The sequence below is a fragment of the Lasiosphaeria miniovina genome, assembly GCF_030549165.1.
Source record: "Lasiosphaeria miniovina strain SMH2392-1A chromosome Unknown B0T26scaffold_4, whole genome shotgun sequence".
Lineage (NCBI taxonomy): Eukaryota > Fungi > Ascomycota > Sordariomycetes > Sordariales > Lasiosphaeriaceae > Lasiosphaeria > Lasiosphaeria miniovina.
Window position 1 is genome coordinate 1,849,473 of NW_026848223.1, and position 110,059 is coordinate 1,959,531.

The following is a 110,059-nucleotide window of genomic DNA, read 5'->3' on the forward strand; positions in this document are numbered from 1 at the left end:
CCGGAATGGCTTCAGTTGCGATAGAAATGCGGGTTTTCGTAAGTATGGTGGTGTTCAGAATGTTGTTCAGAGGCTGCCAGGCAAATGCAGGATTTCGCCTGGAAAATCCACTTTTTCCTGGGCCGGTAACCCACTGTTGGCACCCCGAACCTAGGAAAATGGGCTATATAAAATGGCCCCACATGTGTCAAGTATGTTTCCGGGTCTACGGCTTCATATTTGTATTTAATTTGGTCTTTTTTGGCCTATTTGTATTTGTCTATATTTGTATTTGCTTTGTTTGCATTACCATATTTGCATTGTTGCGAGCGCTGGGTTATTAGTGTCTAGCCAAGACGAGAGACCAGTCCCGTGAATCAAGCGAAGTGCAGGCTCACAATGAATCGTGAAATATTGCGCAGACGGGGAATTGCGCAGACGGGGTATTGCGCAGACAGGGTATTGGGCAGACGGGGAAGGGAGAGTATTCTTCTGGTGTAATTCGTCATCAGGAGACTAGGCTAGAAGAGCTTTGGTTAGTCTCTTTTTCTTCATCCCGCGGCCGGTGCATGGGCAAGGGCAAATACTGTGAGTGACTAAGAGAGCGAAATTGCTTATCTAATTTCTCCAAGCCTTCGAGAGAAATCCACGCATCTCTTCATACAAAGACCGTAGCGATATATAGGAAGGGCAGGCGCTAAAAGAGGGCGAGGAGTCGATTTCGGAGGTGGCTTTTTGAATTCCGGTCGAGGCTGCAGAAAAACCCCTCGAAATTTAGGAGAGAAGTGGACAGGTAACAGATCCAGATTGAAATTCCATTATTACAGACCAGTAATTTTACCCCAGGAATGAGCAATGGGCCGTACTTTCCTTCCGTGCTGGGCGTTTTTCTTCGTCTCCAGTTCGCACGGAGGGTAGTCTACCGTGGCGATGGACTAATTAGCACTGTCCGGATGGCTGGAGTGCCAAGAAGCGCATGGCGGCCATTGCCTTCTGTGTTCAAGGGTCTCATGTCGTTGTCAAAACGATCTTCTTACATTCCCATACGGCCGCAATGGCCGCAATGGCCGCCATTGATTAGCTATGTCGCTCGGTCACGGTAATGTTCCATTTCCTAGTCATTACCGACCTTGACCTCCGCGACAGGACATTGAGGTCGATAAATGCCAGACAGCTTAACAGGTCCGTTAAGCCGATCACAGCACCTTTTCTTCTGAGCTAGCTTCATCATAATCAGGCTTATCCTCTGCCGGCAAGACGAATCGCGTTTACGTACCAGTGTAGTACTTGGTACCAGAGTCTAAAAAAACCCCGTCGGGCCTGTAATCAACGTCATTATTCATTGTTTCATATCCTAGATTTTAGCTCTACACGAGGGTGAAACTAAGGTATGCCCTTAACACCCTGTAAATAGTAAAATGTACGGAGTAAGAGAAAATCCCAGCAATCCTTGACATGAAGAGATTGTGGTTACAGTATGTATGACACAAACCCATCGAAGCCCGTGGTCAGTCATTAGAGGCCAAGAACGTTATCTCGTTCCCTTGGCATTTCCCGGTCTCTCCTCGGGGCGCGGCGTTCCAGCTTTCTCTCTCCCCACTTCCAGCACCAGTATGTGAGACTGGTCATGACAGTCAGCACCGTCACAGTCCCAAGCCACCACTGAAAGGAGCGGAGCGAGTCTTCTTGCCCCTCACCAATGTTCCAGTGGCTGAGCAAGTTGGTGCTGAAGACAGACTGCGGCGGCCTTGCGTCAGCGTGCGGTTCTTCAGACTGTAGGTTAAATGCGATACAGAGGCAGAGGCGGGCGGCTGGAGGCGAGACCTACTGTTACAAATGAGCATGGGAGGTATATGAGGGTGAGAATCGTCACTATCCGCATCGTGACCGTCTCGGCTCTGGTGACTTCGGCAATGTGCTTCATCTCCTCGGTCATCTCGGTCATCCTCGTACTCTCAAGGCTTCCCCGGACAGCTGCGTCAGCTGTGAATTGCAAGTGGACCTAGTCCCGTGAGCGTTGTTAGCGGGGCGTGGTGGTAGCATTGCACTAACGAAGGAGTAGATGGGTGGGGAACTGACAGCGTGGAGCTTATTGGAAATACTTTCTTTGACCATCTTGGCTCGAGAGAGGTTGTGCTCGAGGTCGGCCCTGATACGAGCTAGCTGCCCCTTGAAGTCCGCAACGAGCTGGGCGGTGGTTGTTGAACCGTCCATGGGTTCGACCGTCTCAAAGGAGGCTACAGCCTCGTAGTAAAGTTGTAGGCTTTCAAGAACTTGCAGATTTGCCCGGATTGCAAGCACTGCATCATGGCACTTCTCCTCCAAGTCCCCTATACGACACATTGTACTGGACGCACTGATAAGCGTTCTTGATGCATAGTGAATGCCGTTGACAGATACAAGCTATGATACAGTGAGTAATAGTGCCAAAAAGGTGGCGGGGATCTTGACATACCATCATGTTGAACTCGTCTTCGAGTAACCTAACGTGGAGGCCCCAGAATTCTTGTCGACATCCAATGGAAAACAGATGGTCGTGCATTGCTAGAAGAAAGGATTTTGCGAGACTTGTTTCAGCCATGTTACCAGTGTCCGAACCGGCGTTGCAGAGCTGGAATTGCAGAGTCTCTGGGGCTCCCGCGAGGATCCAGACGGTTCTCTGTCGGTTGGTGTTGATCTGGCAGTAGACTGCCATTTGGCGAATGGACCATGGTTCCTGAGCCTTTCCAGAGCAGCTGTCGACGTAGCGTAAGTTGTAGGAAAGCTCGAGCGTGCCCTCCGACAGGCCGCGATGGGGACTGGTGACAAATGACGGGAATCTGTGGGAGAAGCCGCTGGCTGAAGCGCTTCCAAAGACCAGGACGACGTCGAGAAACGCGGGGATGACCTGGAAGCGGCTCAAAACCAAGCGTGACATGTCTGGGGTGATCTGAAGCGGCCCTCGTCCGGAGCGGGTGCCAATGGAGCTGAGAAGCGGTCAATTTACTGGGCCGCAACTAGCAATTAAAGGCAGCGAAATCTTACAGCACCAAAGGGTGGTAATCTCCTTCCACCCGGGCCGGCGAATCTCTCAACCAAGTTTCGAGCTCAGCTAAGCTCTTGAGGTTGGAATTTGCCGCCTTGCTGTCAGAAAGAGCCAACCCGGGATCCCGAATATCAAGTTGACTGTCGGACTCGCGGCGAACAAAGAGACCCTTGGAGTTCAATAGCTGCTGGTACCGGGTCACGATCTCCTGCGGGGGGCTCTGGCTGACGAGGTTGGAAGGATAGTCCTGCCAACGGACGAGCGCATCCTGCAAACCCTGCTGTGTGATCATATTCTCCCTGGATGAGCTCCTAGCCACGGAGCTCAATCGGCAACTACGGAGCTAGCAAAGGGGATAGGGATAGCGATGGCGATAGCGATGGCGACGGCGGCGGTAGTAACAGGAGCCCGGACATTCGGGGGCAACGGGAAATGAAGAAAAAACGACGCTCCCAGGGAGGAATCTTGGATTCTGGAACCGTCGAGTGCGTGCCCGGGGGGTGGGGGCGGCAGGCCAAGCCGGGCGCAAGTCCCTACCGCCCATGGCTTGCAGGTTGCGTGATTTAGGAAGGGAAAAAGCCCAGGCAGTTCGCGTTGTTCAAGGCGCAGTCAGGCCGGGCGTCTTGAGCATCTGCCAATCAGGGCCACTAGCGTGGCCCTGTCGGCGACCTGCAACAGCGCCGCACGCCGCACAGGGCACACACAGGACGGGCGAGTGTGGCATTAAATCTGCCTTGTCCAACACGGCCGCTGGGGGTTCTGCCTTGTCCCGTCACCCGTCACTCGCCTGATTTTCTAGCGATTCACACGTTTTATCGTTTCTCTCTACAATTGCCAGCATCACCGCTCACATCCTCCGCCGAAGCACGACTCCAGCAAAATCAATCATTCAAATTTCACCCAAGCTATTACCGCCAACTTCCGCGATCCAAGTTGACCCACAAGAAACGGACCCGAGCGAAATCGGCACGTCTTTGCAAGGGCGACAGTCACCGCTCCGATAGAAGACTCGGCATCTCACAGATCACACCCCAACAGAGCTGTCTGAGAATTGACTCCCATGAAAAGACATGCAATGGGGCCGCCTCTTTACCTGGTTAAGGTCTGGCGATGCTGCGAATGCGGAAAGTCTTCATTCGACTACCACGAAGATTACCACGAAGGCTACCACGACGACTGCCACGAAGGCTACCACGAAGACTGCAACAAGGCCCAATGCAACAGCTGTGCCCCAGGCAATACCCTCACTTGACTTGGCGTGGGAGCCGGTGCGGGACTACCTGAGCGCCCTGTTTCCGCATGCAGCAGAAACGCTGGAGAACGAGGTCTGGCAGCGATTGCTTTCAACTCTCTGGCCCTGAATCTTTGCTAACCCCCGAGAGCAGTCCCACACAGAATCTTACCATGTCGTGTTTCTCCCGAGAGAGCTGACCAAGGTCGGTCTGGTTTCCATGTTCAAACGACAAGACTTGTACGCTTACACTCAAGGCAGGACGAAGTAGCAGAGATACTTGAGTTGAGGGGTTAGCGGAATTGAAGTGATCGAACTGTCTTTTTCGTTCTGATCTGATACAAAGTTTTCCCTATTTTTATGTAACAAGACATCTTATTTCATTCTGTTGCACTTGATCGAAGCTTACAGCCCTTTGAATTGTCTATCGAGGCTAGAAGATGTGCTGGAGGCCAAACTTGGCTAGCCTGGACCAGGTACTGGTCCATGCGCTACCAGCCTACCTATCCCCTTACCATAAAACTTTCGCCTTCGGGCAGATAACTGAGATTCCTCAAGCAATCCACCACGTTTTCCAGTAAACTGTGCACCTCACATAGAAGAAAGGTTCAAAGGACGGAGCCGTAGGCTTCCTTATATAGACCCTGTAGCCCTGTGCCCCCTACCGCCGTCTCCGACGCTTACTGTTTTGTTGGTTCATCCGACACACATCTTCAAAGGTCAAACGTAAGATGACGGAATAAGCTGACTGTGGCTTGAAGAGTGGCTCAAAGTGGCTCAAATCTGGGCGACAGACGCATTTCGAAGGGAAAGGCCCAGACATGGTGATGCAGCCCAGCTCTGATGGTAAGTCTAGGTCCCATGACTTGGATAGACCTGAGATTTTAAACGGGCTTTTCCCTCACCACGACATATCAAAGCGCATACTCAACACTAAACGTGCATCGTGACATCGAAGCAGCGTTGCCAACAACTCAAATAACTCAAATATGAAGCTATATTTGAGTTGGGTTGAGGCCCTATTTGAGTTGAGTTGGCTTTATTTGACCTTAGTTGACGGAACTTGCCGCACCACCAAAAGAAACGAAAATCTGGCCAGATTTGGCCCCGAATTGACTCCCTGGACCAGAAAAGAGCGCTGAATCCAGCCAACGCCCTCAAAACAAGCCCCAGCTCTTCAGACACATGAGGATATTGATGGTATCGTCACCCAAGGAATGCCGTTGCGTGCCAATGACAAGCATGGCTTGGCTGAAGGCCCTCTCACGCTCAGATGACATGGCTGGTATCGACAACAGATCCAAAGCCATCCTTGACAATCGAGGTTAGCGTTCCTTGTGAGCCAACACAGGAAGGCCGGCATATTCGGCTTGGTAAAGGTCACGGCAGGCAGCGAATGCTTTCCTGGCCCTGTCAGGGCTTAAGTATTTATCCATCTACCTCTTCTTGTGCCCAGGGTGCAAGAGCATAGCGACCCAGTAAGCAGGGCTTTCTTCCATTAACCCAAAGTATTCTTGAAGCTTCTGAATGGCCAGCTAGAGACTGGTTCGTACGAAGGAAACGTGATCGTCGTCAGGATCAGGGGAGGAGGGCAGGGCAGGCAGGTCGTCGGCCAACTCAAAGACTGGAAGGATAACCTGGCCAGTCGGCAGGTGCCGCGGCAGGTCGATGACGGAGTCGGCTAGCCGGCTAGGAAGCCGCCGTTTGCGCCGAGGTCGCTGCGGCAGAGAAGAAAGGCTTGGCATCGTCGTCGGCATCGTCGTCGTCAAGGGCGATTGATTGAGCCTGTTGGCTAGCGACTATGATCTCTGGCAGGGCGTAGACAGGCCTACCCGTGAACTCTGTTGGCGCCTCGGAATTTGGGTGTAGAATTCGCTGCTAGTGAGCAAGGTAGTTAGCCACTCAGTTGTAGCGATAACTTCAGGAAAACTCGCTGATCTGCCTTCAAACCACTTCGTGATCCTTCTAAAGCGCTCAAGAATAGTCAAAACAAGCGTGAGTTGATGCCAGTCAGAGGGTTATAACAGATCAGCGGTAGGGAGGCGTTTTTTGGCGTCTTTTTCGCCCTGGTTGCGATGGCACCAAAAATCGACCTGAGCGCGCAATCGCACTGCGCGCTAGATCATATAAAATACCGAGTTCCAACGCGTCGAATTATCGCCACAAAGCTGTAAGCCCTCGATATTCCTATCAAAAACAATGGAGCCGAATGCGCGAGCCTCTTCTTCACTCAACTAGCCGCGCGCGATTTGAAGAAAGGTCTCGCGGCGTTGTGGCGACCTACGAATGAAGTGTACCACGTTATGCAGCTTACCAGCTAGCCCTTGCTTCCGCCAACCTGCTAGTAAGGCCAATTTGCAGGGCGCCAAGTGTGAATTTAACTGCCAAAGAGTTCGAATCCACGTTATCGCACTGGAAATAACCAAGCGAATCCCCGATACCGTATTCCTTTGCTACCTTTGTAAGGTAAAGAGCCTGATTCTTGCCACTATGTGAGCCGTGAATGTGCGGTATCGCCAACAATCGTGTTGGAGGGCGCCGTTACGATTAGCGTAGTACACAAAGATCGCTATATAGGAAACAGTCGATGGTGAGGTCCAAATATCGAAGGAAAGGTGCTTCTTATATGACAATGCTGATAACCTGTGGCGCAGGACTTCCTCTAGGCATCAAACCGATCGCCAAAATACGTCCGAACCGTCGTGTGTGAGTTAGGAAGCGCCTCAGCTGCCCTGTCAGGGTTCAAGTTAGTATAGAAATCGCGAAATTCTTATTGTTGAACGATATTGAATGGCGGGTTTAAGCGAAGGATTATCGCCAATAGACTCTCGTAGGGTGAGCTTATAAAGTAGTAATACTGCCCTCTGTTGTTGTTGGACCAACTATAGTAGCCGCTGCCTCTTATTTCCTCGCTCAATACCACCCTCTTCAGCCTTCAACCTTTCACAATGCTGATTTTTTAAGTACATAGTCGTTAACGAAGTCGCTGCTGCTTTGAAGGTCTTATTACAATAATGGCACGCCCACTAGTATGGGCTCTCTTCCACTGCGTTGTTAACGACCTTGGCCAGCCAGTCACCATGCCTGCTAATCTACGACGACCTTGCTATTCTTTTTCCCACCCAAACTCTGGTATAAAGGAACCATCTGGTTTTTTATCGTGGGCCAGTCCTTCACTTCCTCATAGGCCAAGTCTGCTAGGTCGATCGCTGCCAAGCGAGGGTACTGCTGGGCATTTCGGGAAGTACGGTCTTGAACGTCAAGCGGTCGTTTTTCTGCGTGCGGGCTATTCAAAGAGAGGGCCACAGCATTAACAGTCGAGGCTCGCATATTGAAAGCGAGGAAGCAGCGAATTCGTAGTAGGAAGGCAAGAAAAGAAACTTATTGACTTGGCGAGAGTTATAGCTTTGCAACGCAGGTTGATGGCACTACAGAAAACCAGGTCAGTCCAGTCGAATTCTTCCCTGGGCCAGGAAGCCCCAGATCTTACCAGGTCCCCAGATCTTACCAGGTCCCCAGATCTTACCAGGTCCCCAGATCTTACCAGGTTGGCCATGGCCAAATGTTGCCCTGACTGAGCCCAGGAATGCAGGGAAAACCGGGCCCAAAAAGGGCCCAAGCGATGGAAATATTTGAGCCAAGCCCAACTCAAATAACCAGTCAATTTGAATTGAGTTGGGTTCAAAAATGGCTTATTTGAGTTGGCTATTTGAGTTAATTTGAATATTTGAGTTGACTTTAGTTGAGTTGTTGGCAGCGCTGCATCGAAGAGGTAGAAGTTCTGTCTTCCACTGAACCCAGCAAAACATCAGAAGGACGAGCCGCGCAGAGAAAACAGTGGCTATCATGGCGCATTATCTGGACAGCCGGGCTTACTTAGGGTGATAACCTAGTTCAAGGGGGGTGTGGCGGTCAAGGGTATTGGTAATTAGGCCTCAGAGAATGAATAGGGTCACGTGACGAGCACGTGACTGGCGTTGATACCCGCTCAAGGGCATGAAGCACGCTGTAGGGATAAGAAGGTCCACCTAATTAGGGCTCAGGGGCGCACAGGCTCTCGGGCTGTACGTACAAGGAGAGAAACTGGTCCATAGAGACTCGGTTGCGAGCTACAGATTAGTGCTGCTGGGTAATACCACCTAACCTTTGTTTTCTCTACTCCTCTCGACTTCCTCGCCTCGAAGCCCCTCGCAGGGGATAACAACACACGGGGTGGAAAACAGCGAATAACATCCATATGCTAGGAAAACGAATGGGGGGAGCGCGCCCTCTGATGACCAGGGGGGTAAGCCGCCTGCCCTATATACCTACCTTATTGAAGAAGAGGTAGTCTATTCGAACAGTAAGATCCGTCTTCCCGGACAGTAGTGTACAAAAAGTGACATGCGCGCCAAGGCGCTAAGCCACTAGCCCAGCCAAAATCAGATCTTTACAGCCTTCATTGAACGCTTCTTCAAATGGCCTGCCCGGCACCCTGCGCCCGGACCCTGCGCCCAGCCAATTTTTACCTGCAATTGAGGCTATCGCCAAATCTGGCACCTGCGCCTAGCACCCTGCGTTCGGGCCACATACACCAATTTTTACCTGCAATTGAAGGTATCCGCCAAATCCACCAAAACCTTCCACATTCAACCACAACATCGTCAGTTGAGCTACAACAACAACACCACGATTTTATCGCCGCGTAGGTACGTACGCCGCTTCATTTTCAATCCACAAGACCAACGAGCGATAGAAATGGCCGCGCGTACGCCTTCACCCGACGAAAATGACGATGCAACTCCGTCACCGCGCCCGCACTATAGCCCGCACCCGAGCCCCTCTCAATGCCTCCGCCGGGCCACAAGCTTCTCAACCACAAATACGGCTCCCTCGATGACCTATAGACGATTTAAATAACTGGGCGGCTTCTGCGCTCTTCGCCATTAAGTAGCTTCGTACAGCGAACGTTAGGGGTATTACGTACTCAGGCTTCATCTGGCGCGTAGGCTTTAACGCCCATAACGCGCAAGGCGCGAGGGGGCATTATAAAGGCGTCTATACGCGGTGGAATACCGTCGTACTATGAGGGCTTTGGCTATAGCATTTGAAGCCCAACAGAGCAACGATATTGACGATATATAGATAGGGCAGCTTTTTATTATATTTTTGGGCATATTATACACGTAATAATAATAAGGGCAGCCTTGTATCTTATTATGCAAATGAACGATTTGAGCGAATTCTACGGTTCTGAGAGAAAATCACCGGATTTAGAAGTATGTTGACGTTGGTGACGGCGACGTGGTTGTGGTGTAATTGTGGTGCGACTGCGTACGTGGCTAATTGATCTGAAGTTGCGCTGGCTCCGTCTCAGGAATTAGTGACTTTTTGTGCGAAAAGTGGATTTTGTATGGGCAGGCCCTAGCGCTCATTTCACTTTTTGTACACTACTGTCCGGGAAGACGGATTGTACTGTTCGAATAGACTGCCTCTTGAAGAAACCTAGCTCTAGAACAAGGAGAAAAGAAATTATCTAGAATAGTGTTCAAATATGTGGAATCCTTTTGTTTTCTCTGTAACACCCCTTTTCTCTCGTCTGGGCCACAGTAATGTAATTAGCTCGTCCCGTTGACCATGAAAGTTATCCTCCTAAACTGAACCGCCTCTTATACATCCTTCAACAATAACCGTTTACTTCACCGAAAGCATAATATTAAGATCAGAGCGTAGAAATTAGCAAACGGTTATCAGCTCTTCTCAAGTTTGATGAACCAAACCAGAACTAAAACTAGGTAGGTAAAAAGACCAATCATAGCTCAAGCGCTGCATAAAAGCACCCAACTCCGTTCAGGCCTGAGCTACAATATGTAGTGTAATAAATTCTTGAGCTATGCAATACAATGCAATGCAATGCAATGCAATACTCGCAAAACTATGTTCTATAAAAACTCCAACGCAGAGAAAGAATCTCGATCCATCGTCTCAATCTCTTCCTCACAGGCTCACTCAAAGATCTATTGTAGTCCCTCAATCGAGATCCATCATCTCACTATCATCGTCGGCGTGCTCCTCTTGAGCTGCCTGGTCCGTCATGGACGTGTCCGCCACATCATTATCATCGTCGTCATGGTAGTTCCGATCCGTCATGGACGTGTCCCCAGCATCATCATCCTCGCTGGAATCTTGATCGTTGTCAGAACCCAGATAGAACATGCTAGTATCCTCATCGTCATCGTCTCCGCCTCCGCGAGTCTGAGCAGGCGGCACCTCGAAATCCTCGCGCGCTAACACCTCGCCGGCCAGAATGCGGCCCATGTGCGAGCGTTCGAGGCCAGATACGGCAAAGTTGCGGCGGATCCTGTACAGCTCGGCCAAGAACGGAACTGGGCTGGTTGTGAACAGGCAGTCGGGCCCGCCAATAAAGCCGTCTGGAGCGGCAGGGGATGCTGCTGTCTGGCTGCTGTTGTGCGAGAGCCCGAGCACGTGCAGAGCGCGACGCACTGGTCGTAGTTGCGAAGGTATCGGTGGCCCGCAAAGAGGTTGAGCTGCGTGAGCAGGTGCGCTGGGATGTCGGGCACGTCATCGGCGGCGGATAGCGGAAACGTGCAGGCGCGCATGTCGACCGCGGACCGGAAGACTGGGCTGGCCCGCGCGAGCAGCGCGTGCAGTGTCACGGGCGGGAGGATTGGTGTGTCTTCGCCGGACGAGCTCGGGCTTTGCATCGCGGCGTCCCTCTGCATCTCGGCAAGCTTGTTGAGGATCATCGGCTTGACTCTCTGGGCTTCGAACGGGCTGATGATGACGATGGCCGGATCCTCGTGCCTGAAGAGCACCCACTGCACATCGCGCAGGTAGCTGTAGGCCACGAAGTCCTTGCTCCCCTTTGCCTTGACGGTCTTGCTCGCCGTTTCATCGACTATCTACATAAAATCTCCCGTAGCCCAGAACCCCGGGACATGAGGGAACTTGCGAAGGCCGCCTGGAAACAAGGCGTTGGCGCCTGTGTTGCGGAGCGCACTAAACGGACGCCGGTACGCGCTGCCATGGACAAATTCGCCAGTTTTGACGAATTTAATCAAGTCCGTGGCGAGTGCAGGTATGGCAGCCTTGGGGGGCGGAGCGTTGTGCCCCTCGCGCTCCTCCTCGGCCTCGTTCTCCATCTGCGTCTCTTGCTCTTGCTCCTGTTCTTGTTCCTGACTCAGTGCCGACGCGGCGGCGGCGCTGCGGGTCGAAAGGGCGAGGCTGGCCAGTTTGGCCTTGATCAGCGATAGCTGCTCCTCGTCGCTGTCGGAGACGTCGTCGACGATCAGGGAGTCGGTGCTTGCAGTTGCATCAGGCCGGTAGCGCCGTTTCAAGGACATGGCCTCGGGCTCGACGTAGTCCTCGGCATCGTCCAGATCGAAATCCCACTCTGCCAGTTCAACCGAACGCCAGATTGCCTCCTGGCGGAGATGGCGCACGCCCTGCGTCGCCCACAGGGGCACGCTGCGGACCGTCTCGTCCCAGGCTCCGGAAATGGCCGAGCCGAGAACGTCTGAGACGCTCAGGGGTTGTCCCTGCTTCATGTGGCGGACGGTGCAGATGCGCTTCTGCATCTCGGGCGACACGATAAAGCAGACCGACTGGCCCTGGCCGAGCTTGCGCATGCACATGCACGCTTGCACCAGCGTGTCCTTGGTCACGCCCGGCCCGAGGGTGACGGCTGCGCGGTAGTTGGCGGGTAGCTTGAGGTCCGTCCCGCGCGTGTGCGCCTGGTCGAGGAACACAAGACACCTATCCGTATTCGAAGCAAACGGCGACGTGAGGAATGGGGCTACGTTGCCGTTTCGAGTGAGCACCGACATCTCGCCCCGCCAGTTGAAGAAGATGACCGCGTCCGTGTCGCTATCTGAAACGGACCAGAGTAGCCTTTTAGCCATTTGGAAGTTGCTGCACTCGACGATCTGGGCCCCGACGTCGAGGATGACGCGTATTTGGGGGTCTGAGTCGGTGACGGCATTGAGGAGCATGTCCTCAGTCAGTGGCGAGAGCTGCGCTGCTCCTATCAAGTCTCCGCCCAGCTCGAGGACCGTGTTTTCATCACGCAAAAGGGTGCTGAGCACATTGGGGTTGGTCTGTGGCTGCAGATCGAGGGCTGTCACCGACAGCGGAAGCACGCCGTTGGAGTCGTTCGTCCCACTGAAGCCCGTGAGCGGGTACCTCTTTGGCCTGGCCAGATCCCATCCTGATGCCGATAGCTTGTACTTGAACTCCTTCATCTCTTTGGGGAACACCACCTTGGCCAAATAAAAGTCGATGAGAGGTCGGGCGTAGCGCAGATTCGGGAACACGATATCCACGCACTGGGATACATCCTTCATGTTTATTGACGAGAAGGATTCAAAAGTCCTGGGGAGGTTAGGTGATGCCTTCACCCATCGAGAATACTCATCGTCAGGATTCTCCGACTTCTCCAGCAACTCGAGGCAGGTAGCCAGGCTATTGTTGCTCAGCCCATCGTAGTGGTAGCTCAAGCAGGTAAGTATGACGACCACGTCGGGGTGGCTGAACTCGGACCGCGGCGACGGCATGTCTTTGGCGCGGTAAGGCACGGCGAGCAGAGTCGGCGGGTTACGGTCCGGAGCGAGACCGTAGTCGACGCGGTACCGCTTCTCGCCGAGAGCGAACAGCAGGATGCCTTTGGCGAACAGGCCGCGTAGGAGGAAGAGCGTGTTTTTTATCCCAGCGTTGGCAAAGAAATCCAGGTTGCCGCTGTCCTCGACTATTGCGACGTCGCTGGCGCGAACATCGTCAAGAAGGATGTAGCTCAGAACGGCCGCTCGCATCTCCGCGGTCTGGTGGTGGATCGGAAACCCCTTGAGGCCGACTCGGCATACTCGTTCAGCAACTGCCTTGAAGAGCCGCTGCGCTGCAGAGCCGCTCAAGATGCGGATAAGAGGCACACTTCCGGCGCCATAATCCTTAAGAAGAAGACCCTCGGCCACGTCTGGTGCCGACTCAGTGGCCTCCATCAGCTCGCGAGTTACCATCTCGGCGATGGCGAGCAGGTCTTGAACAAGGAGCCAGCGATTAGGGCTCATTTCAACAGGCTGGGGGTTGCCTATGGTGTAAATCAGCTCGAACCTGACGTTAAAGTTTTCGTCGCTCTCGTCGACCATATCGCGAGAGCAATCTTCGAAATCCCTCCACAGCTTGATCACCGAGTTGGCTTCTCTTCCCACCTTTCTTTCCTGGCCGTTGCTAGCCCACGTCCTGTCGATGCCCATGAGCTTGAACGATAGTAAGTGCTCGGGCTGCATGAAGAACAGGCCGCCACCCTCTTTGCAGGCTTTCATCAGGTCCCGGATATGCCTGCGGCTGCTCGCGCCGAGACTGGTCGATCTCGAAAAAGGCATGTGGAACACGCGCCGGTTCATGAGACCGCCCAAACGACTGATCATCATGTGCTGCATCTGGCTGGCTTGGGGCTTGGCCACCACAAGGCGTACGATCTTGTCCTTTTTCTTGGCCGCCAGGGCGGCCGCCACAATGGGCACGATGACAGACGACTTGCCCTCGCCCATGTTGAGCTGCATCACGGCATTCTTGTTGCCTGGCGGAGACCGCATCGCTGCAGCAATCTTATTCTGCACCGGCCGGATCGTGATGTTCTGCTCGATCTCCAACAGGAGGCCCTCGGGGTATTCCAGCAGGTCCCAGTCTTCATTGCCGTGGTCACCTCTGTCCGCCATCTCCCGCCCAAACTCGCCCCAGCGCTGGGGGAGGTTGGCCGCGCAGCTGGCCAAACGCTCAGCACGCTGGAGATATACAAGGCCGAGTGCGAGATTGACGAGACAAGAACGCCACTCCTTTGGGACCGATTGCCACAATCCGTGTCTTAGCTGCTGTATTAAAAATCGAGCGCTTATCCGCGGATAGCAGCCCGCTCGGGCACCCAACTGGAAGGCGATCGATATGCCCTCTGTGAGGGCCAGGCGTATCTCCTCGTATATCGCGTGGTAGTATCCACGCGCATCTTCCAAGTGCCGGTGAACAACCGGGAGAATGTCTGGGTCATCCATATCCGCGGTTACCATATACCGCGGAGTCCCGGACTTTGCCTCCCGTATGCTATCACGAAGCTCGTTAATGTAGCTCAGCTGGTGATCCTGCAAATTGCCAGGACTGGCCGAGAGCTTATCGACAAGTGCCGAAAGTTGGTCGTGGTTGAGCCCGCTCTCTGTCACGTCGACGTGTGCACATAACTGCGGGAAGGATTCTGGCTGTGGTCGTGTCTGGTTCTCTGGTGCCCGGTTCTTCCTGAACAGTCTTTCAACAGATATATAGCCCGGCTTTAAAGACGGCACGGAGGCAATCGCGTTGCAGACGGGAGGCATGAACTGCGTCTGAGTTGCAATGACAGGAATCCCTTGCAGAAATTTCGTCATGTCAACGACGTAGGTGTAGAAGAGCTTCGCTGCCCGCCTGTCCTGGACTACCGCCTGTGCCTCGCGCATAATGGCAGGCAATTCAAGATACTTGTCGTACGACTGCGAGATGCTGCTGTGGGGCGGAATATTCAGCGTCCCTGTCGAACTCGAAGCCTGTGTGATCAGGTCCTCGAGAAGCCGGGTGCTGGGCATAGCCGCCTCTTGCTTCCACTTATTCCGTAGTCTAGTGCCGTATTGCTTATCTGACTCTCTCGTGAGCCTCGCGGGGCGAAACGACGAAGGGGGCGGCTTTTGTTTATTTCCGATTACCTCTTTGAGCACCGTCCGCAGGTCCCGGGTGCGGGAATCCAAGTCCTTCACCGGCTCGTTTGGAGGGGTGTGATTCGACAGGAGCCCAGAGCTGCCTATCGCCATCAAGATCTGGACCAATTCCTCGTCCCACTCCTTGGCGTAGAGCAGGGTGGCTAAGAAGAAGATCTTGCGGTAGATGTTGGGCTCCGATGCCAGCGCCCGGTGCCACTCGCTCCAGTGCCCCGGAAGGCGCGTGTCTGCCGGCTTCAAGTTGCGGAGGTCGAAAGTCAGGTCCGCATTGGGACCATTAAAAACATGTTCGCCGTTGGCAGATGCGCTGTTGTAGATCGACCGGATGCGTGGGCATGAACATGAGCTCCTCGTCGGGAGACGAAATGCATCTCGCCAGCTTCTGAACCAAAATTCGCTTGCTATAAGAGCCGACGGCGGGTGTCTCTCTGTCTCGGAGGGGGCGATACTCTTTGTTGGCTACGGCACCCCTGGTATGGGCATCGGCACCAAACTCGGCCACGCGGAATATGGCGTTGCGGATCCGCGCGCGCTCCTGCAAGTCCGACGGCACGGTAGACTTGTGATCCTCGGTTATGCTAGCCTCGCGCTTGAGCCCATACAGGACACAGTAAAAGGCCGTGGTGCCTTTGGTCGTGCTGCCGTTGCCGTCGTCGTCCTCAGCGTGGTGCGGTGGCGTGAATATCTTCTCGAGCGTCTCATATTTGCTGCAAATGGACTTGGCCAGTATTCTGAAGTCGTCGTGCTGCGACAGAGATGGGAAGTTGTCATTCCACGTCGTCGATTCCATAACTTTCAAGTAGCCTGGGTAGTATACGCGCCTCGGAGACAGCCTGCCGATGGAGCCCAGCAATTTGCCCGATTCGATGTCGAGACTTGGGTACGACACTATGGCGGCCCCTTTTAGAATACGGAGGGCTTCCTCGGTCCCGGTTCGCTGTGTCAAAGGGTCAGGGAGACAGTGTGAGGTGGAAGCGTGCAGCAGGCAGAGATACAGCTTGCTCTGGAGCGACCCGCTGTCGATTAGGCAGCCCAGCTTGTCGCCGACCACATACGCATCGTGACAGACGAACGCCTGCGTCGAGCTACGGCCGATAGAAACCTGGACAGCGTTATCCCGTTTGACATATTCGGGCAAGACGTCTCCTCGAGGGATGAGCATCTGTCTGGGACCTCCGCCGGCGTCTGGCTTCAGAACTAGCTTGTTCTGCAGCCCGATTAAGGTGCCAACCTCATGGTCCTCATCGACTCTCATGCCCGTGTAGTTCCTTGACCTGAGGAACCCCTGTCTTTCCTGGACGCAAAACGAAAGACTCATCCGGGGCAGATCGACGGTCAGAGTGCGAGTATTTGTGTCGAATATGCAACTGATATCCAGCTCGTTTTCGATGGAACCCAAAATATGGAGAGCGATGTGTTTTGCTGTTGGCTTCCGTGGGTCCATGACGAGGCAAGACCCCTTCGCCAACCTGTACTGGCCAGACTGCATAGACATACGCCAGTTGTCGGCAGAGGTACTCCACTTGTCGTCGATGTGTCGGAACTCGATCTCTTTAGTGGTCAAGTTGAGCCAATGCGCGTACCCGTCGACAAAGGCGTTGGGCAGATAATCTCTGAAGTAGCCTCCTGTAATGTACTCCCAGACTTGGGCTTCGCCGCCAGACCCAGGCTCGGACTGCTCCGCCGCACGCGCTACTAGAGTGTTGCCAAGCATGGAAAAGTGGACGACGCAGCCGCTGACGTTGTGGGATGTTGAGAACTGCATGCCAGGCAGCGACGAAGGCCCAACTTCGACATTCAGCTGCCCAAAGAGCCTGTTATAGGTACTTGTACTTCTCCAATCCCGAGGTAGCGCTTGGATATAGCATCCGTCCACCATCAGATCGCCCACGAGGACGTTCAACGAGACAGCCAATCTACCGTTGTCGCAAACGAGGATGTGGGCTTGGCTATGGTTGTTGGCCTGCTTCCAACCTGCTGAGGGGGGTGAGTGGTCTGCCCAGATCTCCTTGATGGCGATGTCGAGGCCCCCATTCTTCGCGTCGACGACCTCGTCTACGATGATCGTGCGTGCGTCGAACAGGGCCTTGCGCCAGCGGTGCACCAGCTGCAGGGCAAGGAGATCATCCACCTTAGCGGGGAGGTGGTTATGAGCCAGCATCGAGCACTCGGCGAGCAGGGCGAGGTTGTCTGGGTCCTTCAGCACAGAACGCAGGTGCTCGGCCCCGATGTTGAATGTGGCGGCACAGATCAATGCTGCCACGAGCAGCCACGAAGCGGCTTCCTCTCGCCCCTGACTGTCGCCTCGGTTTTGCTTGTCCAAGAGCAGCCGGGCCCAGCCGATTGATACCCTCCGCACCCGACCGAGAAACTCGAGAAGCCCGGCCGAGACTACGTGGGAGGGAGACAAAGACAGAAGTCTTGTGGCCAAGCATGCGAGGATGGAAACGGCGACGTCGTTCTGCCAGCTCTCCTGGACGCGGTCGATGGCGACATTCATGGCCTCGAGAATGCGGCGTATGAATGCGACATGCTGTGTGTCGCCATGCGCCTGCCTGAAGATTGGGTCGCAATCAATGCCGTTCCTGGGTCCCACTTCGAGGCACGCCTGCAAAATGAGCGCGAAGGTTTCGTGCTTGTTCATCCCAACCGACGGGACAGCCATCTGGCACAGCACGTTAGCCCACTGCAGGCCGACCTCGGACCGGACAGTCGCAAACGCCCTGAACTCCTCGACGGTCATGCCGTATGGGCGATCTCCCTGCTCCGTGATGGCTTCGTTGGCGTTGTAGCCAGCGCTGCGTACCCAGGAAGCCAGAGAATACCGGTCGTCTTCAACCTCGTCGTCGTTGCTCCTAAGCCGCACCACAAGATCTGCGTACGAGCATTCACGGGGAACACCGACGTTGCCGGGATCATTGTGATTCTTGGGAAAGTAGGCCGACGTGCGGAGGCCGCCATAACCCTGACCCGGGACTTCTTCGTAATACTCGTATCTTGCCCCATGCGCAACACACACGTTCTCGGGGGTTGCCTCGGGTATGTGGATTTTCTCGTAGTGTGACGCCTCCACAAACTTGACGTCCGAGGCTATACATATGCTGTTTCTAGCCTTGGTCCTGGTAGACCAGTTGCTCAAGCCACTATGGTTTTTTGCAGCCCAAGTTTTTTGAAGCGCCTTGTTGCGGATATAGAGGTCCTTGTCTTGGCTCTTTCGAAATACCTTCGTTACCAAGTTCCAGGTTATATCTCGCCATAGCCGGACAGTGTTCGGGACCGCAATCTCTACGACTGTTGCCTTGGCTTCGTTCTCGTCTTCCGGTAAGGGCCACTCGAACACGGATATACGGAGATTCTTCAGGCGGTCCTCGGTGATGCATCGTTGGCACTTCTTTGGATCGTGTTCTCCCGAGCAATTTGTTGAACACGTAGCGGACTGCACGTACTGGACAAGACGATCGTACCGGATCTTCTGTACCTCAAGCTCCGACTTCTTATTTCTCAACCCCTGATCTGCTCGTTTCTCGATAATATTATGCACGGTCTCATACGACGGGTCGCTATTGAAGAGTCGAACAGCGAACGAGTGCTTATGGCCAAAGTGGCGGAATGCTGACATATTCGGATAGGCGGCGTTCTGCTTGCGCGTGGCGAGATAGTCCTCGGCCTCTCTGAGCCGGCGCATTGCATCCTTTGTCTCGAGCAACAAGGATTTGAAGGCCTCTGGCGGAATCATTGGGTCGTAATCCAGCAGCAAAGGCACCGAGCTACCAGCCAGCTTGTCCACTGCCATCCATATCTCCAAGGCGACGAGATACATCACAGACAGAGCCTCTAGGATGTCGGCATATGTGCCGCGTGCCCTTCGAAGATATCCCAGAAGCATGTCACCGAGTTCTCTAATCCGCACTTCGCTCGTTTGGTGCTGCGACCAGCGGGGTAGACCTGAATTTGAAGCCACCCATTCCTCAAAGGCACAAAGTTCGGCACGACAAATGGCAGCATTAGTGGGTGGCGGGTTGGATAGTTTTGGGGGGCTCTCGGAGGTCGGATCCCAGAAATCGAGTCTGCTCATGTCTCCTCGTCCTCTGGGTTCGCGTTCGGAGATGGGCCGCTGATCGATCCAGCGGAGGTGGTTGCGAAGAGGGTAGATGTTCAGCGCCGAATCCCGGTCAAACGAGAGCCTGGCGAGCCCTTCCAAGGGCAACATCGTTCTAAATGCGCCTTGCACGTCTTCCCATCTCGCGGCCAAAACAGACTGTGCTTCCAACGCAACAGCCCCGGCGTACCGGATCCAGCCCGTCTCTTCGGCCGGGTCTAGCTTGGTGATGCGGCGGACCAGCTTCGCCTTCATGCACTTGATCAAGTCGCTGGACGTCGCTGGCTGGGACTCTTGAATGGCGGCGTCGAGGATGTGGGCGTGGTGATACGCCATCAGCGGCTTGTACCAGGACGGCTGGCTGGTCCCGGCGGCCGACCTGTCGAGCACCAGACGCAGGGCCACGCGGAGGAGAAGCCACAGCGGCGACCTGTGGAAGGGCAGGAAGGCGTTCTTCCAGCACACTTGTTCCCGGCTGCGCTTTGTGAACCGCTGGGGCTGGACCTCTGTGCCCAGCCCAGCGAGCACGTCCATGGCCAGGCCGGTGGCGAGGATTGGCGACATGGTGTCCCTCTCCTCGGGGCGTTCCCCTCCGGCCTTGGTCGACTTGGGGCGGGCGGCGGCGGCGACGGTCGTCGTCAGCTCGAGGACGACGTGGGCGAACTGGTCGAGGAAGTCGGGGCCCTGGGCTGTGGCGATGGGCACCAGGGCGGCGCGGTCTGGAAACTCCCGGAGGAGCGAACCCGTTGCCGACGTGGCGGCCTGGTTTGGAGCCAGGAGCTCCCACGCTTCGAACAGGACACCGTCCTGCCCCTTGGTGAGGAGCAAGCCGGCGTTCTGCTCCCGGAGGTGGAACAGGGCGGAACCTAGCAATGACCGATTGTGGTTAGAAATGAAAATAAATGAAGGCTTTACAAGCTAGAAGGCATGGATCCCTGCTGGCTGGTTCAAAATGCCACTGGTGCTACACTTTGACCCATAGTGGAAGGATGGGTCGACGAGGGTTAATTATGTGTGATTTGAAGGGACTAGGGAGAGAATGGGCCAAGAGACTAGGAGATCAATGCATGAATGAATCATGAGTCGTGTAAGGACGGAGTTGAAATCAAGTTGGAAAAAGAGTAGAGCAGACAGCATGAAGTGTAGAACCATTCCAAGACGGAATATGCTCGTAGAGAAGCCGGCACGAGCTGGAGTTGGCGACTTTAACCATGCGCGAGAGCTCACAGTGGCAAAGGCACAGGAAGATCGCGAATCCTTAAGACAGCAAGAGCTCAAGCAGGCTCAAGAGGTCAAGCAGGCTCAAGACTTTCAAATACTTCCCCAACGAGGCTGTACTCCCAATGAGGCTGTACTCCCGCTGGTTGTCAAGAGCTGAAGCAAATTGTCAAGATCCCAAGCACTATGGCAAGGTCTCAAGCAGCCCGTCGGGAGCCCAAGCAGTCTGGCACAAGCAGGGAATGGGGGGTCGTGGAGGGAGGGGGAGGGGACAAAGCAAAAGTGACGATACTCACCACCGTCGTTCAGGCCGGCGATTGTGCCTCGCAGCACAGCCTTCTGGCCGCCGACGGCCCCCACGCCACCAGGGACCATCTCTAAAAACCGGTCGAGGAGTTCGGCCACCCGATCCATCGACGGAGAGGAGTCGGGCTCGATCTAGGCGAACTGCGCGACCGAGGAGCGCAGTTTCTGCACCAGACCAAACCCGAGCTCCCCTCCGCCTTCATCGTCCTTCTGCGGGAGGCGAGGGGGGAGGAATACATGATTGATCATATATTCTAGTGCCATCTTGGTGGTTTTTTCGTGTCGGCGTGGTCGGAAAAGGCGAAAAAGAAGAAACCAAACAACAAGAGAAAACTGGGGAGAGAAAAAAGTCGCGGCCCAGCTCGGACGAAAATTTAAAGTTAAGCAGCTTCGATCAGAGCACCCATCCAAAAATCCGACCCTGCTAAATCGACTGTATCCTTCGCTAGATCCCCCAGCATGACAGCCGCAGGGAAATTTTGCAGCGCGCAACGCCGTCAGGCCAGGGCAAGGGCCAAAATACCGGCATTGAAGATGATGAAAAATTATTCTTCAAGATTATTCGAAAAAATTGAAAACTTCCTAATTAAAAAGTCTGCCGTATTCAACGCCAAACCGGTTAAAAATGCACACTTTGTCGAATATGTTATGTTCAAATTATTTAGACCGACTAAAAATAGTGTAAAATCTATGCCTAGAAGTGACCAAATTGCCTTCCAAACTAGCCGTGGTGCCTGAAGACTCGGGAGAACGGTGTGCAGGCTGTTTATCGTGTAATGAACATTCTGTTGAACCCCGTACAGCTTATATGCCTATCTGGCCCGTGATCAAAGTTGACAGTAGCTTGAAGGGTCTTGAATTGTCTGTCTAGATCCAATCTAATAATACAGGAAAGAAGGCCTTTTATGCTTCCAAGAAAAGGACAAAGGAAACCTGGTTCAACAGTCTGTTCAGTCGTACTACGTAAGGGACTCAGCCGTAGCAAGGGAGAGAAAAAAGAGGGCATTCGGAAGTCCGGGAGCCCGAAAAAAAAGGGATCAGGGCTGAAAGTAACGAATGAAGGGATATGCAGGGATGTGACTTGACAATGTGGCTCAAAAGTGGCTCGAAAGTGGGCGACAGCCTATTATTGATGTATTGGAAAGGGTGGTAGTAATTGTGAGCGTATCGCGGGCCTAAACTGCGGTGCCTGCAGAGGCCAGGCATACAAAGTGCCGAATTATGATGCCGCCTGCCTGCCATATTGTGATGCCGCCTATATGCCGTATTGTGATGCCGCCTGCGTGCCATATTGTGATGCCGCCTATTCCGTATGCCCCCTACGTGCCGTGAAATGAGGGTATTACGACCTACGTGGCGGCCTGCAGAGGCGCCGCCTGCGAATTCGTTACTATATCTACGCGTCGTAATTCGAGCCGCGTCTTTTTCCAGTACCATCAGTCGTACTTAGGCGATATTAAGTACTATTGTAAGTGCCTTCTCGTTCGGCGTAAGGGGGTTGCTGGGTTAGTGTAATAAAGACTGAACAGAGGGCAAGCTCCTATCGCACGGGTGATACAGTCAAATTGGATTGCTATTCAAAGTGTATGGTCAAGTTGGATTTCTACTTAAAGTGTATAAATATAGTGAATATATATTACTCACTTGAAGAACCAAGTGAGCTCTAGCTAAGACCGTGGCCACGGTCGTCGTGTATATCTATATAAGTGGACCAATAAAAGCGCGGCTTTTATTGCCCAGCGCGAAGCCCTTGCCCGGTGCCGGGCACGCCGGGCATTGTCCCTGCTCGGTGCCAAGCTTCCTCCATGTACCGAGCAACTCCCCATTGGTTGCCCGCCTACGAGCTTCCTTACAGGCCCAGAGCGCCCCGCTCCTGCAGCCTGCCCAGTACGAAGGATAAACCTCCACACTTACCCTGGAGGGTAAAAGGGGAATGTTCTACATATCTAGATAGATACCTAGCAGCGAAAACGCGCTACGGTGTTCATAGAGTGCTATCAGAGATATATAAACAAAGACTTTCTTCGGATCATGTTCTCCCGAGCAATTTGTTAAACACGTAGCGGACTGCGTGTACTGGACAAGGCGATCGTACTGGATCTTCTGCATCTCAAGCTCCAACTTCTTAATTTTACCGGCAGCTTTTAATTATCTTCATTCTAGTATGTGCGTGGTGATGGGAGTGTGAGGCTAGGAATGGCGTGGTTGAAATACTTGTGGGATTTAACCTGTCTGCTAATAAGCCAGGGATCTACAGTGATGGGATTAGATACGCTACACGCATAAGGTCTATTCATTAGTTTGACCTAGACCTACACTTGGCACTTGGCATGATGAGTACCAACTCTCTTACTTTAGTAATGGATCTAAACGTAAAAGCTGCTTTGAGAGAAAAAGAACTATGATTGAGCTTCCCTCTATAACGATACCCGGAAAAGCGCGTATAATTTGGAGAAGCAACCCGCCAGCCAAAGCAAGTACCCCCAAAAAGAAACTGGGCCTCCCCGAGGCCCCTGTGTTTCCGCCTGCCTTTGCCATTCAAGCATGGCCGAGCGAATACAGGATGGACTACATCGAAGTTTTACCTACAGCCACAAAGGAGACGCTCCACCAGGCACTGCCCCCTAGACCTCGTCCCATAATTAAGAAGCCTGTAAAAAGAATCCCATTCCTTTGTGCCACCGAATCTAGCGTATCAGGACAAAGAAGACGAGAGCAGTGCGGAACGAAGGTCCACCGGCCCTCCTGCCAGTTCTTCCCACCTGCTTCCATTCTTTCTTGGGCGCAAAAGCTTTTACCTCTATGGCCGGACAAAACGTCGCCCAATGAAGGAACACTCCCATCATCTATCATCTGCCCCGCACTCCATGTCAAGCTCTGCCCGCACACCACCTAGAGATACAGCAAATATGAGGGGTAGACACAGCACGTAAGATACGCATGTTGTGAAGGTAGGCCTAAACGAGAGTAAAGGCTGCAAGTAAGGAATGACTAAATTCGTAAGTAACTAAGCTAAAGAAAGGAAAAGGAAAAGAAGAAGCCTGCGGTTCCTGTAGGCTGGGTTTTGTGGGGGGAGAGGGGCAATTGGGCTAGTCCCAATTAGGAATGGTGGTTCTGCGGGGTGGAGCCTGCAGCCAGGGCATGGTTGCGGCACCACGGACCATAGTTCGGCCGTGCCGTAACATATGTATTGTAATTACTCAAGGGTACAGCTACATCACCAGGAAGCAGTGGATGTGGCAAGTCCTCCATTCACATTGTGGATTTTTTTTTTTTTTTTGCTTGACACTCTTGCGCGCAGTGCCGGAGGCGGCAGAAACAATGCCCAAACTTACTCAGGCTGCAGCTTTGTGCCCCCCATGTGTCCGTGGTTCTGCCTGTTGCAGTGATGGGGGCTGACGTCATCCCCGAAAAACTGGTTGGGCCCTTTCTGCCTCAATTGTTTACACTGGGCTCATTGTCCCAAATTCAAGCCACTTCATTTGTGTACACATGTACACACAAGTTGCTCATGTAATGGCGAGACTTTGCGAGTGTGAATGAGCAGTAAAAAGAGAACTTGGGCACTGTTCTAATTTAAGGCTAGCTTTGAACCGGGCACACTAGGGTTTTGCGTCGATTAAGAGTCTCAACCTAGTGATTTAATTTATATTTTGTCTTTTCCAAGTAATTTGACCTCGTCTTGTAAGACGAGTTTTAACTATGAGACAAATAGGACAATTGACACCTCTCCTTATCATGGACTTGTAGTATAGGAGCATAGGAAAACGTGTCAACTACTAGAACAAGGTTTGGGTTGGATGGACTAAGGTTAACAGCCAACTAAAGCTTGACTATAGGAACACTCCAAGGCTATACTCTGCTGTTTAGGAACACATGGACAGCCACCAACGCCATTCGTTGTACACAGACATGACACATCCACGATTGAGCTGAGGGGGGTCGGGATGGATTCGCGACTTGTCATGGCTGTTGCCGGCACTAACGGTGAACAAATATTGGCCAGAGCAAGCCGCATCACAGAGCACCACTCCAAAGACGGACCCCTCCGCGCTAATGCAGGAGACTTTCTGGGGACCAATTGCTGGGACGCAGCAAGTCCCGACGCCCTTGTCAAGCCCTCTGAGCCTGGTCAACCAGACATGGCTTGGGTCTGTGCTGCTTACGTCTCTCGACCTTGTTGGGCTCTGCGCCGAGGAACGGTGGCCGCTAGCGATCTGAGCTCCCTCATTACATTAAGACTGGAGACCAGTGGGTTTCTGGCGAGCCTCCGCCCTGCAGCAGCCAACGGTGACTGAGTAGGCTGTTCCCGTTGAACGACATCAACCACCTGCTTTTTTTGGCCGCCGCCGTGCTTGCTGTCGCTGCAAGCCAAGACTACCATCAATATTCTCTCCAGGAAATGGGTCGCTGCTACCTTGGGCTAGGCCGCCAGTTCAAAGATATTCCATCCCGCGCTTGCGCCTCACGTCTGCATCACCACCGTGACGACATTGGGCATAGGACCACGCTGCGTAGCCTCCATTGTAGGATAAGCACACATCTAGCGAGCTTCTCGTGTTCCCTGAATGCAATCAAGCCGCGTTTCCCCTTTTTGGCTACGCTGCACGAAGCCAGGGGCCGCCCTCGCTCGCCGTAGACAGCCTACAAGAGAGAAATACAGACGCCACGTGTATCGCCGTCGAGAAGTCCGTCCAATGCGGACGCACTCCGTACCTTTGCAACCGGCCGTGTGCGGCCCGCGAAGATCGTGTGATGCATCTGCCGCCGTCCAAATAAAGCTACACCAAGCTTTTGCGCGGAAGCCACCCCGGGCGGAACCCATGAGTTTTGAGACGGCCATGCAGGCGACCTGTCGTTTTTTCCCCCGTCGTTTTCTGTTTTCTAGGCACATTTCTTGCAGCGACACAAGTGCTGTGCGTGCCGCCGCCAAGCGCCGCTCGTGGCTTGGTTAGTTTGCCAGGACACTACCAACAAGAAAAGTCAGCAAGGCGAATCGACAGAGCAACAAACTTTCCGGACGCGAGAGACCAAAGCGCACGGGCCCTTTGGCACTTTCTCGTGATTGGCAGGAGGCACTTGGCCATGCCCCGGTTCCCAGGCCCTGGGCCGCAGCGGGGCAGATTGATGGGGGGTGGCCGTGGTCGCCGAAGTGCACGTGTAGGAGAGGCCGCTGCGGCTTGCGACGCAAGGGACCTTTTCCTTGCCAAGGATTTCCGACGGGCCTAGGTGTGGTGTCGGTCGGTGCTCCGTAGGTGCCTGTCGAAAGGAGACCGGCCTGGAATTCTGTTTGGGCTTGCAGACACACGGACACATAGACAGCCAATGGATGGTGGGCGAGTGCCGCGACGCTGCGGCTGCCCTGTTCGCTGTCGAGGTCTTTCGCATTTGGATTAGTGCTGGAGGGGAGGGGAGCTAGAATGGACCCAGGAATGGGAGGGGAACTGGAATGGACCAGGAATGGGAGGGGACATCCTGAGCTGCTTATTGGCCACCCTATTTTAGTGCACGTTCGGTTCCCAAACTGCGGGCTTCTCGGAGGATTCAGTGGATGGCTAGAGATGGGGGGTGGGGTTGCAGTGGGGGTTTCGAAGCAGCAGCAGCCGACCTACTCATCCCGTCGACACGAGGCTCTCGCTGCCCACCCGGTTTCGTGAAACGCCCAGGTTACACCCATATAACTTGCATTTTGGCTGATGGACAGCCGAGTTGTTAAGCGGACAGCAGCTCAAGGGCAGGAGATGCGTGGTGAGTTTCCGGGTTTCGAGCAGCTTGGAGACGTTTTCTCAGCATCCAACTTCAGGGGGCCGTGGGTACCACCAGCGCTGTATTTGGAGGGCTCTTCCCATAGATCGGATCCATTCTATAGTGAGCTAGGGCACAAAACTTCGGAGCAACTTGAGCAAGAGAGCACCACCTCCTTGTAGACTCGATACAACTACATTTTTTTTAAGCAGAATAAGAATGATGCAAGAAATCGTCAAAAAGGAAAAAAACGCATCCGAAGGAATAAAATAAATAAAACCCCAAAATTGCCATTCCATTCCCAAACGCGATCCCCTAACCCATTTCCACTAATGCCGAAATCCAACCCGCCCAGTCCAATCCTGCCCAGTCCAGTCCAATCTTGCCCAGTCCAGTCCACCACAAATAGGCACCCAGAAAAAAAACATTACCAAAATACCCCGCCCCTTTTTCCGTCATTAAATATCATTCCTTCATTAGCCCCATCCTAAAAGAATATGCATCAAACAACATCATCCCCGACACGCGGCTTCGCACCCCTTCCTATCACGTCCTCGTCATCCTCCTCGCCGGACGAAGACGAATAGCTCGTCTGCATAGGCGCTTGCCCGTGTCCCGTGCTACCTTGGTGCAGGCCCCTGCTGTAGTTGATGCTGCCCCTAGTATTATCGTTGTCGTCGGCCCTCGCGCCACCGAATCCCCGCCTTGTCGTTGGTGACGGTGTTGTGGTTGTGGTTGTTGGGGAAAAACGCACGGCCGACTTGAAGTACACGGCGTTGGAGTCGTGGTTATTCTCGCTGCTGCTGCGGCGGCGGGCGTGCTCGGAGCGGTGGAAGCGTGCGTCGTTGTCGTGGTTGTCGTCGGCGGTCTTCTCTGTGCTGTTGGTGGCAGGGTGGTTCGTCGTCACGGCCCGCCCAGGGAAGTAGTAGCTGCCGTCGGGCTTCATGATGGGGATGTCGGTGCTCTCGAGGCTGCTGGCCTCGTCCTTGTCGTCGTCTTGCCTGGCCGTGGCGTCGTGGGAGGCGGGCTTGGCTTCGCTATCCTTGTTGTTACTGTCGTCACCTGCCACCGCGGCGACGGTAACGAGCGGCGGCAGGGCCTTGGTGGGTTCGTACGGAGCCAGCACGCCGCCCGTGTATGACGAGGTCGAGCTGAGGGAGGACAACTGGTGGTCGAGGTGGTGGGCGTGCTTTTTCTTGCTCTTCTTGTAGCGGTGGACGTGGTTATCGTTTCCGTCGCTGTGCTTGACGTAGCTCCCGCTGCCGCCGCCAATCGTCGTCGGGTAGCTCCCGCTGTCGCCGGCCCCCGACCGCCGGGTGCTCGGGAGCACGCCGACGCGCCGCAGCATCCTCTCGAAGAGCTGTTTCAGTGTCGGGATGCAGGCTGCGATGATGCTGTGCGCCAGGGAGGTCAGCTGCTTGTGTCAGTGTGGGGCTCGAAAGGGGCGCCTACGCTAGCTGTGCCTCGGTGATGCTCCACAGGGTGATCTGCACCGTGTCCATGAGCGTGTCCCCTGTCACTCCGTAGTCCTTGGCCTTGAAGGTTTTGTAGATGGATGCCGCGCTAGCCATGAGCCCGAGGCCCATGATGAAGGCGAGCACGAGCTTCTCCCGCAGCGGCCGCTGGATGGCCATGATGAATGTGATTGGCTATGATGCGGCGTTAAGTCAGCATTCCTAGCCAGTCGTTGTCCTGCAGACGGAGGGGACAGCATACTGCAATGCTCAGCACGATATCAGTGAAGACGGTCAGGCCGGCTGACACGTAGATGGAGATCTGGGCCTTGGCCGGATCCCCGCACACGGCGTCTGGGTTGCTGTGATCCCACAACGCCCAGATGGGCTTGCACATGGTCAGGAAGATAGTGTTGGCGCTGATGGCGACGCCGATGCTCACCAGCATCAGCGCGTACATGGTGATGGCCCAGCCGAGGCGGTCGCGCTGGATGCGCAGCAGCATCCACGCGATGCTCATCTTGGCACAGGCCAGGGCCCACGGGAAGAAGGGCTCGCTGAAGACGAGCCACTTCTCCGCCAGCACCTCCTGGTCCGGCGCGATGTAGTAGTTGTGCCGCCCGATGCCGTACTTTACCCCCGCCAGCGTGAACGCCCAGTTGAACAAGTCGAAGATCTGGGAGCGGAAAGCCAAAGGAAAGAAAGAGTCAGCGCTCCGCGGGCTGGCCTGGCGGTGAAGCTATCCCTGCTGTCCTAAAAGACACGAAACGAACTCACCACCGCGGCCGTGATTAAATAGTCGTCCACAGTCAGGCGCACCGTCGGCCTGACGCGAGTCCAGATACGGGCGGCATAGAAGGACAGCGAGAAGACGTGCAGGAGCGCCGTGACACCGATCAGCATCGGCCCTTCGTTGTCGTCTGGGCCGGGCGGGACCCGGGGTGGCGGCGCTGCCATGGTGTGTTGCGTGCGTGTCCAATAGCCGCAAAGAAAATGTGACAGGTCAACAGAGCGACCAGGGCGAAAAGACGGCGCCCGCAGTCGAGAGCAGAGAAGGCGGGGGACCACGAACCCCGTGGCGGCGGCAGCGGCAGCGGCGGCGGGCCAAGGCGGAAGGCAAAAGGCCCAAGCATGCGGGAGGGCGAGCGTCGATCGATTGTGCGGAGAAGGGGAAAAAGAAAGAAAAAACGACAGAGCCAGATCGGCCGGGTCAGGGCACGCGCGAGGGAACGGGGACACGATCAGTCGTCCCAAGCCATCGCATCTCTTGGGATCTCTTAGTGCCCGCGGCGGTCCAGTGGAGAACGGGAGCTAAGGGGAAGGAAGGGAGCTAAGGAAATCGGGGGCGCGGAAGCCGGGGGGTTGGTTGTCTTTGGTTCAAATATGGAGAAGACATTCTTCTCCTTTTTGAACGTGGCTCTCTCGCTCTCTCGCTCTCGTCTCCGCTAGATCGGAATCCAGGGCTTTCTGATGTCACGCTGCTCCGTGCCGTGGGTGGCTCTGCCAGCCCCTGCCTCTCTCCTGCCTCTCCGTGCTGCGCGGTGACCCCCATATTTCCTCTCCTTTACAGAAGCCCGTCAGGTCCCCGGTATTGCGAGTGGTTGAATCCTTCTCGAACATTCCCCGTGGGCGGCCGTTGCACTGACCCAGCAAACGCACAGCACGACAGACGAATACGCGACAGAGGCTGCGACTCCAGGGTTCTGCTGTGTGCGATGGTGTGGTGGTTGGCAGCAGGAAACGAGCATGGGGGCATGCAGAAGAAAAACCGGGGAGAGCAACCCGCTGCCAACCCCCCCTGGCAGGGGGGAAGAGGTCGATGCGCAAACGCCTTGCATGAAATGGTTCCCCGGGTAGCGAATCAGATGCGCAGTACGGCCGTAGCGGACGACCACCCCTTCCCCCTCCTGGACGGCTCTCGCTGTGGCTGGCTAGCAAGACCTCGATAAGGGAGCTTGTTGCTGCGCCGTGGCCTTGCTTTTTGTGAAATGTGTTTCTGGGCCTAGCTCCGTCTTTCTAGCTGGATTTCAAACTTGACTGGCGGCGCTAGCATGGTTGCTTCCTGTTTGTCTGCAGTGCAGGGTTGTTTTCTACAGCAACTGTGCAATAGACAAATTTAGAAAAGCCTGTATGTCAATACAGAACAGTAGCAGTATTCCTTTGGCGCCGCCCAGCTTTAGTTGTTTTCGGGGCCGAGCTTGAACTTCGGACTCGGCGGTTGGTCTTGCAGAATTCACGATTCTCGACTCTTTGGGCAGTTGCCCGGCGGGGTGGCTGAAGGAGCTTGATCCTTGACTGGCCAGCCCAGATGGGGAAGCTCGGGGCTAACGAGGTTTAAGCTTCAAGCTTTGGTTAAGCTTTTCTTGGTCGTTTACTCGGCGTTGAAGGCCCCATTTCTTTCTCCGCAAACGTTGTAAACTCTCGCAACTTTGTATATCAGTAGCCAGCAGCTGCGCCTGAACTTTTGACCTTGTTCCACTTGTTGGGATTCATAACATGCATCTCATTGCTGATTGCAGTGGCCAGACAAGCGAGGCGGCTGAGCGGGATTGGGTTCACCACGACGGTTCTCGAAACCCGGTAACACATCCCTGCGATTCATTGTGTCAACTGCAGCCATTTCCGGGGTATGTACACCTTTTAACTGCCAGCAGCTCCCCAGTAAGACGTCTGGTGTTTCCCGTTTCAACCTCAACACTCGATCTCTCTCTGATCCCAGGGAGCCAGACCAGCACGGACACGGCGTTGGCTCTGCCCATGATTTTTATTATGGCTCACAGCCGTCTCCGCTGCGGGATTGCGGTGCCGTTCATGCCGCAGCCGGCATGGACACAGGTCGACACGGTATGGATGTATCTGATCTTGCCGCCCTCGACGCGGAACACGTGGCTGTCGGGCATGGGCTGCTGGCCGACGGACCGGTCGAGCCCGGGGAAGCCCAGGAAAATGTCGACGGCGCCGAGCCCCTCGTCGATGACGTAGCGCCGGTCGGTCACGACCAGCGTCGACGGCAAGCCTAGGTCGCACGTGTTGGCGCTGAGGTTGCCCCGCCCTGTGTACGCTCCGCCCTCGAGCCGCGCGCACGGCGTTCCCCACGGCACGACAAAGCTACTGTTGTGGAACCGCTCAAAGTAGGCGTCGCCGGCGGCTTTGATGGCGGCGCGCGAGTCGCGCTTCTCGGCGGGGATGGGGTCCCATTTCTCGATCGAGTCCCTGCAGGCCGAGAAGCATTGCCGTCAGTTTTTCATTTCTTTCCTTTCCAAGTGGCAAATAACTGTGCCTGATCTAGCAGCCTCGAGGCAGGGGCATATTTACCAATAGAGATATCCTGTTGCGTTGAATGCCCAGTCGCCTGGCTTGGTGGCGATGGTCTCGACCAAGCTGGCCTTGCCGTCGGCGAAGATCATGCGCGTGCCGATGACATAGGGTGCGACTGGGTCGGTGACGATGAGCTCGGTGAAGGTCGCGCACCCGACCGTGTCGTGGAGACTGCGGCTGTGGTTGATCTTCATGGGACGCGAGAGCACGCCCTTGGCGATGTCGACGGGAATCTCGCTCTCGGTGTAGCTGAGGTTGCTCGAGGCTAGGGCGGCGAAGATGCCGACGTTGCCGGTCGTCTGGGCGGCGATGTATTTGTTTGTGGCATTGACGAGGAATTCCCGTGAGCAGTCGGCTGCGACACCGAGCGCCAGCGACGTGCTCGCGAGAACCAAAATCTGTGCCTTCATGTTGGTCTTGTTGTTGGATGAATAACAGTAGTCTCTCCACGAAATCAATCAATCGCTCTCCGGTTTCTAATCTCTAGTCTCTCGTGTTCAATTATTCTCTTCAGCTTTTTTGGGCATCGATCTGGTGTATGGTGCCGGGCGGCCGAGATGGCATTCTTATGTGGTTCGTGGAGCGACGAGGTTGGCGCGTAATTCGAACTGCCGCCGAAAAACATCGAGGTCTGTGACGGGATATCGAGGGGAATTCAAACATGGCAAGGGGAGTTGTCCAATCGGGAGAGCCGGCACATATTGACGATATTGGTTCTGGGGCGGGTATTGCCTTATTGTAAAGCGTCTCCGCAGCTGGATAAGATAGACGGGCATTGCCGTGCAGCGTCGTCTGTGTGGCCGGTTAAGGCGGCTTCAGCTAGGCTCTGTCTCGATCCGCTAACAGGCTCTTCATTATTAACCCCTCCTCGCCCTGACCTGTAATCTCCAGTTCCTCAATCTGCACCCGACCTGTGCCGGTATAGCGTCCCGCCCTTGTGGTCTGACTAAGCACTGCTTGTGATCACTTTTGATGTCACCTCCATTCCTCCATATCGTATCGTAATTACTCTCACTCACTCACTCACTCACTCACTCACTCACTTACTCACTCACTCACTCACTCACTTACTCACTCACTTACTCACTCACTCGCTCACTCACTCACTCACTTACTCACTCACTCACTTACTCACTCAATCACTCACTCAATCACGCCGCTAATCAGGCTCATTAAATAAAAAATAAAACTCTAACTGCCTAGATATGACCTTGCTACTCTGCCAATACGTGCCATCCACGAATATCCGTGGGGGAGGTTTCTGCAATGGAAAGCTATTCCTGTTCCTGCTGGTGGTTACGACTGTACGAGATCGTTGTATATTTATTACTGAATTCGGCATCCCTTCCGTGATCCATCCTGCACCGTGCCAAACATGGCCGGTTGCCAGCTCCTCAACAACTCATCCCACATATGCCAAACTTCTCCCCAAGAAAGTATTTCCCCTCTGTCATGATACAAGATGACGGCCACAAACCATGGACCGAGTTATTCCAATGAGGCTTTCGGTGCCTTCCAAAAGTTGTCTCAGTCAACTCGCCAACCTCAGCTGCTTGATGGCATGCCATCTCTGCCTAAATTGTAAGAACTAATTGAGGCCGACCTTTTTACTTCCTGCTAAGGCTCAGGCAAGTTCTATTGGCCAGGGGCTCGTACTCGTCGGTGAGGCTGGGGCGGGCCCTCTTGGTCGGAGGCTCGACTGTGGGCTGCCCTGTTGGCAATGGACAGCGCTTTCTCGGCTCGGGCTAAGGCATCAGGAGTGGCCTGGGTCGCTGTGCAGGAACAAGGGCGAGAATCCGTGAGAGCCAAGGCTCAAGTGCCAGGGCCATGTGCTGCTGCTGGACTGGTTGTGGGCGGTGGAACTCGAAGGGCTGAGTCTTATTTTCCAGGGGCTTCAACTTCGGTAGAGTGGTCTTTGCAGCCCGAATATGGGGCAAAGACGAGCGGCGCAGCGTTCCAGCGGTGGAGAGAGTGCCCGAAGATGCCGAGGATATCTGGGTGGTCACGGAATATGTAGAGAATGGGGAGAGGAGAGAAATCAGAGGCGAATAGGGCTTTGCACGAGGCTCCCATAATGCTAGTAGGCCTCGGTGTGGCACCTCGATCTGAACTAGCTTGATTTCTTTTGCCAAAATACAGAATCGCTTCGGCGGCAGCTCTGAGTCGAGGACGTGAAGCTCCATCGTGCGTAGCCTCGAGAGGATTCCCCACGGGTGCTGGATGTTCTTAGCGTGGAGCATGATGGCGGTAGCAGCATCTGCAATTTTGCGCGATTGGATGGTCGACATGTTTGTGGTTTTCTGCGCGAAGGTGGTTTAGCTGATTTGCAATATCCAGGTGAAGATGACCGAAGATAATTGTGTAGAAGGTGGCTCTTCACCAATTTCATCCGCTCGCGTTTCTACGGATACCAAAACCAGGTGACTAGGACCTGTCATTTTGGTTGGAAAATTCGGATGCCCCGCGCATCGTCCAGAGTCCCCCCAACCGGGAGCCAGAACTGAAAACTGAAAACCGCACATCATTCCCTGTTCTATCAAGGTCAGGGAGTAGAATGCTCCGAATTGCTGCAGATACTGTGTGTTAGAAGGGGGTAAGGTTTCTAGGCGTTTTGAAGATAAAGCTCCCGTTGCTAGAATAGACTGCTGGGCGATAGCTATTTCTTTGCCGTACTAAATTTGTAGACGTAAATTTATAATATTTGATTAATAAACTCATATGGCCATAGGAAGGTCTATAGTTTCTCGTTTTAATCGACGCTTGAGCCTTTATGCTTTCTTTTCGTACAATTCGCCGTTTGACGATTGCTGGGCCTTTCATTTACAAGCAATATCACGTCCGCTTGCTAGGAAAACACACCAAGTCAAACTTTACAAAACCTAATCTTACCGTCTGCAATCTTCCGAAGAGTAGAAACGGAACCCTGGCGAGGGATCGAGCCATGAAACTAACTGTAGGCTGGCGAAGCGGAGTACCGGGAAACACATGGAACCCCACATTTGGAAGTGGTGCTTGGCGACCGGACGCTTAACGTTGAGAATATTCATGAGTTCTCCGATCGCCCACGAGCGGACTAGAAGAAACTCCTCGATGCTCGCCATTATCACGGCTAGACGGATGCAATGGACGGCGACCCAAGCCTTGAGGCATGTGGAGGCCGTGAATTAAGTCATAATTTTCCCCTTCCCCTTGGTCGAAATACGACCAGTGGGACTAATTGTCACCTGGGTTCGACCAGTGAAGCCAATCGCCACCTGGGTTCGACTAGTGAAACTAATCGTCACCTGGGCTTGCATAGTTCCGGGCTTCTGTAACAACGTGTGGCTTCTGGGGTTGGATCTGTTGCAACTGGCGAGAAGCTATTTGATGGCAGATCTTTCGAGGTTTGCTTTTTTCAGAGTGATCAGCTCCTGGAGCTTCCCAATGTGACGCCCCGTAATGGGTGGTTACGAAGATCGATATTTGGGTTTCCACCACCGATTGGTCGCGGCAGTTCGACATTTGGGTGAAGCACAATGACTCTTGATGCATTCCAGTCCAAGAGACCGTCTCGCAGTGGTCATATTTCGGTGTCGGGTGAAGGCAGGTTGTTGGCAAGTCGGTAGATCGATCAGTTTCGGAAAGGTACCACGCCTAGCTGGCGTTTGTGTTCCCTAAAGGCTCAAGGTTAAAACCGTTCAGAGCCGCAGGGCGGGTGCTGCATAGTAGGCCCACGCGGGTAAAGTCATACTTTTCTGGTCCAAAGGTAGATTCAACGTTTCTGTCGGCATCTTCGTTTTTCCTCCTGCCTGGATCGTAAAAGTGCAGCCGTTTCGAGAAGATTTCCATCGTGAGAGGCGACATAAATATATCGGATCAAGGAAACACGGCGTTCTGGTCCCAGCTGTCGAATCACGATGGTGTGTGGTTTGTTGGTTCATGGATTTCGTAGGTCTCGGGGGCGCAGCAGAGAGTTCGCGATCGGACAAGAAAAACGGAAGCGCGTGTAATGATTTTATGTAAAATGCAGAAGTCTGGCGCCTTGTATTTCCTAGCCCGCCTGTGTTCAGCGCCGCACTGTAATTACTACCTATCTGCCTCTGGACCGTGGTATGTGTGACGGCTCCACCTTTCCAGGGAGAGACTGCTCGATCCGATGTCCCTTGGTGCCCTGGGAGCTGTCCAAGTGTCCGTCCACAGGATTCATGGGTCGTTAGGAGGATGAGCCCAGCAGTGGGATCACCCGTGAGCCCTCGCGCTGTCTGCTGAACCATTGCAGCTGAGCAACTCATACGAGGAGCCTGGGGAGAATTGGCGCATGAAAAAAATACCATATGCAATAATTATGCGATTACCACTATGTACAGCCAAGTTGCCTCCCGACTTCCAAGGTACAAATGAACCGCCATTTCCTCCCTCTTGACGCCTCTCAATATCAAATTATAGAACTGCTGAACAGAAACAGCAGCTGTCCGCACCCATACCTCTGAGCTTTCCTTGACGGTCCGACGGCACCCAAGCTCGTCACAGGCGAGTCGACCACGTTAGCTCCTTCACTCCTCGACGTTGCGTGCACGCCACGGCCCACCCCTGAACGGCGGCGGCCGGCCCTTGCCCTTGCCTCTCCACGGGGGCCCAATACCCCACGGCGGGCCAACCACGACGGGCGCCTCGCTGGTGGTGGAGGGCTTGGGTGCCGGCGCCACCGTCGTCGGCTTGGCGACGCTCGTAGGCTTTGGTGCGCTGGTGGGGATCACATACACGGTCGACGTCCCGGGCGCGGGCAGCGTTGTCACGCGCGTCGAGATGACCACGGGCGGCTTGGCCGGCGAAGACGAAGGAGGTGGCGGGGCCGGGAGCGTGGTGATGGCCGTGGACACGATGATCGGGGGCAGCGACTTTGTGGGCGAGACGACGACGGGCGGCAGCGAGGGCGTCACGATCGGGGTGGGGATCGTCGGCGTCTTGGCTGACGAGGCCGACACGGACGACGAGGAAGACTCGGGCGGCACTGAGACAGCAGCCGAAGAGCTCGACGGGGTTGGCACGGAGACTGGGGCCGGGGTTGGCACGGGGACTGGGGCCGGGTTGGCGAGGTCGTAGGCCAGCGCGTCGAACACACCCTGGGGGATCTTGGCCTGGCTGAAGTCGTGGGAGAAGACAGCCTTGCCGTCGTGGATGGAGAAGGCGCTCGTGTTGCTGGCCGCCGTTGTCACAGCACGGCTGGCCTTGGCCCACGCGAGCCCGTTCACGCCGTTGGGGTTGAGAGACCCTCCCGCCCACTGGCTGCACCCCTTGCAAAGCACGTCGAGCTGCCACCACGTCGAGTTGGCCGTCGTTGTCGGGAGCACCGTGTAGGTCGCTCCCGTGTACGCGCCGGGCAGGCTGTGTCCGCTGTTTTCCGTGCTGTCAGTACTCAGAAGCTTCATGACTGCAATGCTGCTGCTTACCCGGTCCAGCGCGAAGATACCACAGCGGTCTTGCCGTTTGCCCACCCCAGAGTCAGCGGGTTGCTGCTCATCTTGCCGCCCCACGCCAGGCCGGCCCACCCGACCGACGCGGGAGCCTGGATCTGCAGCAGGATGTCGAACGGCGCGGCCGTGACTTCGGGGATGGCAATGCGGTACGTGATGTTGTACGCGGCCACGGTGAACTCGGAGAAGCAGATGGCCGTCCCTCCCGGGCAGTACTTGTGCGTGGCATCCTGCCTCTTGACTGAGTCAGTAGCCGACGACGTCCATATCTGCGTGCTGCCCAGGGCGAGCAGGGCAACGTGTTTAGGGCCTATCATGTTTGGAAGAACCGGGTGGGTGAGTTCACGTCAGCCTGTCCCGAGGCGTGAAGAAAACAACGACCAGCCCCTGGGGCTGTCCCTGGGGCTGTCCCTGGTTTTTATGCCAGCCGAGATCCCGGCTTTGGCGGCGCTCGTCATCTCGGAAATTCCAGTCTTGGCCAGAGACATATCAGGCATACTACTACTGCGTGCCGGGAATCCGCCAGCCGGGGAAGCCAGAATGAAATCGGTGGCATCTTATAGGCTGGACGGCTCGGGGCCCATGAAAACGACGATCCCTGCAGATTCACGACGGTAAGCACATCGATGTTTGCTGCGACCTGGTCGAGTTTCTGGGGAAGTCCGGCGATGCGAATAGATGGGATTGTGGGGGATGTGCCTATTTCTAGGGGCGAGCGAGTTCCGCCAGGCGCATGGCCGACAACGCGCAATATGGCTAAAGGCGGCTCGGGGAATATTACACAGCCGCCGCATTCACCCTTCCCACCCCCCCGTTTGCTGTTTTTCTCCGCTGGCCAATACGACAACACGACCCCTGCGTCAAAACAATCAGCGGCTCCTGCTTATGGATGCCTGGCAAACAACAGCAGACGAAGGCTGCCCCCCACTCATCTAGAGGCTGAGTCTTGGGCTGACGTCATCACCGCTGTTTTAATGAACGCTGTTCACTCCTGGACGAGCATGTATACTCGCGTTTCTCATTTTCATTCAATTTTGGGAAGTCGAGTCTCGAAGGGTGATCACTTCTCCAATTCGTGTACAAAGAAGCTCAATGGCTCCGGTTATTGATTCTCATGTTGATTACAAGAACTAATACGGGCCTGAACATGGCATGCCGACTTTATAAAGTTAAGTGGTAGATGCTTTATTTGTATACACAGTTCTAGTATGCGGATGTAGGTATTTTTCAAGCACCGAGGGGGCTGCTCTCATCATGTCTGAAGAAGAGACTTCCTTGGGGGAAGAACTCTCTCCCTCGTTTCCCTCGGATCCATGTTTGCACTATTACGCGGCAATTAAGCACCTTCCCGGGTTGAGACGTTAGTGATTATTCAGTAGCTATCTAGCATGATTTCTACGTGTTTGTTGTGATGATCTTGCTAGTCTATGTAAAATATTTGATTTTACGGTAATATTCCGTCGTATCCACGACTCTCGATGGGAGCTGGCATACACCAACGTAATTACGCCTAGGCCCAGCGCCGGCAACAACTCAAATATTTCGCATTGGCCAGGCCATTTTAGGGCGGATTTTTCGGATTTTCCTAGGCTTAGGGCGCTCTCTGCCCACGGCCAACCCTGCACTTTCCTTGCCTGCCCGGCATTTTTCTGGCCCGGGAAAATCTCTGCATGCCGTTGAAGCTGCAATGCAATTATTCCGACGTAAGCAAAATGCCGAATTCTACCTTTCCGCCGAATCCTTCCATTCCTACAGCGATTTCCCTGCTTCCTCACGCCCGAATTACCGACAACATGCCTACCTCGACCGTTGAACTTACGACCCTCTCCACAGGCCATCGCGGCTCGCCGCGCAGTACAGCGAAGTGATGGTGCATGACTTGAAAGACCCGAGGAGCATACAGGTCAAGGACTGGCCCCCGATAAAAATAACACAGGGCATATACGTACCGAGGCTTGGAGTGAAAAAAGGCCTTCTAGGTCGTTGTGGATCACCGAACACGACTGTTGCCGTTGGCTTGCCCAGGTAGTCAACAACAAGGTAAACGACGAGGAGGTTAGCGGGGCACGCAGAGACATAGCATGGTTGATGATACCTTCAACAAGACCACGTGTTTGAAGAATTGGATGCGAAGATGACCTTTCCGGGCTTCAGGGCTTTTTTTTCCATCTCAGGGGACCATTTTGATGACTTTTAACCTATTTTTGGTGGAGCGGAAGATGCCATTAAATATCGTCAAATGAGACCCACTCAATCAAATCGAGCCTGGAGCCAGTCAAATATCCGGTTTTTTGAGGCCAAATCCAAACAGATATAGCCTCATATTTTGAATCGTTTGATTTATTGCTAGCGCTGCCTAGGCTACGTGACGTCAGGTTATCTCTAGTGAAAAGAACTTCTCGGAGCCTGGATTTTCCTGCTACCGCAATGAAAACCATCTTATGATCTAATTACCGCACAGGCAATTTTACCGAGCCTCCCTCCCTCTACTACACACTAGCTTTTCATCATTGCTATTACCTCTAAACCTTCATTGCAACCTCCTAGGCCTCGTTTATCAAAACGGATGTCAGCCAGCGGTTTCAAGTCCAAAGCGACCCAGATGAAAAGGAAGAGAACGATGAGCCGACCGCACCCCAAGGCTGTTGCCGAGCCCAAGCTTTTCCAACCCTAGCTGCCTCTCCAGCCGTGTCGCCATTGGAGGAGATCTAGATATTCCTCGGCCCTGCCGATCACGAAGCCGAGATTCCTGGTCTGGCATGGTCTTGGGCGTGTCCCACGTTGATGATCGGCCGCGACTCGGGCATCAGCTGCATCAAGACTCTCGATTTTAAAAGAGAACACTGTAAAATCGTTGTCGCCGGACATAACCCTAACCCTAGCAGCCTACCCCGCCCTCCACATCCAAGATTCTGCCGCGTAGTAATTTACCACTTTTTACCATAACGCAACCGAACCTTACCTTTCCACTACAACCAACCTTCCATAACCACTAAAAAACACCAGCATTCAATCGATGCATCGGTATGGCTTCATTTCTTCGTCGCACAGTACTAACTAGCAATAAAAAAGTCCGCTTTTGAAGATCTAAGCGATCTGAGCGACTTTGGCTATCTCAGCGATGCGCCTGATGAAAATGCGCCGCCGCCATCACTACTCTCGAACCCACCGGCCGGCCATAAGCTCTTCAACACCAAGGCACGTGGCGTGTTAGCCGGGGCGGCACAACATCACGAGCTTCACGTGGCCCTATAGCCTCTGCAGTGGCTGAAGGTCGTGTTGTAAGGCCTACACGAGCTGGAAGGGTCCCGCGACCGAGTGCCCGGGCGGAAGGCATGGATCAGTAAGGCTGTCAGTTGCATGCAGTTGTGAGCAATTGTGGCAGGCCACAGTTTTTTATTGCATTTTTGGCCATGTTACGTAAGCGAATTGAATGAAGCCAGCTTAGATTTTTATTGTAGATTTGAACGATTTGAGCGATTCTACGGCCCTGAGCTGGAATTACCGCATTCGGAAATGTGTTGACGTTGGCGACGGCGGCGAGGTGCAATTGCGGTACAATTGCGTTGCCAGTGCTTAGAGCGGTGCAGCCAGCGAAAGTGGTAATTTTAGCTGTAAAATGTGGTAATTTCCTGGGCGGTGAGCTGTAAGTTCTTGGCGCCGATGTACCTACAGTGCACGACAACGATTTAACAGTGTATAAAAACGTTCTCTTTCAAAAAGTGCGCTACCGGATGCCGCCTGTCGTACCGTCGGCTCACGGAGCAAATCGCCGGTACCACGGACTTTCAACAACCCAAACTCAACTCCGAGGCTCTGAGGTCCACTTCGCCATTTACAGCCGCTGGATTGACTGGCTACGCATGGAGGAACAGCGGTTCGGGTACACTTCAAAGCCGTTCCAGACAACTTCCAGACAACCCCCCGAGGACGTGATGGGGGCGGAACACGGTTCGGAGGTCGGCGAGTTGCGGTACATGTTTGAGGACAACTAAAAAGAACCCAATGCCGGGCAGTCAGTATAACAAGGAAGAACTCACTACGGCGCGCACTGGCCTGGGCATCTCAATTTGCGGTAAAAAGACGTGATTTCTAAAGAACGACTAGAAAAGAAGGCAAAGAGCGACGCCGACCTCTGGTCCTGTCAACACAGGACAGACCAGAGGGCAATCTGGGAACTTTCGGGGTTGAGATGCGAGAAATGAATGTGATCCTGAGGTAAACCCCTCTCCCTCATGAAGGACATAGAATCCTACCGGATACTAACCTTTGATATAGGAAAGCGACAAAGAATAGTCTCGTCATTCTCCACGAGCTCGGCCGTGGGACCTCGCATAAATATGACCTGGCAATCGCCCTTTCCGTGTCGGAGAGCCTGATCGACATTGGCTGTCGCGTGTGGAGGGCTAGCTGCCCACCTTAGACTATATGAGGCGGGTAGGCCAATAAAAAAAGAGTAGAAATTGTACAAGATGACATTGGGTACGGGTGTGAATAAGCCCATATTTCTCAGGAGTTTGTTGCCTGTATAATAGCCGCAGCCGTAACGTGGTAAATATGCTTGATAATTAGGAGACACATCTTTGCCGTTCTGTCTCAACATTAACCCCGATTCTCGTCAGGGAATGCCTGAAACCACGTGATCCACCTTTGTCTGTCTCTCCTACCTAGAGACCTCCTACGAGCCCGTGGCATCTTTGCAATCAAAACCAATTTTAGTCAATTCAACTTATCAACCGATTCCTCTATCGCGTCGGTATCCCCCTTCAGCCGCCTCCGCCTCTCGAGCTCCGCCACGCCCGTAATGAAGAACTCCTCAAACTGCCCGTCGCTCAGGTCCAGCCTACGCAGCTCGAACCGGCCCTCGAAGCGGCGCGTATTATCGAGCCTGGCGTCGCGCGGCACGAACCGCGCGACAATGCCGGGCTGCCGTCCTCTTCGCCATCAAACAGGAACAGCTCCTCGTTGACGACGGTTCACAGCAGTGAAGTGCCGCTGGTGGTGTTCCTCGCCAGCCCCGTCTGGCTGTTGATCTCCTTGAAGCGGTACTTGTGCGGCCCAAAGGCGACATCGGTTTTTTCCGTCAAAAAGTTGTGGAACTTGGCTCCGTCCAGCTGCTCGCCGTCCGGGCCGCCGCGGTGCACCGCCAAGGACGGCGACAGGTCAAGCGTGGAGGAAGGGTACTTGGCTGTCAGCAGGAACCGGGACCTGTCGGGCGATAGCAGGGCCATTTCTTCGGGCCCGTCAGGACGAAGGGCTAGCCGACGGTTTTCGGCGCGGCGGGGTATGTTGTCGAGGGTAGCGGCTGCCGGGGGTAATGGTTTGTTGTTGGGTCGGATGGGGAAGACACGGTTGCGGCGGCTCGTGATTAGGGATGTTTTCGAGTCTGGGAAGAAGCATCGTGAGAACTGGGGAACGGTGGCGTTATATAGACATTAACCCACCCACAACCCAAAAGACCCCCCTTCATCCACAAGACGTCTCCGCACAACAAACATCACTCGGCATGTTACGCCTGTTCTCGGCACCTGTAATTCATCAAACGTTCAGGTAAGAGCCTCACCCGGCTAGCTCAATCGGTAGAGCGTGAGACTCTTAATCTCAAGGTTGTGGGACCCCCACGTCAGGCTCAATTCCCGTCGTTTCTTCCCTTGTTCAGATGAACAGAGTTGGGATCTTCTCTTTTTGCTAGCACTGCAATGGTACTAGCAGCAGGGCGTTTCGACAATTTTTAGCGCCCGGTAACAGTGAGTTTCTTTTTATTCTTCTAGCCTCTTTCGGCTTCTGCAAGTGGTTAGTCAGCTTAAACCTTCCCTGTCGCCCGACCTTCAGTGGTTCCGCTAGTGACTTTCAGCGATGCCTTGCCTTTCAGCGATGCCTTGACTTTCAGCGATGCCTAACGCTAATTTGAAGTTGCCCAACTACTTTTCCCGACCAATTCAAACTCATCGCGGCTTACGACGCCAATATGTCTGAACAGCATTGTCCGGCGCCGCGCAAGCTGTTTATACAGATGTCAGGAGCGCCGGGGTCCGGGAAAAGCACGACTTCCAAGCTCGTGGGGAAATCAATTGACGGCGTCGTCATCGACCACGACATCCTCAAATCGTCGCTCCTCGAAGACGGCATCCTCTCCTTCGACCAAGCCGCAAAAGCCGCCTACCGTATCGACTGGGCCCTCGCAGACACACTCATGGAGCAAGGGCGGAGCGTTGTGCTCGACTGTCCGTGCAACTACCAAACCGTCATCGACAGCGGAACAGCCCTTGCTCGCAAACACGGCTTCACCTACTGGTACGTCGAGTGCAAGGTCAACGATATTGATCTTCTCAACGCGAGGTTGCAGCAGAGAGTCCCGATGAGGAGCCAGCGGACCGAGGTCGATTCGCTCCCGCCAGACGCTGCTGCCGGCACTCAGGACGCTCGTGAACTCTTCCGCAGGTGGATCGACAGCCCCTACAGCCCCGTTGACAATGTCATTGTCGTCGATTCATCTGGCGTCTTAAGCCGCGAGCAGTGCCGAGATGCGATTCTCCGACACATTCAATTTGCCAGCGGCCAACAAGACCAGCATACGATGAAGACGCCCTTGAGACAGTTGGGGCTAGAGTGAGAACGAGTGAGAACGTCGCCACTGTGGGCACGGTTGTGGACAGTTTAGAATGGGGACGGGACTTGTGAACCTTGAGAATACTCATCTCAAAAGCTTCACGGGCATGTCAACCCGTGAGATGCACATGGTTTAGATTTGCTCAACAAAACTCAGTGCCGAGAGGGAAAATTAAAAAGGGTACATGATGGATCCAACGAGGTCTGGGACGAAAAACCGGAGGAAGAGCCTCATACCCGTCCTTGGCGCTCCCGACAAGCGGCCAGCGGCTGGAAAGTGAGCAACAGCGAGGGTGAAAGGGGGGATGGGATAGTCACCTGGGCCTCTGCGATCGCGGCGAGGACGACTATCAACGCCCGAAGATGTGTCAACTACTATCATCTTCACTGCAGCAACCTAGCTGTGGTGCTGTGCCGAGCTGGTGAAACCACCACCTTGAATCAAAATTTCACTGTGCCTGATTGAGGGATTCTAGGCGAGATGATGACCCGAGCTCAATATTGTTTCGATTATATTGTTTGCCGTCTAGCCCGCCGGTGCGACTGACCCTTCTACGCCTCAAAATATGGCCCAGCATAATCAAAATCAGCTCTTGGTGCGAGAAGAGTCTCAAGAGTCACACCCGATTTGCTTATTGTCATCATATGGTTGCCTCTTGACTGTGTCAGACTCGCCGCGGCCCTGGAGCATGAGGCTCTCCCCGATTCGTGATGTGTATAGGTAGTCTTGGAAAAAGTCCTCAAATGGAATACCAAAAAAGTATCTAACCAGACGCCCTTCCAAAATATTGAATTGTACCTTTACTTTTGATCGACTTTCAAACCCCCTACACGGACATCGCCTCCACTTCCAAGAGCGGCGGCGCTTCCTCTTCAAAAGGCGACGGACACGTTTCTAATGATCCGAGCATTAGTTTCCGGGCAGGGGATGACTCCAGCGGCTTGAGCTTTCGTTTTAGCACGTTAAAAACCGCCCCCATTCTCACCTCTACCCTGTGGGTAAAGGTTGAGAAATAGCACCTCCTGCGTTCGCATTTACTTCCTCATTCCCCTTCTGGTCGAGGGGCTGGCTGAGTTGATAAAGTTACCCTTTGCTTTTATTATAGTTCCCCATCCTTGTTGGTCAGGGGGATAAGATAGTTAGCTGTCTCTAGGGGGTTCGCCTAGTTCTCCTCCCCCTCGTGGATAGCGGCTGGTTGAGATGTCTTGTGACCTGCAGAGTCCCTTCTGGTAAGGGCACTGATGGCATCGATAGAACAGCCGCAATAGCTAGACTTTGCAGTTACTTACCCACGTCCGCTGCAAAGTGATGTCTTGCAATGTGTTGATGGTTTAGGCAAAGTGATAATAGACTTATCAGCAGCGTTCAAGTGATTAGACATGTTTCCGCCAAGTCTTCCCCCCTTCTACTTCAGTGGGTTGATGAATATCACTCTTTAGCTTGTTTGCTGCTGCACAAACACCCCCATTCTGGCTAATGGGGATGGCCGAAACACCAATTTCAGTCTCCCCGTCCATCACCTCGTTCCCGTTCTAGTTAGGGGGCTGGCTGAGTTGATGAATTACTCCTTGATTTTGTCTAGTTGGCCAATCCTGCTAGTCAGGGATTAGACAGCTGCCTGTCTCTGGGGCTTCGTTTTGCGCATTTCCTATCCCTCGTCTGGCAAGGGATGGATACAATTTTGTTTATACTGTTACGTCAAGTCACGGATAACTCCCTTCTGGTTAAGGGGTTGATAGATAGCACAATGCAATAGCTGGACTTTGCAACCACACTGCCGATTCATGAAGTGGCGACGCGCGATAATATGGGTTAGAACTAGGCCACGTTCTGGATACTACCTCATTCGCCGAATGTCAACACCCTCATCATTCCTTGTCCTTCGTGGCCTCCACCGAAGTCTCCAGCAACTATGCTAGGTCATGACCGCCTTCGCCACTCGACTCCCAGAGGAGCTGCGCGTGCTCGCAGGACCGGAAATATTCCAAAAACCCCGCCTGCGAGAATATCTTCTCGCCAGCCTTGCGTTCGCACTTCTCGAGATTGTCGCCGACGAATTCCTGTTCAAAAAAGCGCGCTGGCACCCAGCACACGACATGCCGCGCTCGGCCGTGCCGGCGTGCGTAGTAGTACGGCAGCGCGCAGGCGCCCATGAAGTTGTGCCGCCTACCCGTGTGCGCGTACTCCCCACGTGGCGCAGATATGCGTGTGGTCGCTAGAGGGAGTCCGCGGGCTTGCACGCCGGCAGGGCGTGGAAGAAGGACACCGGCGTGCGGCGGGACTTTTGCGCAAGCTCGGCCAATTGGGCAGGGCCTCGAACGGCCTCAAAAGGGGCCAGCCCAGCTCGGGCGGGAATTACGGGGTGGCTAAGGTGTAGAAACGACTCTCCTTGCTTCGACAAAGCAGCACCTGAGCCTCCGTGCCTAGCTGCATGCATCTGTAGCAGCAGCGAGTCCACGTCGGCAGGGACATGAAACCTCCGAATTGTCCACACGGCGCGCAGTTCTCGGTGCACAGCTCCTGGTAGAGATCTGGCAGCGAGACGGTGTCGGCGGTTTTGTTCGCAACAGGGCGCACACGAGGTTCAGGCCGTGCGTGATGACCATCCAACACTAATTGAGAGAGTCAACTGCTTGCCTCGACCTGAGATTTGTCTGTCGGAGCTTGAAGAGAGAGTCCAAGTCGAGGCGCAGGAAAACGTTGTGTAGGAGCTCCAGGGGCATCGAGCCGAGGAAGCCGAGTAAAATCCCGGGGTTGGACGTCCGCGGGAACGACGTTTCCAGTGACTGGCGAACGCCATCCTGCTCGCTGGCCGGGGACCAGATTACGGAGCGGTCAGTTGCTGCCTCGTGGTACCTGGCGACTCGAGCAATGGCGTTGGCCTGTTCGTCGCGAAATTGGTACAAGGTGGCAGACCCAATCCAACGGGGTGTGCAATGGGCTAGTATTGGCATTTTTGATGCTCAATCAATTATCAGCACTCTGAGTACATCAGCACCTACGAGTAATCAGCATCTGAGTACCTGAATTAGAGGAGGTGCGTGTCTCAAGATGCGTTGCTTAGGCGGGAGTGACAGTTTCAGCTACGGCGCACTGGGTCGCCTGTGCACGTCATGTCGTCCGTCGTGATGCGTTTCTTCGCGGGCCGCTGACAGGCCGAGAGGCCCGCGTCCCATTGCGTTTGCAAGAGCCGTTTCACTCCTCTCCAGGAGACCCACTCGCGTGCGCCATGTACCCACTTTAAAAAGTACTGCCAGGCGGTCAAGTTTTCACAGTCGTGCACGGACCAACTAATTCTACATAAATATGTTCGCTCCCTCCCGCATTCTGCAAACTCTTCCTTCTTTCTTTCCTTAGCTCTCTTTACCTTTTGGCTTAGATCAAGTGTAGTATCTGTTTTTTCAGTTTAATCTCTGAAACTACTCTACGGAGTAGAATCTTGATTATCCTAATTTTTGTCTCTCGGTCGGCCGCCCGCTGGGCTTGCCTATAGCGTCCTTCCACTGTGTCCCTAGTATAACACTGCCTCCAGGTGATGCGACCTTTTTTCATTGCAGTCTCGGGCTCTGGCTCGGGATGTGAAGAAGATTTTTTTATTTCTCGTATCATGATTCATTCAAATCCGTTCTGCCTTGGTCGCTCCATTTGACCCGAGAAAGAAAATTACGCGCAATTGATGGCAGTCAGCCTCGCCCAGTCGCCTCGCCCAGTCTCCTCATAGCTTTGGAGTCATTTGGGGCTCAGTGCCCCGATAGGCGTTGGTTCTCTGCCCCGGGGGTGAATCCTGCATGGTGAGATGGGCAAGGCGGCCCGGCAGCCTTCCCGGTGGAGTCGTAGCTTCCTGAAATATGTTATGGACTGGCTTCCAGCGCCAGCGTGCCTTCCAGTGCCAGCGTGCCTTCCGCCGCTCCAAGCAGCTGCGTTCGGTGCGGCATTCCTCGGCGACCCCGCATTACTGGGCTGGTACAGTAGGGGACAGTTCACTGGGCTGGTACAGTAGGGGACAGTTCAATGGGCTGGTACAGTAGGCGACAGTTCCACACGTTTAGGAATCCAAGCACGACGGTTGGTACTGCTCACAGCTGCGGGGCAAGGAGATTTCGGTGGCATATTGGCAAAGTTTTGGTCGTCACCAAGATTAGAACCACTCGTTTTTTCTGCTTCATAACTTCTCTAGCTACGTGCTAATTGATTAAGTCGAGGCGCGAGCCTCCCCGGGAACCTCATTGACCTCGACAAGTTTGAAGCCACGACCTGGACCGTGCCGAGGTAAGATCGGTACCAGTGACCTGAGCTTGACTAACCAAACTACCACACAGTCACACGAGATCAAAATTACTTAAAGCAGTAGACTCGTCGGCAAATCCCTCTCCATTCATCATGCCGTGGACAAACGCCTCGCCCACCAGCGCATACGAAATTACCTGCTCCTTCCTCTTCTTCCGATACTCCCTCAGGATATACGCCGTCCGCCCACCACGGAACAGTACCACACTGTCGCCGGACTTGGTCGACATGGGGCCGAACCCGACGTAGCCTCGCTTGGTCGTGAACAGCCGCCGCCCGTTGGCAGCCGGCTTGATACTTAGGTTATACCGGGCGGCCAGGTCTGCGCTGGCCTGGGTGGACGCGTGGCCGGCCTTGTCCCTCTTGGACTCTTCCAGAAGTGCCAGGTGCCGTTCCCTGAAGGCGACGTACAAACGCGGTGGCACTGGTGCTGTCGTCTGGGGTCCCACTCGAGAAGGGTCTGCGGCTGAATCGGTCCCAGCGACAAGGGCGCGCTGCAGCACGTCTTCAATCTCTTCTCCCGTGGGATACGTCCCGAGCGAGCGCACCATGCGTTCCCACGCCGCAAACTGCCGCCGCGTGTCCTTGCCGCACAGGTGTCTGAGGATGGACGACTCCTCGAAGCGGTCGTACGAGAGGCGCCGGCTCATGAGGTGGCGGTCTCCGACGGCAGCTACGCGGTCTAGGAGGGCTCCGCGGACCGTGAGCGTGTTTCCGTCTGGCGAGAACCGCACAACGGCGCGCGACATAGTAGCAGTGCCGCACGCGTGGAAAACGTGTGCGATGCTGCGGAACAGGTACGGGTCCGCCGCCAGATCGGTCGCCCAGTCCGGGACCCACGACGGCAGGTTGGGCGTGCGGCGCCAGGACGAGTCGCCGACCAGGCTGAGGACGTCCAGCGACCCCTGGCCCTGCAGCAGCATCCTCGCGACCTCGCAGTATGTCTGCTGGACGGGGGCCGAGTAGTTTGGCACGACGCCGTGGTCTGCCGGTGCCAGTCCTAAGAGGCCATAGATCTTGTCGGCCGGGTTGGTGGCGAACCTGTCGCGGAAGGTGGACAACAGCCACAGCAGGTCGCGCGGCTGGCCGGAATGGGCCAACTTTGCGGCCTGCTGCAGCTGCACGGCGGGCATGAGGTCCAGGTCGACCCACAGGGCGTGGTACTGCAGGCGGATGAAGTCGGCCGCGCCGACAAATTCGTGCCACGGCATGCTATCGCCGCCGCAGTAGACGGCGGACGACCGCGCCAGGGCCACCTCTTGGATGATCCACACGCGCGTGAACCACGGCCGCCAGAAGAGCAGTCCCACGGCCTTCCAGTCCGGACCCGAGTCGTCGGGAAGTCCGCGCCGGGCCAGCTCGGCTTTGGTAAGGAGCCGGTCTCGGTCAGCAGCGGCCGTGGCCTGGGCAGCGGCGTGGATCTGGCGCAGCAGCCGAAAGGCGGCCTGGCTGTTGGGGGTCGACGAGCCCAACCAGACGGCCACGGACTGCGCGGCCCGGTATATGTCGCCCATCAGCAGCACCTGGGCCTCGCGCTCGGCCATGTCGTTCTGGTTGATGCACAGCGCGTCGGCCCACACCACGCGCGTCTGCTCGGGGTCCCGTAGCCGGCAGAGCGCCTTGGCTAGGTTTTTGGTCGCGCCAATGGCCTTGCCGTCGCACAGAAGCCCGCACCGATCGTTGGGGTCTCCCCACGTGTACGAGAGGGCCTCGTACTCGGGCTGGGCGTCGAGAGAGTGCGTAACGAGCGAGCACTGGATCAGGTCGGTACTGGCGCCGGGGTGGAGATGCAGCACGCGCACCTGCCTCGGCTCGAGCGGCTCGTAGCAGTACCGCTCGTAGACGGGCCTTGGCCGGCCTGGCCACGACTTGATAATGCCGTCTACGAGTCCCATCGTGGATGCGGGCGCTTCTCCAAGCTGGAGTCTTGGCAGTGTGTGCTGGTCAAGGGAAGGCTCTCGGTGGATCAGCTGTTGTCTCCAATTCCGCTTTCCACTTTGGGTGTTGCTCTTCTTGGCTATTAGCCCCCACATTTGTTGTTAGCCTAATGCATGATGGCTCCTCAAGGCTCTACGTCAAGATCTTATCTTGACACATCTGCGCAAGTGAATACCAAGGGACGTCACTACATAAGAACGGAATGGTTTTTATCTGGCATCTGATGAGGAACACAAATTACGATACCATGCCCCACCCCCCAACGGATCACCCTAGCAGTGGATCCCCTTTTACACCAAAACACTACATCTTTGAACAACAACAGCGCACTCAGTTGTGAAGCTATTTACAAGCCAAATATGCCAAAATGTAGCTAATTGACTTCTTGACCCATAAACTGTGCTGATACACGAAGTTCACAGCCAGATCTTGTCAGTCTTGCAAGCAACTCTTCTTCTTCAGCTTCTTCTTTAGCCTCTTCTTCAGCCTCATCTTTACCATCCGCCTCTTCAATTTGAGGCTCTGCTTGAGGCTCTGTAGAAACCTCGCCGCCCATTAGTATAGCCCCTAGGTCTATGGACTGCTTGTTAGGATTGGGAATTTTCCTTCGTTTTGGGGCCTAATACGCTCCAGTTGAGCCTCCAGGGCTTCAATGCGGTGTTGCTCAAGTACCAATTCGGTCTGTAGCTTCTCAACGGCTGCCGCGGCTTTCTGGAACTTTCATCTAGTGTGGGGACTGCTTCCTTTGCTAAAATCCCTAATCTGACGCCCTGTAGTCGGTGTTCTAGGGACTCCAGAGAGGACAGGTGGTTCAGGGGTCTTCGCCCTGTCTTGCTAAATCTCTGGGTGGCTCAGGGCTTTTTGCCTATTAATAGGCCAATTTCCGGTCCCCCGGAATGATGATTTGATGGTTCTTCCTATCAATGCTTCCTCCCTGACTACCTTGTAGCAGCGAATGAAGTTGATCTTGTCAACAGGTGCTGCGTCGGTTAGACTAGCTAACTTGGCTAGATCACGTCAATAGAGAGCTTTGATAGATTTGAAAGACCCGTTATCAAGTGGCTGTAAGCCGTGAGAGGTGTGGGCCGGCAGGAAGCAAAGATATATATTATTCAGGCCGCATATCGTCAAGAAGTCGTCATATATACATATATATAGATTGTGAGATTACTGGATCAAAGAGCGTACGGGACTTATCTCTTACAGTTATGTAGCTTCCGTGGCCATCAAGAATAATCAGCCGAGCCTCATTTTTGTAGCCCAGGAGCTTGTCGGTTTGTGGAATTAAAATATCCTCAAGTGTAGGGAAACCACCCTCGTAGCCACCATGGCCACCGCCACCAGGGCCACCCTCGCCACCATCGCCACTATCGCCACCGCTAACAGGGCCACGCACTATCGCCACTACCACCCTGGCCACGCAAGGATGACTCGTAACCCCTTTCACGTGTATATAGACCATGGCCTCCGCACACCTCTTTAGCTCAGGCCAGGTTGAAGTCTTACGCCAATACCAGTCATTGCTCGCCCTACTTGTTGCTCCTATTGTGACCACCTTGATTAGGCGTACCTACCTTCTCTTACATCAAGCTAGCTAATTGTCACGGCAAGTGCTAAGGCAGCTGGCTGGCAAGTGCCAAGACAACCGGCTGGTAATTGGGGTGCGAGGTGGGGTACTGGCCTGTGCGGCGTCCCAGCACGTGACCCACAGACCAACCCTACTGCTTTGAGCCCCGCACAGAATTTGGAACTTCTTTCTTTTTTCTTTTCCTTAGCTTTAGATTCTATGAATACAGCGAACTTAATGCAGCCTTGCCTTATCTAGTTGACTGTGCGGTGACACTAATCGCTATTTGGCTGCTAGTCCAGCCCTTTTCTGTAGTAGTGAAGCGCCCGTTGCATATTTTCTGCATTTCCTCTTCAAACTACGATGTTTTAAGGTCTTTTATTTTCAAAATAATGCCCGGGTCGAGTACGAAGCCCCCGGCACTGATGCATTCAATGATGGTGGACTAGCCTCGACCTTGGTCGCTTGTGAGGTAGGCTTTCTTCGTCTCTGATGTCCCTAGGACCAATGAATCAAGCCCTATGTAGTATAAGTAATAGATAATATAACTAGTCATTATTTACTTACCAAAGCCCGCCATAATGCCGGCCTTTTAGACGTTGAAGGTAAGCTCAGGCCTGATCCAGTTGTATTCTTTCTCCCTTATATTGAAGCACCAGTTGACGGCTTTGGGAGTAAACCCGTTAAAACGAGCGGCTTCCATTCCCTTGCCTACTTTGGCTCGAATGTCGGGGTTTCTAGCTTTGAAGCTAGAAATCCAGTTTTTCCCTACAGGGTCTTTTTGCCCCGCCTCTTTATCGAGTCTTGTAGCAATGCTAGGTACTACTGAGTAACTCGGAGCAAAGCCGAGTCTTTCCTCCTTGATGATGCACTTAATGAGCCGCTTTTCTTGAGGCTCTGTGAGCCTGCGTTGTGTTTGGAGGACGTCGTCTTTGGGGGGGGACTCCATTGATTCGTCGGTTCAACGTTGTATAAGAAACTCCATGCTTTTGAGCCGATTGACGAATAGAAAGCTTATTGTCTGTGACATCTAGGTATGCATTGACCATACTATTGTCACTTTGTTTAGACATTATGATAATACAAGACGCAATTCACACTCAGAGGTTGGGGGAGAAAAATGTTGGAAAGCGAATTTGGAGTTAATTTGGAGTTAGTTTGCGATTATGTAGCGAAAGAAGTACGACTTTTGGGCTGACAAATCTATACCAAGAATAAATTACATAAAATTACATATCTAGCTCAGTTGTATACTTGCGAATAGCTTCACAATTGACTACGTTATTGTTGTTCAAAAAGGGAGTGTTTTGGTGTAAAAGGGTGATCCACTGCTAGGGTGATCCGTTGGGGGGTGGGGTATGGTAACCAATCTAATTACGCCTCAACAAGACACTTGGAAAACTTGACCGTGGTCTTAGTCTCGAACTCGTCCAGCGTCTTGGGGTCGCGGTCCGCCGTCTTCATGAGGACCTCTGAGCAGTGCCGCGTGTGGTGGTATCCCGCACTATTATCATCGATATACAGGCCGCCGCCACCGCGCAGATACCCGCGGTGCTGCTTCTGCCAGGCGAAGGCGCAGTGCACAGCGTGCTCGCGCGCGCTCGTGTAGTACTTGCCCGGGGCGGTGCGCTCCGACATGGTCTCGAGGTCGAGCACCTCCCTCCCGTCTGGGTCGTTGTACCCGTGCCAGTTGACCGCCTTCTGGTACGCCTCGGTCGTCTCGCGGTCGAAGCACGGCGCCGGCACCCACATGAACGCCAGCACGTCGAACGTGCACCCCAGCGCCCGGGCCTCGGCCGTCGAGTTGCCGCAGTGCAGCGTCTTGGTGCCAGTTTCGGGGGTATTGGTGATGGTGGTGCTGGGGACTGGTATCACGTCGCTCTGGAACGAGAAGAACAGCCACCAGAAGACCGACGTGACGATGAAGGTGAGCAGGACCGCCCGCCGCCGGGGTTCGCGGCTGGAGAGTGTTCTCGGCGGCATTGCGTGGGCGTTGGCCTCTTCTAGATTTCGGCTCCCTGGTTTGGCCTAGTTAGCAGTTGCAACTCTTCTACCGAGGAGCGAGGAGTGACTTGCCATCCTTTGGATCGTGCATGCTGCTCGTCAGGGTTGAACAGGTGTAGCGGTATTACGGCGCCGGAGAGATTTCAGTCTAAAGCATCAGTCTGACTGTGAGGAACTGCCACCGAAACGGCAGAGACAGACAGCGGCGCCCAAGTGAAGGGGAATCAAATTGTGGCTCTGCCGTATATAGCAGTAGATCTTATCTTGGAACAAAGACTGTCATGATGCGACCGCTCGTAAGAACCACGGCTGGAGAAGCCGCACCTCCCTCCTCGACAACCAAGCTGACGGTGCCTAGACTCAAATGACGAATCAGACTTGAAGCTCCTGACCTGGTGACGTGATCTGACTGATGTCCGTAAAGGGAAACAATAGAATGCGGGGTTCCTGCCCTGAACTAAGGGGGGCCGAGATCTAGACCTCGAGACAAAGGAGTAGCAGAGCGAGGCTAGTCAGGTCTGATTGGCACTAGACTAGACCAAGATCCCCGAGGTTCGGGGGCTAATTGCCTTGGCTTGGTGGTAGTATGAAATAAGTACCAGTGCTGGAATGTGAAACAAGTACCAGTGCTGGAATATTGGCAAGGGGGTCATGGTAGGAAGCAGTGGATATCGTTATTAATTAGAATTCGCACCTTGACTGACTCCCTACGGGCAATCCGAGCCTAAACCACATAAACCTTGTCTCTCGCCACAATAAACCGTTTGGCTCAAGTCATAGTCTTGTTTTTGCTAAAGCCCCTGAGTTTTGACGCTTCCGGCCTGCAACTAGAACTCTATTGCCACCTAGCCTCTCTTCAAAACAACCCCAACGCCGTCCGGGGACCTCCCTGTCATTTACCTTTGTTCGCCTCGCAGGTGTGACCCGGTTTGGGGCCTATAGAGGGGACAAGATGCTTTCACGCCTGGCCATCATTTCTGCCACACACGTCGAGGGCGCAGTTCCAAGACTCTTGGTAGTCTGGCGAGATCTGCTTCTGGCAGGCCACGGCTAGGGCGCACCCGCTCTCCTCCCCACGTGCCCACTAACGTTGCTCGTGCTAGCTCGGTTGTTTAAGGGAGCGGGGTGGGTGGTTGGATCGTATTTCTTTCTCGTCATAATTAGTTGTAATATAATGGGCGGACGCACTTGAGTTTCTCCAGGAAACACGTGGCCGCCATCTCCTTGCCTGACTGCAACAGCAGCCGCCACGTCTAGCACCGTCGTGCGTATGTATGTGCGGCGTTGTGTTGTCTCTGAACAGTCTCAATAGTTGATTCAGCAATCATGGGCAAGCTGTTACTACGCTGCGCCCTCGCCCAGTTTCTGCTCCTTTCCGCCACCGCTGCAGCAGCCGAGCCGTCCCAGTACTGCAACTTCGGGCTCGAGCAAGCCGGGCAGCCCGCGGCAAACGACTTTTGCATGGCCGTGAGCGCGTTCCGCAACCAGTCCACCACCACCACCACCGCCGACACCGCCAACAACACCACCACCGCCGCCGACACCAGCTCGCACGACCTATATATCACGCTGCACGTCTACCGCCCCCAGCAGAGCGAGGCTCTTGGCTGGGCGGCCATCGGGATTGGCTCCGGCATGGTGCAGGCGCTCATGCTCATCGTCTACGGCGACCCGCACAGCAGCTCCACGAAAAAGCCGGTGCTGAGCGTGCGGCGGTCGACGGGCCACCGCGAGCCCGCGCTATACGACGCCGCGGCCAATGAGGGTCGGATGCAAGTCTCGGTGCTCGACGCGTCGTGGAACTTGTCCTCTTCACCCGCCACCGCGCGCTTGTCGTTCGTGTGCTACGCGTGCGACTCCGGGCTGGCGCCGGACCTCGACCCGCTGCTGTCAGCCTCGGGAAGCGCCGAGCCATGGGTCTGGGCCCGCAACGCCGAGCAGCACTTTGACGAGGACGCCCCCGCCACCGACGCCAGCGCACTCAAGTTCCACACCTCTACCCGCGGCTGGGGCAGGTTCTATGTCGACGTGGCGCGGACCGTCGTGCTGGACGAGACTCTTCCGCCGTCTGCGCCCGCAATCAAGGCCGGCGTCGGCATGGTTGGTGCGTCTGAGACGAAGGCAGGGGAGGCGTCGCCGTTTGAAGGCAGAGGCCGGGCTGGGTCTTCGGCTTCGTCGTCGTCGTACCACGTCCAGGCCGCGCAGCACGGCTTCTTCATGGCGCTGGCCTTTCTGCTGCTCCTGCCGTCGGGCGTGCTAGCCATCATGGCGTCGGGCCACGCCAGCGCGTTCCGCCACCACTGGATGGTGCAGGTCGCGGGCATGGTGTGCGTCTCCGTCGGCTTGGTTCTGGGACTTCTGTTGAGGGGGGCCGATCTGGACTCGACGCACCAGAAGCTCGGCTCGGCCACGATCGTCTCCGTCGGCGTGCAGGGCGGGTTGGGTGTGTGGCACCATGTGCAGTACCTTCGATCGCTGCGGCCGACGTGGATGGTGCGCGTCCATGTCTGCCTGGGTCGAGTCGTGCTGCTGGCTGGCTACGGGGCCGTGCTGACGGGCTTGCTTCTCCACGGCTCGCCGCTCTTCTTGTACGTTGTCACTGGCGTCATTGTGGCGGCTGAGGCGGGCTGCATGGTCGGGACGGTGTTGTGGCGGGCTTGTCGTCGTCGAAAGGCGGGTTGGGCGTCTGCAGAGGAGTCTTGGAAGCAGACGGATGCGTACCTTCCCCTCAAGAATGAGGCCGAGTAACCAAGACTGCGTCGATGATTTACAGTTAGTGTAACCATTAGTTGTAGAGCTAGTATTGGAGCTAGTATTGGAGGTAGTCTCTGCAAGATTTAGGTAGTTTGAAATATTCACCTTTAAAAGTTCACGCCGTGCTTCATTCACGCCAAGTCCAGATAAATGCTGCTGTTCTGTGTTCCTAAGAATGATGTCGCATAGGGTTGGAGTAAGAGCATGAGGAAGAGGGGAAACACGGCCCGTTAGCTGCACAGCCACAACCGGCAGGCTTCCAGCGAGAAATTCAACTTCTTCACAGTGAAATTAGCATATGTGGTTCCGTCCACCCTCGCCCGGCCCGCAGCCTTTTTTTTCTCGCACAGATGTTCATCGCATCGCGCTTTGAAAACCTCTTGATCTCTAACTTCACAACCACAGAAACTCGCAGTCTCATTTGATTCCGCAAGCACACATCACCCACCCTCGGCACTCCTTTATAAAGCAGCACGCAATGTGGCCCCCGGCAGCCAGTCCGGGGCCCAAGTGGCTTGAGCGCCAGCTCTGCCGCCCCCAGCACGGCTCGGCGCCTTTTGCGGGCATCTATCGGAGAACGCGCAGCTCGACGCCGTTCTCCAGCTTCTCTTTGTCTTTGGCCTGGCGGTTTGGCTTCTCCTCGGCGCCCCTATCCGCATCTTCCAGCTCTACGGAGCCAAGCTCGTCGTGCTCCCCAACCGCCGCGGATATTTCAAGATCGCCGGAACAGTCACCCTCTTTGCCCTGCAGCTTGCTTCCCTCGTCTTCGGCATCCTGAACCACGCCCACTGGGGTCTGCTAGCATCGCGAGTTCTGTCTTTTGTCGCCGCTTTCGCCGTCTGCGTTCTCTCGTTCCTCGAACACGGCCGAAATGTCGTCCCTTCCACCCTGTTGACCATCTACTTCGTCCTCGCTATTTTCAGCGACGCGATCTAGGCTGGTCTCCTCTACGTGGCCTGGAACCTATGCCACCCCTGGGGCCTTCCGTCTGTCATCTTCGCTGCGAGAGCTTTGGTCCTCGTCCTCGAGGGCCCGGTCAAGACCGACATCCTCCGCGAGCCTTACGACAAGCTGTCACCCGAGGAAACGGCGGGCTTCTTCGGCGTCGTCTTCTGGTGGGTGAACAAGATTCTCAAGAAGGGATAATCCACCGTACTGTCTCTCGAGGATATGCCGCCGCCTGGCCAGTCTCTCAACATCATGGAAACACGCGAGGCTATGCAGCAGGAATGGGATAAGAGAATTAAGCCTACCTAGTTGATACTCGGGTCTCTGCTGTTAGATTTTGAAAACACACGTACTAACCAACTCCCAGAGAAGCCAGAAAGCCAAATCTCCCTCATGTTGGCGCAATTAAAGTGTCTGTGGCGCGTGAATATCTACATATTGCCGTCCCGTTTCATCACCACCCTTCTGCGTTGCAGCCAGCCTTTTCTCATCAGTCGGACCATAACTTTCGTCAGCACAGAGCTGCCGCCGTTTGAAAACAGGAACGAAGCTTTCCGCCAGAGGGCATGGAATATGGCCACACAGATGCGTATCTCATCGACCAAAGGCACGCTCGACTCCATGAAAAACATCAAGATGATGGGTCTTGTCGACAAGATGGAGGCCAAGATTCAATCCGTCAGGGACGACGAAATCAGCAAGTTTATCAGGTTCTACCGGCTTTTAGTGGCCTTCTTTGTCAGCTGTGAGTGGCTTCTGGGGACCCCTCTTAGACCGATAGAGCGCATGAACTGACTCCGCGTAGCTATAGCTTTGGCTCAATTCACCCCTGCTATCACTCTAGTCGTCTACGCCATCCAAGCACAACTTCGCGGCGAGAGGTCTATCGATGTCAACATGGCCTTCACCTCGCTCGCCATCATAGAACTGGTCACCTCGCCAACGAACGAGCTCCTCAGCATCTTGCCCGAAGGTGCCTCTATCCTCGTAGCGTTCGGCCGCATCCAAACGTACCTTCTCGGCCCCAGCAGAGAGGACAAGCGGGCCCTCTTTAATGAAATGCGATACATACGCAGCGGGATTAACTACCCTGAGGGTATCACGCTTGCCGGCCTTGAGAGCCGTACTGTAATCGGTATTGACTAGATTACCGTCCGTTCGGTGTCGACTGCTAGTCCTGTTCTGAATAATATCGTGACGGTTTGGGGCAAGGGGAAGCTGGTTGTTGTCTGTGGGGTTGTGGGCTCTGGAAAGACGACGCTCGTGAAGGCCCTGTTGGGTGATTTGCCCCTGGACTCGGGCGTCATACACACAGCATTCAGGTCGACAGCCTATTGCTCTCAGACGGCCTGGTTGATCAACGGCACCATTAAGGAAGCTATACGCGGTCCGCCTGGCGACGATAGTGCAGCCGATGATAGTGCAGCCGACGAGGAATGGTACAGAAGAGTCACCTACGCGTGTGATCTTGTAGAGGACTTCGAGCAGATGCCGAGCGGGGACGATACTATTATTGGTAGCCGTGGCATCATCTTGTCGGGTGGGCAAAAGCAGCGAGTGGTGAGTTGCGGTACCCGAGTTTTTTTCTTGCCACTTCATTAGCCTCCGTATTGCTAACCTCGGCTCCGACACAGGCTCTCGCTCGGGCTGTATACGCCCGCCGGGACTTCATCATTCTTGACGATGTTCTGTCTGCACTCGACGCAACCACCGAACGGCATATTGTTATCAATCTCCTCAGCCCAAAGGGCCTGTTCAAGGAGCTCAGTACCACTGTTCTGCTCATCACTCATGCAAGTAAGTGCCACAGACACTCGACCTCTCTGCACCACACAGGCTGACGATAACATTTTAATAGCCCAGCACTTGCCTCTAGCCGACCTCATCATCGTTCTCGACACTAGCGGCAAGATTTTGGAGCAGGGGACCTGGGAAGAACTCCGAGCCCACGGCGGCTATGTCAGCAAGGTCGTGTTGAAAGAGAAGGAAGGAGGCGAAAACAAACCGCACGATCGTGCCGAGGCCAGGGACAAGATCCAGCTCGCTCCAGAGCAGCCAGACTCCAAAATGCAGGACATGACTCGAACCACGGGCGATGTCAAGCTCTACGGTACGCTCCTATCATGTCCCTCCTACCATGTTCCCCAAAGTCCTTGACTGCTGAACAAGCAGCTGACGAATTACAGGCTACTACTTTAGTGCCATCGGACTCGCGCGCCTCTCTGTCCTCCTGTGCTCCCTGATGAGCTACGCCGTCTTGTTTGCGTTGGTCCCGTACTGGCTCAAGTGGTTGACGGAGGCTGAGGGTGACCACATGTGATTCTACACGAGCATCTACTTTGCCCTGTCGCTGGCGGCTTTCTTGTGCCTCTCCACGTCCGTCGGGTCCATCTTCTTGTCCATCGCTCCGCATGGGGCCAAAACGCTCCACTCCCGGCTCCTGCACACAGTCATGCACGCTCCACAGTCGTACTTTGCGAAGACGGACACGGGCACGACCCTCAACCGCTTCAGCACCGACATGATGATGCTCAACCGCCGGTTGCCGCTTTCGCTTTTCCAAGTCTGCCAGGCCCTTTTCCGCATCCTGTCGCAGTGCATACTGCTGGCCGTCGTGCAACCGCTCATCACGGCCACGCTGCACCTGACCGTTCTTGCCGTATTCCTGATTCAAAAGGTGTACCTGACCAGGTCTCGCCAGCTGCGGTTCCTCGACCTCGAAGCCCGGGCCATGGTCAACGCCAGCTTCCTCGAGACGTTCGAGGGCGTCGCCACCATCCGTGCCTTTTCCTGGCAGCGGCAGTTTATCCGCGACAACACGGCCAGGCTCGACCTGTCTCTGCGTCCGGACTACATGCTGGTCTGCATCCAACGCTGGCTCGACATGGTACTCGACCTCATGGTCCCGGGCCTGGCCATGGGCGTCATCGGCCTCGCCGTCGCTCTCAAGGGAACCAACACAGGTGGACAGATCGGAATCGCCCTCAACGTTGTCCTCAAGCTCAACATGAGCCTCCTTCGCTTGGTCGACGCCTGGACACAACTAGAGACATCTCTGGGCGCCATCTCGCGCCTGCGTGCTCTAGAGCAGGACGTGCAGCCTGAGGATGGGGTAGGCAAGCTGCAGCCGCCTCCGCCGCTCGGATGGCCCACGCACGGACTGATCCAGTTCTCCCGCGTCTCCGCAAGCTACAAGCCGCCGGTTCTCGCGCTTGACAACCTCGACCTCTCAATTCCGCCGGGCACCAAAGTCGGCGTCGTGGGCCGCACCGGCAGCGGCAAGTCGTCGTTGCTGCTCACCCTGCTGCGACTAGTCGAGATGGAGGGAGAAGACGGAACTATACGCATCGACGGCTTGGACCTGCGCGAGCTCCCCCGCAACGCTGTGCGCGCACGCATCATCACGGTTCCGCAGGAACCCATGCTCGTCATGACCGACACGGTCCGCCAGAACCTCGACATTGCCGCCAGCACCGACACCAAGAGCGTCTCGGACGACGACATGATCCGCGTGCTCCAGCGCGTCCGCCTGTGGGATGTACTGCAGTCCCGTGCCGCCAGCGTCGCGGCCGCAGGACGCGAGGTACACAAGGTCAATGCCGCCATGGGACTCGTCGTCGGCAGCAACAGCGGTAGCAGCAGTAGGACTACAACGCCGACGCCTGGTTCTGATGATGACGACGAGATCGACGCGGACAAGAAATCGGTATCTCTGCTGGACATGCTGGCCGACGACGAAGGCGGCAGCAGCGACGGAAGCCACAGTGACAGCGACAACGACACGGACTCGATCACTGCTCCCTCCGCCAACCCCCTCGACGCGCCCATAAAGTCTCTCCCCCTCTCACACGGCTAGCAGCAGCTCTTCTCTCTGGCGCGCGTGCTGCTAATGCGCGGCTCGCGCGGCCGCGTGGTGCTTCTGGACGAGGCGACGAGCAGCGTCGACGGCGCCACGGACCGGCTGATGCAGGCGCTCGTGGGCGCCGAGTTCAAGGACCACACGGTTATCACGGTCGCTCATCGCCTTGACACCATCATGGATAGCGACGTTGTGCTGGTGCTCGATGCCGGCAAGCTCGTCGAGGCCGGCCCGCCCGCCAAGCTGGCTTCCAAGGAGGGACGCCGGTTCAGAGCGCTTATTTGTGGCAAGAGAACCGCGTGAATTACAGGTGATCTTCTATCGACGTGCGTAGGTAGATAGCTAGACTACCTACTTGAGCAGGGGCGGTCTCTGGGCAAGTCAGTGCACGGTCTATCAACGGAAGCTTCCTGGGGTCTCATAATAATGCTAAGGGAAACTTGCAAGACCGTGGATAGAACTAGAAACCGCAGTTAGCCAACTCTAGAGAAAGTCAAATACTGACATTGACTATATTTACTTGATCCCAAACGTAGACGTGAATCACGTGATTGGCTTCCCCCTACAATCCACATCTGCAATCCACATCCTGAAGTTTGTTGGCGTGGTACTCCGGCAGAAGCATGATTATAGCAGATAAACCGGCCAGAAAGAGCACATTACAGGGGGGAGACACACCTCTAGGATTCAATAATGGGGATCATAATAGCTATTACCTCCCCGGGTAAAAAGTCCTCCAGGATGACAGTAAAATGCTAAGGCCATTTTGATTGTAGAAACTCCACTGCTAACAAACAGTCACGGGTTGGAGTGGTTATTTCCATGGAATATATTACACTTGCTGTTATTAAGATTCACACTAAGATTCTTACTAGCTCGGTGTCATTTCTCAGCTCTATGAACTATCTAGTAAAGGTTGTTCTAGTTTCTCCATACTCCTCCACTCCCAACACCTTTCGACAGTGAACAACCAAAGTGCTGTGGAACAATACCTTTCACCGAGCAATCTAGCCTGCAAGAGCTGGTATACCGCAGTGTCAATTCCGGGTCCGTGGGTAGGAAGGAACTGCCCAGTAGCCGACCATGAAGACGGGGCGGCGGCGGCGCAGGGCGAAGAGGGCGACTCGACGTCGGCAAAGGCAATCTCGACGCCGTGGGCGCGGAAAATAAAGATCCAGGAGCATAGCAGTGTCACGGTCCACAGGGCTCATGTGACAGGATTGATTCTATTGGCTGCATTGTGCTTAGGGTGTGGCCTGTGCGCACTGAGCACCACTACCTATTTCTCCGCGCCCTGCGCGGACCCGGCGATAGATTCCTTTCTCTTCCTTAGCTTTAAATCCACATTCGTTGCTGCCTTCAACCATTGACATCCCTACTGCGTAAGGCGGGCCGTCACAAGTAGGGCCGGGAGGTTGCGGCAGAATAGGGCCACGCGCGCCAGGCCGTCGACGTCGGCCAGCAGCAGCACCGCCATGCAGTAGCCCGCCGCCGCAGGCTGCGCCTGGAGGCTGCACCGCATGCTTTCGACGCCGCGCGCGTCCGCCACCGCCACGAACACGCCGAACCGCGCCAGGTCCCGGTTCAGCCGCAGCACCGGGTGGATGTGCGCGTATATGAACGACGTGACGTCTATTGTCGATATGTGTGTGGTCGCTGTATGGTGTTATGTGGTGAGATGGTGTTGCTTGGTGAACGATATATATCCGCGGGATGGGATTACGTACTATATTGACAGCGTGATTATTTTGTAGAGGTTGGTGTAGGTTATCAGTGGCGAAGAAGACTCGATATAGGAGTGTACTTTTTTGTACGAAAGCTTAGACTGACTGGCTGGCTGAAGACGGCGACTATCGGATATCGCAGCTAGGCGCTAGCTGCTGATGGTCCCCGATACGGACGCTGGAGGGAGGTGAACTTTGGCGTGGTAGCTTCCAGCAATTTAGCCAGAGAGATTGTGGGGCCCCCAAGCCCGACGACAATATTGTCGTCTAAGACTGAAGTTAGACAAACCGCTAATTTCTCATTGCGATAGAACTTGTCTGGGGAACTTACCTCGACGCACGCATGGTAATATTAGTGGACGTGGAGCTAGTCGCTATCCTAGACGGGAGTGATATTAGTGGACGTGGAGCTAGTCGCTATTCTAGACGGGAACGAAGTGGTGAAAGATGATGAATCAGAAAGGAAGCGAGCTAATTTCTGCTTGCAGTTTATCTAGGTGCGTTAGTATGCACGTGCGTAGCTGTCGTAATCAAACGGCACCACCACACAACAAGCAACAAGACAAAAGAAGGGCCAGGGCGAGCCGAGGTGTCGGAAGGAGCCTTTGGCACCCATACGGCCGTGCACAGACCAGCCACCTTCGGCCCAGTTCATGAAGACCCGAACACATCATACATTTGTAGGGTATCTAACGGTACAGTGGACTCGGAATAAGGGGCAAAGATCGATGTTTTCTAGAAAAGAAGCGGGCCTGGAGTAGAGATTCTATCGTCACACGCCTAGGCTGCAGGGCGGCCTGCATCCCCGAACTGAACCCCTGAGTACTTAGTGTGAGTTTGCCATGCCAAATACAGTACTGTCCAGGTAAAGGCACTCCCCGTTGAAATACCTCAGCCCCGAGTAACGTGCAGGAAAAAAGGCAAGAAATCCATCCCCCAACACCAAACCCCAAGCCAAATTGTCCGGTCGTAGACACCTTTGTCTGTGCAGGCAGTCTCCGCGGCAGCTCGTCGCCGTTTCCAATTACCCAGAACGCAGACAGCACCCCATCGTCTGGAATTGAGAAGACTGGAGTTAGACGAACCACTCTTTAATTGTAACCGCGATAAGACTTGCGGGAGGAACTTGCTTGGCATGGTGGAAAAGTCGATCATGTTGTCCTCAGTCAGCTTGGGCAACTCAAATCTGTAATAGGACAGCGGTACCTTCTTGTTCTCTCCCACCGGGAGGCGGGTCTGCGCTGCCTTGCCCTCTTCCAGCCAGGAGAGGCGTCCGCAGACCTCCTAGGGCCCTTCGACGGCCTCAGCGCCTAACGCTCGGCGACAAGGAACTGTCCGATGAGGCGGGTTCCACCGCCATAGACTTGGTGGTTGTGGGCGGGGAGCCCGCTCGGTGGCTCGTCGGCTGCGAGCCGTGGATCAGTAAAATTATTTCAAAGGATCGCGGGAGGGTTATGCAGACATTCTCTTACCTACTTTGCCTATGAAAGCGGGTTGCCCTCGATGCTGTCGCGCGGATGAGGGAGTGGAGTCGGGGAGCAGCACAGTAAAACTGCAATTTTGTCTTGTTCGTGATTGTCGGGGCGGTCAGGGCGCGGTGTGCGGGAGTGCGATTTGAATTGCTCGAGAGTCTGACACGGAGAAAATAGTAAGAGAGAAGAACAGCACAGGGTTAGGGTTAAAGGGCAGCTAGCGTGTAAACTTTTACAGGGGAAGAGCGGACAGGGGTAGTCGAGTGTCTCTGCCCTCGTCTGACGGCGTATAAAGCGAATATGCCAAAACACGTAGTGGCCAAAACAGGTAGTGGTTGGCAATGAGGGGAAGAAGTACCAGATGAAGTAATTTTTGACGAGAATAAGTAATTCAACAACCACTCAAGCTAGTTGAAGGTTCGTCAATAGTGTAGTTAATGACTTCGACGCTTCTATCGGGGGAAGCTAATCACCGACAGACACACTATGGGGGGAGACTGGCCACTAAGACCCTATAGAGGGAGAGTGGTCGCCGCCGCCCCTATAGGAGGAGACTGGTCGCCCACACCCCATAGGAGGAGACTGGCCGCAGGCCACCCTCATCTCCCACGTTTGCCCCATATCATCAACATCATCATCACCACCACCACCGCGTTCTCCGCCAAACCGCCGCCAAGATGCCAATGCCACAGGCATGTGCCCGTCTCACGCCACCAGTTCGCCCGGTGCCGCTATCAGCCTCTCCTATAATCTTTCTTTTGCCGCAGTACCACGCCAACAAACGTTCAGGGATTAGATTGTACGGCGGAACTGGGGTCAACATTTTTGTTGACTTGGTTGGCGTTCCGTTCTAGTGAATGTTGATGTTGAATGCGCCGCGCGCCAAAGTTCATCTTTGAGGCCGGCGCCCTCAACAAGACTGCCGGTGAATAGGGCAACAAGCGAGGAGAACAGCTTGGTCTCCCCATCCGACGAGTAACTCCGACCCCCGGCCGAGTTGCGCAGGGGTTCTCAGGTGGAGGTTGCATCGACTTTTGGCAATCCTCGCCATCGCCAAGCGCAGCTGTTGTCTTTTCGGATAAAGAGCCAATTTCCGGAGTTGGAAAAGGACGATTTGCTTGGTGTTTTATTATTTAATGCCACCGTAGGTACTGCCAATGATGAAAAGGTGACCGTAACATTTCGTCTGCTCAAGGAGGCTCTACTCAAAGAGGGATTTCCCCAGAATGTGGCCGTAAATGGCGTGGTTATGATATTCTGTAGAGAAAGTCGACACCGCCGTCACCCTTGAGCGAAGCCTGAAGGTATTCGTGAGGGGATCCGGCTCGCCGAGGCCGTGTCCGCGGAAGGTTCGGGGGACTCGAGGACCGCTCAAATCATACCTATTAGGAAATAAACAAATTAGCGTGCTGTCTTTTGGTTCGGGATTTAGGACATCCGTTTCATTGCCAGTACTCGGAACCGCAGGAGGATGATTTGCCATGAGAGCGGATTCAAAACTCGAAACCTTTTCTCATGTGGGAGGGCTAGGGGAAACCGACAGACACAGGGAAACAACATTTGGTTTTGAGAATCAAACTTTCCCGAACTCAATCGCTCAGACAGTGCATACACTGGAGAAGAAGTGGGACCATGGTGTCGGCGTTGAAAGGAGTAGAGTAGAGCCTGAGTTGCAAGCACGCAAAATTAATCAAAGCCGGGGGAGGTGCTAGAACGCCGCGTTGTCGTGAAGGGGCAGATGTAGTTGCTAGGATAGGGGCGGGGACAAGAATTTGAAAAAAGAAAAAAAGAAAAGGGAAACACCAAAAGATTGAGTACCTTTTCCATGGCCAGGAACGAGACCGCATGGAACTTGGCACGTGTAGGTAGCCCCATAGCAAATATTCCTTCAATTTGATGTGGATCCCGCGGGCAATGTTCCCTGGTTCGTATTACTGACTTCTCCAAGTTATTTCTGGCGCCGTTCGGTCGTATTCTTCCTCTGCCGTGCGTTTGCAAACCGAGAGCCTGTGTGTTTGAAATTAGTCTTCGAGTGCCTGGGGTTGAAAAGCTAGGCACGGCTGATTCGACTCGATGGGTATGGAAAGACGCATTTCGTAGGCGAGACGCAGCAGTGGAAGAGGCAGAAACAACCCCAGGTGAAGAAGAGGCGGTTGGATACCCGCGGTACAAGATATACCATAACTGGAGATGAAGAAGGAGAGATGAGATGTAGAGAGAATGCGGATCTTTCGAGCACCGGGGGTAGAAGCCGGCGAAATTGCCTGGCCTAGACCGCCGGGATCACGCTTGAGGCGGCGTACATGGGCGGCGTCAGTCGTGACCGGGACGGTGACGATGTCGTGGGTGGTGGTGTCGGTCTCGAGATGGCAGACAAGAGTCAGAGATTCTGAGCACAGAAGAACAGAACAACGTCGAGTTCGTAGTCAGGGCCTCATTCGTGTCGGCATCGGCAGAAATTTCCGCCCCTGTGGATTCCTGGCCACAGAAGCAACTGCACTAAGGAAAGATGGCGGACGAACTGGGAAGTCAAGTGCAAGTGCGAAGGTGTCAGGACCTAGGGCAGGTGTAATGAAAATACAGTGCCCAGGAAACTGCAGGTAACGGAACCAAAACAAAGAATTGGGGCGGGCACACGTAGCGCCCGTTCCCACAGCGCCATCCGTGCGTACTGTACAGGGTACCCCGCTGAGAGCCCGCTGGCAGCAGCCAGCTGGCCAGGCCTCCTTGGTTATTTTGGCCCAGCACGCCGTCACCCTCGTTTGGCTGGCTAAGAAAAAGTAGAAATTCAAGTCGTTAACCCATTCTCCCATGAATACCTTAATAGCAATTCTAGAAGTTCCTAAAAAGAACTCAGCCCTTCGTAATAGTAGTTTCTGTAACCTAATTAGTTGATGGGAAGCTACGGTGCAAAAATTGAATGCTGGAATGTAGTATAGACACAGCACTCCCCAGAACAGCCACTATTCGAACCGACATCTACGGGAGATTAAACTATCCATTGGGCCTAGGTAGAGGGAAACTGCATTCTGTAAACCCAACAACATATCTTTTGGCTAATAGATGGCTCGCAAGGCGTCAAATTCATGAAATGCCTCAGAACGAGCCAACTCCAGACTCAAAATTAGTAAATTTACGTGCTAGATAGGTAGGGTTCTACGAAATATAATGAAAAAAGCCACGTATAATAATAACCAGGATGTTTAAATCAGTACTTGTGCCCGAGGCAGCCTCTAGGCTAGAGCCACGAGAAGGAATGTAAGAAGCTGAGATTCTCCAGACTCAAGCGGGGAAGATTGTCAATATTTATCTCGTGTTTAACTAGTACAGAACAGTTGACAGAAACAGAACCAGAAAGATATATGGCCTCTAAAATGCAAGTTCAGGGATACAGCACGAAGTATCACAAGTTGAATCGGCTGTCTGTCTAACTTATCAGGCATCAACTGTCCACAATACAGCGAGGCTAACATGGACCATAAATGGTGTTCATACTAGGCTTCCGGTGGGGACAAAGGCAGGGCGAGGCTCCAGGTTGCGAGTCAGTATTGCGAACTAGGCCCGGTGTAGCTAGAATCACCCCACAGATGGGATGCCAACAAAGGGCAAGACAAGGCTGTCGTCCTTGTGTTTTGTCATTGGTGTTAGAACTTCCTGGAATGGATGATTGAGAGTTTGTCGTGGAACATTAATAATGGCTCCTAGGGAAACGCAAGATTTGTTGGCATGCTCACGATCAAGACATCATGGAGTATTGCAAGCATGTTCAGGAGCTGGTCACAGTGTCAAGCGGTTTTAGTTAGGGCAGGCTGTGGTGGGAAAAACTGACGACGCGTGTTGCTGCGAAGAGCTGTCTGCTATGTTCCGTGTGCTGTGTGAAGGGAATCTGTCTACTGTGTGGTGTGTGCTGTGTGAAGGGAATCTATCTGCTGTGTGCTGTGTACTGTGTGCTGTGTGCTGTGTGGAAAAAGGACTATCGGCTATGCGCTGCATGAAATGACGCCATCGCTATGCGCAGAAGGGGGAAAAAGCTAAGTACAAAAACCAATAATCAGTGTCGACTCCAGTTCGCTACCCGAGCGTAGTACTAGACTGGTGTCTTTGTTGTTGCTGTTTGACTTTCGAGGGTCCTCGGAATGGATGACAACCAAGACGGAGGTCAATCCAACCCAAACTGAAGCCGTAGTCGATACTTGCTTGCTACTAGAGTAGTAGTGAGTGGCGTCTGTGATGCTCTGTTTGACTTTCGAGGGTCGTTCAAATAGATGTTCAATCCAACCCAAACCGAAGCCTATGTCTCGTGGCCCAGTGTGCCATGCTCGACCCCTAAACGTCAACTCCCCAAATCCAGGCCATATGCATCTGTGTCCTATATGCCATGCTCGCCTCCAAAGGAAACGCCCCAAATCTAGGCCAAATGTCTCTCCCACCAAAAAACATGCTCGCCTCCCAACGCCAACTCCACAAAATGTGCCCAGCTGCCCTTCACATCACGTTGCACCAAAAGAAGGACTAGATGGGCCCGGAGGACCACGCAGATCACGCGGACTAGCCTGATGCGGACCCCGTGGACTAGACTGACGCGGACCCCACGGAGTGATGACGGCACTCCCGTCTCTCATGCTCGTGGCCTCGGTCTGAGGCTGTCTCCACGGATTCATGGCGGCGCACGATCCACCCATCGCCGTGTCTTGAGTCTGAGGCGGTCCCCACGGGTTCATGGCAGCGCCCGAGCCGCCAATGGCTGTGCTCTCAGCTTGCGACGGTGTCGGTCCCCACGGATTCGTGACAGCGCCCGATTCATTGCCGCCCGTGGCCGCACCCTCCTCAATCTGCTGGACGAACTGGTCCACAAACGTGTTCTCGTTGGGAATGTCGCACGGGTCCCACGAGTACTTGATATTGACCCCATTGGCGATCATGTTTACATCAGTCGTGAGGCTGCGATGCGCCGATTCAGCCTGCGCGCGGTAGCTGCTGAAACGATACTCGATAACCGAGAAGTTTTGGCCCTTGACAATGATGTTGACATCATCCGTCTCATAGTAGAAGCGCGCCTGGAAGTACTTCGTGAGGGTGGAGATGTTGACGATGGAGGTGGGGCCCGAGATAGTAACGACGCGCGTCGCGTCGCGTAGAGTCGTGATCTCGGCGAACTTAGTGCGGTTGTGGCGGATGATAGCCCGGTAGCCGCGAATGACCAGCCCATCGCTGTAGTACTTTGGAAACCGGTTCCAGAACAACTGCGCCGCGCGCAGCTCGAAGAAGACGAGCTTGGCCGCGCTCGTCTCGTGGCCAGTCGTGGCGTTGGGCGCCGTCATGGACAGGGCAAACACGCGGCCAATCTCCCGGATGTGCGACAGGAACTCGGTGTACGTCACGTCGGGCGGCAGGTTGGTGATCCAGAACGAGCAGTTGTCCTCGTCTAGGATGTCGGCCGATCTGTTGGCGCGCAGATCGGGGTCCCCGTGGTAGTTGGGGGAGCACCCGATCTCGATCCGGTGCTTGATCTCGGCCTCTGTCAGGTGCGGGCGAGGCTGGGGGCGGTGCCACTCCGTGACCATGTGCATGGGCTGGAACTGACGCACCGGCAGGACTGGGCCGGCGTACGGGGTGGCGGTGACGGGGCCGGCGGAGAAGACTTGGTCGGGACTGGCGCGAGTGGTGGCCAGGACGTTGCTAGTGCTGCCTGCACTAGTAATCTCGGCAGTACGGGCGGCGGCGGCGGCGCGGGCAGCCTGGGCAGCAACATAGCCCGCCGTGGCGCGGGCGGAGAAGACGGCACGGGCGGAGGGGGCAGGGCGCTGGTCGAGGCGGGCCTGCTGGACACCCGGGCGCCAAAATGTGGCCATCGGCACCACGGCAGCAGGGGGTGAAACAAGGCGGCAGTCCTCGCCGCCGACCTGGCGCTGATGGGCCGAGGCCTCGTGCCAAAACGCACCACGGGTATGGCCGAAGCCAGGAGCAGCCGGCGCCGACGCAGGCCGGGCCGAGCTCGACGCCGTGCCGACACCGGCTGCTCCAGCCTGGCTGTCGAAGCCCACGTCGCCGTAAAACGAGGCGGACGGGGCGGCGTACGGGGCGGCGGACGAGGCGGCGTACGAGGCGGCGAACGGGGCGGCGGACGGGGCGGCGTAAAGGGCGGCGTACGGGGCGGCGTACGGGTCGGCGTACGGGTCGGTCGGCTGTTGCTGCTGGGGGGCCGCCAAACTGGGGACGAACCCCCACTGCGCGTTGCCAGAGCGCTGGTTCTGGGCCATTGTGCGATAGTAGCCTAAGAATTATTGTGTTAGGGTTGGCTCTGATAGGCAGATTGCAAGCAATTCACGGTGTTTCACGGCTCGCATGCATATATCAAAGGAGTAAGGTAACTTACAAAGGGCGAGAAAGGCAAGGGCTAATCAAAGACGGGTACGCGATAGGAAGACACACGCGCGTAGCAAAAATCAAAAGAAGTAAATGACTTGCTGCCCAAGGGGGAAAAAAAGAAAGAGAGGAAGGAAAGAACTGGGCGCCCCGCGCAGAATAAATACCCCCTCCAAAAACCTGGGACCTGTGTGCGCCCCACACCACAATAGGAGCATATGACTGCCCAGGCGACTTCAGACGAGACCTCCTACCCTTTACCTGCCGGGCTACGCTGCAGTACTTCGGGGCCGAGGCTGGACGTGCACCAGACGCCTGCGCGAGCTGGTGAGCTCATCATCTGATATCTTATCTGGGAGCCGCCCAATCCCTGACCACTCTCCCTTCGCAAGTAGGAGGGCACCAAAGGTCCCAGAAGGTCAGAGCTTTTGCTTCTCGGGGGGGCGCTGAGAGAAGGGGCGGTCCTGAACATATGACGTATGCTGCCCTCTGCCCTAGGTTGGCTCAGGAACTCATAGAGTAGATGTTTTGATATGCTCACACCATCACTGCTAGCCGAGTGACTGTGTGAGCTTTCGTTTATATAAGAAGTTACCAAGCCAGAATTCAAATAGCAATGCAACGCAGCGCAATGCAACGCATCAACATTCCGCCACGTCTGTAGAGATAACCTGGAGGTAGCTGCGGGTAGTTACCTGTACCTCTAGTCATGGGGGCTTGCGATCAACAGCCCAACCTGTAGTCCATGGAATAGATCGGGATTCCTGCACAGTGACCACACCCCTCCTGAGCCCTGGATCTCTCGTTCCGTACGAGTTCCGAGCTCCCCAAGACTTGGTCGGCCGCGGCCTGAAAATCAGGTACCCCTCCTCAAGGAAGGACCAAACCCCTCGCGAGAAAGGGCCAAACCCCTCGCGAGAAAGGGCCAAACCCCTCGCGAGAAAGGCCTTGCGCTCCGAGGTGGCTGTCTACTCCCACCCTCTGTCTTCTAGATACACACAGACATCAACGAATCCATTACTGGAACCACCAGTTTTCGCCGTACAGTTACGCCTGTTGCTCCCAGTACCGGTACCTGGTGATTCCAACACCCACCTTCCCCTAGTGGATCCCTCAATTGAACACCCCTCGTTACCTCATACGGCCCTCGTTACCTCATACGGCCAAGCGCATGTGAGCCTCCGCGCCTCCAAGTTGACTTATGGTCTCGTGCAAGACGGAGTAGCAGGCGTTTCTAAAAACGGCATTCTACCAGCTAAACTCGATACGGAATCCGTTTCAATTAAGATAAGAGATAAGATGCCGCATTTTAATTTGGTGCACTTCTAGAGCCCCATTTTCGGCTCCTGCATACCCTCATTTTCGGCCGCTTTGAGTCTCAGAGACAAGGTTTCTAACCGCTAGACTAGTAGTTGTCGGAAGGAGCCGCATCTAAGCCACATATAGGCGCAGGTGGCGCACATGCTAGACCATTTACAGCCTAGGCTGTGTCAACCGAATGCCGCATAACTACGGTATCTGGGTATCTAGGATATGCCTTATATCTCAGAAACTCAGACCAGCTTGGTGTGGCTCAGGTGCCTGCGGTACCCACTTTTTAAGAATTGGACCCACTCTATATTTTTTAACCAAGAAGAACCAAAGAAAAGAACTACCACCAAGCTGGTCTGGGTGCAATATTGGATCCGAATCCTGACCCCCTCCACATCAATTGAAGGCATTCACGGAATGCATGATATTTTACGCGCAAATCGGTCAAAAGCTACGCTGTTAGTACTTTTGGAATCCCCTCAAGTCAAGTTATCGATTAGTACTAATTTTATGTGTAGAACATGTCTTCCGGGTCAGATTCCGAGCAGCAGCCCTTTCAAGGTCAAAATATACGACTGGTTGTCTTTATCCAGGGTCGCTGTACAACCGAACCAGGGCACGCTCCGTGGCAACAGTGCTCTGAGAGTGTGTATATATGTGAAGTCTGGTCGGAATTCTCGCCACTCGCCGACAACATGCAGCTCATCTATTGCAAAAGCCCGATTCTTTCGTGAAATGCTAGATCACGAAGGACGGCTTTGAACTTCGGTGAAAGGGCTTGTTCCGGGCTCAAAAGTATATGAGTATATTAACCTTGTTTAACTTAGTCCCAAACGTTCAGGTTCTAGCTAACTGTTAATAGAAGTTATTCAGGGGCTCAGGGGCTCAGGGCAACAGTGTCACGAATCCCTGTTCGTACTGGTTGGGAAGCAGGGCAGGGGTGGCTGGACCCGCCTTGGTTAGTCACGTTAAAGGAGGGGCTTGGACCCACAGTTGCTCTGTTCGGTGGAGAACAGAGCAGAAGGACCCGCATTTGCTCTGCACGGTGGAGTACAGAGCAACAGTTTGGTTGGCTGCTCTGTAGCTCTGTCGGAGAGCAACAGAGCAATGCTCTGTAGCTCTGTCAGAGAGCAACAGAGCAACGCTCCAATTGGCCCAGCTTAGATAGATATATACGATGACCGTGGCACCGGTCTTAGGTAGTTCTTGCTTGGTTCTTCAAGCAAGCAATACACATTCACTGCACTCATACACTTTGAGTGGCATTCCGATTTGACTGTATTACCCGTGCGATAGGAGCTTGCCCTTTGTTCTATCTTCATAATTACCAACCCAGCATCCTGTGGAGCCCGTGCTCCCTTACAGACAGACGACCCTGACAGTCGAGTGGTTTGTAATAAACAGACCTTGAGATGCGTGTCGGCGTCGATCCATACCGGCTTCGAATTAGGGACATTTCTGGTGATATCGTCACGCTGATTCTCGCCTAGCTTCGTCAAGGGAACGATTTATATCGTGATCTTCTCGGTCAGGGCAGAAATAGTGTAGAGAGCAGCGTGTCACGAATCCCTGTGGATTCCCTGTGGTTATGCACAAAGGTGGGGCATGCACTTTTGGCGCGAGCCAATCAGGAGCGTTCCGGGATTCCGAGCTCTGGAGCTCGGGGGCGCGGGACAGGTCCGGCCGGGCGGTGACCCGGACGCGGGACCACGGGACAACGGAACCACTGTTATTGGTTACGTAGATAGATATATACGACGATCGTGTCCACGGTCTTAGATAGTTCTTGCTTGGTTCTTCAAGCAAGCAATACACATTCACTGCACTCATACACTTTGAGTGGCATTCCGATTTGACTGTATTACCCGTGCGATAGGAGCTTGCCCTTTGTTCTATCTTCATAATTACCAACCCCAGCATTCTGTGGAGCCCGTGCTCCCTTACAGACAGACGACCCTGACAGTCAAGTGGTTTGTAATACAGCGCTTTTGCCGTAGCCTGTTGCCGCAGCGAGGACTATATCGTCATGCTGGTAAACTAAACGCTGCACAGCCTGCACCTGGCCAGCGCGAGCCTCTGGAGCGCCTGTGATGCCACAAATGGCTCTGTTTATGCGCTTCTTTTGCTTGCTAGTCGAGGTCCACCAGGGCGGCGAAAACGATGTAGGAAAGCTGGGTTTAGGAAGTGCGTTGTTTGAGAAAGAAAGTTAGGTTCTGAGGATGCCCTCGGCGCAGAGTAAGTGTATAAAGATTCTCACGAAGTTCAGATCAAAATTGAGTGTTTACCAGGCAACTAACAGGCGCGACTAAGCTGTGAAGGGGGTATGTTTTTTGCTTTAAATGTACGAAAATTACAACGCCCTATAAACATGACTCCAAAATAGAGCTGTTAGAAAGCCCTGTCAATTACGAAGCTCCGCAGCTAGCTTGTAGATTCTCACGATGCGGAATGGTGATGTTGTTGCGCGTCAATTGAACCAGTTTTGTTTTGTTGTATGGGGCCTGTGAAGGGGGTCACGGTTCGGATCAAATATTGCACTCAGACGTCTTTCTTGGGCGTTCTTTGTCAATTGTGGCTTAATCATGGGGCGCCACAGCCAATTTTTAGTTGATCCAGCATTCTAATCCATTTTGGTACAAAGGCCCGCCAGGGCCCCTGTCATGGGCGCATGTCCGCGCGTAGCGCGCCCCGCCCAAGAAAGACGGCCTGATTTCTGAGATAGGCTATGTGTTGGAAAGCTGGCCCCAAAGTAGGCCCAAAATCGGTTCAATGTAACAGTCTGATTGTGTGTAAAGTCTTGGGGTAAGTCCTGGGGATCTCCCAGCTGGGGACCCCATTTTACCCTCAAAAAGAGGGGTTTTCCTGGGCTAGGCCCAGAAGGTTGCCTGCATGCGCCTCAATGTCAGACTGCCAGCGATTTCCGGGCTTAGTCAGGACCTCGAAAATCCAACACTATACCCACCTCTCTGAACCTTCCGAATACAAGCACTTTTTGCTCTCAACTAATGCAGCGTTGTACGTGACAGTAGTTGGGTCGGTGACGACCAGCGAATCCCTGGTGCTATATGTTTTTTTGCCTTCCAGCCTGAAGGCAGGCGAAGCCAGCGCATGGCCCGTGTTCCTCTCTCTGCACTAGCGGTTTTTTTTTTCTTTTTTTTAAAGCACAGCCCCTCGGTTAGTGTAGGGGGTCGGCGGACAATCGTCAGCTGAAAGAAGCTCGGGGGGGTGTCGCATCGCATTTATGCCTCAAAAATTGTCCGATACAGATCCAGCAACAATAAACCATGGAGCGAGCCAGACACGTCCTCGTTAGATGTTGCAAAGAAATCCCTCGACGAGGAGGGCTTCTCTCGCTTAAATTACTCGGAGTTAGTTAACGACATGTCAGATATAGAGCTCGAAGACCCGAAGAGCCAGACGATCCGTACCAATTGTGCGGCCGGCCAATTTCACGTTCACGGTGGTAAGAAAGTAGCGTCTTGACCTTCCAACGTTTGGTATTTTCCAAGAAGCAGACTAGGTAGGATCAATGTAGCCTTCGAGGCATCATGTCCTCCTAGAACATAGGCGCCCTCATACTTTCAGTCTCAGCGCTCTTCTGCCTCTGGAACTCGCCTCTAACCCAAAGCCAGCGCTGGTTGCCTCCAAGCTTCTTCGCTATTACCAGTGTCGCTCCAGTGGAAGCCTTGCCGCTTACTCCCACTAAGTAGTAGGCCGGCTCTGAGCCTGAGCCTGGGCCGTCGAGGTAGCGGTAGGTTGGAACCTACCTAACCGCGATAGCCGGCCTCAAAGTCCAGGCAGGCTCCGGGCCAAGACAGACAGGACAGATCCCAGAGCTCAAATTAGTCAGAAAAGTTTAGACACCAATCCAAGATGGCCTCAGCCCTCCTGCTGGCTTCATTGGCGCTTGGATGCCGTGGTTGGTCCAAACATAAGATGCGGGGGGATTGCAGCTCATTTCGGTGTCGCAGCAGCGCCATCTCAACTCCGACTTTCACTGAAGCCGCTTGCGGTAATTATTACCTTACCGGTTGGGCCAAAGAAGTCAGACCGGCGTCGGACAGATGTCGATGGCCATGGAAGCACCTTGGGATGTTTCGGCACCCTTCGAATACGTGAACGGTGGCTGCCGAGGTCCCGCTGTCGACGACGTCGTCGAGGACGTCCTGAGAAGGGAAGAAGAACTGGGCCTTGCGACCTACTAAACTCTTCTTGCCAAGGGATATGTGGGCAGCCCCAATGCTGAATGTCTCTTGGCAAGCACTGGGCCAGGCCTTTTCCCCCGAGGCTGTCTCGGCGTCGTCCCTTGCGGCGCAGAACATCAGAATCTTCTCGCGATCCGCATCCCGGATCGCGTCCACAAGGGCAGACAGTGGTGATCAGTGTGGCCATCCTGTTGCCATGGCCAATATCCCCAGGCACTGTCCACTTGCAGCCATCGGCAGGATATCCGACCACAGACAAAAAGTCACCCGGACCTCCCGAACCATCCCATTCAGGGTCAACACCGTCGTCAATGAGCGCGACCTTGACCAGGCCGCTCTCCTCGGCATCGTTGGTTTCGTTGACTTCGTCGGTATCTGAATCCGAATCCGAATTCGACCCCTGATCTTTTGCATTTTGCGGTTGTAGCTGGCCGGCCAGGCGCTTGACCTTCTCAAGCCACGGGTTCAACCTGGGACAAGTCGTCAGTACGTGACCTACACCTGGTCTGCGCGGGAAAGGGTGGGTTACGGCTGGTCGTTACAGTCTACGCTGCCCGGGTAGGTGGTGCCTCGGGCCGAGGCGCCCTTTGTCTCGACCGACAGCTTGATAAGCGGGGCCTTTCTCTCTGTGGTTTGGTACCACCGAGCAAGCTGTTTCTCAAAACTGTTCACATTATTATCGTTGGCTGCCTTTGTCTCGATGCCCTATCAAGAGCGCTCTTGTGTTAGTAACAGCCTGTAAACATCTGGCAGAGGGTAAGGCCCTTCTTCACCTGTTTGGCATCGAGGTGCACCGTCCGTAGCTGGAATAGATTTTGGATTTAGCCTCCCTCATCCTGCGATTAACGGGTGATGAGGTACGTAGTGATGAATGCAGACCATTTTGAGCGTTTGCAAGCCTCCCTTGTCAGCCCAGCCCGCCAGCACCGCGTTTATACCTGTAGAGTACAGCCACACCTCGACGAGATTGGGCGCTTTGTTGGGCGCCTGGGCTGAAATATTGGGCCGTCTCCAGTCGAGGTAGCGAACCTCTCGGAGCCTGCTAAAGCATGCCTGGACGGTGGCCTCGCTGCAGGGAAAAGAGGGGTTGTCCTCGACGACGAGCTTCAAGATGCGCCCCACCCCCTTCTTCTCGGCCAGCTACTTGAAAAGACCCTCGAGCGCCACGGGTGACTCGTTCCTCTAGCTGAACTGCGCTTCTTGCGTCACTGGCTTCTGGTGTTTTCCCAAGTCGTGGTCGGGTGTCACTCTTAGGTGCACGGACGCCATGGTGGGTAGAAACTTGAAGTTACGGTACTTCTTACGAGTTGACGCCGTCACGCTCCTGTTTGGCTTGAAAATCCGGTACAAGTCATGGCGGTCCGGAGGCGATTCGTCCTTGGCTTGTCCGGGCTCGGGTGCGACTATCGCCGGGAAAAGACACTGGTATGCCACTTCGTAGATTCCGTCGTTAAAAGCCGCCTGCCAAAGAAGCTCTTCCACACACGCCGAGAGTTGAAAAAATCGGAGAAGACCTCTGGCCGACAATCCGCAGTCGTGCTCGCGCTCCCACCAGCAGCCCCAGATGCACCGCCAGCCCCAGGTGGGGGGAGTAGCGAGTTTCCGGTTCGGAGACTTGTCGATCTCGCAATCCCGATGTTAGCTGGCGTTGCATCTGCGGCGGGCCTCGCTTAGTTTCCGGCACTGGGATGATTTTTCTCGACGTCCTTCACACTGGTCGAGACTTTATCGTCCTTTACATTGGTCGAGACTTTATCCAGGTTGATATTCGAGCGCGGGGACGAATTTTGCCTTGCCCTTTGCTGCTGCTTCCGGTCGTTCACTCTCTTGTCAACGTCCTGGCACGCCTGCCGGTAAGCGTCTCGAGCAAGCACGTGGTAGGGGTAAGGCGACTGGCCTGCATTATTAGCTATGCTCGAAGCAGCTGGGCCCTTCTTGAGCAGTGCGCAAAGGATGCTGGCATGTCGTTTCTTGTGGTCATGATACTCCTTGTTGATGTCTAGACAACGCTCGCAGCAGCCCGGGATACGTGTCGGTTCGGCGGTGAGCTCGTGGAAATCAGCCAATGGCGTCCTAAATGCCGGAGTGTCGCGTCGAGGCGCTTGGATCAGAAATCCCCCAAGGGATGCGTCCTCCACGCGGAGTCGGAAGTCGACGGCGTCATGGAGCGGTGTGTTTCCATTTTCCCTGCGTTGCGTAAAAGTCCTGTGGTCGGCCATCTCGATCAAATCATCCACTACCTTGGAAGCTTTGAATCTGTCGTCACCCTTCACTAACGCGAGGTGGAGACACGTTGCCCCATTCTTGTCCGTCTTTGATAAGATCTCGGCTGCTTTGTCCCGACCTAACCGTTCATCTGCGATGCCCGACTTCATCAAGTCGCAGATGAATTCGGTAAAAGCAGTGGGCTTCAACTTTTTCTTTCGGGGTAGTATAGTGTCCATGTTGACGGCTGCGTGAAGTCCCGTCCCTTCGTTGTTGTTTTCTAGACCTGAGAATGCCAGGACGTCCCAATTCCCCGAGTCGGAAATGACCAGCGAGAGGAGATCCTGCCTCTTCCTGGAAGGTACAAGGGAATCATCTCTCCCGGTAACGCTCACCTTTTCGCATTTGATAATGGCAGTGACCAGGGGGCAGTTATCGCTACCTTGATCAAGGGTAGAATGTATTTGGCCCGCCATGTTTTGTCCTTGGTATCGCACTTCCCTTCGACGAGCTGGGCGAGGGCTTCATCCAGGCGGTCGTCAAACGGGTTGTCTTCGCTCATTGTAGGCACCAGTCAGCAGCACTCCTTCCAGTCGTAACCGTGGTCTTTGAGGTTTCTCGAGAGGCGGTTGCTGCCACCCTACCTAGGTCGGGTGCCTTGGGTAGTTTCGCATGCGTTGTGTGGTAATTATCGCGGCCGCTGGGCAATTGAACGAAAAGCTGAGATGCCAGGCCTGCCACGGTGGGTGGAGATGGAAATGGAGATGGAGATGGAAATGGAAACGGAAATGGCCCCGACTTTGGTGCTCCGTCTACCGTACCTGCCGTTTTGGCAGCCCGCCCTCCCATGGTTCGAGCACGCTATTACTAAGCCTGCCCGGACATTGGATGTTCCCTGCCTCGCCTCGCTGGGCTTTGATCTGTGCAAGCAACTTTAGCCGAGTGCGTCAGTCAATTCCTCACCTAATTGATCAACTCAGTCTAATCCGCAAGGTTGGCTCGGTCAGGCATGCTGTGTTACGGTGTAACCATGATAAGGCACAAGCCCAGCCAATAGCGATAGGTTATCACTTGTCCGTTCAGCTCTTCCCACACACTTGCGCTCGCCTTACAAATCGCCCAACACACCGTAACATCCATGGATGGAAGCAGCAGAGGCCGGGCGTGCGGCTCCCGCGCGATCGCCCTGATCCTTATCCTGACCTGCCCTGCCCTGGCCGGTACTGGACTGGGCTGTACTGTACACTAGAATTATAGGTACATTATGTTCTCAACCTCGCCCGGGCCAGAAGCAATCGACAGATAGGCCAGCAAACCTATTCCCCTCTCTGTCCAACTGATCCTAATCGGACCGCAGCGGCAAGATGGATTTCGGAAGGCCTTGATGTTGGCCTCGCGTCATGACAGATACAGGCAGATACTGGACAACACTAGCCTTGCGGTGGGTCTTCAACTTTTCTACTCTTTGGCGTCCCGACATCGCAGCCGTGTCTAAAACTTGTCAGGTCTTCTACGGGACGCCGCATCTCTCCTGGCCTGTTAATGTTCTCCGCAGCCTTCACTCTTGCTATACAGGGCTGCCTGGTAAATGGTTACCCGGCTACGTGGCGAGAATGGCAGATCACTATGACCGTTTAACTAGCGACTTCGGAAGCATGGCTGCTAATGCAGGATTGCAGGTGCTGAGTGTCGGTCAGAAGTCCGCTGCTACATCCGGCACTGAGTCGGCAAGTACCCCTTTCTATGAGCGCCATTCGCTGCGCCATTCGCTGCTGACCTTGGCTCAACGTACGACGGGAAAATCATGGATTACCCACCCGTCTTCGGCCGTATTGGGAATTGGAGGGGAGGCAACGCTTGCAGGCTAACCACCCCGAAAAAAAACAGGACATTGCAGCTCGTACCACGTCTTCATTCAGACCCTGAACTTTGCGGTACGGAAATCACCTTTACAGACCAGCAAGCGACAACAAAGAGACTCAGATTCGGCAAGGTCGGATCATTAATCTAACAATCCAGAGCTTGGAGCGTGGCGAGATGAATCTGGACCTCGCGCCCTTCGTCTCGCCATCGGGGATGGTGTGAGTTTTGATCAACTATGCGAGTCCTTGGAGGACCATTTCGAAGCTCAAAGTCAGCCTGCTGATCACGTCATCCTCCGGTTGGGATCCATGGAGGTTTCTGTTACACGCAGCAGGTCTTGGCCTCGCTGTGCTTGCAATTTCTCGAGCAACGTCCGAGGCTGATTCTCTAGGCACGGCACCTCTACCCAAACCTCAGAGACGCCATAATAGGTGTAGATAAGCGGTAGAAGACACGGGCGCTCTCCAGGTGTCTCAGGAACCTCTTCTTTACCACGAGGCGCCACCCAAGTTTCGTTGGAAATATTGTCCAAGTACACTGACGCAAGCATGGCCTGGGTGCTGCACGTCTTGGCTTGGGCCGCTTTTGCGATTCGCCCGCTGTCGAGTTCAGAGATGGAAGAAGCTCTCGAAATTGCATGTTCTAGGGAAGGCCAAAGTCAGGCTCGCTCGAAGCCGAAGAGAGCCCTGTTGTTGACGTTGGAACTTGCCCTCCCAGGCCTCCAGCGAGTGGCTGACCATGTCGTTTGGGCAGCGCCCGAGCTCTCGTCCTACCTTGAGGGAGCCTGGGCCGACTACTTTGGCGAAGAAGACTGTCCCGACCCTATCTCGCGCGCTCATGCTTTCGCCAATTGGCTCCCCACTTCTCGACTCAGGGGCCCCCCCATGAGACCGCCGATGACGAAGTTTTCAGGCCCCATAGCCTTTCCGGACTTCTGGCGTACGCCACCAAGTACTGGATCGAGCATCAGAGGCGGGTGCCAGCTCCCGTAGAGGGCGACGCGGCTGCCGTCGAGATAACATTCTCTGCTGTATTAGAGACATCGCCCGAGTTCGACGCGGACAGTTTCATCCGATACCTCATCTCCCAACACTGGTCCGCAGACGCTGCTGAGGAAGCAAAAACAAAATTGCAACCAAGCGCCATAAAGAGCGCCTTGGCTGTTTATGCGTTCGATGCTTGCTACATATCATACCGCATGGCGATTCTCCCGATAAGTGCCCAAGATGACCTAGACTGGATACTGTTGGGGATCGTGGGCGCGACTCTTCCCGAGGACAAGTATGTCGAGATCACTGTGAACTCGCCCGGCCTGATCAACGGCATCGCGCAGCCCAGCAGGCTCCAGAGAGCTGTGGCAAGCGCCCCCAGCCACTTGCGCAAGCGTCTACTCGCTAGAATGGAGGAGTTTGGGCCCGGGTTCCTCGATGAAAACTTTGTTGAGGTGCTCCTGACTGCCATCTCATTGGGAAACAGTGAAGCAGTGGCTGAATTAATCAGCTCGGCACCGGGCAGCCCTCTCGGTCATGCTGGGGCGGACGAGCCAGCAGCCCTGGGCTTGGGCTTGGGCACAGCCCTGCAAGTTGCCTGTGAATTCGGCGACGCGGAGGTTTTTGAAAAGGTGTTGGATCGCCAAGGTGTTGGATCGCCAAGGTGCAGAAGCGCTGAAGCTGGAAGCATCCTACTCCTAGAATGCCATCCACGTGCCTGCCAGCATGGCCGTGATGCGCTTGTAGGAGCACTAGCAACGAGGTACCGCAACGCTGCTCTGAATACAGCCGCCTCGGTTGAGCTGAGTCCGTTCCGGGTCGCGTCAGCCCGAGGTCTTCACAAAATCTCCTCTACTCTCGCGGGGCAAGAATTCCCAGCCGACGTCGACGGCGGCCAAGGAAGTATGTCGTCATTACAGATCGCGAGCACTGCCGGCTTCTCGGAAACACTGACCAGCCTGTCCCGTCAAAACTCATGTGGAATGTCGCTCAAACCGCACCAAAACGCCGCAATCGTTCTAGCGATAAAAAGCGGAAGTAACAAAGCTGCTTCGGTCGTCCACAGACGTCTCCGGGTAGCGATCTTCGACAAATACGTTGAGCTCAGCCGCCAAGCGCATGACGCTTCCAACGCTAGAATTGTCAGTGAAGGCGAAGAGGATGACGAGGCACATGCCGAAGATGCCGACGATTCAGATGATGCAAGCGATGCCGGCAGAGGCCCGGTATCAGCCATGCTCAAGGACGTCGAGAAGATCATCAGAGATGCTCTGCTTGCTATTGTAGGCACCCGAAGAATGCCTCTCGACATGTTCGATCTCGTCAGCAGCAACCTGGATGACCCCTCAGAGGCAAAAGACGACCAGAGCCGGACCTTGCTACATCTCGCGGCAAGAATGGGCCGTCTCAAGTTGGTCGAGTCGGTTTACAGCTTCAGCGACCCCATGGACCTAGATAACGAGGGGTAGACCGCGATGCACTACGCCTGCTACCATGGCCACCACAAGGTGGTCAAGTGCTTCTTGGAAAAAGATGAAGTACTCTCGCGCAATCTCGCTGTGCAGAACAAGGAGCTGGCGACGCTGGTGACAGTTGCCGCCATGGGTGGCCACTTCAAGATCCTCGAGCAATTGTTGCCGCGGCTGTCCATTGAGGAGCTCAAAGCCGAGTTCTCGCGGGCGGCGAAACGGAGTCTCGTTAGCCTAACGGACTCGGTGCTCAAAGCAGCCGTAAAAATCGACCCGTCATCCCGGCAGGACTTCGTCCAAGCCAAGGACGATCAGTCCCTTCCCCCGCTCCACCTCGCCGCTTCCAACGACCAGCCTCGGATGATTCAGTTCTTGCTATTGCATCACCACAACCACAACATCAATGACAAGGGCCCTGACACTGCGACTACACCCCTCGGCCGGGCAGCTCAAATATCGGCGGTGGAGTCGATGCGACTCCTTCTCGACGCGGGCGCGTCGACAGATGTCTCTGTAAGACGGGGCAGGTCGATCCTGTCTGAGGCGGTATTCTGGGAGCGGCCGGCAGTCGTCAAGTTGCTTCTCGAGTACGGGGCGTCTACACGCCTGACGGGCAGCTGGAGCCACTACGGGAGTCTCTTTAGGTTTGGCGTTCTGAACTCTTCCCTGGAAGTCGTTCAAGTCTTGCTCGAGCACCTAGAAGGCGCGTAGAAGCTAAGTCCTACCCCGCAGGACATTCCGACGCCCGAAGAGGCCCTGAGAATCACCATTGACGCAATAAATGCCAAAAATTTCATTCTCGCCTTCAAAAGCCTCAAGCGCAATTATCCAAACAAGGTTGGAGAGGTCATGCAAGAGTGCCGGAACAGTCTCGGGAGCATGGTGGAGAGCACCGCTCAATACGGAACTCTCGAAGTTCTTGAGGCCTTGTACGGAATCGCCAGGGATTACGTCGACTTCAATGACACGGGCGGGCCCTACGGCACGGCGCTCCAAGCAGCAGCCCTTGACGAGAGGCCCGTTGGGGCTGAGAAGGTCTGCAAGCTTTTAGCTGGGCTGGACCCCGAAAAGCCCGGATCGACGGCTGGTGGCGACGTGCCGAATAGCGTACTGGGGGACCGCGCTCCACGCGGCGGCTTGGTGCCAAAACCATGATGTGATTACGACACTAACTAACAACAACAACAACAACAGACGAAAGGACCAACGTGACGTGATGGGTCGGTTGCCTTTGCACCTGGCCGCCGTGCAAGGCGAATGGGGGCTGGTGCAAGAGCTTTCAAGCCAAGAGTCGACGCTCTTATCCAAGGACCACTAAGGCCGCAACGCGCTGTACATGGCTTGCAGATGCGGTAAGCTCGAGTTCATTAAGGCTCTGCTCAAGGATGTGGAGACTCGGAAGCAGCTCATTGACATGCCTGATGTTGACGGATGGACCCCGCTTCACTGGGGCTGCCGATCAAGGAACTTTGACCTCGTCACGTACCTCCTCGAGGCAGGCGCCCAAGCCGATATCCCAGCGGCCGTGCCGGATAAATGGCTACCCTATCATGTCGCTGTTGAAAACGACTGGGGGGAAGATGTACCACACAGGATCAAAGCCGCCTACAAAGACAGCAAATCACCTCCCGTAGATGAGTCGTCGGTAAAGGAGTACGTAGGTCGGGATTGTGACTGCTGCCGTTGCGTAAGTTTATGCAATATCTTTTTTTTCACTTAATACGCCTATCTACGTGGTGAGTGATTGGGTTCTAACCAGGCCTACCATGCCTGTCAAAGTGGCTCTCCTACCTGCGAAGACTTTGATCTCTGTGACAAGTGCTGGAGACACGCCGACGTTCTGCACTTTCCAGATAATGTCTTCAGCTGAGAGGTTGTTTATTTGTTGAGCGAGGCTGAGGGGCAAATAAGCGACAAAGGGGACAGTGTGTCCAATATATACTGCGTGCAGTACAGATTAAATACGAGCTCTGAAGCCAAACTCGACCTGGTATGCATATACGTACAAACTGGTGATGAAACGTTCTTTCTCCAAACCACCACAGGTAGTCCATAAATTAAACTCATTAATAATTAACACAAATACGGTAATCGGTAGACTAGTTCATTTGGAGCTACCCTCAGTCACAACCGGGCTTCGTAACTACCGTCGCCGGAAGTGAGGATATGACTTGTGCGGAAGAGATGCCTTCGATCGTCAGTTGCTTTGGGAGAGAGGGAGCGGTGTATATTCTTCTGCCTCCGAAATGGTCCGATTCCTGTAGATTCTAGCTAATTAAGTAGGGAGTCGGGCGTGTTCGCTGCCAATGCTAAGGGTGAAGAAATTCTCCGTTTGTGAGTACGACCGTTTTTTATTTTAATTCTTCTTCTCTTTTAAAAAAGTCTTTCTTTTAAAAAAGAAAAAACATTAAAAAAAAACCACCCCCGGACCCTAACAGGAGGGAAAGAGGGTGCCATTGTGGGAACTACCTGTGACGGCCCGCCTTACGTAGTAGGGATGTCAACGGTTGAAGGCAGCAACGAATGTGGATTTAAAGCTAAGGAAGAGAAAGGAATCTATCGCGGGGTCCGCGCAGGGCGCGGAGAAATAGGTAGTGGTGCTCAGTGCGCACAGGCCACACCCTAAGCACAATGCAGCCAATAGAATCAACCCTGTCACACCATGAGCCCTGTGGCGACCGTGACACTACCAGTCAATTAGAGGATGCAGTCGCACGTCTCGACGGGCCGCACAGCCTCAGTGGCTGGCCAGCGCGCGGGCCGCTATGCGGCACGTGCACAAGGACCCTTCGTGACAGTTACTATAGTGACTAATTTGCGAATGAACTTGTCATTCTAACACCTGCTTTTAGATCTCGAGAACTTCTAGTTTCTAACTTCCCTATTTTAGTAGCGTTTTCCTCCGTAATACATCGAAGCAATGCTACGAGACTGACCCTCTAAAGACCCGTTACACTCAAGATCTCTAGCCCGTTTACACCAGTTTCCTATACATACGGCCACAGATAGTGGAGAACTCGGGATCCCGTCCGCTCTCCCATAGATAAGCCACTAATCGCTAGACTAGTAGTTGGGTGGGTGACCACCAGCGAATCCCTGGTGCTGTATGTTTTCTTGACTTTTTGTTTATTATGCAGTAGAACTTAGTCCTACTTACTCTACTTAATATTTCCTTTTTCCATGTTTTTATTGTTAGAGATGTGGCGCTGGTACGGCTGATCAAGGTGGTCATGTCGCCCACTTTTGGGCCACTTTTGAGCCACAGTGTCAAGTCACATACCTGCATATCCCTTCATATCCCTTCATTCGTTACTTTCAGCCCTGATCCCTTTTTCGGGCTCCCGGACTTCCGAATGCCGTCTTTTTTCTCTCCCTTACCACGGCTGAGTCCCTTGCGTAGTACGACTGAACAGACTGTTGAACCAGGTTTCATTTGTCCTTTTCTTGGAAGCATAAAAGGCCTTCGTTCCTATATTATTAGATTAGATTTAGACAGACAATTCAAGACCCTTCAAGCCACTGTCAACTTTGATCACGGGCCAGACAATTACTATACGTATTATACTAGCCTCGCGGCGCCTCACACTACAGTCTCACGACAAATACAACAAAATAGCCAAGGTTTGAGACGCAGTATGTATTCTGCATGTCCGTCGGCAGTCGGCACTCGGTAGCACAATGTTGCAATCTGGACAACAGGTCCACGGAGCTAGGCCCGGCCTAGGATTGTGGGGGTCTGGATGGCAGGTCGGAGATGACAGGAGACAAGGAGTATCGTGCACAGATTGCGAAAGACAGGTTTTCAACACACAACCAATGTATGCTTAACTAGATGCATTGATAGCTGCAGAACCGTTCTCCCAGAGAGCGTACTGCCAGCCTCTATATAGAACTATGCGTGACCAATCACATTCCCTCCTCCGAGTGCTCAGTGCTCCTCCCGCGCTCAGTCCACTGAGCGCCCGGTACAACCTGAGCACCTGCTCAGTGTGCTCAGTCTGTCTTGGCGGCTGAGCGCACTGAGCGCTGCCTGATTGGCTGCATCCCTGCCCAGTGGCCCTAGCTGTTAGACGGAGCTGAGCGGCGACTGGATTGGCTGCCCGGCTACAGGGTGGGTCGCCCCTCTCTGTCACGCCCGACCAATCCAGTCCCAGCTCCGAGGCGCCTTCTGCACAGCGAGCCAGGATCGTAACACACAAGACTCGAACTTGGTAGAACTGCATGTATGTCATTGCCATACCGACATAATATAGCTCGGTACCTACCTAGTCTAGTAGATATAGTCATAAACCCCCAAATTCTAAATAGATAGCGCCCGGTGAAGATCCGTAATCCTAAATCCCCCTCAAAAAACTCCGCCACATGTACCCTCTCCCAGACACACAAACACATCGTACTATACATATCAACATCAGCGCAAACCCCCCTCGACTAAAAGCAAACATGTAGAAATCACCCCTCCTTCTCCCAATCCTTCTCCACCCGCCACTGGTCTTCGAGCCTCAGCGCCGTCTTCTCGGCAATATCGCAGTCGCGGTGGCCCCACTTCTCGGCGTACACGGCGCGGCCGGCGTCGGTGAGCAGCTCGAACGCGCGCGCGAACCCGGCCGGGTCGTAGTAGAACGGCTCGCCGGCGCCGCCGCGCTGGCTGCGCTGCCACGTGTTGCGCAGCTTGTCGCGGTCGCGGTACTTGTGCCAGCCCATGGCCGTGCCGACGCGGCTGAGGACGGAGAAGTAGGCCAGCGGGTCTGCGGGCATGGGGACTAGGATTGGGTCTGGGGCCGGGGCCGGGGCTGGGGCTGGGGCTGAAGCTGGAGGGGGGTTTCGTTTTGCTACTTCTTTTGCGTCTGGCTTTGGTAGAGGGGTGGTGGAGTTTAGCTTCGCCCGGGCCTCGTCGTCGGCTTTGGCCTTTGCGGCGGCCTCGTCGTCGGCTTTAGTCTTTGAGGCGGCCTTGTCGGCGATGATCTTGGCCTCTCGGTCCGGGGGCAGGGGGTTGGGGTCGGTGAAGGCGGGGGCGACGTGGGGGCTGCGGTACAGGGCCTCGAGGTCGTCCAGCACGCTCGACACGTCGTTAACGATGCCGACGCGGCGGTGGCGCATGGACCAGCCGTCCATGGCCAGCCTGCCGTTCATGTCGCAGTCGGACGTGTAGTAGGGAATCAGCGCGTCCCAGCCGCCGACGGCCTCGACGGCGTCGCGGTTGACCAGCGTTAGGTGGTCGTACTGGTGCCACCGGAACCCCCACCGCTCGCCGCGCCGCTCCACGTCGGCCAGCTCGCGCAGGCAGTTCTCGTATATCGTGCGGTATCCCCGCTCGCGCGCGGCCGGCGCGCCCATGGCGGCCTCCTCGTCGGCGGCGTCGTAGAAGTGCCACTCGCGGTCGCCGGGCCGCTGCTCGCGGTCGGTGCCGTTCTCGAAGGAGAAGACGACGACGTCCTGGTGGCTGTAGAAGTAGTAGGGCGTATCGTACGAGTACGCTAGCGATAGGAAGGCGTTCTGCAGCTGCGAAAAGGTTAGCAGCGTGGGCGTGGGCACCACGTTGACGACGCCGAGCCGGGCCAGGGTGGTGTAGTTGAGGTAGAAGGGGTTCTGCAGCGACAGCTTGCCCTCGCGGTTCTTGCTGTGCACGCCCGTGTTCTCGATCACATAGATGCCCTCGGGCGGCCACCCCGCCGTGATGTACGACACGACGGCCTGCAGCAGCATGGGCCAGTTGCGCGTAAAGCCGATGAAGAGCGGCGGCGGCTTGTCGAAGCCGTACTCGTTGTGCATGCCTACGCGCGGCACGTTGTATTCGGGGATGGGGGGCGGAGCCGCTGTCGACGCCGCGAGCAGCGGAAAGGGGTCGGTTATGGCGGGCGGCCCCCACGTCGGCGTGGGCTTGTACTTGGGCGGAGCATGGCTTGTCGGCGGCCGCCGGTCGACGGGCTTTGGCGTCAAGTCGGGCTTCGGGATGGACTTGGGCAGGTAGCCGTTGATCGAGGCGGGCGTGTACGAGTAGTTGAGGGTAATAAAGATGGAGCCCAGGGCGAAGCATGCGGCGAGGAAGACGTAGCGTCGGCCGCGGCGGCCAAGTCGTGTATTCAGCGGGGGCAGAGCCATCTCCATCACATTCCCAATGGCATTCCCAATGGCATTCCTAGTCGCTTTCCCAATCGCTTTCCCAATCGCATTCCCAGTTGGCGTAGCCGGCGCGCTGTGGCGACTGGCACGCGTGGAGGACGAGGGCGGGTCCCAGCTAGAGGTGCTTATGGCGCTGCCGGGTCATTCGCGAGCCCTCGGCGGTCATGCTTGCCGTCGACGACGTTGGTAGCTCGTCAGACGCGACCGGGAGCTTAAAATCTTTTCCTTGGATGGTGGGTGCTGCTGCGCCACTGAAGGGGCGCCAAGCTGCCAACAACGGATCCTCGGCTAGCGGCTCCATCCTGGCCAGCGGCCCCATCCTAGCCTGCGGCCCCATCCTAGCCTAGAGGCCGCCACGAACAGGGGACCTAAGCGGGCTGCTGACCCCAGGCTAGGCGCCATCGAGCACTAACTCTTTATGTCTAATGGCTGACATGGGAGGCTGTCAAGTTCAACGTCGAAGCTACAGCCGCCAAAAGGGTGCACAAGCCAAAGCAACAAAAGGTTCAAACAGCCAGCAATGGTATTGGTCGCGTTATTAACATGCAGCCCCGCTTTTGGACGCCTCGGGCTCAGATGATGCAATCTGCAGTGACCCGCGGCCCGCGGTGGGAAGGACTGGAGCTGGACAGGCTAGGGCCAGCTTAGTGCACTGTAGCTATCTGCTCCCATTGCTTGGCTTGGACGTTGGGGCCTTGGCCATCCAAGTTGGAGAAATGCAACGTTGCCAAGCGCAGCCATGCCTCGAATCCAATGCACCCCGCCATGCCGTGGAAAGCGTGGAATGGATCCCTCCCTGGATCGTCCGATTAACCTTCTGAGCTGTCTCTGGCACCTATTCAAGCTGGTGCACGGCGCCGGGGTGCCGGTTTTGCGTCCATGCTCTAGGTTTCTTTAGCTGCATAGAGTTACCTTCCGTTTCCAACATCTCTCAGTAAATTGCCGAGCCCCTCCACCGTTGCTGCTGGCTCGCTGGCACGCAGCACAGACACCATCCTCGCTCGGCAGGAGCCAGAGACATGCTGCTGTCAAAGCTGTCAATCTGCAGCCACCTACGCCGCCGTCACGCTTGGCTGTCCGATAGTGGTGTCGCAGCATCCCCCAACCCCCAATCCCCAACCGCCTCTTTGGGAAGGTTCAAGTTACACGGCATGCTCAGTTCAATCCTCAGGCCGTGCAACATGATGTAGTGCATGCGCAGAATACGCACTCTCGCCTACCTTCCAGCTTGTTTCTGCTCTCGATGTTGCACCTCTGCTGTCTGCGTTTCTTGGTCTGCGACTTTGCACCCTGGTCACTCTCCCCATCTTGCGCTTCTTCTTCTCTCTCGAGCGAATCGAATGTGCCGAGAACCCCACACGCTGTCCTACCCGCCGTCTGTTACTACACCACCGACCTGGCCAGTAGCACGACCTGGCGCCTTGATAGCCTGAATTGGAGGGACACCACCTCAATCCAAGTAGGCAATCTACCTTACCCGCGTCGGCGCCAAGCCCTACCACGGTTGCAATCGGATTACTGGGACGGGTTTGATAACGCTAGACTGCCCGGGGCAGGCAGGGAGGCAGGCAGGCTGCTGGTCGACAGTGCGGTGTGGGGAGAGAGAGTGGACGGGGTAGGTAGCTATCTCGGTAGTACCACCGCACTACCTACCTTACCTACCTACTCAACTAGTGCTCCGCTCAATTTCAATTCGCTCGGTTCTCGATAGGTGGTCACACAGGCAAGCAGCCGGGCTGCTCTGCCGGGAAGATAAAATAAAATAAATACGCAATGGCTCCCCACGCCGCGTCGGATCCACGTCCTCCTTCTCGTCGGACACGTTCTCGACCTGGTCCGAGCAGCTCCCCCTTCTGTAGCGAGACGCCGACTTCGACTCGAGCCCGGCAGCAGCAGCAGCAGCAGCAGGCCCGTCGTCGTCCTCCCACGGAACTTTTGCCGCCAGCAACAACACCAACAACACCAACAACACCATGGACCGCAAGATGTCGGACGCGGGCGGCGACTCCAAGCCTGGCGCGGGCGCCATCGAGGTCGCCATGGACGAGGCCGTGCGGTTCGAGCACAACCTCACCTTCTTCCAGGCCTGTAAGCTCTACCCGGCCGCCATCGGCTGGTCCGTGTTTGTGTCGCTCGGCGTCATCATGCTAGCCTTTGACCCGCAACTGCTCGGCAACCTCTACGCCATGCCGCAGTTCCAGCAGGACTTTGGCTATTTGTATGATGGAAACGTAAGCTTCCGTGCCCCTGTCGCCCGCCATGATCAGACCAGATACTGACCCGTTCTCCTCTGCTTCTAGTACATCATCAGCGCGCCGTGGCAGACGGGCCTGTCCATGGGCAACCCGGTGGGGCAGGTGGTTGGGGCGCTGATCGCGGGGTACCCGATGGAGCGGTTCGGGCGCAAGTGGACGTTTGGGGCGTGCGTGGCCATGACGACGGGGCTGGTCTTCATCCAGTTCTTTGCGCGGTCGCTCGAGGTGCTGCTGGCTGGCGAGCTGCTGGGCGGGCTGGTGTTGGGGTGCTACGCCGTCATCGCGCCCGCCTACTCGTCTGAGGTGTGCCCCATGGCCATCCGCGGCGTGCTGACCAGCTACGTCAACCTGTGCTTCGTCATCGGCCAGCTGCTAGGCAACAGCATCTGCGCCGGCACCGCCAAGCTCGGCGACCACTGGGCCTACTCCATCCCCTTCGCCCTGCAGTGGTTCTGGTGCCTCATCATCCTGCCCGGCCTGCTGTGGGTCCCCGAGAGCCCCTGGTGGCTTGTCCGCAAGGGCCGTATCGCCGACGCCGAGGCCGTCCTGCGACGCCTGGCCTCGACCAAAGTCGACATCCGCCAGACCCTGGCCGTCATCATCGAGACGGACCGCCTCGAGCAGGAGCTTGAGATGGGCAGCACGTACTGGGACTGCTTCAAGGGCGTCAACCTCCGCCGCACCGAGATCTCGGTTGGTGTGTACTGCACCCAGGTCCTGAGTGGCATCTACCTGATCAACTACGGCACCTACTTCTTCAACCTCGCCGGCCTGCCCACCGAAGAGGCGTTTGACATGGGCATTGGGTTCCTTGGTAAGTCCCAAAGAATTTTGTCTCGGATGGAAACAGACTGACTGGTTATCCACAGCCGTCGGCTTCCTCGGCACCGTCATCTCGTGGCCGCTGATCGTGCGGTACGGACGGCGGACCATCTACAACACAGGGCTGTTCGTGCTGGTGGTGATGCAGCTCGTCATCGGGATCCTCGACTGCATCCCCGGGCGGCCAGACAACGTCATCTGGGCGCAGTCGTCGCTGATGCTGGTGTGGAACTTTTTCTACGACCTGTCCATCGGGCCCGTGTGCTTCACCATCATCTCCGAGGCCAGCGCGACACGCGTGCGCTCCAAGAGCATCGCCGTCGCCACCGCCGCCCAGGGCGCCCTCGGCTGCGTCATGACCGTCGCCATCCCCTACATGATCAACCCCGACCAGGCCAACATGCAGGGCAAGCTGGGCTTCTTCTTTGGCGGCCTGGCTGCGATTTGTTTTGTGTGGGCATATTTCAGGGTTCCCGAGACCAAGGGCCGCACGTTTGAGGAGCTGGATCTGTTGTTTGAGCGCAAGGTGCCCACGCGCCAGTTCGGGGCCTATGTCATTGAGTCTGAGGGCCATTGAGGTGGCTGGGGCGTGTGGAGTGGGAGGGTTGGATGGTGTGCGTGGAGGGCGACATATAAATTGCCAGGTCTTTAGTTTTGTCGTTAATTCATCCAATATTCTGTTGTATGCGTCACAGGTTTTAAAACAGAAAAACCCTAACAGCAACAAATAAAGTCCAACTGTCATGAATGGTGCAAGCAAGTGCCCACTAACTCGATGATGCCGTCTGCATCTGATTCACGCCGTCGGCCAGCTGCTGAAAACAGAGCCCCATCAATTCTCACAATTGTACTCGATACACTTTGTCGCAAATTCGAGACTTTTAGTGCTGCATCCATCGCTAAGCGTAAGTACGTCCCAGCCCTTGGCATATGCATCTTGCATCGTAGACTGGAAACATTGGTCGGTATTGCCGCCAACAAACGGCAGCGTCCTGATGCCGCGATCCCGCAAGACCCCCTCGATGTCTGTCCCACCTCAGAACCCGGACAGGCGGTTCTTGTGGAACCGCATGTCCTGCGGCTCAGCCGATTCCATCAGCGCTGGATAGAACGCCGTATTCCACTGATGGCGCGTCATCACTCGGCCGGCCTCGATCTCGGTGCCATCTTCAAGCTTCAACTTACCCATGTTGTCGCCCAGCGCGCCGAGGTCTCTTGACCCACCGTCTTCGAAGTTCGAATCCAGCCCGAATTGATAGCCCCTTGCGATGCTAGGCGGCATCTCTTCCACATCTTTCTCGCTAAGACCTCAGCCAAGCCAGACGACCGGTATCTCAGCCTTTCGGCAGGCGGGTATGACGGTGTCTAAAAGCCTGTCGACCACCTTCAGTCCCAAACTGTCGCGCGGGCGACCGAGGAGAGGGGATATGAAGTAGTTTTGCAAGTCAACAACTAGCGCCGTTTTAGCCGGATCGATCGTCGCATTTTCTTTAGTCGTGGCCAGAGAGATTCTTGGGAGAATGCAGGGAGAGTCCGTCGTTGGCGGATGCGTGGGGTCAAACCCATCATTTTTGGACCACAGCCAAAAGATCTTGCTGCTGCCGATGACATTATTTCTAGCATCTTGGCGAGATGAGGCGGGCGATACTAAAATAGTAGTAGTAGTCGGATCGAAGTGAGCTTGAAGGTTGGAGAAGGGAAAAGTAGCATGCACCCTTTACTAGGGGACGGGGCAAGGCGAGCAATCAGGGCACGCATTTTGAAGGGGAGAAGGACCTCCCGAGCCAAGTGCGGGCAAGAAGCTGAGGGGACCTTATTGCCTGCAGTGTGCTGCGAGATGCCAGCACACAAGTGCTGCACGATAGGGCACCAAATTTCAACGTCTGTGCGTGCGCCTTCAGTTGTATAACGGGAGCCAAGAAGTCTTGCGCCACTTACACGCTAAAATAAGCCACCAACGCCTTAGTTGGCCCTCATACCCCTTCCCTTCCACGATGAATTTCTTCGCCGACTTTTATCCTTTTACAACTTTAAAACCACAGCATGGTCGGCATTTTGAAGAGCTTCAATTGCGAGCTTTGAGAAGCAAAAGGGCCTAAATTTGGGCTCTCCACGTCTTCGGAGCTATGAGTAAGACCATCTCGGCCCAAATGGGGTTCGGGAAATCCACCGTCAACCGCACCATACAGAGGGTTACCCAAAACCTAGCTAATGGCGATGAAATCCCGTTCATTTAGAAACCTGACTGCCTATAGCCTGCCGTCAAGAGTGGCCGTACGAAAGTGGGTGTGTGAGGATGGTTTATGGGGCCGGAATAAAGGGCCCATTATTGTCCTCCCTCAGGGGACTCGTCTCGGTCTCAATAAGTAGGAATATCCGATCAGGTCTTCATTTCCTACTTTCTTGCTTTCTACAATAAGATGGAGGAAAAATACGGTCACGGCGTGCAATTGTAGGAGGCTGGAGCTTCCTATCACCATAACGGCACAGGATTAAAAACGTGGTGTAGATGGCGTAGGCCATACGGGAAACCTGGGACTAGATAACCCCCGAGTGGATGATGAAATTGGTTAATATAATGCCCAAAAGGATGTATTAACTCAAAAAGTGAATGAACGGGCCAATTGAGTATTAAATTAAAATCATTTTAGTATATTTTGCTTGTATTTTGGGCTTCATTTGATAGAGTTGTGGTATTTTCAATTCAAACTGTGTGTGTAAGTGGGTGGCGCATGACTTTTTGGGTCCCATTGTGCATGGTCTGGTTGGGCGAACGAAGGTAGGATGCGAATGAATTTTGTCGAAATTTGTAACCAACAGGTACCTGTTTGCGAGTGGCGATCGGTGCTCCCATTCAGTAGTCGGATACTAAAATAAGTAGTCGGATACTAAAATAAGACAAAAGCTGCAAGCAAATTAGAAAGAACTCCGCCCCGAAACCACGCGCCGAAAATATTAACAAAGACAACCTAGAATGGGGTTGGTTTCGGGCCGAGACCTGAGCGAGACTATATGCTCAGGGAATATTACACTGCTACAGCAACTCAATCCGTATTTGGCGAGGTAAGCTACCACCTACCCAAGTGTAGCATATTGCACCTACTCTTTTCCCTCTTACCTTCCGTCAAGAGTTAGAACGCGCAGTAAATCGAGTAACAGAGCTACGATACTGAACAGGCCCTGTCCAAGAATCAGGCCTGTTTCAGTGCAGATCAAACCGAAGTACGCAACTCCCGTATAACTTTTTCCTAGGATGTGCGATCGTCAACTGCACAGGTTCAGTTCGATGTCGTCTTGGGCCTCGGTGTCAGATCGCTGTGCTCCCTTTTGCTTTCATGTTATGAAAAGCGCGACGCGCACCGTTGCGTGGTTGCCTAGAAGCGGAGAAACAGGTTTTACGTGAAAGCCACTTGTTCGCAAGGCACAAGTTGATGAGCAAGACGGTGCAGCACTCTTTTTTTTTAGTTCAGCCTCAAGGTTAGTTAGGCCTACTAAATCTCTAATATCAACGTTATACGTGAGAGGGGGCTAAATTTAATAGGCCGATTCACTAAACCGCGGCGCAAAATCAGCGTTGGGGCTTCTAAATTTGACCTTAATAACCTACCCAGAGGGTGGCTTGTTGACGACCTCCATTGTTCACCCTTGTCACTTGGGCATTCAAAATTTCTCATTCTTGTTACACCTAGACCTACATGGCACGCTGATTTCCAGCGCGGCACCACCACTCCCCGCTGTCCCGAGCCTGACTGGATTGCCTCCCACGTTCTAACCCCTCCAGACTACAAGCTCCCGAGACGGACAGCACATACTTTGCTATCACCCTTTCTATGAAGAAGACAGCCAATACCGAGGTCCACCAGGCTCTCGAGAGAAAGGAGACGAAGGATTCGCTGTTGCTACCTACCTGCCCCGCTCAGTGAGCACTCGGAGACTCTTTGAGGCAATCAGAACAGCATGGAGTTTAAAAGGCCGGGCAAAGTCAGGCTGGTTCACTATGTCGGGGAAGCCTCAGAGCATGGCGTTGAGTGCGTAGCCAGACCAAAAGAGACGTGCTAGAAATGAACTCATACTCGGGTAGTTTTGTTATCATTCCAGGAGTGTGGAACGAGAGAGAGTGTCCTTGGTGTCGAAGACGAGACCACGATAGAGTATGTGCGAAACCACTGGTGGCCTCAGATACGCCTACTACACCTTAGAAAGTACGCCGAGTTGACTTTGGGCAGGTCGGGACGCATCTGGTGCGCGATGGGCCACATCCGTAATGCACAGAAACGGTACGAAGAAGCCCTGGTATACCACGAACGCGCCGTCAGGAACACCAAGGCCACCGTCAGCGACACACACCACTTTTCAGGAGACTTTTTTCTACAGTCTCGCAGAAGACTTGATACGACGCGGGGATAACACAAGAGCAATGCAAGTAACTATTTTATGCGTATCCCCTGGCAGAGCTAGTTAAGGTACTGACGCGAATAGATTCTCAGAGATGCTAGATAGCGCTAGTCACGCATTCACGGTAGTGCAAGGCAGAGAAGCGTAGGCGGCGCTCGCTTTCTGGAAAAAAGGAAGCTTACCGAGAGACACCGGAGACGAAACAGCCGACACGGGGCTCTTTCAGAAAGCGATGCAGCTTCGGTGAGAGCTAGTGCCTGCGGACAAACGCTCAGTGACGGGGCTTACAGATGAGGACTGGACAAAGTTAATCATTTACTGGTCAAGGTAAAGAGCAGCAGGTTCAAGGATCGGAAGCTAGGAACTTCCCAAGGCTTCAAGTATAAGCTTTTCAGGCTGGGCCCAAGAGTGGATCCCGCTGTTAGAACAAAAGTTGCCACCATCTAGAGCAGAAACAAAAATGGCGCCCCAATCAAATGGAGATCAAAATCCATGTTGGGGCTCTAGGCTGGAAGTCCAGGGACGATTTGCTGGTCTAGGCTAGGCCTCCCTTGCCCCGTGTCTAATAGCACAGCACCGATATTCTGGTGCTTTTTTTCTCACAAGAAAGAGAAGCCCGTCATGACTTGTGATGTGATTGTATAAATTTACTAACCCCGATTTGGCCGCGCCAAACATTTGGCCCGGGCGCCGCGCGCACTCACACAACGCAACGCATTACATTTGAAGTTGTAGAAAAGGGTCAAATCAACTAATTACAATACAACTTTCGACTTCATCCTCATATTCCGAGCTCTCTGGTTCGTCAAAACTGTCAATATTGCGCCCCACTGCCCTCTACGCCTTGAGGATGTATTCAATCGTTAAAAACTTGGAATTTGGGCTCAATTCCACCTTCTTCTTACCACCCTTCTTATTCTCAATTTCGGCCTTAAGAGCTTCATTTTCGCGTCGCAGCTTAGCCAATTCGAAATCCTTCACGCTAGATGCCTTCTCGACCTTCCTGAACAGCGTACGGTGTGTACGGCGAGCCGCCGAATATATATTCAATTTCGCCAGGGAGACCGTAAGGTCTGTAACCATTTGGGGAGTCTTCCAGACGCTGTTTTCATCAGATACCTATTGCTACAGGTAGGCTAATGACCTACTTCCTCTAGGGCACATGAAGCTATATTCGTTGTGCCTTTATTCCTGTTTTCTGACAGCAATTTACTTCTCAAGGGCTTTTTATTACAAACCACTCGACTGTTAGGGTCGTCTGTCTGTAAGGGAGCACGGGCTCCACAGAATGCTGGGGTTGGTAATTATGAAGATAGAACAAAGGGCAAGCTCCTATCGCACGGGTAATACAGTCAAATCGGAATGCCACTCAAAGTGTATGAGTGCAGTGAATGTGTATTGCTTGCTTGAAGAACCAAGCAAGAACTATCTAAGACCGTGGCTACGGTCGTCGTATATATCTATCTAAGGCGGACCAATCAGAGCGTTGGTCCTGGGTGATCAGTGCGATCAGTTCCCACTGATCGCCCTGATCATACTGATCGCGCTGACCGCCACGCTATTGGCTGCACTCCCGTGAAGCGGGGAACTACCCCGCTTCCTTGCGCCAGCCAATAACGGGAGGCTCCGTGCAGCCTCCTGCGAGCCTGAACCAGGATCGTAACACTATTTTGTTGTCAGTCCACCCCTTTTCTGTAGTAACAAAGCGCCAATTGCAGATCTTCTGCATCTCCTGTTTAAACCAGGATGTTTGAAGGTCTTTTCCTTCAAAAATAATGCCTGGATCAAGGGCAAGACCCCCGGCACTAATGCATTCGATTATGGTGGACCAGCCACGGCCTTAGTCGCTTTTTAGGTATGCTTTCTTCGTCTCTGAGGTTCCTAGGACTAATGAATCAAGCCTTGTATAGTATGAGTAATAGATGGTATATAATAGATGTTATATTCTTACCAAAGCCTGCCATAATGCCGGCCTTATCGACGTTGAAGGTGAACTCCGGCCTGATCCAGTTGTATTCTTTCTCCCTGATATCAAAATACCAGTTGACGGCTTTGGGAGTGAACCCGTTAAAACGAGCGGCTTCCATTCTCTTGCCTACTTTGGCTTGGATGTCGAGATGTCGGGCTTTGAAGCTGAAAATCTAGTTCTTTCCTACAGGGTCTGGTTCCCCTGCAAGTTGACAGAGCTTTGTAGCTATACTAGCTACTGTTGAGTAGCTTGGTGCAAAGCCCAGTCTTTCCTGGTTGACGATCCACTCAATTAGTCGCTTTTCTTGAGGCTCTGTGAGCCTCCGTTGTTCCTGTAAAACCTCTTCTCTGGTAGGACGCCGTTGAGCCGCCTATTGAGCGTTGTATAGGGAACTCCATGCTTGTAAGCCAATTGACGAATAGAAAGCTTGTTGTCAGTGACGTCTAGGAACGCATTGACCATAGTATCTTCAGTATATTGAGACATCGTGATTGTACAAGAAGTTATTTACACTCAAAGGTAGGGGGGAAAAATGTAAGGAAGCTAATTTGGAGTCAATTTCGAGTTCATTCGCAGCAATGCAGCGAAAAAAGGAGGGCCTTTAGGGTGACAAATCCACATTCAAATTAAGCTACATGCAATTATCTAACTAGTTCAATTCTCTACTTATGAATAGCTTCACAATTGACTACGTTGTGGTTGTTCAAATATTTGGTGTTTTGGTGTAAAAAGGTGATCCGCTGCTAGGGTGATCCGTTGGGGGGTGGGGTATGGTATTTGATCTATACAAGGCCATATTTGAAGCCAAAAAAAATGCCAATTGAGTTGATTTGTGTAATTGAATTGATTTGACCCGGCACTGAAGAATATTAATCCGGCACGGGTAAACATTGGAAGACCAAAAATCTGCGCGCCGGGACGCCGGAAGCCAGTGATGCCCAAGACCATGCTTCAAAAGACCGAATTCTGCAGCCAATTCAACAGGCAGAGCAGCTTGTTGATGGTACCGCTATGAAGTGCTTGTCTTTGAAGCCAAATTACTAATTTGGCCACACCGAATAGCCTCTCGCAGTCGGCTGCATCGCCGGGATCGAGAGGATGTCAAAGGCCATGCGCGCAAGGCGTGGAAAGTCGTCTTTCCTGTCAACCCACCAAGCCAGTATATCATAAACGGGTTTGACGACTTCCTGAAGGTATTCATGAAGCTGTGAGCGGTCGGTAGCGGGCTCAACGTAGTAGCCATGACCCGTGAGGTATTCCCTGGAGCGGTCGGGGTTACCGGCTTGTGCTGCGGCAGGGACTTCGATGTGGGGGTAATGCGAGTCGAAGAACGCAGTGACTGGGGCTATAACACTGACGCCCTGTTCCCCCGGAAGATACAAATTAATCCACCTCTTCCTGTGCCCGGGGGCATTATGGAGCCTGCCCGGGAGCGGCGAGGGGTGTAGACAGGGTGTCGAGATCTACCGCCTTGAGGGTAACAAGCTGGCTCGCGAGCGTCGGTACAGCCTCATTCCCGGGGGCGGCGGCGATGCCGAAAATAGGAAAGGCCGGGGCGGCATTCGAGCTTGGCGAGCAGAGGGAGTGTCGGGAATGCTTGATATCGTATTGATCAGCCAGAATCGTTGCAACTGTGCAAGAAAGTGAGCATCGCAGAGCCTAGGCCGATTTTTACAGGAATGGAAGACCACCATGCAAATGCAGAGTTTTCGCTGTAAAAACACACTTTTCCATGGCGCCGAACCTACCGGGAAGCGCCGCATGCGAGGGCCTCTCAGGAAAATGTAGCCTTTTAGCCTTGAAAATCTAGATTTTCATGGCGACGGAACTTGCCGGGATGCCCTCAATCCGGGAAAAATTAGCCCCAAACAATGCCCCACTTTTGGTAAATATACACAAAGCAAACCAAATATGAAGCTTTTTTATTGCTTTATTTGAGCGGTATTTCGCCCCTGTTTGATTTGGATATATTTGGTTGTATTTGGGTTTCATCGGTTTATTTGCATTTTTGGGGCCACTGGTGCCAACCGACGAAGTATTTGAGCTTTCCCAGGTAGTGTTGTTATTGAAGGGTCTTTCCTTTTATAATGACCGCAGGAGGTAGGGGCTGGCTAGCCGTAGAGATGAATTCTACGAAGGCAGTCCAGCTGCGAGATCCGGGTTGTTTTTTGATCAACACGTTGCTTTCTGAACTGCCTAGGACCCAGCCGTTCGAACCCTGGCCTTCAAGAATGCCTGTCTCGTCTTTATTCCAACGGTTCTCCGGCTTGATCGGTTCTCCGGCTTGATGCCCCGAACAACTGGAAGGGCCACGTATTCGAACCAGGCCGTGATAGCCTTCTTCGTAGCTCCGTTGAGGTGCACCGAGGTTAGTTAACTTAGCTAAGGTTTGCGGAGGACGTGATTAGACATACTTCAGCTGTATAGCTAAGGTTGGTTTGTTCGTTTGTTCGTTATGCGTATCTCGTGGCTATAGCCAAATTTTGCCGCCTAACTTCATCTCGAGCATTCTAGTGGCATCGCTGAGGCTTTGCTAACTTGTTCTGGTCGTGTTAGAGGTGGCCGTGGCGGGATCGACAAGTTAAATATTGTTCGTGTCCCCTTCAACGCATTTTTGGGATCTCGTAGCCAGTGACATTGCGGAAACGATACTGTGATGCGGGTCCCCCGGCTGAGGGGGTGCGATCGACTTTGGTAGAATGGCTCTGTTCTGTAGCCTATGTAGGACGCAGGTACCTGCCTACTTTAGCTATTTGTTTCTCTACATGTTCTTTGTCGTGAGACTTGAATTCCATTCTAGCAGCAATCTCGGGGCAGGTGGACTGTTCCTCCGTTTACGATGTTGTTTCCTTTGTCGCTGTTTCCCGGGCATCGGCGGGGCCGACTGAGGAAAGCGTTGCGAGCGCATGTCATCCTTGGCTCACGTTTCGTGTCCATCATCCCGCAATCACAAGGGAAAGAAATCAAAATAACGGAAAACAACGGTAGCTGTGCTAATTGCTTTCTACGGGGTGGGATGCTAGTACCTGGCAGCCTACAGGTAGCGCTCTAATCTTTTAACAAATTTCTAGGTACCTTACAGAGCGAGCGAGAGCCTCACAGCCCTGTCTTCGTACGCAGCGCTGAAGGCTGTTCCTCTCCGTGGGGATTGGTTGGTCATCCAACCATGTCGCTCCCAGACGGCAGTTTGGTCTGGCACGTCCAATACGGAGCGGTCCGGCAGGGCAGGTCCCTATTTCGACCACCCTTCACCTCACTATTTTCTTACCTGCCCTCCTTTTTCTTGCCACCCGCTCTCCTCGATTCACTTTCCCTTCCAAGAGCGCATAAATCTTCAACCCCGCCCGTGGTAGCCATAGCTTGCCAATATCACACGCAACCACGAAGCACGTGGCTGAGTAGTATCCGAGTTTCCTTTTGCCCACCGCCTGGTAAGTTTAGGTATCATTTCCTGCCTGGATAGCTTCCCTGCTAGATATGCCTCACCACTGTGAGCAGTTATACTATTTAATTGATAGATAAAACACATCACACTTTCACATACATCTCTCGACACACAACTGCGAAGCGCATTGCTGAGTATTAGCCTTTGCCTCTTGCCTCCCGCCTGGTAAGTACATATCAATTCTTGTTCGGACATGCCTCAGTGCTAGATATCCACCACTGCTGTATTCCTGCCTGGATTACTTCAGTGCTAGATATCCAGCACTGCTGCACTACTGCCTGGATTACATCACTGCTAGATATCAAGCACTACTGTATCCTTGCCAGGATATGCTTCACTGCTAGATATGTTTCATTTCTGCAACCAGTTTTACTAATTGATTGATATAGCACATAACATACATTTCTCGACACACTACCTCCCTTGAAATGCAGAACGGAAAGGGTCTGTCTGGCATGCCTTCGGGCTATTTCTACTTTGGCCAGTATGGTACCGACCAGGGTGCGAACCAGGCACCGACCCAGAGCTCCGCCGGCAAGCCTAGCCAGGCCCCCAGCGCCTTGAATCCCAGCGCGGTAAGTTCATGTCAAACATTCTTCTAGCTTAGTAAACCAGTACTAGATGCCATGGCGTGTTTAGTCCAGCTTTGTCGTGCCCCAGCGCACCGTCACAATCCAGCCCGGCCCTGTTGCTGCCAGTCGCCCTGCTCTTGCCCAGCCTTCGGGCTTGGGATATTTCGCCCCGCCACCGTTCGGACGAACGGTCGTGACATACTCCGTCTCAGTCCCACGCCAGCCGAACAAGGTCATATTTGCGCAGACAGAGGAATACCGCGTGCAGGGTAGTGCACAGAGCGAGGCGTACCACATGCAACCACAGGGCAGTGGTAACGACGAGCCGTTCGTTCGGCACAGCCAGTTTCTTCCTCCTCCCGGCTTTGAGCACCTGGCTCGGCACATGCCAGCCCCATATGGCAATGCTCGTTATGCCGTCGACGCACACTCGGGCGTCATCTCGCGTTCGGTGCCGTCTGCCATACCGCCCCCGTCCATCGCAGGTAGTCGTCCTGCCCACCGCCCTCGCCCCGCCCAGCCGACCGCCCCCGCCCAGCCGACCGCCCCTGCCCCGCCCACCAGCCCTGCCGCCAGCACGCGCGGTGCGCAGCAAGTGGTCGAGCGTTATCGAGACGCTCAGGCCCAGCAGCACAAGGCTGAGGCAGCCAAGCTGGAGGCGTTCCAGCAAAACCACTACAACAGCATGGTTACGACTGCTGCTGCGCGCCGACCCGGTGCAAGCGGGCCGAATTCATCTAGGTCTGTCGGTGAGGGCAGACCCTCCTCGTCGAATATGGCTGGACAGAGTGTCCAGCAGCAGAGCCAGCCGTTCGAGCTGGTAGGATTCAAGCCGAGCGGATCCAAGAAGCCGTCCCCTTCTGCGCTAGAGCTGCCGATTCGCCGATTCTATCCGATGAACATGGTGCGCGAGAAGCAGCTGGAAGAGGCCGGGGCGCCGAAGCCTACGTTGTCGGAGCAGCAGATCCGGCACCGCATCGAAGTTGGTTGCTCGCCCAACTACCACGGCGACCCGGACAACGAGGGGAATATGTCGGCGGATATTCCCGACGAGCTAAACTGCTCGTTCTGGTTGACGAACTTGCCGCCGTACGCCACGGTCAACATGCTGCTGGGGAAGATTCGGGATGTGGGCCGCATATATGCGGTGTCGATCAGCAAGCCGGATCTGGAAAAGGGGCATCTCACCTGCGCGGCCAAGCTGGTCTTTTTCAGTGTCGCGGACGCTACTCGGTTCTTGGGCCGGTACCCCAAGTACGGGAGTGAGGGCCTGGTCATGGATCGATACCGGGCGATGATATCCCGCAACCGCACACGAGCCGCCGAGAAAGGCCACCTCCCAGTTGAGCACACGCGAGCCATCATCATCACCGGTCCAAAGGATGTCGTGAACGAGCGCACGATCATGGCATTCCTCAAGCCAAAGTTCGTCTTCGTCATGGACGAGGTTACATACCTGGTCCAAGGAAAGTCGATCAATATCATGGAGTGGCGCTTTGGCAGTTATCGTTGCCAGTCCAATGCCGCATATAATGCCTTGTCCAGCGATGCAGGCATGAGGAAGGCTGGGGTCACGGTGAAGTACACTTGTGACCCGTGCGATGTCATTGTGCGGGATCCGGCGGTGGAGAGGCTCCTGAAGCGCACGGGGGCGTTCCCGCCGCTCTTCGATGCAGACCTGTACGACTAGACGGGGTCTTCTGCTGGGGTGGACGGGGTCTATGTTGGAATGACAAGGTCATTCGTGCTAGTCACTATAGTAACCGCTGCGAAAGGCCGCAGCGCTGGCACCAATGCAAATACGGTAATGCAAACAAAGCAAATACAAATATATGCAAATACAAATAACGTATTTTATAAGCGAGCGGCGAATTTCTAACCAACCTACCACAACTATCCTCAATTAAACCACCACAACACTAGGAAATAACAATAACTGAACCAGAAATAGATGAATTAGGCAATTCTCCAGCTTCCTGGCACGTGCGTGCATTATAGCCAGGCTTGCCGTATAGGCCACAATATCAGTCATTGTTCACTCTCTTCAGTACCTTTATTGTGACCACCTTGATCAGGCGTACCTGCCTTCACTTACAATTGGGTTTATGATGGTAAAGCAGCCTGGCACCAAAGTGTGGAGCTGAATGTCCCGTCTCCCCTGGGGAGAGGTGCGGGTTGCGGCGCGCATGATATGAAGAGCCACCGACCAGCGCCACATCTCTAACAATAAAAACATGGAAAAGGGAATATTAAGTAGAGTAAGTAAGTTGACCATCCCTATTTTGGCCCAGCCCACTTTTGGTCCGTGCTGAGCCGCCGACTCATGAATGACACCCTACATTGAAGCATGTAAAATATCGCCAAATCAACTAATTACTATACAACTTTCGACTTCTTCTTCTTCTTCCGAGCCCTCTGATTCGTCAGAGCTGTCAATTTCGCGCCCTACTGCCCTCTGCGCGCGCCGAATGTCTTTTATCGAGGCAAACTTCTAATTTGGGCTCAATTCCACCTTCTTCCTCTTGGTTCCCTTTTTGTTCTCAAGCTCAGCTTTCAGAGCCTCATTTTCGTGCCTGAGCTTAGCCAGCTCAAAGTCCCTGAGGGTGAATGCCTTCCTGACCTTCCTGAATAGTTGATGACGTGCCCTGCGGGCCGGGGAGCTGATGTTTATTTTGGCCGAAGCAATCGTAAGGTCCGTAACCTTATTAGGAGTCTTCCAAGCGCCGTAATCGTTAAGCAACTGTTGTTGCTGATGAGCCGTATCCCTCTCTTCCTCGAGAGTAGCTATAGCCGTACTTTTACCGGCTTTGTTGCTATTTTCTAGCACTCGAGGGCTCGTGAGTGGCTTGAGCTTATTTACCGGCTACAAGCCGGTAGCATACCACCCTGCCTTGCAGTTTTCTTCCTTGAATGCTTCTTCCCGGGCAGCCCGGTAACAGATCAACATAGTGCGCCGACCGGAGACCGTTGAATCGGAGCACCGGGGTAAGGAGTTAAACCTCTTCCGGTATGCCCGCTTCAGGACCGAGAAAACCGTCAAATCAAGCGGCTGAAGCACGTGTGATGAGTGTGCCGGTAAGTAAAGAAGCTGAATGTTGTTTTGGAAGCAGGTCCACGTATAATCATCAGTTGTATAACTGCCGTGGCCGTCAACAATGAGGAGCCGGCGTTCGTTATTGGCCGTGCGGGTATGAGGAAGGAAGACTTCCTGAAGCCATTTTAACGCACCCTCGTCGTCAATCCAGCCTTTTTCTTACGTGTGGAACTTCCAGCCTTTAAAGGGATCAATTTTGGTTGGTTAGTGTTGTTGTTGTAAGGTTTTTCCCTTCATGATTACCAAAGGAGGTATTGACCTGCCCGTTACAGAGATGCATTCCACGAACGTGGTCCAATTCCGTGATCCTGACTTCTTTTTCTTTAGCTTCTTGTTGTTGGCTCTTTCCTCAGATCCGAGAACCATGCCGTTATCACCCTGGCCTTCAAGAAGGCCAGTCTCGTCTTTATTCCAACGGTTCTCCGGCTTGATCAGCTTGACTGCCGGGAGGGCCAGGTAGTTGAACCAAGCCGTGATTACCGGGACCGTGGCGCCGTTGAGGCGGGCCGTATCCATGCTTTGGGCCCGCTGGGTCCGGATTGACGGGTTCCGGGCCATGAAGCCGCGCAACCACTTCGGTCCTACCCATTCCGGCTTCCCTCCGTCCACGGCCTCCCTCCGTCCACGGCCAGCCGGCGGGCAAATTCCCGGACCGTTGCATGCGTCGGAGGCAGGCCGAGAGCGCCTTGGAGGATGATCCATTCGGCGAGCCAGGCTTACGTCGCATGAGGAAGAACCTGCATGTGTTCGAATGCAATATGGCGGGATTTGTGGCCAGCTATACGGTTGCGAAGAGAGGTCCTTGGAACGCCACATTCTAGGGCCGCGCGCCGCACCGGAATGCCTTCGCGGACTTATTGCATGCCCTGCAGCATTTCCAACTCGTTATATTGAGGCATCTTTGAAATAACGGTGAAAGAGCTATCGATTGTAGTAGAATTGAAGGAATTTGGTGTTGTTTTGAGGAAGTTGCGGTGTGTTGAAGAAAAAGGATTCATCACATGTGCTGTAAGTGCATGGAGGCTTGCGCATGGGCCAAAAGTGGGCCTGGCCAAAATAGGCATGGTCAACTTAGTACTAAGTTCTACTCACATAAACAAAAAGTCAAAGAAACATACAGCACCAGAGATTCGCTGGTGGTCAGCCACCCAACTACTAGTCTAGCGGTTAGGAATCTTTTTTCTGGGACTCAAAGCGGCCGAAAATGAGGGTATATAAGAGTCGAAAATGGGCTCCAGAAGTGCACCGAATTAAAATGCGGCATCTTATCTCTTATCGAGGGCTAACTGTCACGGTCGGCGCCCAGCTGCACCGAACCCCGCCATGACGCTACCCGGCACTATCCCCAATCGGGACTAGGGCCCGGGTGGGGCGCGAACTCTATTGGTCCGTGCATGATTGGCACAACCACCACTTCCCCGCGCCCGGGATCACACCTTTGTAGAATTTCTTCCTTTCTTTTCCTTATCTTAGAATCCTTAGACAATGGTATAGCAAAACTAGCGACTTTCTTCCTAGCTGCTGTTGACCGCCGTCACACTAACCGCTATACCCCATCCGGCCGACCCCGCCCCAGCCAAAGCTACGCCGATTAATCGCGCGTGGCCGCCTGATAAGCTGGCCACGATAAGCTTCTGAGATTTATTCAGCCGAACGGAGCCACCGTAGGCGAGCTTGCGAGCCGGAGGTGACGTAGAGAGGCTGTCTCTTTTACTTTACCGTGAAGGTGCCGAAAGTTTCTCGCACAGAGATTGGCCTGTTGGCAGGCGGACCTAGCTAGGCAGGTAGGTAAAGTTTGGATGAAGTGGTAAAGCTTTAGATTCAAAAGTGTCTCTGCCCCATTCACCACGGTTGCTACAAGCAGTTCTGAGGGAACGGGAAAGGAAGCAGGGTGCCCTAGCTACTATGGAAGGCTATGGAAGATCTCGGAAGGTCTCGGAAGGTCCTACCTTGTAGGGCACTATGATGGAAGGTAATACAAGAAGGCAGGGAGCCGAGAACAATAGGAATAGTGGAGACCGACGGTGACGCTATATAGCAGAGGAATAACGAGAACCAGTATAGAGCACAATTCGTAGTTGAAGTCTTTGATCTTGGCCCTGTGGGGCAAAAAGAAATGGTCACCCTCCTCCCCCGCTCCTGCCACCCTCAATTCAGAGGTATCACGAACTTCAGACGACGTAGGGTACAGAAGGCAGGTGATCCGTGCACGACTGCAAATTTTGAGGCTCCACTCGCCCAGGTGCTTTTTCTATTTAAGAAGCCTTCCCCTTCTGCTTTCTCTCTCTTAATATTTTTTTTTCCTTTTAAGCCGGCCAGCACACCACACCACACCAGCATCATAGCGTCAAGATGGCTCACCAGCTGCCCTCGACCCCGGCAACAGTGACTCGAACGAGTCAAGCGGCAGTTCGGGGCCGAGTTCCAGCAGAAGGCGTGGGAATTGATAGCAGAAATCAACATGGGGGTCGATAAGCGCGCTGTCCAGGTGGACCTTGTGGCGCGCATGTTTCGCGACGATCCAGATGACATTAAGCCAACTGTCCTCATCGTCGTAAATGCCGAGTGGACCGCAGAGTTGAGAAATACCTGGGAGCCGGTTGTGGTCAAGCTGAAGCGGTATATCGGTACGTGTTTATCTCTCTTCCCAACGATCAAGCTGACCTGATTGTTTGCCTACCTAGATCAACGCGTCGCGGGTACGCCTTCCATGGGCTCCATGGACATCTACGTAAAAATGATGTCGAAAGCCTTGGTTTTGCCCAAGTACCTCGCCATCATCAATCCTGACGAGCAGGGGTCCTGGCAACTGATAGAGACTTGGCCGCGTATCCAGGATGGGATCCTCGGTATCCTAGAGAGCTTTAGTTCGACAGCCGGCCACATGACAGCCATTTCTCTCTTTAGACTTGGCTTTAATATCGAGGGCAGCGAGAATCCAAAGACAGTCTACGTGAGCGTCGACTACGACTCACCGGCGTTGGGTTGGCCCCCGGTCTTGGATGCGATGCAGGGATACGTGGAAACCTTCGAGATGGACCTCAAGGTTCATATGGAATACAACCTGGTAGGGCACCATGCCGACTTTCCTCTGCTGCCATTGGAGATCACGGCGGCTGAGAAGGAAACCAGATGAGTGATTTTAATTATGCGCTCCTGGGATCATACAGTAAGAAAGTCAAGGCCGGATCCGACATTGGTGCCGGCTGCTACATCACCCGCAGCGACAACAAGCTCACCAACCTCATGGTTGGCACTCTTGGCTGTTGGGTCCAGATCAAGGTCAAGGGCAAGGACTGGGCGACCATGGGTCTCACTTGCTATCACGTCCTCGGGCCCTGCCTCGAGGGCTACACGGTTGGTGTCGCCAAGACCCAAGTTCCAGGCCTCTCCGAAAAAGTGGACCGTTCATGCATGAGCGAGCCTACCCGAGACTCAGCCTGCTGGAAGGCGGATATCGATAGATTTTCCCCGAGGGATATGCCAACGATCGAGATGGTGGAGCACCCCCCGCGCGTTAAACACAACATCAATGTCACCGACAAGCACGCGGATATTGAGGACGATTTGCCCACTGAAGCACAGGAAGCAGCGGAAGCAGAGCTGAAAGAGGTGCTCGACTTCTTCAACAATGGCCATCAGTATTTCGGCAGGCCATTCTTCGCTTCGGGGTATCTGCGACGCACCAAGACATTTAATGGTCGACTGGACTGGGCCCTAATCCAGCCGCTTGACGACAGCCGAGTTGGTGGCAACGCCCTTCCAACCGTCCAGGATTGGCAATCGAAGGGGTATTTCCAATCTCAGATGCCTCGGAAACGGGACGGTGTTTTGGAATCTCAGGGCATCTCTCTTCATAACTGTGTTAAAGACGTGACTGTCGTCCACGACAAGGTGTCTGGATTCAAGATGGGAGCTTCGACGAGATACACAGCGGGTGAGCTGTCGTGGGTCCAGACGACTTGCACCATCACTGAGGACAAGTATGTGGCCGGCCGGAGCCTGGAGGATCGCAGGTCCACCGAGTTCGTCTTCGCACCCGTACAGCTAGATCCCAAGATTAGGTTTGGCAATCGCGGAGACTCTGGGGCTGTCGTGTTCGACAAGCTCGGAAGGGTCATGGGGCTGGTTTTTACTGGAGAGCGACCCCACCAATGCGATGCCGGATATATCATGGTGACGCCCATCGAGGACGTGTTTGCGGATATTAAGGAGTTTAGTCGCGGACAGGTTGAGGATATCCGTATCCTCGAAAGGGGTAATTAAGGAAAAGCGTTTAGGTGTTTCTAGGAGAGAGAAAGATATTACAAACCACTCGACTGTTTGGGTCGTCTGTCTGTAAGGGAGCATAGGCTCCACAGAATGCTGGGGTTGGTAGTTATGAAGATAGAACAAAGGGCAAGCTCCTATCGTACGGGTAATACAGTCAAATTGGAATGCCACTCAAAGTGTATGAGCGCAGTGAATGTGTATTGCTTGCTTGAAGAACCAAGCAAGAACTATTTAAGACCGTGGTTACGGTCATCGTATCCCTTCAACCGCGAACGTGCAACAGTGACAAATCGACAGGGGTTTTCGGCCAATCAGACCACCTTTTGGAAAGGTACATGAGTTTACTAGTAAATTTAGCTGTGAAATAAGTACCTGTAGAACCCCGCTGTACATAATGCTACATCACACTGGCGGCAGCCCTTCCTCGTCATTTTGCGCTGCGCATTTCTCGATGCTTCCCCAAGAGCCTGGCTCTTGTGACGGGCCCCTTTCGAGCAAATGACGCAGCGTGAGAGCTTGCCGCGATGTACGAATTCATGCTGCTCAACGGGAATAGTTTCATTCCGGTTGTCCAACAGTGTGCCAGCCCGAGCCTGCTTCCGCGTCTTGACTTGTAGCCCAAAGGTCCCAATTAGCTGTTCAGAAAGCAGCTGCCGCCATTCTAGATGACTGGCGGCACGATCCCAGTTGGGCTCCCCTTGGTCTTGTAAAATGAAGGTATTCACCGTAACGACGCTTAGTAGGTAATCCCACGCGAGGGCCTGCCATCCGCTCCGCCGAATCGACCGCCCCGAGGCGTAATACGCCCTCATCTGATCCCCAACGTCAATGCCGTTCATATAATGATTATACTCGTCGATGAAACTCGGGATCGGCAATTCTTTCCGGGCGTCGGCCCCGAATACCTTGCGGGCAGCCCGCCCAGCAGTAGATGAAGCATGTGAGGGCCTGGTCCTCCAGGCCTCCCAGACGCTCTGACT

At 54.3% G+C, this 110,059-nt stretch overlaps 24 protein-coding genes and 1 non-coding gene across 25 annotated transcripts; 11 read left to right on the forward strand and 14 right to left on the reverse strand.

Annotated features, from left to right (window-relative positions):
* Window positions 1–1,704: 1,704 nt before the first annotated feature.
* On the reverse strand, window positions 1,705–3,678 carry B0T26DRAFT_709375 (uncharacterized protein). Its single transcript, XM_060441924.1, has 4 exons — window positions 3,004–3,678; window positions 2,435–2,945; window positions 2,059–2,382; window positions 1,705–1,981 (listed from the first exon to the last, which is right to left on the reverse strand). Exons 1-4 carry the CDS (start codon window positions 3,294–3,296, stop codon window positions 1,760–1,762), a joined length of 1,350 nt encoding a protein of 449 aa, XP_060296065.1. The 5' UTR covers window positions 3,297–3,678; the 3' UTR covers window positions 1,705–1,759.
* A 108-nt stretch (window positions 3,679–3,786) lies between these two features.
* B0T26DRAFT_709378 (uncharacterized protein) lies at window positions 3,787–4,812 on the forward strand. The gene is made up of 3 exons (XM_060441925.1): window positions 3,787–4,329; window positions 4,390–4,440; window positions 4,497–4,812. The coding sequence occupies exons 1-3, from the start codon at window positions 4,075–4,077 to the stop codon at window positions 4,530–4,532; spliced, it is 342 nt and encodes a 113-aa protein (XP_060296066.1). The 5' UTR covers window positions 3,787–4,074; the 3' UTR covers window positions 4,533–4,812.
* Window positions 4,813–10,149: 5,337 nt separating this feature from the next.
* On the reverse strand, window positions 10,150–20,849 carry B0T26DRAFT_775322 (uncharacterized protein). Its single transcript, XM_060446592.1, has 9 exons — window positions 20,582–20,849; window positions 19,177–19,933; window positions 18,962–19,056; window positions 17,982–18,877; window positions 15,688–17,576; window positions 15,310–15,606; window positions 12,056–15,275; window positions 11,142–11,890; window positions 10,150–11,117 (listed from the first exon to the last, which is right to left on the reverse strand). The coding sequence occupies exons 1-9, from the start codon at window positions 20,697–20,699 to the stop codon at window positions 10,502–10,504; spliced, it is 8,637 nt and encodes a 2,878-aa protein (XP_060296067.1). The 5' UTR covers window positions 20,700–20,849; the 3' UTR covers window positions 10,150–10,501.
* A 5,617-nt stretch (window positions 20,850–26,466) lies between these two features.
* B0T26DRAFT_829054 (uncharacterized protein) lies at window positions 26,467–28,723 on the reverse strand. The gene is made up of 4 exons (XM_060447448.1): window positions 28,568–28,723; window positions 28,053–28,466; window positions 27,789–27,985; window positions 26,467–27,730 (listed from the first exon to the last, which is right to left on the reverse strand). Exons 1-4 carry the CDS (start codon window positions 28,691–28,693, stop codon window positions 26,839–26,841), a joined length of 1,629 nt encoding a protein of 542 aa, XP_060296068.1. The 5' UTR covers window positions 28,694–28,723; the 3' UTR covers window positions 26,467–26,838.
* A 1,480-nt stretch (window positions 28,724–30,203) lies between these two features.
* B0T26DRAFT_775332 (uncharacterized protein) lies at window positions 30,204–31,561 on the reverse strand. Its single transcript, XM_060446593.1, has 2 exons — window positions 31,106–31,561; window positions 30,204–31,003 (listed from the first exon to the last, which is right to left on the reverse strand). Exons 1-2 carry the CDS (start codon window positions 31,516–31,518, stop codon window positions 30,565–30,567), a joined length of 852 nt encoding a protein of 283 aa, XP_060296069.1. The 5' UTR covers window positions 31,519–31,561; the 3' UTR covers window positions 30,204–30,564.
* Window positions 31,562–32,715: 1,154 nt separating this feature from the next.
* On the reverse strand, window positions 32,716–33,396 carry B0T26DRAFT_675608 (uncharacterized protein; the record flags this gene model as incomplete). The annotated part of the gene is made up of 2 exons (XM_060439854.1): window positions 32,716–32,853; window positions 32,893–33,396. 2 exons carry the CDS (start codon window positions 33,394–33,396, stop codon window positions 32,716–32,718), a joined length of 642 nt encoding a protein of 213 aa, XP_060296070.1.
* Window positions 33,397–36,192: 2,796 nt separating this feature from the next.
* Window positions 36,193–36,800, reverse strand: B0T26DRAFT_625869 (uncharacterized protein; the record flags this gene model as incomplete). Its single annotated transcript, XM_060436174.1, has 2 exons — window positions 36,193–36,481; window positions 36,538–36,800. Coding segments are annotated over 2 exons (552 nt in total), but the record flags the coding sequence as incomplete, so codon positions are not given.
* A 3,486-nt stretch (window positions 36,801–40,286) lies between these two features.
* Window positions 40,287–41,118, forward strand: B0T26DRAFT_709387 (uncharacterized protein). Its single transcript, XM_060441927.1, has 2 exons — window positions 40,287–40,779; window positions 40,840–41,118. Exons 1-2 carry the CDS (start codon window positions 40,754–40,756, stop codon window positions 40,982–40,984), a joined length of 171 nt encoding a protein of 56 aa, XP_060296072.1. The 5' UTR covers window positions 40,287–40,753; the 3' UTR covers window positions 40,985–41,118.
* A 1,004-nt stretch (window positions 41,119–42,122) lies between these two features.
* On the forward strand, window positions 42,123–42,191 carry B0T26DRAFT_t115. The gene has a single exon. It is a non-coding gene; the product is annotated as a tRNA-Lys (tRNA).
* Window positions 42,192–42,529: 338 nt separating this feature from the next.
* Window positions 42,530–43,174, forward strand: B0T26DRAFT_675611 (P-loop containing nucleoside triphosphate hydrolase protein; the record flags this gene model as incomplete). Its single annotated transcript, XM_060439855.1, has 1 exon — window positions 42,530–43,174. The coding sequence occupies one exon, from the start codon at window positions 42,530–42,532 to the stop codon at window positions 43,172–43,174; it is 645 nt and encodes a 214-aa protein (XP_060296073.1).
* Window positions 43,175–45,081: 1,907 nt separating this feature from the next.
* B0T26DRAFT_740751 (uncharacterized protein) lies at window positions 45,082–46,125 on the reverse strand (the record flags this gene model as incomplete). The annotated part of the gene is made up of 4 exons (XM_060443880.1): window positions 45,082–45,337; window positions 45,412–45,514; window positions 45,553–45,691; window positions 45,802–46,125. The coding sequence occupies 4 exons, from the start codon at window positions 46,123–46,125 to the stop codon at window positions 45,082–45,084; spliced, it is 822 nt and encodes a 273-aa protein (XP_060296074.1).
* A 1,159-nt stretch (window positions 46,126–47,284) lies between these two features.
* Window positions 47,285–48,984, reverse strand: B0T26DRAFT_709393 (uncharacterized protein). Its single transcript, XM_060441928.1, has one exon. The coding sequence runs from the start codon at window positions 48,970–48,972 to the stop codon at window positions 47,491–47,493; it is 1,482 nt and encodes a 493-aa protein (XP_060296075.1). The 5' UTR covers window positions 48,973–48,984; the 3' UTR covers window positions 47,285–47,490.
* A 3,353-nt stretch (window positions 48,985–52,337) lies between these two features.
* Window positions 52,338–52,946, reverse strand: B0T26DRAFT_675613 (uncharacterized protein; the record flags this gene model as incomplete). Its single annotated transcript, XM_060439856.1, has 1 exon — window positions 52,338–52,946. One exon carries the CDS (start codon window positions 52,944–52,946, stop codon window positions 52,338–52,340), a length of 609 nt encoding a protein of 202 aa, XP_060296076.1.
* A 1,347-nt stretch (window positions 52,947–54,293) lies between these two features.
* B0T26DRAFT_675614 (uncharacterized protein) lies at window positions 54,294–55,715 on the forward strand (the record flags this gene model as incomplete). The annotated part of the gene is made up of 1 exon (XM_060439857.1): window positions 54,294–55,715. The coding sequence occupies one exon, from the start codon at window positions 54,294–54,296 to the stop codon at window positions 55,713–55,715; it is 1,422 nt and encodes a 473-aa protein (XP_060296077.1).
* A 484-nt stretch (window positions 55,716–56,199) lies between these two features.
* Window positions 56,200–56,867, forward strand: B0T26DRAFT_675615 (uncharacterized protein; the record flags this gene model as incomplete). The annotated part of the gene is made up of 3 exons (XM_060439858.1): window positions 56,200–56,218; window positions 56,263–56,627; window positions 56,658–56,867. The coding sequence occupies 3 exons, from the start codon at window positions 56,200–56,202 to the stop codon at window positions 56,865–56,867; spliced, it is 594 nt and encodes a 197-aa protein (XP_060296078.1).
* A 375-nt stretch (window positions 56,868–57,242) lies between these two features.
* On the forward strand, window positions 57,243–60,831 carry B0T26DRAFT_675616 (P-loop containing nucleoside triphosphate hydrolase protein; the record flags this gene model as incomplete). The annotated part of the gene is made up of 8 exons (XM_060439859.1): window positions 57,243–57,414; window positions 57,475–57,797; window positions 57,882–58,229; window positions 58,304–58,466; window positions 58,528–58,779; window positions 58,856–58,975; window positions 59,120–60,375; window positions 60,532–60,831. 8 exons carry the CDS (start codon window positions 57,243–57,245, stop codon window positions 60,829–60,831), a joined length of 2,934 nt encoding a protein of 977 aa, XP_060296079.1.
* Window positions 60,832–68,640: 7,809 nt separating this feature from the next.
* B0T26DRAFT_611648 (uncharacterized protein) lies at window positions 68,641–69,213 on the reverse strand (the record flags this gene model as incomplete). Its single annotated transcript, XM_060435906.1, has 1 exon — window positions 68,641–69,213. A coding segment is annotated over one exon (573 nt), but the record flags the coding sequence as incomplete, so codon positions are not given.
* Window positions 69,214–74,362: 5,149 nt separating this feature from the next.
* B0T26DRAFT_293064 (uncharacterized protein) lies at window positions 74,363–74,796 on the reverse strand. Its single transcript, XM_060434196.1, has one exon. The coding sequence runs from the start codon at window positions 74,638–74,640 to the stop codon at window positions 74,404–74,406; it is 237 nt and encodes a 78-aa protein (XP_060296081.1). The 5' UTR covers window positions 74,641–74,796; the 3' UTR covers window positions 74,363–74,403.
* A 209-nt stretch (window positions 74,797–75,005) lies between these two features.
* On the reverse strand, window positions 75,006–78,373 carry B0T26DRAFT_871811 (uncharacterized protein; the record flags this gene model as incomplete). Its single annotated transcript, XM_060447937.1, has 8 exons — window positions 75,006–75,706; window positions 75,864–76,076; window positions 76,136–76,311; window positions 76,380–76,409; window positions 76,486–76,746; window positions 76,816–77,229; window positions 77,310–78,161; window positions 78,254–78,373. The coding sequence occupies 8 exons, from the start codon at window positions 78,371–78,373 to the stop codon at window positions 75,421–75,423; spliced, it is 2,352 nt and encodes a 783-aa protein (XP_060296082.1). The 3' UTR covers window positions 75,006–75,420.
* A 1,849-nt stretch (window positions 78,374–80,222) lies between these two features.
* On the forward strand, window positions 80,223–84,002 carry B0T26DRAFT_675620 (uncharacterized protein; the record flags this gene model as incomplete). The annotated part of the gene is made up of 7 exons (XM_060439860.1): window positions 80,223–80,487; window positions 80,580–82,087; window positions 82,133–82,813; window positions 82,865–83,239; window positions 83,327–83,340; window positions 83,480–83,785; window positions 83,912–84,002. The coding sequence occupies 7 exons, from the start codon at window positions 80,223–80,225 to the stop codon at window positions 84,000–84,002; spliced, it is 3,240 nt and encodes a 1,079-aa protein (XP_060296083.1).
* A 2,337-nt stretch (window positions 84,003–86,339) lies between these two features.
* Window positions 86,340–88,496, reverse strand: B0T26DRAFT_709413 (uncharacterized protein). The gene has a single exon (XM_060441929.1). It carries the CDS (start codon window positions 88,238–88,240, stop codon window positions 86,585–86,587), a length of 1,656 nt encoding a protein of 551 aa, XP_060296084.1. The 5' UTR covers window positions 88,241–88,496; the 3' UTR covers window positions 86,340–86,584.
* A 1,744-nt stretch (window positions 88,497–90,240) lies between these two features.
* On the forward strand, window positions 90,241–91,909 carry B0T26DRAFT_646743 (putative maltose permease; the record flags this gene model as incomplete). The annotated part of the gene is made up of 3 exons (XM_060437839.1): window positions 90,241–90,486; window positions 90,556–91,324; window positions 91,380–91,909. The coding sequence occupies 3 exons, from the start codon at window positions 90,241–90,243 to the stop codon at window positions 91,907–91,909; spliced, it is 1,545 nt and encodes a 514-aa protein (XP_060296085.1).
* Window positions 91,910–92,156: 247 nt separating this feature from the next.
* Window positions 92,157–93,090, reverse strand: B0T26DRAFT_812205 (uncharacterized protein; the record flags this gene model as incomplete). Its single annotated transcript, XM_060447302.1, has 4 exons — window positions 92,157–92,324; window positions 92,376–92,629; window positions 92,660–92,979; window positions 93,054–93,090. 4 exons carry the CDS (start codon window positions 93,088–93,090, stop codon window positions 92,165–92,167), a joined length of 771 nt encoding a protein of 256 aa, XP_060296086.1. The 3' UTR covers window positions 92,157–92,164.
* A 9,524-nt stretch (window positions 93,091–102,614) lies between these two features.
* B0T26DRAFT_647367 (uncharacterized protein) lies at window positions 102,615–103,403 on the forward strand (the record flags this gene model as incomplete). Its single annotated transcript, XM_060437890.1, has 1 exon — window positions 102,615–103,403. The coding sequence occupies one exon, from the start codon at window positions 102,615–102,617 to the stop codon at window positions 103,401–103,403; it is 789 nt and encodes a 262-aa protein (XP_060296087.1).
* Window positions 103,404–107,673: 4,270 nt separating this feature from the next.
* Window positions 107,674–109,156, forward strand: B0T26DRAFT_829066 (uncharacterized protein). The gene is made up of 2 exons (XM_060447449.1): window positions 107,674–107,760; window positions 107,991–109,156. The coding sequence occupies exons 1-2, from the start codon at window positions 107,692–107,694 to the stop codon at window positions 109,071–109,073; spliced, it is 1,152 nt and encodes a 383-aa protein (XP_060296088.1). The 5' UTR covers window positions 107,674–107,691; the 3' UTR covers window positions 109,074–109,156.
* The last annotated feature ends 903 nt before the right edge of the window (window positions 109,157–110,059 follow it).

Coding starts and splice junctions, on each gene's coding strand:
- B0T26DRAFT_709378 (XM_060441925.1), top strand. CDS start 4,075: ATGCAATGGGGCCGCCTCTTTACCTGGTTAAGGTCTGGCGATGCTGCG. Junction 4,330..4,389: donor CAGAAACGCTGGAGAACGAG/GTCTGGCAGCGA, acceptor CCCCGAGAGCAG/TCCCACACAGAATCTTACCA. Junction 4,441..4,496: donor TCCCGAGAGAGCTGACCAAG/GTCGGTCTGGTT, acceptor CACTCAAGGCAG/GACGAAGTAGCAGAGATACT.
- B0T26DRAFT_709387 (XM_060441927.1), top strand. CDS start 40,754: ATGCGAGAAATGAATGTGATCCTGAG. Junction 40,780..40,839: donor GAAATGAATGTGATCCTGAG/GTAAACCCCTCT, acceptor CCTTTGATATAG/GAAAGCGACAAAGAATAGTC.
- B0T26DRAFT_829066 (XM_060447449.1), top strand. CDS start 107,692: ATGACAGCCATTTCTCTCTTTAGACTTGGCTTTAATATCGAGGGCAGC. Junction 107,761..107,990: donor AGAATCCAAAGACAGTCTAC/GTGAGCGTCGAC, acceptor AAGAAAGTCAAG/GCCGGATCCGACATTGGTGC.
- B0T26DRAFT_709393 (XM_060441928.1), bottom strand. CDS start 48,972: ATGGGCGACATATACCGGGCCGCGCAGTCCGTGGCCGTCTGGTTGGGC.
- B0T26DRAFT_829054 (XM_060447448.1), bottom strand. CDS start 28,693: ATGCTGATCGGTGTCACGGCGCTCCTGCACGTCTTCTCGCTGTCCTTC. Junction 28,467..28,567: donor ATTTAATCACGGCCGCGGTG/GTGAGTTCGTTT, acceptor TTCCGCTCCCAG/ATCTTCGACTTGTTCAACTG. Junction 27,731..27,788: donor ATCACCGAGGCACAGCTAGC/GTAGGCGCCCCT, acceptor CCTGGCGCACAG/CATCATCGCAGCCTGCATCC.
- B0T26DRAFT_709375 (XM_060441924.1), bottom strand. CDS start 3,296: ATGATCACACAGCAGGGTTTGCAGGATGCGCTCGTCCGTTGGCAGGAC. Junction 2,946..3,003: donor GATTACCACCCTTTGGTGCT/GTAAGATTTCGC, acceptor ACCGCTTCTCAG/CTCCATTGGCACCCGCTCCG. Junction 2,383..2,434: donor AAGACGAGTTCAACATGATG/GTATGTCAAGAT, acceptor ACTGTATCATAG/CTTGTATCTGTCAACGGCAT.
- B0T26DRAFT_709413 (XM_060441929.1), bottom strand. CDS start 88,240: ATGGAGATGGCTCTGCCCCCGCTGAATACACGACTTGGCCGCCGCGGC.
- B0T26DRAFT_293064 (XM_060434196.1), bottom strand. CDS start 74,640: ATGCGATGCGACACCCCCCCGAGCTTCTTTCAGCTGACGATTGTCCGC.
- B0T26DRAFT_775332 (XM_060446593.1), bottom strand. CDS start 31,518: ATGAAGGCACAGATTTTGGTTCTCGCGAGCACGTCGCTGGCGCTCGGT. Junction 31,004..31,105: donor GCAACAGGATATCTCTATTG/GTAAATATGCCC, acceptor CTCGGCCTGCAG/GGACTCGATCGAGAAATGGG.
- B0T26DRAFT_775322 (XM_060446592.1), bottom strand. CDS start 20,699: ATGGATCGGGTGGCCGAACTCCTCGACCGGTTTTTAGAGATGGTCCCT. Junction 19,934..20,581: donor CGCCGGCCTGAACGACGGTG/GTGAGTATCGTC, acceptor GGTCATTGCTAG/GTTCCGCCCTGTTCCACCTC. Junction 15,607..15,687: donor GACTTCAGAATACTGGCCAA/GTCCATTTGCAG, acceptor CGGCAACGGCAG/CACGACCAAAGGCACCACGG.